The 116910-nt window shown below is 32.5% G+C and overlaps 2 protein-coding genes across 2 annotated transcripts; both read left to right on the forward strand.

The window, feature by feature from the left end:
* Nucleotides 1-12578: 12578 nt before the first annotated feature.
* LOC133185217 (angiopoietin-1-like) lies at nucleotides 12579-98240 on the forward strand. The gene is made up of 8 exons (XM_061320314.1): nucleotides 12579-13009; nucleotides 14368-14513; nucleotides 14660-14756; nucleotides 17818-17982; nucleotides 48482-48624; nucleotides 48784-48880; nucleotides 50409-50573; nucleotides 97951-98240. Exons 1-8 carry the CDS (start codon nucleotides 12610-12612, stop codon nucleotides 98196-98198), a joined length of 1461 nt encoding a protein of 486 aa, XP_061176298.1. The 5' UTR covers nucleotides 12579-12609; the 3' UTR covers nucleotides 98199-98240.
* Nucleotides 98241-111085: 12845 nt separating this feature from the next.
* LOC133185218 (fibrinogen-like protein 1) lies at nucleotides 111086-115325 on the forward strand. The gene is made up of 5 exons (XM_061320315.1): nucleotides 111086-111960; nucleotides 112816-112961; nucleotides 113122-113218; nucleotides 113706-113870; nucleotides 114918-115325. The coding sequence occupies exons 1-5, from the start codon at nucleotides 111255-111257 to the stop codon at nucleotides 115160-115162; spliced, it is 1359 nt and encodes a 452-aa protein (XP_061176299.1). The 5' UTR covers nucleotides 111086-111254; the 3' UTR covers nucleotides 115163-115325.
* Nucleotides 115326-116910: the final 1585 nt, after the last annotated feature.

Here is a 116910-nt window from a genome sequence, read left to right on the forward strand (position 1 = left end):
CAGGTGAAGAACTTTTTTGACTTCAGCAAGCTTTTTACTTCAGAGTTCCTAAGTTGGTTAATTCCAGGAATTTTATAGTTACCATCACTGTAGGAAAATCCTCATGACGCTATTCAATAACAAAAAGAATGCTGTGCTTGGTTCTGAATAAAATGTTAAAGTTTCCCAAAAAGTTGAAAGTACTGGAAGTAAAATAAGTGATGCCCATTCCTTTGTACTAAGTTGATGTCACGTGTAGTAAGGGCAAGGAAGCCTTAAGCAACAATAAAAATTTTGTTTTGGACTTCGAGAAAATTATTACATGTATATCATTATAATATGAATATTGAGTTTTTCTAGGATGTTTTCCATATAGGGACGAGTAGCGTTGTGATCGGGATGTACCGGGCTCGATTGTCGTTCTCGGCGCCTCGTCAAACCTAAGACGCTTAACATAGGTACATGTAATGACTGTTTCTTAGCCTTATACACGGTAATAGAAGTAAACGTCTCGGGTGTTTCGGATGAGATCATAAAAACTGATGTCACGGTAGGCGTTGACACGATAAAGAACTCCACTGCTTAAGTTTGAAGCCCTTCACCGGTACATAGTGACGTCTCGTGTGAGTGACAAGGGACGTAAAACGACAATCAATCAACATATAGGGAACTGCCATATTTTCCCTAGTTTTCCCCCCATTCCTAGGAAAAGATTCCTGGATCCCGTCCTAGCAACTTCTGGGCCACTTTAGTTAATGCAACAATCACTTTGGAAATTTATGTCATATTAAAACTCGCAGAAGTCATTGCTATGCAGCTACAGGCACAACTTGAATATTGTATTGAGTTAGAGATATATCTAAGGGTCATTGTACATGTACCTCTGTTCACTCATATAAAATTTTGCTTTAGCGGGAAAAGCAATTTCAGCATAACTTGCGAGGCAAAATATGTCAGCCAAACAAAAATAAGAACCAGGTATTTGTATATAGAAGTAGCTTATCTGTTTCCTATATTACCTACGTGGGCGCCATTTGTAGTTAGCTGTTGTATAATAGGGACGTAGCATCGTTTTTGAAAAGGGGGGGGGGGGCAGCCAGAGGGAAAAAAAACTTTACCTGAAAAAAAGGATGGAAAATTTTGGTAGGTTTTAACTTCTTTCAGTGCCAAATTTTATTCATACACTACTACAAACCCTTATTTGTCTATACTGCAACAAAAAAAAGGGGAGGGGGGTCCTTTCAATGAATATTTCCAATAGTAAAAAGTTATGTTTCGAAAAGAGGGGCAGACCCCTGTTGCTACGTACTTGCATAACAAGTTTGTTTTCGGGTGTTCAAGTTATTGTTTGGTATTAATAAACATATTATTGAATATAATAAATATTATAAAGAGGACACAAGGACACCACAGAAACATGACATTTCATACGACAATAAGAAATATCATTGAAGTATGTATTGCTGAAATATAAAATCACCAATTCCGTACAGGAACATTGTCTACCATATCTCCTTGGACTAGAATTGTCTCAAGCAAATACTGATTTCTAGTGAGCATCAGAAGGAGGATTTAGTGAGAATAAAGTCACGTGATCTATGTAGTCGTTCATTTCGTAAATAAGCATGCAGTAACTGATAGATAGAGCCTATAAATAACAATTTTCTCTGGCTACAGTGTAATCTTTAATAGAAAACATTTATTATTATGCAGTTAATAAATTTCAAACATAGCAATTGTGTTAAACATGCAAACTAAAGCCAGAGAGAACATAACGGGGTCATCTTTGATATCCGTTAGTAAAAGAAAGTTTACTGAAGTGAATGGATTTTTTAATGTGTTCCCATTTCCCAATTTCTCAGTGATAATCGTGCTTTCAAGAGGATAGTTGCATACGTAAACAAGGTCAAGATCTTTACGTTCCTTTCATTTACATCATGTTTAAGGAAACTTCCAGAGATAACTTATTTTGATTTAAATACGAGAAATTCAGGCGTCAGGATTTCCCATTCGATAAGAAAATTCTTGAGGCCAAAATAAAAAATACCTTTGTTTCCCCTAACGCGACCGACCCAATTAAATCGCGCCGACTGAAAAGTTTTTTTAAGATAATTCCAGTATTTTTTTTTTTTTAATGTTTATCAATGAAAATACAATTTCATCAAAATCCATTATCAGAACGTCAGATTTTGTTAACTGATTTTCAAGGTTTGTTGGAAACATAATGGCGCCCACAACACGTGGTGAAAGAGGGTTAGGTCGAGTTATAAATAACGGCGACTATTAACCTTATGTTTTTAGCTCACCTGAGCTGAAAGCTCAAGTGAGCTTTTCTGATGACCCGTTGTCCGTCGTCCGTCCGTCTGTCCGTCCGTCTGTCCGTCTGTAAACTTTTCACATTTTCAACTTCTTCTCAAGAATCACTGGGCCAATTTTAACCAAAGTTGGTACAAAGTATTCCTGGGTAAAAGGAAAGCCAAATTGTTAAAATGAAGGGCCAAGCTCCCTTACAAGGGGAGATAATCAAGAAAAGGCAAAAATAGGGTGGGGTCATTAAAAAAATCTTCTTCTCAAGAACCACTGGGCCAGGAAAGTTGAAACTTATGTGGAAACATCCTGGAGTAGTGTAGATTTTAAATTGTTCAAATCATGACCCCCGGGGGTAGGGCGGGGCCACAAAAGAGAATCCAAGTTTTTCATTGAAATATAAAGAAAACATCTTTAAAAATCTTCTTCTCAAGAACCACTGGGCCAGAAAGTTGAAACTTGTGTGGAAGCATCCTGGGGTAGTGTAGATTCTAAATTGTTTAAATCATGACTCCCGGGGGTAAGGCGGGGCCGCAATAGGGAATCCATGTTTTACATTGAAATATATGGGAAATTTTTTTTAAAAATCTTCTTCTCAAGAACTAATGGGCCAGAAAAGCTGAAACTTATGTAGAAGCATCCTGGGGGTAGTGTAGATTCTAAATTGTTAAAATCATGACCCCCGGGGGTAGGGTGGGGCCACGATAGGGAATCCAAGTTTCACATTGAAATATATAGAAAAAAATCTTTAAAAATCTTCTTCTCAAGAACCACTGGGCCAGGAAAGTTGAAACTTACGTGGAAGCATCCTGGAGTAGTGTAGATTCTAAATTGTTCAAATCATGACCCCCGGGGGTAGGGCGGGGCCACAAAAGAGAATCCAAGTTTTTTATTGAAATATAAAGAAAACATCTTTAAAAATCTTCTTCTCAAGAACCACTGGGCCAGAAAAGCTGAAACTTGTGTGGAAGCATCCTGGCGTAGTGTAGATTCTAAATTGTTAAAATCATGACCCCCGGGGGTAAGGCGGGGCCGCAATAGGGAATCCATGTTTTACATTGAAATATATGGGAATTTTTTTTAAAAAAATCTTCTTCTCAAGAACTACTGGGCCAGAAAAGCTGAAACTTATGTAAAAGCATCCTGGGGTAGTGTAGATTCTAGTTGTTAAAATCATGACCCCCGGGGGTAGGGTGGGGCCACGATAGGGAATCCAAGTTTCACATTGAAATATATAGAAAAAAAATCTTTAAAAATCTTCTCGAGAACCACTGGGCCAAAAAAAGCTGAAACTTATGTGGAAGCATCCTGAGGTAGTGTAGATTCTAAATTGTTAAAATCATGACCCCCGGGGGTAGGGCGGGGCCACATTAGGGAATCTAAGTTTTACATTGAAATACATAGAAAAAATCTTCTACTCAAGAACTACTGGGCCTGAAAAGCTGAAACATATGTGGAAGCATCCTGGGGTAGTGTAGATTCTAATTTGTAAAAATCATGACCCCCGGGGGTAGAGCGGGGCCCCAATAGGGAATCCCTGTTTTACATTGAAATATATGGGAATTTTTAAAAAAAATCTTCTTCTCAAGAACTACTGGGCCAGAAAAGCTGAAACTTATGTAGAAGCATCCTGAGGTAGTGTAGATTCTAAATTGTTCAAATCATGACCCCCGGGGTAGGGTGGGGCCACATTAGGGAATCCAAGTTTCACATTGAAATATATAGAAAAAAAATCTTTAAAAATCTTCTTCTCAAGAACCACTGGGCCAAAAAAAACTGAAACTTATGTGGAAGCATCCTGGGGTAGTGTAGATTCTAAATTGTTAAAATCTTGACCTCCGGGGGTGGGGCGGGGCCACATTAGGGAATCCAAGTTTTACATTGAAATATATAGAAAAAATCTTCTACTCAAGAACTACTGGGCCTGAAAAACTGAAACTTATGTAGAAGTATCCTGGGGTAGTGTAGATTCTAAATTGTTAAAATCATGACCCCCTGGGCGTAGGGCGGGGCCACAATAGGGAATCCAAGTTTGACATTGAAATATATAGAAAAAAATCTTCCACTCAAGAACCACTGGGCCAGAAAAGCTGAAACTTATGTGGAAGCATCCTGGGGTAGTGTAGATTCTAAATTGTAAAAATCATACCCCCCCACCCCCGGGGGGAGTAGGGCGGGGCCACAATAGGGAATCCAAGTTTTACATTGAAATATAGAAAAAAATGTTTAAAAATCTTCTTCTCAAGAACTGCTGGACTACAAAAGCTTAATCTTATATGAAAGCATCCTGGGGTAGTGTAGATTCTAAATTGTTAAAATCATGACCTCCGGGGGTAAGGGAGGGCCACAATAGGGTATCCAAGTTTTACATTGAAATATATATAGAAAAAATCTTTAAAAATCTTATACTCAAGAACCACTGAGCCAGAAAAGCTGAAACTTATGTGGAAGCATCCTGGGGTAGTGTAAATTCTAAATTGTTAAATTCATGACCCCCGGGGATAGTGTGTGGCTACAATAGGGAATCCAAGTTTTACATTGAAATATATAGAAAAATCTTTAATTTTTTTTTTTTTAAAAATGGGGCCACAGTAGGTATTACATGTGGGAAAGTCTGGTGAAGAACAGCAGGGCCAAAGTTAATCAGGTGAGTGTTGTGGCCCATGGGCCTCTTGTTAGTTATTAGAATCCTACACTCTTCAAGTATTTCGCGAATAAAATATATTACGACTAATTACGATTGTTTCTGTGATATTTACTAATCTCTTTTAAAATCAAGGGACGTAGTGTCCACGATGCATGGTAAGGCCAGCATTCCTCGTGAACACATCAATCAATTTCACTGCATTTTATTTGAGTTTTGATCTGATCTATTTTCTTATATGTACTAAATGGGACCATAGAAGTTGTTGTTAATATGTCTGCATATTTAATACTGATGATTAGAATTCAGACGTTCCTTTCTTTCATGCCTTTTATTCATGGGTTAAACTTCGTGACTTTGACATCGTGTATGACATTTTTATCATTTTTAGATATGGTTCTGTTCCATTAAATATTGTTTACTTACTCTTTCCAAATAGTTTTGAAATCATGATACAGCTTCTTGAGACGTCCAGTGCATTTTTTCTTTAATTAGGGCCCTGAAGATTGGTTGTTTCTTTGCTTTAAATTTCTTTGAGAATTGTTGAACATTAGCCCGGCGAAGGACTCCAAATTTAGTCTTGTACTCAACACTTTTAGCCATTAATGGTGAGGGACCTTTTTCGTGCCAACATCTACTGCAACACTGGACCTAAGTTTTTAGGGTCTCATTCGAAGGACCGGTCTCAACGTTCCTCATTCGGATTTGAACCTACGACTTGGAATTTAAATTAGCTCCTTACTTCGGGACTCCAAAGGAAATGCTCTAGACCACTGCACAATTCGAAGCCCTTGATAATGTACATTGCATGTATAAGCACTGGAACCTGATAGTAGGTTTGAAAAATATACTCAGATTCCCAGTCCTTGCGTATCCAAGAATTTTGTCTTCAAATATTCGATTTCAATAAATTTACACTGGCGTCAGATATTTTACAAATTTAATTGAACAATAGTTGTAAATTAATTTACCTTATATTTTGCTTTTAAACGTCGTTTGTCTGAAATTCTCTTTATAAAATGCTTTCTTTTGTACTTTTCTTATTTATAAAGGTATTATTCCATTACATTTCAAAATGTATTTTCAAAGCTGCTGTCAGAAAAAAAAAATTATTTACCTACCTACCTATCCAACTTGAGATTTTAGGGTCGGGTTAGGGGAAACAAAGATATTTTTAATGATGGCCTGGGATACTTTGTAGAAGATCAACAATTAAAAAATAGATATAAAATTTATTTACAAACATTTTCACATCTTTAAGATTGGAGAAAATCGCTCCATCGATCGACCTTTAGTCGATGCTCGATGGTGCGATAGTGAACTACTTGGCCCTATGCGGATTCCATAATGCGCATGATTACATTTTGCAAAAGCATTTGATTTCTTAATGATAATCGTTCTTTCAAGAAGATAATTACCTAACGTAAGTAAACAAACTCAAGGTCTTAACATTCTTCTGTTACATCACATTAAAAAAAAAAAAAACACTTTTGGAGATGACCGTAATTTCAGTTTGAAAACAGGAATATCAGGATTCAGGTTTTTCCAATGTGATAAGAAAATTATCGAGATACTCTATAGAAGGTTGCAATTGAAAAAAAATATATAAATCATTTGAAAAAGTATCCTATCTTAAAAAGTTGAAGAAATAAATTCTTTTTTGTCTGGTTTTCTGTCGAAGCTTTTAGCACCGCACATTATTTTTGAACTGAAAAATATAACAGCGCTTTATATTTAGTTTTAGAGTGTGATTAAATCTACAGAAATGTATAGTTGCTACAAAATTAAACTTTTATTCATAACTAATTTTTACAGTAGTTCAAAGCGAAACAAATAGCTTAATTTTTTTTTTTTTTTTTTTTTTTTTTTTTTTTTTTTTTTTTTTTTTTTTTTTGCTTAATCTTTACATTTTAGAAATAGAATTTCTTAACTACAACTTTTTACCTCAGAATTGCTTCAGTGCCTTAGATTTTTTTTTTTTTTTTTTTTTTTTTTTTTAATACATTTTTACCAGTTCCAATGATTAATGACTTTCCAGTACATGTCTTGAAAATTCTGAACATAATTAATTCTGTTCATGTCAAATTGCAGCTTACAACTGTCTTTTTCAAGAACCTTAAAGAAATTATATGTACCAGAAACGGTGCCATGAAACTGAAATTAAAAGAGATAAAGACATGGATCCGAACACACTAGGAAAATAATCAAAATCCTAACTTAAACGTTACCTTAAACATGATAAAATTAAAAGAAGAATATAAACATTGACCAATTCAAACAAAAGCCGTTATCTGACTTAAAACAAGAAAAATATTGAACAACCTTAAATTTAGTATATCTATTTTGATAGTGAAAACAGTTGGTTATCTACTAATCAGGGACAAACAAAAAACTAAGTTAGATATCTCTCAGACCTCAATATCATTAGGGAAAATTTTCTTGTAAGAGAATAGGAATGTACTGAATTTGATGTCTGTAAAGCAATTAGATCCACATGGCAATATCTTCCTATATATCTATTGTCTATGTTGTTTAGAGGCGCTGTGACGGCAGATTTAATAGGAATCATCTACTCTCTAGAGTGAACCAGTGTACCGAGATATCTGTCCAGTAAAGTGTTCTTAACTAAAGATATTGAGCGGTCAGTATCTTCCTACGTCCAGTTTGATCGTAGACCTTTAATCTCGTGACTCGTATGCAATAGGAGTCATCTTCTTAAAGAGAACCTGAGTACTAAATTTGATGTCTGTCAAGCAAAATTTTTTTAAGAAATAGAGCGGTCAATTTATTTCTATGTCAGGTTTGACCCTTGACTTTTGATCTTGTGATCTCAAAATCTGTAGTGGTCATCTACTCTTCAGTGAGTACCAAAATACAGTGGTCATCTACCCTAAATGGGAACCAGTGTACCAAGTTTGTTGTCTGTAAAGCAAAGACTTCTTATAAATATAGCGATCATTATATTCCTTTATCCATTTTGACCCTTGGCCTTTCACTTTCTGACCTAAAAATCAATAGAGGTCATAAACCCAGTTGATGTCTGTCAAGCAAATGGTTCACAGGATTTTGAACGAATTTCTTCCAATGTCCAGAGTAGTTTGCTTTGAGTTTTGACCTTGTGACTTTGAAATTAAGTTTATCTACTCTTCAGGGGATACCACTATTCCAAGTTTAATGTCTGTACATGTCAAGCAAAGAATTCTCAAGATATCGAGCAGACACCACTTGGTTTGGCGCAGGATTTGATCTCAGCATCATCGAATTTTATTTTTATACCATTGCAATGACAAAAGAGATTTGGGGCCCGATGAAAAGAGTCTCACATACAGTCCCTGAAACGTTCTACTTTCCCATTTTTCCGTTCGCTCACCGTTCGTTCACCGTGCGTTCACCGTGCGTTCACCGTTCGCTCTCCGTTCACAGTTTTGCGTTCAGCGTTCACCGTGCGCTCAAGTTCACCGTTCACGAAGCGTTCACCGTTCGCTCTTCGTTCGTTCACTTTGCGTTCACCTTGCGTTCAGCGTTCACTTATCGTTCAGTCTCCAGTGTCATTCGGAACTCCGAAGTGAAAGGACTTATCTTTTTTATGTAAGGATTTACAGGTTTTGAATTTAATAAATAACATACCGTGTTTAAAGAATCATTATTTCATGGGAAAAAAATTATCTACAATATTTATTTTTATTATTCTAATTTAGCTGTTAGGTTATTTATAAAATTTATCTGGAAAATAAATGTCGTTATAAGTGCATGTATGTACCTATGTAGAACGATGCTGAAAAATTAAATTTAAATACGGGCAAAATAGTGATACTTCAAGCACTGCAACATTTTGTTGTTATGTTAAAGACGACAAATCGTTAATGGATAGATAATAATCGAAGTCAATTAATTCACCAACTGTAGCAAAAATACGAAAATATTTATTTCTATCACATTTTTTTTTCAAATAATACAGAAATACATGTTAGAACTTGTTCTGAGAATGATAAACAGTACTGCGGATATCCAATTAATTAAATATCTTTAGAGCGAATTAAATTGATAGTGTGGTTAAAAAAAATATTTGTTTAAAATGTTATACATTAAAGAATTTTTTTCTACTTTACATATATAAAGTCTTTAATTAGTGAGAGAGAAATGCCTTTATAACATGATTATCATTTATATAACCAAGGTGATTCTCCAGTAATGATATTTTTCACCGTAACTTTATATGTTTGTCATTCAATATTATTAAGAGCCCCCCCCCCCCCTCCTTTCCCCTAAATCGATTACTTAGTTAGTATTTCCAGTATATTTTAATTAACATTTAAAAAGAAGTTAATGCGTTTTGTAGCACAAAAATTTCAGTCTCAAAACAAACAGGCATCTAAACAGAGTCATTAAACAATAGTAGTTCAAAATATACATGTGCCGGCGGTGATATTTTAAATTGGCAGGGAGTATGTTTCAAATTCAAGAGGCTTAATTATTCCAAGTATTTATTCCTAATGTATTTTATTCATTTATTTATTTATCTATTTTTTAGAAATGTTGGAATCAGATCTAGAAATAATAAGAAAAATGTTCAGTAAAACTTCTTGGAAATACTAACACTTTGCCTTCGGTGTGACGAGATTTTCACACCTGCACAGTGTCGAATGATTTTGATTGACAGGTCAAGCACGTGGACTTCGTGTGAACTTGAAGCAGGAAAATATAAACCGATTATGATTGTAAAACAAATGGATTTGTTGATAAAAAATGGTTACTTTCACTGCCTGATATATTTAGAAAAAATTTAGAATTTTTGTTTGATATAGGTACAAACATTTGAGGAAGGGGGGGGGCTAAAACCGAATCTCTCTCTCTCTCTCTCTCATTTGTCTATTTAATAAAAACAATGACAGCATATTACTTAAATATCAAATTGTGAAAATTTAATATATAACAAATAATATGACTGCCTCTTTGTATCATCTTCTCCGAGTATAATCACGGCCGGGAAATGTCTACAGATAGATGTAGAAGTCTGCTCAATAAATCATCATAAAAAATAAAACTGACACATAAATATATTATTGCATTAAAATTTTAAACTACGAGTGTATTTATGCAATACGTCCACATACCTTTGTAAAATATTTTTTTCTCATTATTTTACACGGAATCGCCTTGTATGGTTGTTACAACCTTTGTAATTCATTCTGTAAGTCCGTAGTTTTCTCTTCTAAAATCCACATTATTTGTAATGGTTTTATATATCAAATAAGAATAAACATATTTGTTTTACAACTAGATTAATTTCATCTGTTATACTACAGCGTTCGGTAACAATTACAATGTTTTACAGCGACAAAAATCGTATTATCAAAAAGTTGAATTTAAACATCGTACATATGTGCAGAAAATATTGTAAGAAACTTAAATTAATAATTTTACTTAATGTGCATTTATCATCTTTCTTAGGACAATTTTCATTGATTTGTTTATTTATTTATTTTTTATTTATTTTTTTAGCACCAGGCATTCGAATACAATAGAATAGTTACAATGCAAGGAAAAGATCAGAGGCATTCCGAATAAATCGTTCATCTTGCGTTCACCGTTCGTTCACCGTTCACTTTGCGCTCGCGTTTGCGCTCCGTTCGCGTTGTGCGTTCGCTCACCGTTCAGCGTTCACACATCGTTCACCAAGTTGCGTTCAGCGTTCACACTTCGTTCACTCTGCGTTCGTTCAGCGTTCGTTCACCGTTCGTTCAGCGTTCGCTCACCGTTCAAGTGGGAAAGTAGAACGTTTCAGGGACTGTATTAAGACTATAAGACGGCCGTCAAGTACACATGGGATCGTCAGAGTTGACTACTTTGCAAACAATTTTGAGAGTACTAGTGGAAATTTTTAGCAAGTTTCCATATCTATTTCAATGTTAACCATTCGAATATTTGTAAAAGTGTTTGGCTGGTTTTCTTCTAGTGACTATTCCTGTTTTGAAGCATTTCAGCATAGTAAGGGTTTATTTCTAATCTCATCCAGCGGATTCATCTGTTGACAGTAAACGTATTCATCAGTCTTAAGGACAGATGATATAAACAGAAAATGGATGCCTGGATTGGTACATATTTTTGGAGTTTTTGGTCGTAAATGATGAGAAAATCAAATTTCAAAAAATATTAAGAAATTGTAAAATCTCAATGATCTTCAAAATTCTACCTTTGTGAAATCATCCTTATAAATCTAGATACAACTTTTTATCCCTTTAAAGGACATTATTGTGAAAATTTGAATTAAAAAAAATGTACGAGGGTTGTTCGGAAAGTTCGTGGACTACCGTCATAACTTTTTTACTTCACGTCATATTATATCCAAATTTGGAAGAAATATTTCAACAGTAAATTCAAATGATGTGTATTAAAAAAAAATTAAAATATCGTGGTTTATTTCAAAATTATTTAGACTTAAAAAATGCGAAAATCGGATCACGGAGCAGGTAAAAATTTCGTAATTTACAATCAAGACACTAAATAATGTCTGAAGTCATCTCTTCTGTAAAATTATACAAAACGGAAAAATTCTATACATTCAAATTAAGAATTGTTTCATCGTTTCTCATTCCAAATTATGACTTAATATTTTGCTTCGTTGAAAAGAAATCAGTTTCAGAAGATAGGCAGCCCTCATTGAAAAGAGTAAAAAAAAGATGACGTCGTAGAACGTCACGGAGCAGCAGCTAACCATACAATTTTGTGTTGTATTCTGGAAAACTCCAGAAAAAACTGAAATTCAAAATGCTGGAGGAAGTAGGAAATATGTCAAAAGCGAGCCATGCATGTGTGCATGTACATGGTACAAGCGGTATTTGAATGATAGACTCTGCTTAGACGATGGTGATCTGTAAGAAAACGGATTATCTGTAAAATTCTTATCAAAAACATTGAAAAGTTAGTAACGTCATGCCATGTATAGGGATAGTATTTTTGAGAAGCTCATGTCGGTATGTTTTTGACGTTACAGTGTTGTTGAGTTTGCTCCGTGGTTACAAAACGTGTTGATTTTAAAATTAAATAACAACATGAATTCTATTAAATCACATGGAATAAAACTTCACACTTAAACAAAATAAATATTTTTACATATGATAATATGCTCATTTTAAATTTCTTGAAGATGGTATAACGAAGATTGGCATAGTCCACGAACTTTCCGAACAACCTTCGTATGCGATTAAACTTATTCATTTTACTTGTATAAACATGACTTTAGTTCTTATTTTCATGATGTTTGAAAAAAAAAGTTTATATCATCTGTCCTTAAGCAGAGATTTTTTAAAAAAATTTGTACAATTCCAATTAGAAAAGCCAAACGCTTCCATCACAGACTTCTTGAGGATAATGTATGCTTGAAAAATCACTTGCATGACAAATAAGGCTCTTATTCTTTAACTAAACTAAATCTATGTCTCAGAAAAATCCACGCAAATTTCCAAGATAACATCATTTGGAAAACACATTCTTGGGTATGGTAATAAATTTCCAAACAGCTAATCAAAATTTCAGCTTGCAGGAAAAACACTTATTTTTTTTAATGCTGTAAGAATTGTGAAAATTTTGCCCAATGCCGAGTGCTTTATAACGAGTGGTTATCGTAATATACCGAATAAAACAGCTTTTCACTCGAAAGAGAGGCAATTGCTAAAGAGATGGGAGCTGTAGTTTTACTATGTTTCGTATTTTCCATGCTTATTAACAAATCTTGTGGACAGTTATCTTTGCTCCAAAACAAAACCTCAGATAAAAATGGACTGTTGCTTAGTACTGTAACAGGTAAATTACCAAAAATGTTACGAGACATTCTGAAACGGGAATCCTTGGAACGCTTCTCTATGTTACAGAAGATACAGAGTTTGGAAAGGAAGGACCAGGGAATGGAAGCAGAGAATGCAAAACTTAAAAGAGAATTGATTAAGATGAATGAGACTTTACAACAGGAATTCGGAGCAAATAATGATGTCAATCTTCTTGCTGCAACACTGGAAACTGCTCTTGGAGTTCTGAATGAATCAAGTTTGCAGTGGACAGTGATTTCTAAACTGTTGACAGGTAAGTAAAGGCCGGTTTACACGATAGTCGTATATTCCACGTGTTCGAATATAGAGCGTTTCTATTCTGTACAGCAAGTCGTATGAGACATTCTTTCTCTGGCCAATCAGTGGCCTGGGATTTGGGTGATCTATTTGTGCTTCACTGACCACTTCAATTTTTTAAAAGAATACTTCAACCTTTTTATACGTGTACATGTACATGGTTTAAGACTTGTTCAAATTCAAAATGTAAATCATTTTTTTTTTTACATTTTCGCTGAAAAAAAAAAGAAACAAATCGTATAAAATAATAAAGAGTGAATATCAATATTTCAATGCTGAATCCTTAGTTTAAATGGATGTCTTAAAGATCCATCCAATAAAATTTTGGTGAAGCATTCCTCGATAAAGGTATTTCAAATAGACGATTAATTTTATATTAAAATGGCCAAAACGCAGTGTAAGAGCAAATCGTTATGCTGGTGAAATTGAATTTCTCATTAATGTGTTTCTCTTCTTTATAAATGGGGATACTCCGTCCAGAAGATCATCAAAATTTGCCGTATCTTTTCGCAGAAAGTTTCTAGAAAATTTAATTAAAAATAGGTAGTGGTAAGTTCTTTAACATGAGCATGGTATGCACCATAGTTGTCTCTCCTCCCGATCCATTGTCTGACCCATGGGCTTCCTCTAAATCTTCTTTACTGGTACAAATGCAGTGCAAATTAAATGAAATTATCAAAATGCACAGTAAAATAATTATCTTCCTCTTCCTGTGCTTCCATGTTGACAAAATAAAAAAAACTGTACTTCTTCGAAGGGGCGTTTTGTTTGTTTAAGAGGGCTGGGTGGTCGTGACCATTTTTAGACTATATTGATCTCCTTTAGAAGAAGAGCTCCCTATAAAGATACACAAAATGATCAAATTTTAAAACTAAAATGTATGAATTTTTTCTTTGCCAAATGATAATTGACAGCTTAAGATATCATATCTAAAAAATAATTTATATCTGATGGTTAATTTGTTGACCCCCAGCCTCTTTAAATAAGATTAGAGAGGAATGTAAACCTGTTTGACCATGTAGACATGTGAGAAATATATTACAAAAGTCGTATACGACAAGTTTTATAAGACATTTATTACCGTGTAAGCCGGCCTTTAAGCTACACAAAAAATTCTCTCTCTCTCTCTCTCTCTCTCTCTCTCTCTCTCTCTCTCTCTCTCTGTGTGGGTGTGTGTGTGTGTGTGTGTGTGTGTGTCCAGACTATTTGATCTCCGCGAATCATCCATCCGACATCTTAGACATCATAGAAATAATCTGTTGATAGTGAAATGTATGTACATATATATCTGAAAATATGTTTTTTTTTAATCAGACAATACAGGGAACTATAGCGATTGCTGGGATATTTTACGGAAATATCCGAGTCTACAAGGAATTGATGGAATTTATGAAATAACTATAGCCTCCAAGACAAAGTTTGTGTACTGTGACATGACAACAGGAGGGGGAGGTTGGACGGTAAGATAAAAATGTCACACGTTTTATAAAGACAAAATCTTATTTCTTTAGAACTACAAATAGACCTACATTTTTAAACGCGGGTTTGTTAGTGAAACCTGCTACGCGTTAAAGCAAATCTAAGACAAACTTCGTAAATGTTTCAGGCGATACAAAGAAGACAGGACGGGTCTACAGATTTTTACAGGACGTGGTCAGAATATAAACACGGATTTGGGGATCCCTCTAAAAATTATTGGATTGGTAAGATTAGTTTAAGTCACATTTAAATTGTAAGTTGTCTTTTTAAATCGTATCGGATAGTTTATAAAAAAAACGTGGATATAATAATCAGGATTATTTTATTTTGCAGATGTTATCTAAACCATTTTTTATGATTATAAATAAAAAAACATACTATACTTTCTAAAAAAAAAATCAACAGCAACAACAAAACTAACCATCCAAACAAAAAAACAAACAAACAAAAAAAACAAACAAATAAAATAAAACAAAACAAAACCCAAAAAGAAAAGAAAAAAAAAACAAAAACAAAAGAGAAAGAAAAGAAAAATACAAAAAAAAAAAAAAAAAAAAAAACAAAACTGTATTTTGGAATTTTTTTTTTATAACTTTATCTCCATACTAAGGACCGATGGACGCATCGTAAATGGGAAATTCATTTAAATTAAATGTATGTAATTTTTCAAGTTTATTTTGAGTTCATTTTGTGCAAGTTTGATATAATTTCGATCAGAAATAAGATCATCCCAAAATTTCATCATGGTATAGAAATCCGATAACGACGGCAAAATGAATTTTGACGTCAATTTTGTGTGGCGCTGATGAGACCTCCCTTTAAGACCAAGCACATGATAAAACAAATCCAATGCAAAGGAAACATATTTAGGGTTTGGTTTTTCATTGTCATAAACATTTTTGCCAAACTTTTCATCCAGTGTGAAAGCAAAAGAGCCGAATGATCATCAATTTTTTAAGGAACATCAGCGTTCTAAAGTCCCCACAGCAGGATTCTAGTCAAACTGCACATGTAAATGACATATTATGGCAATTTTTGACATTGAGGTAGCATTTACACACAGATTTTTGACGAAAAATTTAAGAAAAGTTAGAGTTTAATTTCCAGAACGATATTAATTGATGACAGTAAAAATGAGTTAAAGCTTCCCGATCATTTCAATGTGGGAAAAAATCAACAGTTAAAGTGATGTTAAAACGACGCAGGGAAAATCTCTGCGGACTGCTCCAGGTCAATGGACATTTGCAATTGATGATTTCACCAGGACTTATCTAATGATGCTATTAAATAGAAATTTTGCACAATCGTTTTATTTGTTCTTGATATAATGTCGTCGTTTTTTCATGAATTGATCTTCTTCTTTAATAAAAAAAAATGTAAATGTCTCCATAATTTCGAACAGTCCTCGTGCTTGTAATAAATATGAAAGTTTTTAGTGAAGAAAACCAAAGTATTCAGCAAAGTAAATTAAAGAATCAAAGTGTTTACCTAATTATTAAGTATTAATACTATTTATCGATCAGAGATCTATATATAAATTGGGATCAGATTTTACGTAATGCATGTATACTGGAAACGAATTTTTTTTATTTTATAACTGCGGAGCCATGCTAGTCATATTGATATTGAAGCATACCCATATTGCATGGATTGAGAGACCCTTAAAATTAGGGTGGACCCATAATATGGGGTCACAATTTTTCGTTGGAATACAAAGGAGAAAATTATCTTTAAAATCTTCTTCAGAGCTTACTTAAGTGAACGTTATATGTGGACTATATGTCTCTTGTTGTAATTATACACTAAAGAATCAAAGAATTTCTTTTGAATAAGGTTCGTTCATTGTAAATAGAATCAGTCTTTGCATTTCTTACATTTACCAAACAGCTCATTCATAGTGTAAAAATGTTGTGTCTTAAGGCTCAGTTATGAATTATGGAAGCTCATATGATTAAAAATGTACGAGGGTTGTTCGATATGTAATGTGTATTGTTCGATATGTATTAAAAGCATTTGACTCAAATAGTGAAATGAATATTACATCCCTTCAAAGCATTCTCCTCGGTTTGAAATACATAATTTCAATCTCTGAATCCATTTGTGAAATGCGTCACGGTACGCTGATTTAGGTGGCCCTCTGAAGCACTGACTGATGGCTGAGTCAAGGGCTTCTTCGGACTTGTTACGACGACCAGATAAGAACTTTTTAATTTTTGGAAAAATGGAAAAAGTCGCATTGGGCTTGATCTGGAGAGTGTGGTGGGTGTGGCAAGACAGTAACCTTCTCCGACTTCAAAAATTGCTTCAGAAGCTCAGATGTACGGGGTGGGGGGGGGGGGAGGTCTGGACTCTCCTGGTATTATGAGTTATTGAATTTTGTAAATTAATTAAAAATAATGACCTTGAACAAGTTATTTACTTTTTTAAAAAGATTATTTTATTATTGTTATTTTTTTTCGCTTGTCAAAAATATTTGTTTGAGTGAGTATGGACCCCTCTCCCCCACCCCCTGGAAAAAAAACTTCCTGGGTCCGCCCATATAAATTAGTTTAGTTAATAAATATAATTAATCTGTGCTTTGGGGGGCGGGATATCATGAAACTTTTTCTTCGATAGAATAGAACAGATTTAAAGAAATATCATCTCTTTGAAAGTATGTATTCCCCTTAAAAAGCATAAAAAGTGTAATTTCTTATAAACTGCAAATAATTATATGCATTATAATTATATTTCTGTATGAATTCCTATTGGATTGTACACACATCTCTTAAATGACTAATGGAGATTTTACTTGAATGAAAAGATTTCCTATACAAAAAACTTCCTAGATAGAATAATACTGTACAATCTCTCATTTTCAAAGGATAAACTATTCTCGGATTAAGAAAAACGTATTGGTTTTCTAAGCAAGATATATATGAATATATTTTAAAATGAAATTCTCTTTCTTGATTAGAGAAGTACTAGAAAACGATTACCTTAATGAAAGCATTCTTTTCAACAAGTAATCCGGATTCTGTGTCCAACATAAGAATTCTTATTTCTTATACAAACGTATAAAATAGAAAAAAACCCAGACATATATGTAGAGGAGTATAAGTTGTTCATGTGGTACCTGTATTAAGTATAGAAGTGCTGTATTTAAACACTGATTTAAAATGTGGCAATTTTAAAATTGAGATGACGAAGATCATTTTAACAATCACGCGGTTAACATAAACAGTTAATAGGCTACACTTTACAATTAAAGAATATAACAGTGTACTGAATCTTTTTTTAACAAAGGAAATGACGTAATCTATGAGCTGACAAAGAACAAGGACCAGGAACTCCGGGTTGAGCTACAAAGTTTTGACGGCGCTGAGGCATACGCTCAGTACTCCACATTTTATGTCGGGGATGAAGACATTAAATACAGACTCACTGTGTCGGGGTATTCAGGAACTGCAGGTATATGATTTTACACATCTCACGCTGTTACATGATGTTCAGGGCATCTGATCACAATTGCAGAGTTATAGTTATATTGAAACGGTTGAAATGATAGGAAACATACAGCATTTTTAGTTTAATATTTAATTTCCTTATCATTATGACAAATAAGAATATAAATTAATTGATATTTCTAAATCTAGGATTATATCAAATCTATAGGAGTAATTTGTCTATTTGAAATTAAAGGGAAACCCTTTATTGCCTTAAAACACAGCAAATAATTACTTATTTCATTACAGAAGTAGACTTTTCATAAACATGTACATAATATATTTGTACACCACAAATATTTTGATACAGATATTATTCAGAAATATAACTATGAAAAGTAATGAATATGATTCCTATATTAAAACACTTAAATGTATTAATAAAATCATAATCGCTTGATCATTTTTTTTGGAATTCCCCTCAGAAATGAGGATAGCGTTAATATAAATATGGATACAGTAGACGACAGTCTTATTCCTGAAGTTATTTTTTACCCTGATAAACATTAATTGTTTTTGATAAGCAATAAATTTTAATATTATCAATACTCTGTTTTAGGTGACAGTTTGGATTATCACAGTGGTAGTGAATTTAGCACAAAGGATCAGGACAATGACAGTAATGGTGGTGACTGTGCTACATCATGGCACGGAGCCTGGTGGTACAACTCCTGTCACAACTCAAACCTTAACGGACAGTACGCCCAGTCTGCTCTGTCTGATTATAAATACACGGTATGGACACACTGGAAAGGAAAGGAAGCATTACAACAGACTGTTATGAAGATCAGGCACAAAAACTAGAGTCGATATTGGTTTAATCTTGACATGTTTATAATAATTTTGATATTTACTATCATTAAACAGATTGTATAAACAACTTAATGTCATTTACTTACCTCAGTACATGTATATGACATGTATTTCTGTAAAATAAGCAGGTACATTCCGCTCCTACTCAGAACAATATCTGTAATAACAATTATTTGTCTTTTAAATATAAACAATTCTATGTGCCTTTTTGCCTAAATGAATAAAGCAAATATAAGCATATATAATGAATAAATTGCAAATAGAAAACCCAGACTTTATTGTGCGCTAGTAAGGTAGAGTGAAGATTAGATACAAAAGCTACTAATTTAAATACCACATATAAAGGTAATCTTTTTCTACTTTGTAACTAACCATTTTAAAGCAAATAATGATATAGAATATGTAAATCGTGTATTAAAAAAAATCAATGGAAATTAAACGAAAAAAATTAAATCGAAATTTTAAAACAGACTATGAATTGGAAAAATATATGCTTGTGATATTCTCTCTCTCTCTCTCTCTCTCTCTCTCTCTCTCTCTCTCTCTCTCTCTCTCATTTTTCCAGTTTCTACATATCATATAGTCTTTGATGACATTTTCATAGATAGTTTGACTCTCCTTTGTTGCCGACAAACAATCCTTAATTACGTTTACAGAAAGCAATGAAAAGCACTGACTAATCCGATATGAACAAAATACGTCAGAGTTTGACGATTAGAAGGAAATCGAACAAGCATTCAGAGAGTATTGCATTAGCAATACTAGTCCCCTACCGGCAAGTGTAATCAAATTTAAAATGTAAAAGGTTAGGATAAAGAACAGTTAAGTTAACAGCTATATTACCATGGTAACACATGGAACATATCCTGACTAGATTTGACAAATAATTTGCAATTTCGAAAGGTCACCCATTTAAAATTTAGTTCCTTATCTCTTTAAATTCAGAATTTTCAACATAAAAATGCCTTCATTTGTTTGTGTAGTGCTGAAATAATTTATCTCAATTTTTTCTTTCATTGGGTGTGCAAATGTACAAATATTAAATTGAAACACAAAATAAAACGTCAGTGTTCATTATAATGGAATGATAACAATGCATGGAAATACTGACTGAAAAGTCAACAAAAAATCAGGAGCGGAATTCATAAACACTCTTAGATTTTTCTTAAAAGTTATATTTAAGTGCTAAAAAATTCGTAGCTAAGAAAAAAATGAAGTTGCAATTCATAAAAGTTCTAAGATAAGTTTTATTCTAAGAAAAATGACATACTTTATACTTAAATTTCATGTACAATGAAATATATGGAGATATAACGAACAGTATTCAAGCTCAAAAGTCAATTAAACATTACAAGATAGGAGCAGAGCAAACACGGACCTCCAAAACATCAGAGGTGGGATCAAGTGCCATGGAGGAGTGAGCATCCCCTGCCGACCGGTCACACCCGCCGTGTGCTCCTTGTCATGATCGGGAAATAACGAAAAAATCCGTCGACAATTCAGTGTGTAAATAATGGCCTAACAATTAGTATGAAAAACGCCAGTCAGCATTTGACTCAATGATAAATTGTATTTGCTGACAAGGTCATAGTATCGACCATAGAACTTAAGAAATGATGACTTTAAACGAGACTGCTGATATTCTAGTTTCATCAACTTGTTTGTCAATAATTTACCTCGTTTTAGAAATTGTACATACGTAGAGCATGTTCTTGCGTATCGAATCAACTGAGAGATATAAACCCCGTATGCAGGTGATGAAGGTATGTTGCTGCATAAGTAAGGGAAGTTGACGATTGAAAAGTTAAAGTCATCACGTTTATCATAAAGCTTTGTTGTTAGATTACCATTAACGTCTTTTTCAAGTAAAATATCCAAATATGAAACAAATGTGTCAGACTCTGTAGTATCTTTTATCTCAAGCTCACTGGGATATATCAAATCGACATAAGAATGGAAATAACCATTGTTAATTGACAATACGTCGTCGATGTATCTAAATGTCGAGTTGAAGGCCACAGGAAGTGTTTTCTTCTTTTCACGTATCAGATTTTGGACAAATTCTGCTTCATATGAATACAAAAAAGGTCTGCTAATAACGGGGCGCAATTGGTACCTATGGGAATTCCAATAGATCGTTGGAAGACCTGGTCTCCAAAAACCACATAGATATTGTCAATCAGAAACTCAAGCATCTTTTTAATGTCAACTTCAGAGTACTTGTGTGTACAATCAGAATGTTTTTCAACAAAATAATTTTGCAAATGACCAATGACAAGGTAAATAAATTTACGAGTTCCAATTTTATTGAAAAGGCAGCTGTCAATGATATCAAAAAGCCTGTACTTTAATTTATCGTGGGGAATGGTTGTGTATAAAGTTGAAAAGTCGTAAATTTTTAAGCTGTTGATTTTGGTAAACTCTTGTGGTTTCAAATTTTCCAAAAGTTCCTTGGAATTTTTAAGTACCCACATCTGATTTACGCCACTTCTCAAATATATTGTTGCACAGTACTCTTGAAGTTTCTCCTTCACTACTGTTAATATCTTAGTAAAGAAAGAGGCTTGGTTGAACATTTACTGGAACCCGCTATGTATCTTTGTTTGTAAGGATGTTTATGAAGTTTCGGAATCCAATATAGATATGGTAATTTGAATTCATTTTGGTTGTTTGGAATGTTAAAAATATTCAAAGCTGACATATGATTTTGAAGAATTTCTTCCTTAGAAAGGGAACTATGAGTATAAGTTGGATTAACACTTGTAGAATTAAATCCAAGTTCCTCTAAAATACATTTCATATAATGAGCCTTATAAACAAAGACAATGTTGTTACCTGCTTTGTCAGCAGGAACCAGTACGTACTGATCATGTAATCTATCTATTTCTTTTTTCACTTCTGGATTATTGAATACAGAAGGATAGGTGTTTCTCATATTGCCCCTCAATCTTTACATGCGCGATTTTAACATACATCTGATTCATTTAATCTATTCTGACAAAGTGTCAAAGTGTCAATTAATCTCTCTATGAAAAGAATACCAGCTGAATCTAATCTAAACGTCCCCACAAGTTCAGTATCACTGTATACTACTTATCAATCCTTTCTTTCCCTAAAAATCGTCTCTGTGTGTAATCTAATGGCAGCCATTTTCATTCAGTACTTAAGGGGACCGACTGGGGTTTTCATTGCGCAATATTTTGCGCAGCATAGTAAAATAAAGCGTATTTACTCTTTTAAAGCAACTATTTTTACATAATTTATAGAAATAACAAATTTTGGAAATTTCAGGATAAAAAATCTAATTACGTTTTTAAATAACTGATTTTTTAAACGATTTTTCAAATGATGGGTAGATAGACGTCGTAATAGTGTGTTTTTGACGTTATGAATAACCGAAGTTTTTTAAGCGGGGTCATTAATTCTGACATAAAATAAAAAGTATAAAATAGATGCTCTTGAAATTTTAAACATAGGAAATTGAGAATCTCACAATCATCTTAATTATTTTTTATGTAAATCTGTGGTATCTGTCATGTTTTGTTGTACTCCATAAAAACAGGAAAGTATCATGCATTTTGACATTTTGAGATGCCCCTTCTGGAAACCAGACGGTAGAATTTTGTGTTTTTTCAATAAACTTGTACAATATAGTATTACTCCTCAAATAATATAATTTGAACAAAAAGTCTATAGTAGTATTTGTATAATTTGCTCCGAAGTGTGAAAAAATAGTGTTTTCCTATATAATCCTATAGTAAATGTACATGTATTTTGAGATGGTCCCTACAAAATAACCAGACGGTAGATTTTCACTAAACTTGGCATGTATACTGAAGTCAATATAAGGTACATATGGTATAAAATTAAAGAGTTTCTCTATAGTAGTTTTCACACAATAAAACCCCAGTCGGCTCCCTTAAGTTTTTCTTCTAACTTTAAGATTACTATCTAGTGCTCTTAGATTTAAGAACTATTTAAGAATCTAATAATTTTCTTAGACTTTAGAAGTTTAATGAATAAAACTTAAGATTAAAACAAAGTCTTAGCGTCACTTAAGTATTTTTATTGGATTAAGAAATTTCTTGCACTTAATTTCATTTTAAGAATGTTTATGAATCCTGCTCCATGTGTAAATTTACAGAAAATCAGATAACTTAACAGAAAAGCAGGTGATATATTTACAGAAAATCAGGTGTAAAATAAACAGAAGCAAGCTGGGCACGATTCAAACTATGTCCACCCTGGCTTAGCGGTCAATTTGTCATACAACAAGGATTCTCTCATAAGACAGTAATATCCGCACTGAGGTGTTTGTCTCTAAATGCACTCTCCTTCATAATTTGGTAACCAGGGAAATTCTATAATTTAAATCAAGCATAAAATGCTTGTGTTCGGCTTACGGCCTAGTAAAATCAGATACAGCTCGTCATTTTGTAGAGCATTGTTCAGCACACAGGTGAATGTTATATTAGTTGGTTAGTTTTCAAGTCCAATTTGCATATGAAATGCTCAAAAACCTCGGTGTACCAATTGTTTAAAAAAAATTTTGAAGGTAGTCATAAAAACAACACGGGATTACCATCCTGAAATATGTTACGAAAACTGACGAATTCTGGATCACCTAAACTGCGAGTGTCTCTCTGTAACTTTGTTGAAAAGTTACCGATCTTGCAATTCCTTGCCAAGCTGACTTTGATGGAATTAAACCAACCGAAACCACTCTCTCATATATTCACAAAGATTATAAATGCAATATAGATACAAAATATCCGGAATAAAGCTGTAAATGAGTGATTCCCTCAAAGTTCTTAAGAAGATTTTCTTTGACAAAGTTTTGCATTCCAGGTGACATAGATGACAAAGAAATTGTTGCATCTTTGTAGCAATCTCACTTTGTACTGGAAGAATTCCAAAAAGGTTTTTACAAATATCAGAGTTACTGTCGTTTCTCCTCAAAACCAGAACGCCCCATGCATGAGCGCCCCAAAAATATTTATCGGTGTAACGACGAAAATTGACCCCCGTAGAATATTGACCGGGGGGTCAAATTTCTTCGTAGAAAAATGACCCCCCGGTCAATTTTTTACGGCAAGTAGGGTCATTTTTCGACCGTAGAAAACCCTTCCAGGCCGGTATTTCTACGACTCCACACACGTTGAAAAATGACCCCCATAGAAATCTGACCCCCTACTTTTTCACTATATTTTATAATTAAACCTTTAGAAATGAGGTGTGAAATGCGTTAATCCGATGTTGGGGAGGCTCGGTGAAGGCCTAGAGTCTCCTGATTTTTTTCTTTCAAATGTATATTGGAGGAGGAGCAAAGCACCTTCCCCTTCTTAACGCCACTTCTCAATAATAGCATGATATACAATGTATATGGTATGGTTATTTTTGCTTGCATCCCATGTATATAATCCGTTTTGTTTTTTTTCTTGCTTTTTTTTTTCTCACAGGTTTTGTTCCAAAAATGGCATGATATGTTTCTGACAACGATATACCTGTATGGAATGGATTTTATCGGAAACTATTTAAAGGACAAGTATGTGGCCCCATACATGTACTTCTAGCTTAAAATTTGTGCCCGCTTTCAACCTGCCTCCACCCCAGCGTACATATATCAATTTCTGGATACACCATTGCATTGAAACAAAAAAAGCATTGTTTTATTATTTTTAGACAAGGAAAAAAATTAGAGAAAGCACAGCATGTGAAGCGTCCAATATGGAAATGCTATCATTAACTGTAATTGCTGCTTCATTTTTAATATCATATAATATCTTTTTCCCTCTTTTAGGTTCATTTATCCTTATTTATTACATGAATATTAATACCCCCGCTTCGAAGGAAATTGGGGTATATACCTTGTACCCTGCGAATCTCTCTGTTGTGTGTGCGGGGTGAGTGTTTGTGTATGTCTGTCCGAAACATTTTTTTTCTTTGCAGTTTTCTCTGCAACAACTCATCGCAGATGCTTGAAATTTTAATACACTCTTTGGTTCGGCATGCTATACAGTGATATTCATTTTGGTACAAATCTTGTCCGTCTGTCTGTGCGGGTGGGGTATCACTAGAAAGTACTGGCTCATAGACTTGTTGTTTCCCCTGTAATTTGTGTACTTACAATTATTGTCTGTAGAATTATAATATCTCTATTCTAGGGAAAAACGAATGTATCTAAATAACGTTAACCATGAAACACTATATATATATATATATATATATATATATATATATATATATATATATATATATATATATATATATATATATATATATATATATATATATATATATATATTGTTTGTATCAGGATCGCTATATGAAAAACACTGATAGTCTCTAACCAAAAAAACTATAGTTTACCAAAGTTAACTATAGTTTAATGCAGTATCTAAGTTTTTACTATAGTAAATCAAAGTATTTTTTTGAATATATGATTGTGGTATTTTATGTTCTTAAATATATATATGCACATTTTTTCTATATTTTAGGGAACTACGAGGGGTGATCAAAAAGTTTGTGAACTATCTCGTTATTAACAAAACCACAGTTCAGATCAAAATGAAATTTGGCACACATTTAGTCATAAACATGTTCTATAAATAGCAGATATTTGCTCCACGTTTGGACATCACAATATAAATATGACACAATATGTAGATGACGTGACAAAAAATGGTTTACTCAGTCGCACTTGATCAACGAACAGCTTAACATTTATCTTAGAAATTCCTTTTCAGTAGCATATAATAATTTGTACACGATTTATGAAGACAAAAAGACATGGCAGAAGTTCAATCATTAATTGGATTGATTGTTTTAGTGAAGGAAGGGAGGTGGTTAAAATGGTGTTTGTTCTGGTGACCAGTGAAAGCAAGCTTGGGGAGAGGGAGAGATGTGTCCTTAGTCAAGCAATCTGTAACGAAAGATCGCCAAATTACATTAATTTAATAAATTACATTCTGGTGCCCAGTGAAAGCAAGCTTGGGGAGAGATGTGTCCTTACTTGAGCTATCTGTAACGAAAGATCGCCAAATTACATTAAGAAAAATAGTTGAATATCTTAACAATAATAAAATTATTGAATCCCTAAAATATCGTTTACCATAGATTTTAAACATATCATATATGTTAAAAAGGAGGCGTCCATACTTTATCCACAATGGATAAACGACGCACCCCAATACAAAAGAGTCGGGTTGTGATGGTCACTATGCTCATTCTGGGAAAAGATATCCTAATCCACCAATCCTATTTGTGACAAATGGGCTATTCTTGTTATAAAAAATAACTTGCATGGTAAGAAATATAAAACTCGGAAAAATCTTTTAATTTCTGTGAACAGAACGCTACGGAGCATGTCACGTGAACGCCTGGATCACGTGATTCGCGCATGGGCAGATCCATTATAATAAGAAAACGTGAAATAAAATTTCTAAGTTAAAAAATAAGCCGATTATTCAATAAAAAGATACAACTGAAAGATAACTGAAAGGCCACTGAAATGTATCTGCCATTCAGTTGACTGAATGATAACTGACAGACCACGGAAAAGTCACTGGAAAGGAACTTTTCAGTGACCTTTCAGTGGCCATTCAGTGGGCATTCAGTTATCATTCCGTCGACTGAATGGTGTATTTTCATTCTGTGAGAACGATGGCAGATGTGCATTCAAATCGGAGAGGACCACTTTAAAAAATAATAAACATCGAAATGTGATTTTATTTCTTTTATGGAAGTAATTCAATTAGTTCGCGAACTTTTTGATTACCTCTTGTATTTCTTGTTCATTAACATATCATCCCAAAATTTTACATTACTGATATCAATTTAAGAAAGTTTCAGCTTTGAAATCTCAAAAAAGTTCCAAACAAAGTTTCATAGTTAATCAAAGTATTTACTATAGTTAATAATAGTAAACTATAGTTAACTACGAGGGTTGATCGGTAAAATCGTGGACAAGTTGTCTAGAGTAAAAAATAATCATCACTACGTTCTAAAATTTTCACTATTTTCTAGTACACTTTTCATCAATATACATAGCAAATTTCAATTAGATATGTGCTCAAATAAACAAAATATGAGACTTTATGTTATGTGCGGTATCGCCTTATGATAACGTCAAAGTGTATAAAGCAGCGTCACGTTTCCTCTTTGCTAAAAAAAGTTAGGTAAGCCCCACTTAAATTCGGAAATTTTATTGATGCACATACTTGAGTTCCCCTTTATTCCTCCATAAACGGTCAAGGAACCAATCTCTCACACACTTGGAACTTTCTGAAGATTTATAAATAAGTTATGGATAGTACTCTCACTATTATTCAACTAAATAGGCTGTCTTATATCGATGGTCTACAGTGACAGCGTCTCTTGCTATTGCCAGTAGTTGTTTGTTGGTATGTTTCGTTCTACCCGGGGACCCGATCAAAAAGCTTCTGCTTAGAAAACTCCCATTTCACTTGTATATTAAAGATCTAGTGATATTTCTTTTCTTCTTTAGTCATTCAAAGTTTCTTGGGGCGTAATTACTACATCTAAATCAAACGGAACCGCTCTCTGGTGCGCCGTAACGTCACCAAACATCGCCATTTTTCGCTTGTTGCGTTTACCACTTTCCCATTTCAAATGCTCGAGAAACTGCCAAAGTTTAAGAAAGTGCCTTAAAAATTTACAAAAGACGACATAATAGATAGTGGATAAAAAATAGAATAATTTTTACCCCAACCTTATCTATTTAGTACTTTTATTTCGAAATGATACTCATGTATTTTCAAATGAAACCCTGGTTTATTCATCGTGCGCCGTAGGACCGTACCCTGTGTACATTCAAGCATAATAAACACTTTGTTTTTGTCTATATTTTATCCATAAAATTACGATGCACTTAAATATGATAATTAAACAATTGTTGAAAATTTCAGCTTAGGTCGCCCATTATTTTTCGAGAAAAACGCTTTGTTAACGATTTTACCGGACAACCCTCGTATAGTTTACTATAGTAAATTTTTGTTAGGAGTGCCCTTCGATTGTGATAGAAATACTGGCAATATACTCCCCTTCCTTGATCATTATATAGATACATGTATAATCTACATCACCATGCACATATGCATTATGTAACTCCTTATAAGTAGGATTTTTAATGTAAGAAAAAAGATTTTTGTTTACTTTTATCTTTAAAACTCTTATATTTTTAAAACCTCGTATCACACAGCAAGATTGCTTAATTTGTGCATAGGAAAGACATGGCCAGATTTTTTTTTCTATAGGCTAACAAATTTAAAGAGTGGGTTACATCCCCGTTACCCAACCCCTCAAAACTTACCACTATAGATACGCTGACACGAATCACGTACTTGAACAATATTTTTTTGGCAGAGTTCTATGTAGTCTTGCAAACGCAACTTCAATTGTGCTAATATTGCCAATCATACTTAGGGAAAAAATAATATGTAAATTAGGCAGGGAAGCTTTTTCATAATGCAACATTCGGTTTTTTCTATTGGTAAAAATTATTACATGTAACTAGAAAGGGGATATACGTACTACTGTGTATAAACTTGTGTCAATTCTTAGTATACCAAACACCTCTTTTATTAATTAATTATTTTTTTTTATGTAAAAAGTCTCATTTTGTTTATAGGCTTTGTTGACACTAGCAAACGACAAAAGACATTGGTAAAGATTTTGAGCTAACCATTTTTTGTGACTCTGAAATCGAATATCACAGGAATTTTTATTTAGTCCTGTTTGGTATTTTTACACAAATTTAATCTTCCTTATATTTTATTAGAATTTTTTTTTTTTTTTTTTTTTTTTTTTTTTTTTTGACCAGAAATCAGAGATATATATGAGATCTAAATTTCTTAACAATTGTCCATTTTTTCACGCAGATTTATTTGGGTAAGGTTCGAACACATTAAGCTTGAGACTTTATTTTCATTTTTTTTTTTTTACATTATTTACCCAGAGTAAAATTTAAAGAGGATCATTACAATTATACACAGAAACCATGCATTTTTATTCATATATATAAGTTTCTCTCTCTGACACCAGCTAAGTAAATAATCTTGTTTTTGTTTTTTTAATGACGACTTTGGAAACTTTTTTATATAAAATTTGATAAAACATATCTTAGAACACGTGTATTTTTACTCTTATAGTCATCGAACAGCATAATAGTCTATAGTTATTTGATTTCCTATAATGGGATAAAACATCATGTATTATTGATGTACATGTAAGGTATAGTGTAACCTTTTGTTACTTAAACTTTAAAGCTTTTAGGCTGCGTGATTTTCTCTCTATGTATTTGCCTAACAAGAATATTCCTACCAAAACCAGTTTTTTGTATTAAAAAAAGACACGGGGTCATTATTCTACGGGGTCATTTTTCTACAACCCACACGGAGAAAAATGACCCCCAGGCCATAATTTCTACGAAAAAGGGGGTCATTTTTCTACGTAGAATATTGACCAGGGGGTCAAATTTCTACGTAGAAAAATGACCCCCGGTCAATATTCTACGGGGGTCACTTTTCGTCGTTACACCGGCACCCAAGTACAAATATGAGCGCCCCAAATTTAAATCACGAGCGCACCAAACTTATTTCATGAGCGCCCCAATTAGTATTTCGAGCGCCCCAAATAATATTGTGCGATCTAACGGCACAGATACACAGGTGCTCGCTATGTGATAATTTTTTACGTAGCACTTCAACAATTATATTTTATTTTTTGAACATTTCATTTGAATCTATGTTGAAATTGACTGACTTATGATTAGTTGCAAATAATTGTACGAAATATTCTGTTTGCATTTCCTTCTTCAAAAGAACACTGGTGAAATAATCTTTTAAATTATCAACTTTTAATTATTTTTGTGTAATTAAAAATTATAGTATCAAAGTCTGAGCACCGCCGTTATCCCAAATAAAAGAAACCCCCAATTAAAATCTCATAATTTTCTTTTTAGCACATTGTGATGAGAAAAATTGCCGACAGACTCTTCAATGTATGATCCATCTGTGTAAGCATGCTTGATATAATTCACAAGGAAAGGTTGTATAAGTATTAAAAATGTCGCCGAAAGACCAGAATTACGGTGTATATTTGTAAAAATTGGTCTGAAATAATGTGGATGTCTGAAATTATGTGTACTGTGTATACACAGACTGCTAATCCCACTGGGGTTAAGTTATCGATCTAGTGACAGGTGTGTAATATTATGTGGTATTACATAATCAGGTACACGACAATCAATGAAAACACAAGGCACGTGCACTGGTTTATTCTACTTATTCCCACTTTCTGAAAATCAGGTAGGGAAAGGTAAAATTTGATGTGGGAATAGGTGGAATTTTTGTGTAATCAAATAATTAACTGTATCAACATAATAAACACTGCATAAACAGTGATTAATTAACACCTGTTGGAATAGAGGACTGGTGAATTGGCTTTTTTAAATTATATATCTGACTTTTTACTCATATTTGAAAGAAAAATTAGACTTACTAATATTTGCAAGAAAAAAAACAAAAAAAAACAAATACACTATATTAACTATATACTTTATTTATTTATTTGAAAATCACATTGCATAAGTCCTGATTTATTTAGGACATTTCATTGTGTGCACGGAGCATAGAATAAATAAATATAAGCTCTAAATCCATATTTTTTTATTATCTAAAATCCATATATTAAAATGAAATAAATAATATATTTTTTATAAATCTATTTATTTTCTTTATTAAAATGTACAAAATACAGGTAAATCTAAGATGGGATGTAATTAGTCTAATTACTATCAAAACATCTGTTTTTATTTGCAAGTGGGAATAGGTGGAATTGAGATTTTTAAAAAGTGGGAATAGGTAGGAGACACCCGTGCACTATACAAACTCCGAGATGGAATCATGGATATACCGAGATTTTGAACCACATCACTAAAATTAATTTTAATAAAGTTTTAAATTGTCCACTAATGTTAGGAAGGTCTGCGTTATCCCGATTCGTACCCAGTTTTTTTAAAATTGTTTTATTTGATATGATTTTTAAACAAATTATTATTCCATATTGGTTGTTGAATAAAGCTTACATTAGATAATTTAGTCTCATCGATACATCATATACAATCATTAAAACTACAAAAATCCTCTTTATCAAATTTTGAAGGTTTGAAATAATTTTAAAGTCGGAAGGTTTGTCTCCGATAGACTTAAAACAGCATTTATACGATTTAAATATCCGTCTACTATTTCGCTAATTATGCAATTCTTTTCTATTATGAATCTAGTCCATGCACCTTTAATGCCTTAAATTTCAATTCAATATTTACCACACCTATACCGCCATCTTTCTGTTCTCCAACCACAGTATCTCTTTTAATTCGATCACGTTTATTCCATATGAAGTTAAATATTTTTATCATTAAATGTTTTATAGATACTTTGACTTTCATTTGTTGACGATACACAATGAAGGTACCAGTCCTTTATTACAGTTCATAGAAAACACTGCAAATTACCGACTAATCCGACATGCTCAACGTTTGACAGAGTTTTGCGATTAGAAGGAAACCAAATAAAAGCTTGCAATATACAGGGCATTAAATGTCAAGGGGCATTAGGTGGAAGGCATATATAAAAATACAACCGCTGACTGAAGATCAAAAATACCGATAAAAATGTAATACCTTCTTATGCAAAGCGAGATCACAATATAATCATATTAATATTCAAGCATCTCCATGAACTCTAAATTCAAGTTATTTAAACACGTCCCACGAAATGAGGTCCATGAAATAGAGAGATCAGACTAGGTTGTCAATATTTTAAATAGACCTTAATAACAAGCTTGTGCAAGAACAACAAGGGCGACAATATAATGTCAATTATGGACATCTTGTAAAACTTTTCTTTACGATTGAACGTTAAAAAGACTATTTTAGCAAACTGTGCTTAATTAGAGTTTCTGAAATTAAATTTTTTTTCCATCCATCATGTTCGTACCTGGAGTGATGCATTTCCTTAAAATCTGAAGGCAGCAGATGCTAATTCTAGACCAAAGAGATAACTCTTGAAAGCTTTCAAATGATAATTTAAAGAACTGAAAGTACTTATACTTAAGCTTGATAAAGTGACGTAAAAGGATAGCATTGTTTCTTGCAGGGTAGAACAACACTTGGAGATCACTTTTCAGGCATCTTTCATTAGCTATATGTTTGTTAACATAGCAGAATAACACTTAGGAATCACTTAGCTATATGTTTGTTAACATAGTAGAAAAACACTTGGGGAATTACTTAGCTATATGTTTGTTAACGTAGCAGAAAAACACTAGTGGAATCACTAAGCTATATGTTTGTTAACATAGCAGAATTACACTTGGGAATCACTTAGCTATTTGTTTGTTAACATAGCAGAAAAACACTAGTGGAATCACTTAGCTATATGTTTGTTAACATAGCAGAAAATTGTAAATCACAGTTGAAAGAAGAGTATTGAATGTGTAAAGAAGATTCCAATATATTTTAAATGGGTGCATCGGACGCACCCCGTAAAAAGCAATAATTTTCTTTTTAAAAAATCACAATCTCGTAATATAAGAAAATTATGTTCGTTTATAAGGAAAATAAATAAAATGTGCTCCCCAGCCTAGACTTCCCATACTTCACATTTATAGCAACAAACTAAATTTTGTGTTTTATTTTTCACTCCTGAATTATCAATCAATTATTTTGTATAAATCACCTATATGTTCTTTTAATCTCTATATTTATTATACAGCTAATAAATAGTCTATAATGACAAAAAACTACTTAAAGTCTAGAAAATTTGAGCGTTCAATATTTTGGCAGTTTATTGAACGCTGAGTTTGTATTACGTATATGAGTATGTCCGAAACATTCGAAATACGAGCGTTCAATATCGAACGCCCCGTCGTAAACAAAAAATCTCGTCTGTTCAACCTCTCAAAGGCAAATTGATGAAAGGTAGTAGCAGCTTGGTAAGATGTGTCAATTTGCACGCAAAATTGAAATTATTAATTAATAATTAAGTACGCACAAGCTTCAATAAAACCTCAATAAGCGTATCAGAACGCTTGGTAGGGTCATAGGAATGATGCGATATCGAACACTTACAGGACAGACGTTATTTAAAATACCGATACTGAAAAATTCTTATTAATTTGAGTTATTTAATTGAAATAATTAATATAAATCAATGGGAGATGTTTTATTTCTATAACAAAGGAATTATTGAACTTATATTGGTGAATATTGTCACTCGTTGGCTGTACAAATGCAATCGCAAGCTCGTGCATTTGTACAGCCAACGAGTGCTAATATTCACCAATATATGTTCAATAACCCTATCATATACTATTGTAAAATGGTGAAGAGATTCAATTAAATGAATGAAAAGGACAAGACCAGATTCCTGATGAATTTTCGTTTGAAAAAAAAAGGTTCAGTATTGCTCTGTTTAAAAAAAGATGTATTGAACTAAATACTTAAAAATTGACATACATGTAATTAATTACTTTGAACACATTTTCTGTCCATCTTTATTATTTAAAAAAAGAAATGTAACCGGAAGTAGAACTCTTTAATAGATAAATCAACAAAGTTAATAGCCAACTTGGCTTAAAGTGGTACTATACCTCCAGTTATCAATAATCAACCCAGGTAAGGGGATATCTGAACTATGATCAACGCTAAATGAAAACACAGTTGTAAGTTTTATAAATTTAATAAAGTAAGAATTAACCTTTGTAAATGATAACAAATAATAAATAATAATCAAAATTTAACCAAGAATAAAGGGAGGAATGTGAAAAACCTATGAAAATAATTTTTGTCCCTACTGAGCTTCCATACTTATGAAAAAGGTCAAAAATCCTATTAAAAACTGCTATAAATGTCAATGATTTGGAAAAATATAAGGGAAATGAGCTACATCACCCAATATGAACTCTACTTATCAACACTCTAGAGTTGAACTTAAAATAATAATGCTAAATCTGGACTCTAAAAATATCTAACCCAGAAAATAAACAACACCAAAAATAAATAATAAATAGTGAATAGGTGTTCTAGGAATTATACCTGTTATCTAAATCCATAGACCAGGCTGGACTTGGAAAGGGGAAAACTAAATTAACTCTATGAAACCTACATCCTAACTATTTCTTAACAAAAACCTAGAACTTGTGAAAAACATGAAACTAAAGCTAGCTAAGACCTAGAGTACTGTTAAACCATGAGGTTTTCTTAGCACTCTAAGGTACTAATCAAATAGTGCTCATAAACCATGAGGTTTTCTTAGCACAGTAAAGAGGAACTAACCATGAGCTAGTGTTCCCCAACCCAAGTGAAGAAAACTACACGAACACGGCTTTAAATACCCTAGCTATAGGCCCAAAAATAAAAGCCAATAAACATCAAAGATCCTACAACTAACTTAACCAATCAGAACACAGCTACCAAAAGTACTATGGAAAGACTCCTAACATGGATGACACTTCCTGTTTAAAAAGTAAAACATGTGGAATGTCAACACATGTCCTAACTCATAAAAGACAAATAATAAAGGGGTTTTACGTAAGTAACAACTGAAAACATAAGGTAAATAGAATCATCAGACTGAAATACCAACAAATACTTGCAAAATATAATTTACGAAACGAGGGCTATGAAATAGAAATCTAAACCACTACAGAAAGAAAATCAAACAAATATGCAAAAAGTACATTACCATGTAATTTTATTTTGTTGTTTCTGTATTTTTTTTCCACCACTGGCAAGATTTATCCGAACAATATAGTTACAAAAAACACAGTATGACATCTTGATCTATCAATATCTATATTTAAGATAAAATGACTTCCGAATGAATCCTGCAAGTTTCTCACACGATTCTTGCACGAAAGTCGCTCGTTTCTCACACGATTCTTACATGAAAGTCACACGTTTCTCAAAGATTCTCGCACGCTCTCTACACGGTTTGCACGAAAGGCTTTGAAGCTTACACAAAACGCTGCACGGTTTACACGAAACGCTACAGGATTTGCACGAAACGAAAAGCGCATAAAAGTCACACGCTTTTTTGGGGATAGTAGCACGCTTCAGGGTCTGTATACGTTTGGTAACATAGCAGAATAATATATGGGGATCATTTTGCCAGACACTTTTTTTATCTGTTCATTTCCTTTATACAATAGTCAAATTGCTCTCAGGAATCAAGTAAATATTAATCCAACTTTTTAGTCTACTTTTAAGCATTATTGTGACATGTGATATTTCTTTTCATTCATTTAAAATGGACCAAAATATTCATTCACTGAAATATAATTTCCACTCCTTGTAGTTGGACAATACGGAAATTAATTTTTACATGCCTGCTATGTGTGCTATAAAATAGACCAACAAAATTGTGTCAATATACAGATTTATTGCTTTGTATCAGTTACATGTGTATGCAAGTTAACAGCTATATTACCATGGTAACACATGGAACATATCCTGACTAGATTTGACGAATAATGGGCAATGCCGAAAAGTCACCCATTTAAAATTTAGTTTCTTTTCTCTTTAAATTCAAAATTTTATTTTCAACATAAAAATGCATTAATTTGTTTTTGTAGTACTGAAATAATTTATTTCATTTTTTTTTCTTTAATTGTGTGTGCAAATGTATAAATATTAAGTAGAAATACAAAATGGAATATCAGTGTTCATTATAATGGAATGATAACTCTGGGGATCCTGACAAAATAGTCAACAGAAAAGCAGATGTTAAATCATCTGACCTGATTTAGCAGTCAATTTGTCATACAACAACGATTCTCTCTCTCTCTCTCTCTCTCTCTCTCTCTCTCTCTGTGGAACCATTCAACTTACATGTATTACGGATTACGAATGGTGTAGCAAATTACAAGTCACGCTTTTCTTGCTCTCTTCTCTATAAAATATTATATTATGAGAAACCTGAATAAAGTAGTATGTAAAGATGCTAATGATTATATAACAGATACCCTAAGTCAGCATTTTATAAGCTGAGAGTCGATCGGTATTTTAATAAAGGCTTTTAATAAGAAAGGTATTTAAATAAAAGGTTTTAAATGAACATATTATCATCTTTAATCATATAATATAAAGTTGTGTATCCAAATAAAATTTGTTCCCAAAAATTTGAATTTAATAATGCATTTTTAAAAAATATATACAATTGTACTCGTGAATGCAAACACGTGAAATCCTCAAATGATAAAACAGCTCTCAGGTTTGCTATATTCATTTGGAAAAAAATAGTAATCGCCTGCACGATCAAGCTCAAATACATCCCAATTCCAAATTTTGTAAAGTGTTGTTAGTGGAGACATCATAACGTTTCTCAACTCTTGCACATCGTCACACTAGATGCATTCTATTTTAGATATGATCTGATTTCATTCATAGTGAAATTTCATTGCCTTGGTGATTCTCATAGAGGAAAAAAAACTTCCTAAAAATAGGTGTAGTAAATTCCTTGCAAAATATAAACTGGTAAGATTTATCTGACTTAACAGAGATATTTTATTTGTTTCATTTCCTTCCCCCTCTTTTTCTTTCTTTTTGATTAAATTATAAAATCTGTAAACAATGACATACTTTTTAGCGAGAAGAACTGCGGTAAAGAACTCAGACCATATAGACAAACAAACGCAAAATAATTTAAATACAAAAAAAAAAAAAAAAAACAAAAACAAACAAACAAACAAACAAACAAACAAAAAAAACCCCAAACAAACAAATGCAAAAAAAAAAAAAAAAAAAAAAAAAAAAAAAAAAAAAAACACAAAAACCCCCCTTCAGAGACATAAATTAGACTTAGAGCATATGAATTAAAAGGGATTTATACTGCGTAATATTCTTTTATAATATGATTTAACAAGGCCATCATCCTTTTGTGTGAACTTTTCCAATCACAATTTTATTAAATTATTTTATAAAAGTTAATGATATGAAATCCTTTTTATCTCTCTTATAATTTATCGTTGCTCGAATTAAAAAAAAGGGATATAATAATTTACAAAATCTGAACTGATTTCTCTTACACTAAATGATATTTCGTTGCTGATAGAAAGCCTTTCGTGTTGCACGTCTTATTAGTATCCATTATCCAATCAGACAGAAACCAGCATAAGTGAATGACTGGAATCAGTTTTGGAGAGAGAGAGAGGGGGGGTTAATTCTCCTTTTTAAAAGGAGGTGAAGATCTGAATGTTACTTTCGCAATCATAAATTTATTTTATAGATAAATGAAATATGTGGATATAACGAACAGTGCCTCTGTATCCTTATGTACTTCCATTCCAACTGATATTGTTGTTCGTAAAACAGTTGTTAATAATGCTAACAAATTAGTGCCAGGTTCAACTCTCTACAAAAATTCTTCAATTATTTAGTTAAAAAAAAGTTTTACATGGGTGGACCCAGATTCCTTTTCCAAAGGGTGTGTGGAGAAGGGGGGGGGGCTGGGCTGGGAGAGTATAATCATTAAAAATACAGATTTCATCCGACTGGATCTATGTGACAAAAGTAAACCCCTTTCATTATTTCAATGTTGTGATGGAAATCGATTATTATTAGAAAAATATAATATTCAGTGGAGTTTGGTGCTTCAACCATGGTCTCAACTCAGACATAAACATGACGTTTCTCAAGTCCTCAGTGATTGGTTCATTTTGTCAGAGCGTGCAAAGCCGAAAAAATATAAATCATGTTAAGATGATTTTGTGATTATTATTCACATATATAGGATTTGAGTGAAATACAAAAACACCAGACATTTTATCAAAGAAAAAAATTATAATCTATAAAGTTGTAATCAATTTATTTTAATACATTAATTTCATTAGGTAATACCTTCTAAAATGAGTACGTTTACACAAATATTACGCAAAATACTTATAGATTAATTTAACATAATTTTTATACATAGGTTTCAGTAGACATTCCAATGAGATTTAGTTTTCAATAGACTTGTCATAAAGCATTATCAGTAGACATTTGGTATTTATTTTTTAGTAGACAGAAACATAAGGTATTTCTTTTTATAGTACACATGTCATAAGGTTTTTATTTTGATCAGATCGAAATGTTTTTAAACTGAATTTTTGGTAGACATTCCATTATGTATTTGTCTTCTGTAGGAATGACATTAGAAAATATTTTTAGCAGATATTATCGTCGGATCTTTTTCTCACTAGACATGACATTATTCATTGATATGCAATACATGTGGATTAATTGGACTGATATTGAGATTTATCCATGTCGAAGGTCATACTGATCAAGCTTTGCCGAGCAGTACAACATGTTACGTTACGCCCACTTCTCAATGTAATAAGATACATGCTACAATTAATTTTGTGAAATATACATCTGTTGTTTTCTATACAACCTCTCTCTCTCTCAACGTTTAATAGTCCATGCAAATTAAACCATTTAAATAAAAATAAAAAGTTCCTGTTAACGACATTGTCCTAGGGGTGAGGAGGGGTGGGGGTGGGGTTTGTCTTATGAAATTTAAAGCAAAATTAACTCTATTCAACAGACATTAAAATTCATTAATATTAATATATATAACTTTGGGGTGTATTGGTTATGTCAAAAAATCGATTTTTTTTGCATGAATATGGTATCACCTTTCGCAATAATGATGAGATTGCATTGGTAACTAACTATATAAAAGTTAGTTCATGGTTGTACCGCGTATAGAACAGTATGCAGTCTGTAATCAAAATAAGCTTGTGTGTTGTGCTTATATCGGTTTACTCGAATGGCGACAAAGTTCCTCCGTCATTCAAAGGTATATTATCTACAATTCTACCATAATTTTGATTTTTCACCGACATTTTCCTTAGATTATATAAGGTAGATCTGGAATTTTGTATTTTTAATTTGAAATGCGAGTACAAACTTTCAATTCAGAATTTAGCTTGAGAAAAACTTAAACAATATCAGAATGCTCCAATAGAAGGAACGTTTTGCAAAATAACACCTTTTAAAACTTGGCAGGGTTATTAAAAGCGTGGCGTTTCTTTTATCTAGTCTTAATTCATATCCTGATTGTGGTTGCTTTATTTGCCATAAAACTAGGTTAATGTGTTTACCAATACGGTTGATCATTTTAAGTATTGTTTAACTGATCACTTGATTCGTATTCTGTAAGTAATTTTGTCCCAAAAAGTTGAAAATCAAAGTGTTAACTTCTCAAGATAGTTTTACAGGTTGTAATATACATTGACGTGTGGATACGTATATTTATAAAATTGATAAAAGAGGTCCATGGGTCTTACTGGCCATATTTTTTTATTATATATAACTATTTGTTAATGAGATAAAAAAGTAAACAATAACAAAAAGAAATTAACCTTGCTACCAAAAAAAAGTCGACTGAACATCCACCTCTCCTTTTCCCAATTGAGTTAGTACAAAACTGTCAGAACATGTTTGTTTCTTATTTTTCTAAATTGTAAGATTGTAGCTGCTTGATCCATTTCAAGTTTTAAAGGTTTGCAAAGAATGCTAGTAAAAATCATATCACCTAAATGGGGGCACAAATATCGAAAAGATCACTATCCTTGATATATCTGGTCAATCATGATAAAAACAAATAATTCGGATTATTTTTTACAAGGAAATTGGCGTGTAAACAAATTCTATTCGAAACAAATTCCAGATAAATACAAAATGTATTTTTTTGTTTTGAAGGATATGGGCATATTCAACGTTTTTTTTAATTTTTATTATTGTTTTTGTTTTTGCTGAGAATCTTTAGCAATTCTCTAAATATGTGAATATCTATAAATATTTAAAAGAAAAATTCTTATTGAAGAGCTTTTTATGCACTACTTAATAAAAGAAGCGATCTTTTATCTTTGTGTTAAAAATTGACTGTTGAGTTACGGGATGTATGTTCTCTGTAGCGTGTATGAAAAATGGATGGAAAGGGTATGACTAATATGGGTTTTTTAATCAGCTTGTGAGTTTCTTGTGTGATGGTACTGAAAAAAATGATTGAAATATCTTTAAGAGATTTTGGAAAATTAAAATAAAAACATTCAAATCATTATTTCATTATTCTTAATAAACGTAACTCAGAGACTTTTTTAAAAAGATTTTTTATTCAAATAATGCAGCAAAACTTTATGAAAGCCTTCAAAGTTCTCGATGGTTTTGGAAACTGTCTGGATCCCATGTTAAGACCGTGCATCCTGTTTCCTTCAAAGTGGATGTTGTCTCTACATATAATGTAACGAAAATATCCAAGGATGTCATTCAGAACGGTACATATTCTTTTAAAGTAATGTTTAATTAGTCCTTGTACCACAGGTGCTTTGATACTTAGTCAGTGATATAGGATAATATTTTATGGGGTTTTTTCTCGTGCCTTAAAATTACTTGAGTAAAAATCTTTTTTTTCTTGCAATACAGAAACTAGTACTTAAGAGGCAGTCCACCGAAAAACCAGGCAATGGGTGGCACATCGCATGTCATGGATTTTAATTATTTTTTGCATGTAGACTTATTAAAGCAAGTGTTTACACATGACAACATTTAAAAAAAATTTAGTGCTCCTCTAATCCTATTTTTGGTAAATGCTTAATTTTAAGTGCAAAAAGGTCAACATAAGGGTAAAAAAAATTACTACATTTTTATTTTGTTTTATATGTAACAGATACTCAAAAGCTGGATGTGTCAATGAATATTATTTATGGCATAGACTCTTATCTTTTATTTTATTAATGAATAAGACTCCAATTTATACTTCTTTAGAGAAAATTATATGGTCCAAATTTGAGTTAAGCAAGTAACTTTTTGAATTCAGTATCCAATTTTCATTACGTTATAAAACCCAATACATTACAAGGACAGATTTTTTTCTTATGTTATTATGAATACGAAGTACAAACTTTTGAATCACTCAATAAAATCAGTGGGAGCAGGTATATTGAAAGAAATAAAAGGAGTCAAATTTACCTTTTTTTTTTTTTTTTTTTTTTTTTTTAATAATTTCCCCAATTGAAACCGATCCTGACCGGAATTATATAAAGAAAAAAAATACTATAATTGTAATGTTAAATTTGGCTCTTTTGTTGTAATATGAGTAAAAACTTACTTGATTTATTTTTTTTAACATGTTATATAGGTGGTAGGTGCCTTTAGTTTGATGAATTTGTTAATTTTGCGTTATTTTCGATCGGATCGGGATCGGTTTTTACTGTAAATTTAGAAACATTTCCTAAATTTGGCTCTTCATTTTAATTTATCAGAAAAATATGCTTGTCTTTTATTTCTTTTCAGTCAGTTAACTGTTTTTAAATGAGTGTGACCATAGATTCAAATTTATGTATTATTTAAATTACTAATGTCTTTTACGGACATGAAGATTACATGTAAAACATCTGATTGAATTCTTAATAGATACTCGGTATTTTAAAAAAAGTATTTGTACATGCATTATGCAACAAATGAGAGCAGACAGCTTTCTAGCTTTATTATTTATCTTATTTCCAAGTAAACTTTCTTTTTTATTTCCTCAGGAATTAAAGAGTAAATTCTATTAGTGGCGAAATTAAACTTGCCTAAATACAGGAAATATTTTTATGTGTACAGTCTCGACTTTATCCAAGTTTTTTCTTACCTGTCATCTGTAAAGCCTTTTCCTCTTTTACAAAATTTGATTTTATATAAATAAGAAAATAAGTTCTTTCATATATCATTATTCAAGAGCCGATAAATCGCAAGCAAAAAGCAGGGGGGGGGGAGGGGGGGTCATGACATCATTATTTTTAAAAATTGGTTTCATGAACGTGAAAACATTTTAGAATTGGCCAACATAGTCCCATGTTTAAACTCCATATCAAATGTGAGTGTGTGATTGTTTCAATCGCCAAATTAAAAAAATAAATAAGTAAAATAAAAAAAAAAAACGAAATGTTTCACTAAACCATCTTCCGTTTTAGTGCCAAATTATAGTGGGGAGTTCAGCAGTAGTTTAACTCAATAAATATTTTTTTATAACTTATTTTTCAGGGTTTTTTTTTTCCATTTTTAATCGTACTTCGGATTGTTTATTTTGATTTGACTGCATAGATAAATATATTTAAGTTTTTACAAATATCATGAAGAAACATCTCAACTTCGTTGAATTAATTGTTGCGTAAATCTAAAACATTCATCACTGATTCCCAATTTTATAAGAAATGTTCATGATAAACACTTCATTAATTATTTTTACGCATATCCTAGTAAATCAGTTAAAAAAAATTAGTTCTCAGACATGTATAAAATTATTTATCAAAACGTCATCTAGCTGAGACGCCGCCCGTGTATAAAATACATTTTGATATTAAAATATTATTTAACATTTAGAATAATGCACTCTGAAGAGTAATTAAACAGAAAAAGAGAAATCATTTTTAAAAAAATCTTTTTCTTTACACTTTTACGCAAAGAATTTACAAACTTCTCTGGAAACTTGTAACTATTTCATTGTGACGCAATATTAGTTAGATATTTGACGTCACTGATACATCAATGGAAACGTGGATTCAACCTGAATAATAGAGCCAATTTTAATCTAAATATTACGTCTGGAGGCGAAAATGAATTACATTTTGAAAATAAATTATTTAGTTTTTTGTTTAATTATTTTCTTTAGTGTATCGATTCTAAATATTTCACTAGGATTCCGATAAAAATGTGTTGAGCAGATTTACCGATGCCACGGGAGATAACTCTTGCATCGCAAAATTTCATAAAAACGTCCTTATATTTTGCCAGAAAACTACTATCAAAAGTGTTTTTCCTACCGATTTTATTTTTTAAACAAAAAGTTGAAATATTTCTAGATTTAGTTAAGTGTGAATTATAGTCCTGTTAAAAATGTATTAGAAATTACAGTTCTTTGTTTCTGACCTACATTCAGTGGTTTATATAGGGGCATTCAAAAACACAAAACACAAGGATATTTTACTAAATAAGCAATTGTTGTCGGTGATACCATCCGGTGTATTCAATTGGATAGGGATTTGTGGCGGATCTATCTGAACACAAAAGAGGGAAGAGATGGTCTTCTTCTGCAGGGCTTAGATATTGGGGGCCAACATGTCAGGGTGTATGACTCTAATCCCTATTCAACAGGCCTTGAAGCTCCCGATGATAAGTCTTTAAAAATCACAATTTGCGGCGTCCCTCTATCAGTGGATGATAGTGCCGTGTTCGAAATGCTTTCAAAATTAAAAGTCACACCGAAAACTGAAATATATTATGAAAAAATTAGAAATCCGGAAACAAAGAAAATGACCAGTGTTTTAAACGGAAACCGTTTTCTGTACATAGAACCTTTGCCGCCTAATGCATGCTTACCCAGAAACGTGTATTGTGCCGGGCTTAAATGTAAGCTGTTTCACCAAGACCAACACATAGACCAACCAGCACTCATGTGTACTAATTGTTGGCAAAGTGTGCACAATAGGTTTCATTGCGAAAACGAGCCATGTTGCGCAGTATGCAAAAAATCTGGACATAAACCAGGGTGTGAATCATGTGATTTCTACATTCCCGTAAAACCAAAAAATTTGGAAACTTTTCAGGGAGAAAACAATGTCTTGTCAAATTTCTTCCCATGTGAGTTAAAGATTTTTGGAGAGACTTTTAAGTCGGCGGAGCAAGCCTTCCAAACAGCAAAGGCGCTAAGATCCGGCGATGTTGTTGCAGTGGAGCGCATTCGTAATGCCAAGACTGCCCTAGAAGCAAAACGCATCGGCAATCTTGTCCAAAAATCAGATCAATGGAAAGAAACGGAAAAGGGAGTCATGGAACAAATCATCGCAGAAAAGGTAAAACAATGCGATAAAATGAGAGACACACTGAATTCCTTTAAGCCGTCTGTGTTCTTTGGACACCCAGTTTATGATCCTTACTGGGGAACTGCCCTGTCATATGAAGAAACAATCAAAACATCACCAACGGCCTGGCCAGGAAAAAACATGATGGGGGAGATAATTGCTTGCGCCGCCGAAAACCTTAGAAAAAGCAGGAAAAAAAGATCAACAGAGAAACGGTAATTAATAAGTTAAAATGAATGAACAAACTGAACTTTTCTGTATATGTCAGTTTTAAAGTTTTTGTCGTTAAATGCTCGCGGGCTTAATGACTATTCTAAGAGGCAAACTTTATATGATTGACTTAATGATATTAATTGCAAAATTGTTTTTCTACAAGAAACTCATTATGTAACTGACAAAGAAAATATTTACAATGCTAGATGGCATGGTTCAAGCTACCATTGTTTTTCTAATTCATCTCATAGTAGAGGGGTATCTGTTTTATTTCATGAAAGTTTACCTATCACTGTACATAATGTACACAAATCAGACGATGGGAGGAGAATATTAATTAATATTGAGTATGAAAATTTTTTTATAACTCTAGTTAATATATATGCACCAAATTCAGAAAATGAGAGATGTAAATTTTTCAAAAAACTTGCATCATGGGTTTCTCAATATTGTTTAAATGAACAAAACATAATTTTAGTTGGAGATTTTAATTCCTTGTACAATGCAAAAAACAAAAGTTCTAAAATGATTAATGATTTAAAGTTTAAATTTCGGCTGATAGATTTATGGGAAAAAATTAATCCTGAAAAAGAAGGAAATACATGGTGCGATTCAAGTAATAAACCTAAAAGTAGAATTGATTACATATTCACTTCGGAGAATTTATGTTATCCGGTTGAAAAGATATTACTTAGAAAACCTCCAGATGTTTCAAATACTAGAATGAGCGACCATAGATCATTTATTTTTTACTGTACTATATCGAAAAATAATAGAGGTAATGGTTACTGGAAAATGAATACGTCGATTTTACAAGACGTGGAATTTTGTAACATTATCAAAAACTTCTTTGAAGATCTACCTGAAAATATTAGCAACCAAACAGATCCACAAATAAGATGGGAAATGATCAAATATCAAATAAAAGAGCTATGCATTGAATATTCTAAATCGAAAAACAAAAGCGTAAAAAATAGAATTAAACGAATAGAAAAAGAAATTGAAGAAATTGAAATGTCTAAGTCTGATGATATAAATATGATATATAAAAGAAATTTGGAAAAAGAACTAGATAAGTTATATGCATATAAATCAAAAGGGGCCAGGGTGAGAGCCAAAGCTCGTTGGATTGACGACGGAGAAAAAAACACATCTTATTTCTTAAGATTAGAAAATAAACACCAATCACATAATGTCATAAATAAATTATCAGTGGGAGATAACTGTGTTTATGAAACTCAAGACATTTTAAACGCACTAAGTTCCTACTATGAAAAACTATATTCGTCTAGCAATATATCAGTAAACGATATTAATCAATATTTGCAAGAAACGGAACTTACTAATTACCTATCTGATGAAGATAGAGAAAATTGCGATAAAATTCCTGAAATTGAAGAATGTGCAGAAGCTGTATATAATATGAAATTGAATAAATCACCGGGATTAGACGGAATTCCCGTGGAATTTTATAAGATGTTTTGGAAATATGTAAAAGTTTATTTATATGAAAGCCTATTGAGATCCTTCGAGGTAGGCGAATTATCATTTACGCAGAGATCTTCTGTTCTATCACTCATACACAAAAAAGGGAGCTTAATAAATCTTGATAACTATCGTCCTATTAGTTTAACAAATTGCGACTATAAAATAATAGCCTTCGTATTTGCAAAGAGACTACAAATGATTATGGACAAACTCATTAATAAAAATCAAACTGGATATATCAAAGGAAGATTTATTGGTGAAAATGCAAGGTTAATACTAGATATATACGATTATTGTGAAGAAAATAATGAAGAAGGAATACTATTGTTTGCCGATTTCCAAAAAGCTTTTGATTCAGTTGAATGGAACTTCTTATTTCAAACTCTTAAAAAATTCAATTTTGGAGAAAATTTCCTAAGATGGATAAAAATTTTATACACAAAACCTTATTTTCATGTTAAAAATAATAACTGGTTAACTAGAAAATGTACAATGTCAAGAGGCATTAGGCAAGGATGTCCCGTCTCAGCATTGCTCTTTCTTTTTGTTATTGAAATCATGGTATTAAAAATAAATGCCTCTGAAAGTATACAAGGTTTCAAAATTGGACACTCAGACGAAATAAAATGTTTACAGCATGCAGATGATTGCACTTTGCCAATGAAAAATACTGAATCCTTAAAAGCGTCTATTAAAGTTATACAATCTTTTGGGAAAATGTCTGGTACTAAGTTAAATTTAGAAAAAACAGAGGGTATTCTCTTGGGACCCCTTAAAAACACACGAGAGGATATAGAAGGAATTAAAATGACAAATAAACCTATTAAATCACTCGGAATTTTCTTAGGACACGACAAAATATCTAATAATGAAAAAAATTGGTTGCATAAGCTTAAAGAATTTGAAAAAATATTAGATTCATGGAGAACAAGAAGCTTAACTTTTTTCGGAAAATGTACCGTTATTAATTCACTCATAGTGTCTAAATTATTATATGTGTTTACAGTTCTCGAAAATCCAGATGTCGAATACATTAAAAGTATAAATAAAATTATTTACAATTTTTTATGGAATAAGAGAGAGAGAATTAAACGCAATGCACTTATAAGGCCAATAAATGAGGGTGGTCTTGGTTTAATAGATATCGAATGCAAACTTAAAAGCGTAAAAGCCGGATGGATCAAAAGGCTATACAATGAGAACTCTACGCTTAGAATTTTTTTAGATAACGCATTAAAAAGTTATGGAATAAACTTTGAATATCTATTACGTAGTAATATTATAAATCCGAATGATTTCAACGTTTTAAACAAATTCTCGAAATTTTACAAGAATATTTTCTGTAGTTTTAACGAATGTAAATCGTTATCACAAAATTACAGAAAACTTATGGTTAAACAGTTTCATTAAACACGACAATAAACCACTATATCTAAAAAAACTGGGCAAGAAGTGGTGTTCTATACGTAAAAGATCTGTTTACAACAGAAGGTATGAAAGATATTACGGATGTAAAAGAGATCATTGAATCAAAAAGTAATTACTTATGTGAATATCTAATAATGAAAAAAGCAATTAAAAAGCTAAATATATATTACTGTAATGTAAAAAACACTAATATACAAAAACCCTATTTTTATTTTCAAGGAAAAAGTAGAAACCCAGAATTTGAAAAATCAGGATTTTATTATAAAATTCTACTTTCTAAAAAGAAGCAAAAGCCAATAATGGAAACGAAGTGGTCAAAAGAATTCAATATAACAAATGGTCAATGGAAAAATATTTATACAGCTAAGATATTAAATGTATTTGATAAACAGATAGCAGAATTCAATTTTAAACTTTTACATAACCAGCTGAATTGTAATTATAATGTAAGTAAATGGAATAAAGAGGTGGGGAAAAATTGTACAAGTTGTGGACAAGAAGAATATATTGAACATTTAATTTTAGAATGTTCGGATTCAAAAAGATTATGGGAAAAAATATCAAAAATATTGAAATTAAATATATCCTGGAAAAATATTGTTGTAGGATTTTTTAATGAGCTTAACGAAACAACAAAAATTTTTAATAATGTCATATCAATTGTAGGTTACAAAATATACAAGTACGAAATGAAATGTAGATTACAAAATGAAAATGTAAATGCACATGCAATGTTATCTTTTTTAAAATCATCATTATATCAGTTCAATTAAATTACCATCTTTTAAAAAAGTTAGCGGACCAAATATGATTTTCTTTGTGTATGTATTTTGAGAAGTATATAAATTAAGATATTTCATCTATGATACTTATTTTATTTATAAAAAAAATATTATACAATGATATATAAGCATATGTATAGAAATGAAATGTCAGCAATGATATGTATAACTATACATGTAATTTTTTTTCTCATTTAATGTATATTATTTTGTAAATTAAATATTATAATAAAAATACCGATCCAGGGAGCTCCAGGCACCCCAGGTGAGGTATATACAGAGGGCTTCTGCGGAAGTTTTGCCTCAATATTTTGTTGTATGTTATTGAAAATAAATATATCATTTAAAAAAAAAAAAAAAAAAAAAAAAAAAAAAAAAAAAAAAAAAAAAAAAAAAAACTAAATAAGCAATTATCAAACAAATCTTCAATTACATTATTCCTTTTGGGCTACATTGATATTGTTTTTAATAAAATATCAAATGTTCCTCACATTCGATGTGCCGCCTATTAATACAATACTGCCTGGTTTTTCGGTGGACTGCCTCTTAATAACTTCACAGCTCAAAAATTCAGCTGTACCCTAAGAAAAAAAGTATCAATTTTTTTTACTATAGTAAATCAAAGTATTTTTACTATGGATTTCAGATTGTCATATTTTTTGTTCTTCAATTCATACACGCACATATCTTATATCAAATGGAACTATTATTTGTATATTCACATATTATTTCCAAATTTTGCATTCTGATTTTCAAAAAGCAGTTTTTATTATTTGTATTACATATACATGTACTATTCAGTATATTAGATTGTTTTATAAAATTCAGTTTATAAGTATAAAGACTGTGCAACCATACTACTGAAAAATCCAGGTCGGAAAGGAAAGAATGGTGTATATACAATTTATCTGGATGGAAAACAAAAGAAGAAAGTGTATTGTGACATGACAACAGAGGGAGGGGGTTGGACTGTAAGTTAAAATTTAACAGTAACATGTTCTTTGTGTACAAAAACTAATTTCATTAGAACAATAAAGAGATCTGCATATTTAAACACATGCACGGGTTTATTATTAAAACCTACGTAATGTCAGGGCAGATCAGAGAGAAAACACTCTTAAATGTTTCAGGCTATACAAAGAAGACAGGACGGGTCTACAGATTTTTACAGGACGTGGTCAGAATATAAACAGGGGTTTGGTGATCCCTCAAAAAACTACTGGATTGGTTAGATTAGTTTATGTAACATTTAAATTATGAGGTATCTTTTTAAATGTTGTGTAAAATCACCAATTTTTGATAAATATGTCCAGTTGTAGTACCTTCAAATTTGTGAGCCACTCTTCTAATATCCATCTATGTAATTATATGCCTAAATGTGTAATATTATTAATATCAATTGTCACCCCAAAAGTAGACACAATATCAAATTTCGTTTTCTCTGTAAAAAAAATTATTTGCACAAAAAATGAAATTATATTTTCTTTATGTATTATTCACTTTATGCACATAACCTCGTGCATAAATTTTTTATGAAGTAAACAGCATAGGTATCATTTCCTTATTTTTTTTTTTAATGCATAGATATTCATAACCCAATTGTACAGATCTTATGCGCGTTTAAACTTTCTCTTCTATCCGTTGTAATATTTGATCTTCGTTCCTTAGATTGATTAATTTATTGTATGTTGTTTTACGCCCCATTCGAGAAATTTTCACTCATATAGAGACGTCACCATATACCGGTGAAGGGTTTCAAATTTAGACCTTTATTCGGCACTCAGGGCCATTGAGCAGTGAGAGATCTTTATCGTGCCAACGCCTGCCGTGACACGGGGCCTCGTTATTTAAGGTATCATCCAAAGGACCTGCAACTTTCACTTCAAAGTGCCGAGCGCATGGCGAAGGAACAGTTGCGACCTATTTTTTAGCGACTTAGATCAGTCGCGACCGAGATTCGAACTCACGACCTTCCGATCACGGAGCGAGCGCTCTGTCGACTGAGCTACCGTGACGGTTGTTCCTTTGATATTTTACAATAAATGAATTAAAATTTTAGATTTCAATCATTTTCTCTTTTTAAAGAATCAGCTAACGCACAATGTAGCATTGAAAATAAACGTGAAAAAAAAAATATTAGCACATCATGAGAACAATTTTTAGTTTTAGAATATTATACCTTTAAAATTTGCATATTAAACCTACATGTATTTATACACCTTAATTTACATGTTCTTAAAATCCATGCAAATAAAAAAGCTTCTTATTTCAACAAGTTGTGGAAGACACGAATTTTTAGGATGTCTTCAAACCAGAAAATCAACGAAATTTAACCTCACAAAATTAACGATTTCACTTATATATTATTAAATTAACAGGAAACTCTGTCTGTCGATTAGAGCAGAATTAAGTAGCTATTATTGTAATGAAAGTATTCTTTTCAACAGAAGATTTGGAATTTTAGTGCAACGTAAGCTTTTCTCGTTTCACAGACAAACGTACAAACGTACAAAATGCTAAAATCAAACATATGCAAATGGATATGATTTGTGCATGTGGTGCCAGTACTTATTATGGAAGTGTTATAAGTATTGACTAATTTCAAAAATTGGACAGTTTTGAAAATAAATTCTCTTGATGACGGAGATATTTTTTCCAAACACGCTGTTTTCAAATTTATATAACATAAGCAAGTTATAGTCAACACTTTACAATAAAATTCTATTAAGTAAGAGTTCTGATATTTCTTTCTAAGGAAATGACGCAATCTATGAGCTGACAAGGAACAAAGACCAGGAACTCCGGGTTGAGCTACAAAGATTTAGTGGCGCTAAAGCATACGCTCAGTTTTCCACATTTTATATCGGGGACGAAGACAGTAAATACAGACTCACTGTGTCAGGGTATTCAGGAACGGCGGGTAAGTCTTTTATATAATTTTACATTCATAAGTGTGAAAAAAATGATAATAAGTATTTATAATAAATACAGATTTTTTATTCGCTTTTGTGTTCATTCATTCATACTTTATTTCCATTTTGCAGTGATTAATGAACGTCATACAAAATACACATAAAGAAAATCATACCTAATAGATAACGACATGTAATAACACACATACACACAAGTGCAATGCATGTGCACGTATATAGAAAATGAAATATTTACACAGGTTGAAACCACCAGCTAAGGGTCATTGCTTGAAATTCATAAAATACTTCTGAAACTGTTGTCAGAATTTAAAAAAAAGTAATCGTGAAACAGAAAGGAAAAGGCTTTGGGGAGCATCCTTCACTGATAAAAGACTACTTTTATAGTAAGCCCAGACACTGCAAATAAGACTAAAGTTACGGAGGTGTATATGTTTTGGAATGAAAGAAGGGAACGAATGGTGTTCGACTTACCGCCTAGCAAAATTAGATACAACTCCTTATTGTGTTGAGTACATATTTCAACACATAAATGAATATTAATTAGTTGCTTAATTCTTCCCATCATCGATTTCGTATATCAAAGATGACAAGGCATGAGCACGACGCATATTTAAAGAGATTAATATTTACTCTAGTATAGCTCCGTAAAGGGAGCAAATTTCCGCAAACTCTTATGGAGTTTCCGAGACTAATTTTCATATTAATGTGATTTGCACAAAGTAATCTTGTAACAGTTTGAAAGTTTTATGTTATTTTTGGGCGCATTCAGTATCTATGGTTTAGGATTTTAGACCCTTTCTTAGGGGTATCCAAAGAAAAAAACGTATAAAGATTGAAATCTGGTGAATGCAGGTGTCAAGCTCTTTCCTTAGGGTCTTGCGTTTATGGGAATCTGTACATTGATAACTTCATTTCATAATTTAAAGTTCGATGTACTCTGTAAATGCTGATATTGCCAGCATCAATTTCTGAAGACACTATTCTAATGAGTTTGCAAACCATTATATAGTCTCCATTTCACCAACAAAGTCCTTCTTTCTTGAAGTCCTTAGTTTATGTTTTTTTTTTTTTCAATACACACCACCTTTATCATCCAATGTACGTGAAAATATCACCTATGTTATGAACAAAGAGTTCATGAAGAACTACGAACTAAATCTCTTTTCCCGCCTAGATTTTAAACCCACCTAATTCAATAAAGCTTGCATTCTGGGCATATATTTATATACACTTAGTTGAATACAAAGAATAGGTCAAAAGCAATTGTTTTATTTATCTAAAAGCAGCGTCAAAAAGATAATTACTTTTTTAACAACTCTTTTCATAAGGTGGGTAAAAGATTTTATCCATTGAAATCAGGCTTTAAAACATCACCTAATTTTCAAATATGCATCGAAATGGATGAATGGCATTTAAATCTTTCCGTATATTATAAGTATGTAAAATTCAATGTATAAGATTAATCTAATACATTTTTAAAATTTGTTGTGTCATTCGAAATCGGAAAAAATGTGCATTTTTGTTGTGCTTTGTCTGTAGACATATGCCCCCCCCCCCCCCCCCCCCCCGAAACACAAAACGCTTTTGTATGAATTTGTGAAATAACACTCCATAATACCTGTAAAAAGGGAATTTTTGTTTCACGGGTGTAGGGATGTTTTAAAAATGTTTTCCGTTGATTTCTATAGTGATAAGCAGAAGTTTTTCCAAGATTATAGATTTATCTTTCTTTGTTTTTTCAAATAAGTTATTTTTTATGAAAATTCACATTAATACAAATATGGAAAATCATTCAAATATGTTAACTTTTGAAAAATGACTTGGAGATAGGCTGCAGAACAATACAATCTTTCGCAAGTCTTTATCATCAGTTTTGCCCTCACACAAACCATTTTTTAGTCGAAGTTGAAAACTGTATCAAATACCGAATACTAGATACCAAGCATTACAAACTGCGAATAAAAGTTACAAACTGCCAAAATAATCGTACATACTTTTAGTTCTTATATTAAATAAAAATTATGTGAAGCATAGAATATACGGTAGCCCATCTGTGCTCTATAGACGATGATTTCCGGTTGTCATTGTGTCACACGTCAGTGGTCGGGAACCCTGGAAATTAACATGGAATGTCTCGTGTATCTCCTTTCTATCGGACAGAATTTTTGATTGATTTATATTTTTATTTCACATGTAAATGTCAATATAAGGAATCACTGTCTAATTTGGGGAATGATAGGGACATTAATTTATGCAGAACGACCTTCGCCAGTTTTGCAAATTATCTCACGTTTCCAACTGTCGTTAATGACCTCGAATACTCAGCAGACTAAACAGTGATTCCCTAAATGTATTGGAAAACAATTTAATTCTAGTTGTAACACGTCATTTTATTGGATAGAAAAATTAATTTATATCGTATAACCTGTGTTGCCTACGTCACAATGACTTACGTCAAAAGTGCATCAATCCAATAAAATAAAATTCATTAAAAGACATTTTTGAAGTAAAAATTGTCTTATTTCCCACAATTATTGACGGAAAATTAAATTATGAGGGATGAATTTAATAGCTACCCAAGTTATACTAGTATAACCTGGTTTGGAACAGTTTACGCTTTTTTATAAACCGCTTCATTCCTTAAATAAATAAACTTATTTCAATAGAGAAGTATATTATCATACACATGAAAATGACATATTTTTATATAACATATTGATACGAGTTTTATTTTGAAAACATTTTCATTAAAATGAAAAGGACTTATAAATTAAAAAAAATGGTATATACACTGTACATGTAGTATGTCTCTGAACAATTTTTATTACTGCTTGGAATTCATCCAAATATCTAGGATTGCGTTACTAGATAAAGATAAAGTACACATCATTCTTGTTCATGATGTTATTTTTGTGGTCGACTTCGGTAGATAACAGTTGATTCCATATGAGGCATCCGGCTGATTAACTATATGCGTACACATTACTCCCTGCATTACTTTGTATACTATGCACTGACAACTTCGTATGAATCTTTCTTAGTGTGTTAAGTACTATTGAGTATTATTTTGATGCATTTACTTTCAGGTGCAAACGATTATACAGTAACATGGTGTATAAACATATTTCTCTTTACATGCGTAGGAATTTCATTCGGAGGTACACTTCCTTTAAGGATTTAGTTTATGTTTCGGAAAGCAACAAAAATATCCATGTGAAATCTTATTAAAAAAGCGCGACGCACATATATCCTATTCTATTAATAGCATTGTCGACTTTCAGTATATCATCGTTTAAAAAGAAATTTAAAATCTCACTAAATTCAGTTTAGATAGATTTTGAATTTCACAGTTATGATGACTTTTTAAAAAAAAATACTGCATGACACATCACTTAGTTATAACAATATATGAAATCTCATTGCCTCTATCTACCTACGATGACGCTATTTCTAATAACAGAATGTATCGATTGACTTTGCACACGACTCATAATTCGTTTCTCTTTTAGCGGGAAACACTCATTCAGCAATTAACATACAAGGTCATTTAAACTATTTTCTTAGCCTTAACGTTGCTAGGGATATACCTGAACATAATTATTAATCCTTTTAATAAGAAAAAAGTCTGCAAAATTGAATGGGTGTGGTACTGACCAGAATATTTGTATTAATACTAAAGTTTCATTTCCTTGCAACTTTAATTAGGCACCATGTAAAGAGTTGATCGTTGATTTATCTGCAGAGTTGATTTTCTTTATAAAGTTCTAGCTCATTTGATTTCATGTCTCTCATCCCTCTCATCCCATTATCAGGCGTTCAATAATTGAAAATGCTCCAAAAATATCAAAAATCTCAAGGAAAGTGTATTTACCTACGGTAATTCTTTAAACTTCATCATTAAAGTTAAACACATTATATATAAAATAAGTAGGGATGTCAACGAGTACCCGGTTAACCGGGTACTCGATCGAACGTCCGAGTATCGAATACTAAAAATGGTACTCGGTTACTCGGAGTGTATTTTTTTTCTTATTTCAAAGTACATATTTTTATCAAAAACCTATCAATAACTTAAATATGCATACGGTAATTGGCGTGTCGTCATCTACACCTGTAAAACACCCGTTATCGCCTGTGGCTGTGTATATACAGTAATTAGTGACCAATCACCTGGTACACAGCTGTTCTCACCTATTGTGGTCCTTAATTTTTGGATGGCTTCAATGATTGTTTTCAGTGAACATAGTTTAAAGTACATTGTATGGTCTATAATCTTAAAGGAAGAAATATTTAGAAACAACTAAAGTTTTAAAAAAATGTTGAAAGTCAGTTTGCGTAGTTTAGTGTATATGGGGGAAACAACCAACATATGAAATGATATTAGACTAGTGATCCCAACAACGTCCGTTCCTTCCCTTTCGCTAGTCTAATCACCACAAACCTGCATAACAGATTGTCTTCCTTTTGTGTTGATGAAATAGATCCTAATCAAAAAGTGTAAACCATTTGTAATTTTTGATGTATTAATTGTGTCGTTTGTGTTCATTTGGTAAGTAAATTTAGTACCAAAAAATCATTTCCCTTTGACTCAATTGTTTATATACATTTATAAACGTGAAAAAAAAAACAGCTTTGGGGTTTAACAGAGCTTAACCGGGCTCAAGAAATTTAACACACTTGTATGTATTTTCAGTTTTACCGAGTATCCGGGTACTCGATCGGAAAAACGTCCGAGTAACCGATTATCAAAAATTGACCGATTTGACATCCCTAAAAATAAGTAAATCTTAGATAAATACTCAGCAAATGCAAATAAAAACATCTATCATAGATAACTTCTAATTTCATATAATGCTATTAAACATTGGTATCTAATGCTAGATTAAATGAGATTTGATTTCTTGAAACATGTAACTCTTAAAATACATTTGTTGGGGTATAAATGTCAACTTTTTTTAAGACCGCACAAACAGAGATGTATAAAATGAAAATTGTTGCATGAAAAGATTTCAATCTTCATTTTGAGATATTTTGAATCAAATAATAAATTAAAGAGTTGTCCTTCCTGGTTGAGAAGCGGATATCCTTAAAAACAACAAAATGTGGTAAAACTGCTTCATATAACAACATTGCCCTGTTAAAATTTGTTTGATATAAAATTTATTGTATACAATTATCCATATACTCATAGAAGAAAATACATGTATTAATTTTAATTAAAATCAAAAGAAAAGTCAAAAAACTTATTTCAAGATATATCATAATGCTGACTTTATGATCCTATGCCGATCATTCCTTTAAAAGGAATACTTGTTTCAGTGTTTCTGTTATTGATATGCAGTAGACTTTGTTATCAATGTTCTGTTCTAGGTGACAGTTTGGCTGTTCAGAATGGTATGAAATTCAGCACTAAGGATCAGGACAATGACAACGGTCACAGTGGTAGCTGTGCTGTATTGTATCACGGAGCCTGGTGGTACAGCAACTGTCTAAGATCAAATCTTAACGGACAGTACGCACAGTCTGCTGTGTTTGGTGCTAAATACCCGATATGGTATCACTGGAAAAAGAAAGAAGAAGCGTTACAAAAAACCTTGATGATGATCAGGCACAAAAATTAGAGTTAATTATGATCAGAACTGACATTTCTATAATGATTTTGATATTTACTTTCATTAAAAAGATGGTATAAACAACGTTATGTCATTTACTAATCTCAGTATATTACATGTTTTATACTCTTTATCTTGTTATGGACAACTACATTCTGCCCCTTCTCAAAAAAAAAAAAAATATCTATAACAATTGTTTGTCTTCTAAGTATAAACAAAGTATAAACAAATATAAAGGTAAAGTGTATACAATTTATATACTTATTCTCAATAAATACAGCAAATATAAGCAGGGATCATGAATACTTTGCGCATAGAAAAAACAAACCAAATTTTCATTTATATAATCTCTTAGCAAGCTAGTCGTATTGTTGATTAAAAACAAAAGCTACTAATTAAGAACCAGATATAAGAGTAATCTATTTTAACTATGTAGCAAAAGTAATATGTAAATCTAGTATATTTTCCCACGCAAGATTAAAAAAGGTTGTTAATTTCAATGGAAAAATGAACCAAAAGAAAGAACAAAATACGTTATTAGTAGAAATTGACCGCAAAATGTACAATATTTTAATCATTTTTTTTTTCATTTATGGAAGTTGAGCTTTGAAGTACGCAAAATGCGAACTTAATTCCACAGGAGCAAAAATGACGTATTTTTCATTATGACGTCATATGGAATGTTCGTTTAAAAATTGTCATATAATAGTGTAAAATAAGTATTCTTTGCTGAAACTAGATCCTTGCACATGCAACAACCACTTTTATATTCCGCATATAATTTCATTAGTACATCTCTTATTCACACAGTCACCCGCGTGGCGCAGTGGTTAGAGCGTCTGCTCTAGAGTCGCGAAGTAAGGAGTTGATCCTTACGTCGCGAGTTTGAATCCCACCGTGGGACGTGGAGACCAGTCCTTCGGATGAGACCGTATAAACCGAGGTCCCGTGTCGCAGTAGGTGCTGGCACGAAAAATATCCCTCACTGCTCAATGGCCGTAAGTGCCGAGTATAGGACAACATTTGCAGCTCTCCACCGGCAAGTGGTGGCGTCTCCATATGAGTGAAAAATTCTCGAGAGGGACGTTAAACAACATACAAACAAACAAACTTATTCACACAATTAAAATGGTGTTGGTTGTCAACTGCACCCAATATGAATTTTCTAAAAAACTGAATCTGGAAAATGATATTCACTGATCTCATTTACTTAATATGGATAACAACTCATAATTGATGCAAAATAAGAGGTTCAGAAGCAGTTATTTTTATTTAAAATTGGTCAAAGCAAATCATACAAATGATAAATATATATTAATATATATTGTGAATAAGTTCCAGTTAAAAGTCGTCGCCTTCACATATGCCGTTTATGCGTACGGATGTAGTTCACTTCGCCTGTGATATGTAACACAATGAGCGTGCAAATTATAATTTTAATTGATAAATTAAGTTTGTACATTGCATTTATTAATATTTTGAATATTGTGTTTTGAATTATAATTGATACTATCAGTGCGTAGAGCGACGGACAATAACCTCTAAAATATGAACTTGTTTACAAACTCTGGGAGATTGGATACAATAAGAGAGCGTCTTCATTTGACGGACAATTAGTTTTTACGATGTGTTGTTCTCGAACATTGAAACTTTCCAATCAGACTTTGTGCAAAGCTGCAACCATCTAATTAACTGAAGAATGTGCAAGATACACAATGTTAATGTAAACAGAGGACATTGCCGTATCCTATAAGGAGATGAGACAGAGCTTCAGTGAGGGGCGGACTATATCAATATTAATGAAGTGACACTGTAACTTACTGATTGTTATTACCAAATACGTGATCCCTATGATGCAGCTTCTTGTACAAAAGATGTGCGCACTAAGTATCACTAGCTTTTAACATCTTAGCTCCTACAATGACTATGTGAGCTTTTACCATCTTGGCTCCGAGACCTACAGCCATTGAACTTTGTTTTAATGTACCATTGCTTTTGCGTTTGCTGTGACTTTACAATAAAACTATAAACTTACCAAAGTCTTCTTATTCCAAACACATTGAGTAAGATATTCAACTGACTATAGTCTACAGTAAATAAATATCCCAAGTTTTAATTCATTACATAATATTTACATTTGCTGTGTTTTTCTTCTAAGCCAACTGTGAAATTGATTTGAATGCCATTTTCGTTTATACTCACGAGTAGAAATATGAATGGAGAAACTCGCGCTAAAGTGACGTCACAATTAGCTAAAGAGACGTTAATAAAAATGTAATGATATAGGACAGCGAATGATTCAAACATTGAGTATATTTTTGGTGCTTTTGAACATTTAAAATGTAAATATAACAAATGTTTTTTTTTTAAGTTTTGAGTGGGTTATTGGTGTGTAAATCACACAGACTTGTCAGTAGGCATATTTCATGAAGCGCGCTAGCTCAGTCGGAAGAGCGCTCGCTCCGTGATCGGAAGGTCGTGAGTTCGCATCTCTGCCGCGACTGACCTAAGTCGACAAAAATAGGTAGCAACTGTTCCTTTGCCAAGCGCTCAGCACTTTGATAAAGTGAAAGGTGCGGGTCCTTCGGATGAGACCTTAAAAACCGAGGACCCGTGTCACGATAAAGATCCCTCATTGCTCAATAGCCCTGAGTGCCGAGTAAAGGTCAAAATTTGAAGCCCTTCACCGGTATATGGCGACGTCTCTATATGAGTGAAAAATTCTCGAATGGGACGTAAAACAACATACAATCAATTAATCATTACATATTAGCACCATGTATCTTTTTAAATTAATGACAGATAAGTGGCAAATCTATAGAGGGGGGAATACGTGGGGGTTGCAACCCCCTTTGGATTTGCTAGAGAGAGAGAGAGAGAGAGAGAGAGAGAGAGAGAGAGAGAGAGAGAGAGAGTAGTCCCAAATATTTGTTGTTTTAATTATTTTTCCAGAAACGGTCTTCCTTTCATTTAGTCTAAATATTTTTTTGTGAAGTGATGCTTTACTGATAAAATCAGCATCATAAACGTGATATTTTGAATGATCAATTCATGGTTTATTTACGTGAAACGAGATGGAGATTGACATTTGATTATAATCATAATACATGAATTTTTACCTGTAAGTGTCTCTCCAAGTTTATTGAGTTTGAATATCTAAAATGCCTGCAGTTGCCGTGGAATTAAAAATGGTTTATTTATTTCGAAAGATTTGAAGTTTTGCACAACTTTAAAAGAGTATTTACTGTTTTGAAATCCAATAAAACACCGCTGGGGTCGAGGGGGCATACTCATGTTTCTATTTCCAAAAGCAGCATTTCTTGTATTGTTTTTATTAATTGCTTTGTTCCTTTGACGAACTTCTCGTTTCAAATAATCACAAAAAAGATGTGGAACCTTACAATAACACAAATTTTATAATTTTCTCACACATTTTTTTCTAAAACGGATCGATCTTGATAAAATACTGGGCTTTAAAAGGGCAAATTTTTAAATCGCTAAGGTGGCCTGTATTACATTTTAATCATTATATATTAATTAACACAGCAGAACAATACTTGGGGATCACTTTGCTAGACATCCTCACGTTCTGTCTGTTCATTAGCTACCTTAACAAACAAAATATAGTAAACTTTAATTAACTTTATTATACCTCTATTAAGAATACTCAAATTTGATTGGCTTGTTAGAAGTCTTTTACACTCAATAATGACTCCAAAAAGTGCCGTTTACAGCAATAATTATCTAGGAATCATTGCACGTGGGGTATAATGAACCGGTCATTATAAATAATGACCGCTAAAAATGACCTGTTACTCTAAATTCCATTCAAATTAAAAAAAAAAAATTATGCATACAGTAATGATTGTTTATTACAAAAAATGCCGTTATAAAATATGTATAGTCTTTTTATGATACGGAATACGACTGGCCTTTAGATGCGTCGTAAAATTTATCGTTTTCATTGAAACTTTCGTTACATGTACAATGTTAAATTCAACGAATGTAGACTCGGCTCTTTTGTACAGTAAAGGTCTGCACCAGATTGTCATTGTATTCGGGAATGGTATTTGTGAGTTTATAAAAATGCATGTTACTGACAACCACAGAGTGTTTTAATAAATCGGCGGTGCAAAAACTTACAAGACTTGCAGGCGAAAAGTAAACAACTTCACTAGCGAATCCCAATCCCGATGGAACAATAATAACAGTTCGTAGGTCTAATACACGATTGATTATTTTAGTAATTAAGCCTACAAAAATTGTCTTAACTTATATCGGTATAATAAAACAATTGATAACCCCTTATGAGGTCAACATGGTGAAATAAGGACCCGAGACGTGGCCCACTCGCTGACCTGACCTGACCGCGGCCGCTACGTCCTTATTTCACCATGTTGACCTCATAAGGGGTATTTAATTGTATCATAGTCTACTATAGTTAACTATAATAAATCAAAATTTTCAAAGTTATCACTATAGTGTCATATTGATTACTATAGTGATCAAAGTTGTCAAAGTAATCACTATAGTGTCATTGTTATCACTTTAGTAAATCAAAGTTTTCGAAGTCACAATTGTTAACCAGAGGTACCGTGAGCACTGAGCTCACTAAATGATACCCCCGCCTCCCATATGATTATAATGGCAAAGTCCATGTTTTGCTCTGAGAGACCAAAAATAAGTGTCAGATCAAAAAGTAAAATAGGAGGTGCACAATGGCATTATGTAATAATAAAGTCTTCGAAAGTATCATTAAATTTTATTCAATGGTATAGGAGGAGTTTCGGATAAGAGATGGGTACCCTTAAATATTATAGAAAGAATAGCAGTGTCCATGGTTTGCTATGGGAAACCCAAAATATATGTCCGATCAAAAAGTAAAATAGGAGGTGCACAATGGCACTATGTAACAAAGATTCTGTGCAAAGTTTCATTAAATTTCATTCAGTGGTATAAGAGGAATTGCGGATAAGAAATGGGTACCCCAAAGCGTAACAGAGGGACTGACGGACGTACAGACAGAAGGACGGATGAACGGACGGACACCCCTATCACTATATACCCCCCTGCTTTTTAAGCGGGGGGTATAATCATAGTTTTCAAAGCTATCACTATAATAAATAAAAGTGTCAAAGTGATCACTTATCAAGTGGTAAATCAAAGTTAGATTTATCACAACTGTATATAATGTTCTGTGATAGAAGTCTCGGTTAATTTTACATTAATTGCATATTTATCGATAATATCCAGTTTTACATATTTTCTCATTTTACCAAAATCATTTTTCGATGTCTTGTATTACAAATAAGTCTATGCACGTTGCATGCGGTACAGTTAACTTTGAATTTAATTTTCAGTGATTTTTTTTTTTGAAACCTCATGACCTGATGATTTTCAATGACTCCTACTGGCTAAACATTTCTAAAATGAAAATTTTATATTACTTTGTCTTTTGTATTGATAAAACACATTCTATTATTAACATTAAGTACATCAAACGAGATGCATAAAGTTGTCATCTAATATACAACGATATAAAGTATATTAGATTGACAACCATAGTAAATCAAAGTTTTCATAGTGATCACTATAGTATTTCAAAGTTTTCATAGTTATCAATATAGTAAATCAAAGTGTCAAAGTTATCACTATAGTAAACTATAGGAAGCTATAGATAATTATGTTATTTCTTTTTCTGTAAGGGTGTGTTTGTTAACATAGCGAAATAACACTTGGGGATCACAAAGCCAAACATCTTTATCTAACTGTTCATTTCATTTATGCTATGGTCAAATTACTCTTGGGAATCAAGTCTACTTATCCAACTATTAAGTCTACTTTTAAAAAATACTGTGGCATATGATATTATTTTCCTGTCATTTAAAATGGACAAAGATTCATTCACTGAAATATAATTACCACTCCTTGTGTATGGACGATGAGTTACTCGATATTTGTTTGTCTGCTATATGTAGATCAAAATACAAAATTAAACATGTACATATTTATTATTTTGCATCAGATACATCTGTTTAAAGGTTAGCAGCTATTACATCATTATATCACTTGAAACATATTTTGACTAGAAGTGACAAATAAAAGGCAAAAGCAAAAAAAAAAAAAAAAAAAAAAAAAATCAATTCAAAATTTAGTTTCTTTTTTCTTTAAATTAAAATATTTTATAATAAGAAAGAATGCATTCATCATGATCATTAGTTAAAATAATGCTGAAATAATTTAATTTATTTTCCCCCTTTCCTTGGACTATCCAAACAATTTAGTGTTGGAGATTTTAAAAAAAATTAGAACAATGGAAATACATGCAAAAAAGCATGTGTAAAATTATCAGAAGCCAATATAAGGAAATGAAGAACTGATGAACAGAAAGCGGTTTTGTACTTATGTGTGTGTGTGTGGGGGGGGGGGGGGGCAAAATGCATGCAAATGAAGCATATAATCTATTCATTTTGGCTAAGTAAAATGTTATGAATGATTGATTTGATAACACATCATAGCATCTAATCCCACCTCTGATGTTTTAGATGTCTGTGTTTGCTCTGCTCCTGATTTGTATTGCTTGAATGGGATTCTGAGCTTGAATACTGTTCGTAATCTCCATATTTCAAGTAAAACTCTAATCAAACTTTCATTTGAACAATTTAATTGAATCTACATACCCGAGGATGCTTCAAAATCACTAAAACCAATCATGCCTTTGCTGCTGTTGATAGGAAGCATTATATTTTTCCAATTCACTGTTTATTTCTATGTGAAACTTATGTTAACTTATTGTGGCCCCAACTTGCCCCCGGGGTTCATGTTTTGAATAAACCTGAATCTTCACTACCTTAGGATGATTCCATATAAATATGACTAATCATGCCTTTTGTTCTTGAAAAGATTATTTTTGATTATCTTTCGCTGTATATTCCTATAGACTATTGATCGCCTGTTGTGGATCCATTCTACCACTAGGAGTCATGATTTGAAAAAAATATCTATATATGAACTAAAGTTTTCACATAAGTTTCAATTCTTTTGGCCCAGTGGTTCTTGACATTAAATATTAACTTATTCTTAATTATACCCTTGAAAGAGAAAATGATCCTTCCTTTAAATAAACTTGCATCCTCTTTTACCGCGGATGCAATGTAGCAAGTTTGGTCAAAAGGGGCTGAGTGGTTCTTGAGAAGTCAAAAATGTGAAAAGTGTACAGACCGACGGACGGACGCCGTACAAAATGTGATCAGAAAAGCGAACATGAGCTTTCAGTCCAGATGTGCTAAAGCGATGATTTTAGTTATAATTCTGAAACATTCTGATACATGTGAACTCACACCCAGGCAAAAGACACACACATACGCACACACATATACACACACCCAGAAACAGAGAGAGAGAGAGAGAGAGAGAGAGAGAGGGGCAGCGAGTTTCATTTATGCTCACTTCTTTCGAGAACATCGGTTTATAACTTAGGAAAACAATTTCCACGAGTCTGCATTCCATTAAATTACATCTTATTATAAACAATCTCTTTATGATAGCTGATAATTCGATTTGAAGGAAAAATTTCAGATGAAACGTTTTACTGTTTACAAAACAAAATTCTTGAAGTAACGCTCATCTAAGCATTAAAATTGATTCCGTCTGAATCAGATAATTAACAGGTGATAATCAATTAAATTACAAACAGTTCTGTAGCATGAAATTCATGAGATAAGTATTACGTCAGTTTACAAGCCAGAAATAAATACTTCAGCTGTCATTTTTCAGATAAAATGAAAAAAAAAAAACATAAGATAAAAATATTTTCTTTTAATGCCACATTTATTACCTATATCTTAACGTTCTGTATGATATAAACAGATGCTTCTATCACTTAATGGAGCCCTAGGTTTAACTAAAAATAATTAGATTACCGAAGACGTAGAAAACGTTTGATTTTTTTTATTCTTAAATCTAGATTACTTTTAATGGACACTTATGTACAAATATATATTTGACAAATCCCTCATACAGTTTTGTATGAAAAAAAAATAGCTTCAGGCTCACTGACACTTAAAATAGATTTTCCCCCTTTTTTTACATGTAGAACTGTTTAAGGCATATATTGTACTGAAGTGACTGAACATACTAATTCATTCAATGAATCCATAATGTTTCTGCTTTGACATATAATTTTATACTAAACATACTAATAAAGGTACGTTCTAAATCATTGAAATTAAACTATTCTCGATTAAAGTTATTATATATAAATAAAAAAAAAATTATTGCCCATCTGAGGCATTTGAAGTAATAAGTAATCCAAATTGTCTCATATATAGTTCATTTTCGACCACGTATGCAAATAAGATAATGCTGACTACGCCTATGCTAAAGAATTAAGTGACGTAAGAACGTCATTACTGTCAAACATCACATCTACTGGTCCAAACTTTATCATCAATTTTTTTGGAGAGCTCAGTAATACGTTAGGAGTGTAGGACGTTTTAGCATGGATTTATAAAGGAAACAATTTTTAAACACAAAATGAAACACTTCCTTTGACGTCCTTAAAAACGGCTCATAGGTGCTTATATTTTAATGATTGATTTAATATCGTCTTTAAGTCACCTTTAAGCAACCTTAAACTATCTTTAAATCGTATACCGGTATACACTGTATACACACTTAAGCTAACACTGAACTTCTGTGGAATGTTTTATTTTTATCATCCCAATCAAAATATGAAATGAAATAACAGATTTCTTTTTCTCTTTATTTTATTTTATTTTATTTAAAAATGTTGGCAGTGTCATATCTATTTTGATTTGTAAAATGAAACTGCTGTAACTCTAAAGAAACTACAACTGCAAACACCACAGGACCGATTACTGCCTTTGAATTTCAGCATATCCCTTACAAAAAAGTACTATAGTTAACTATAGTTTACTATAGTTAACTTTAGTTTACTATAGTATCAAAGTTTTTCCACTGTAGTAAATCAAAGTATTTTTACTATGGATTTCAGATCGTTATATTTTTTGTTCTTCAATTCATACCTACACATTTTTAATATCAAATTGAAATATTCTTTGTATATTCACACATTATTTCCAAATTTTACATTACTGTTATCGAATTTGAGAGATTTTAGGCTTTGAAATCTCAAAAAAAGTTCTAGAGTAAAGTATCATAGTAAATCAAAGTATCAAAGTTTTCACTATAGTCAACTATAGTAAACTATAGTTAACTATAGTAAATTTATGTTAGGGATTCAATGAAAAATGTGAAGATATCGAACAGTGATCGATTTCATAAAATCTACAAATAATACAAATCAGAGAACAGGGCATAAGCATGGCCCTTCGGAAATTTCAGACTTGGGATCAGGTGCCCAGGAGAAGTAAGCATCCCCTGTTGCCCAGTCACACCCACCGTGAGCCCTTTGTATTGATCAAGTATACGGAACTTTCGGTAGTCAAATTCAGTATTAAACAAGGAAAACAATTAGTATGAAACAAATCAGCCAAAATATACTCAATAATAGGTTATATTTGACAATAAGGTCATTATAACTATTATATAATTTACAAAATGCTGACTTTATATGAGGTTCTTGAAGTCCCTGTAACATCAACTTATGTGTGGGTAGCCCGCCTTGGTTTAAAAATTGATCTTCCTCAGAACATGCTCATGAGTAGCACCATATACAGGTTAAAGCGGAATATTACTATATAAACTAGCATTCTAAGAGTATGGCTTTAGCAATAATATTCCCCTTCTGGGAGGTATAATCAGGTTCCCATTTAAAATTGAAAAAAATATTGAAGTAAATTAAAATGCAAACTTGATCTTTAACTATGCAAGGTACTATCATGCCAAAAATCAGCTCAATATTTGGAAGCGTTTTTAAAAAATGCGGAAAACCCTTAAAAATTAAAAAGGCCGTAAGTCCGTCATAGAGGAAATGTAAACTTGGTTTGTAACGCATCAAAATCCACTCACATATTAAAAATCAGCTCAATAGCTGCAAGCATTTAGAAAAAGAGTGCGAAAAAACCAAGTGGGACAGACTGCCACACAGACGGAGGGACAGAAAGACAGACAGACAGATCTAGAAGAGGAGGGAACCTATAGTCACCTCCGGTTTCACTGGTAGGGGACAAATAACGAAAGTTGACAATGAAAAAACTGAAGTCATCATGTTTGTCATGCAATTTATATATTAGTAATCTTCTGTCGTCTATAGTCAAAGCAAAATATAACAAAACAGTATGAACAACAAATCCTCAGATCATGAAATGAAGGCTGCTCAAAAACGTTGAAAGTGCATATCACAGGATAAGATAGTTTGCATCTCCATTGACATAAAAAGAATGATACATGTATTTTGATACACTCAAGCTAAGACTGAAAAATGGTACTGATTTTTTATTTTTAATTTGAAATTTACTCATGTCAACATGACTTAACTGAAAGAAATGATATGTAATGCATTGAAATCTAAACATGTGTAGTGCATCCTAATTACTGTATACAGGGTTATTTTCGCCCCGTGTTATTTTCGCCCTTTCACATTTGCTAACAATTTGCACCGTTTTAAATTCGCCCAGTCAAGGTTCTGTTTTAAGAATTTATACCGTGTTCTTTGAATTCGCCCCGTTTTAAATTCGCCCACTTGTGACAAAGGCGAAAGCCGCAAAAATAAAACGGGGGCGAAAATGTCGCTGTATGCAGTGTATTTGTCAGGTTGTATGTATTTTATTAGGTGCCGATCATCTCAGAAGGCATAGGATGTCACATGCAGTGCTTTCAATATTCCCATGGAATAGTCTACACAGATCAAAGTCATAAAACAAACCAGAGACATATTATAAGTGAAAAATGTTACGGAAACCTGTAATAAACCCAAGAAATCATTTGTGAGGATGAATATGATCAGTGTCAAGCAGATATCAATTCATATGTGAGTAATTTTGTCAAAAGAACTACATGTTAATCAAATGGAGAGAGTTCCGAAAGTACAAAAAGCTCATGTGAAAACGATGAAGGAACTTCATGTCAAACCACGTCATCAACAAAAATTTGAATTTAAGATTTAACTAATGATAGCGAAGTTTTGATGTTTTATACAGGACTCCTGATACACACTAATTTTTTGCATGTTCTTTATAGTCTAGGCGAGGCTGCTTTTCATCTGAATTACATTTACAATCAAGTGAAGAATCTTAAAATTGAAAACTATTTCTAATTCTTTTAAAATTCGGACAGCATAAAACTAATCTTAAGCTTAGTAGGTTATATTCAGTCTCTGCAGGAACAGTGGAAAATGTTTGGTTGACGGATGAACTTCATGTCCAAATAATGGCGAAAGCTGAATTTTTGGCCTGACATAGACCTGGTGAATTATTTTTTTTGGCTTCCAGGGGTTTTTACTCAAATTTCCCAATAACACGTCTCATTATCGATTGTTTTGAGATCGCAGCCAAAAAGCCAAGGCCACCAGTTGCCCAACAGTCGACTTTCTTTAAGTATAAGAAAAAAATACCGTGAATTTTTTTGTTGGCTCAGCACCTGTTGGTCTTGTGTTTTTCATCTCTCCTGCCTCTGGAGGTTCTGCAAGTGACCGCCAACTTGTTGAACGCGGCCCCTTTCTTAATCTTTGTGAGCCTGGAGAGTTCTTGATGTTAGACAAGGGTTTCAATGTACAAGACCTAATTTTGCCTAGCGATGTAACTATTAACATTCCAACATATTTTAAGTAGAAAAATAAAGTGCCAAAAAATAGTGAGAAAAAAAACAAACACATTTTCTATTTGACAGCTAGATATGCCGACGTCGTATTATAAATTAACAATAGTTACTTTCATTCATATGTCGTTTCAATATATCCCAGGTAACTTGAAATAATAGACACCACAAAGTCCGATACATCTTTTTCATATTTCGATATTTTACTAGAAAAAGACGTTAATACGAGGTCTAACAGTCTAAAATTCTTTCTTACATTTTGTAGAGATGTGTCGGAAATCCCGCTGGTTTACTACATGTTTCATTAGGCTTATTTTGGGTCTCTGTTGGCGTTTTCCCAGCATGATTCATGATTTGATAAAGGTGCGCTGCTCCGTCAAATCACGAAACGTCATTTTTGCAGTTGATTTCGTAGGGTTTACATCGGAGAAAAATTACAATATTTCTGTTAGTACTTCAAATATTACGACAGAAATCTAAATACTTAAGAATACAACAATAAAAAGAAATTTTTGAGAAAATTGTTGAAAAATATCGTGTAATATGGAAAATAAATGAATAGAATTTTGGATACCGCATGTTTGTTTTTCAGCAATTTTGCCGTGCTCCGTACATCACCATCAGCAGTATCAAAACAGCAAAAATTTTATGAGATATTAAATGAAATCAAAAAAATTTACCAAGAATCTTTTGGAATCTTTTAAGAAATTTGTTCCTGTGAAATTTCAATTCTATACGACGTCTGTAAGAGTAAATAATAGCAGAGTCCGCGTAATTTTTGAACGGCCCTCATAGTAACCTAACAACAAAACTTTATGTTAAGTGTGATGACCTTATATTTTCTATCGTCAACTTCCCTTATTTATATAGCAATATTACCCTTATCACCTGCATATGTTGTTTTTGCCTCCCAGTTAATTTGATATGCAAGAACACAAGTCTTTTCTTCTTCTCATGTTTTAGATTTTGAATAAATTCTGCTTCATATGAGTATAAATTCTGCTTAATATGAGTACAAACGTAGGTCTGCTAATAACAGGACGCAATCGTCACCTATGGGAATTCCAACAGATTTTGGAATACCTGGTCTCCAAAATCCACAAAGATATCATAAATCAGAAACTCAGACATCTTTTTAATATCAATTTATAACTTCAGAGTACTTGTGTGTACAATCAGAGTGTTTTTAACAAAATAATTTTGCAAATGACCAATGACAAGGTAAGTAAAATTACGAGTACCATTTTTATTGAAAAAGCAGATGTCAATGATGTCAAAAAGCCTGGACTTTAATTCATCGTGAGGACGTGTTGTTTATGAGTTGAAAAGTTGTAAGTTTGATGTTATTGATTTTGGTAGCATTCTGTGCTGTACCTTAAGTGCTGTATTTCTCCGAAGTTTGAAGGCAGCAGCTGCCAATTCCATGAACTCAATCCCAGGAACCTAACAAATAATAACGTATAGCATTGAAAATACTTACAATTGATATCAGTGACATAACATTATAGCATTGTTTCCTGCAAAGCAGAATAACACTTGGGGGATCACTTTGCCAGGCTTTCTCATGTTTTGTCTGTCCATTAGCTATACGTTTGTTAACATGGCAGAATAACACTTGGGGAATCACTTTGCCGGGCACCTTTATGTTTTGTCTGTTCATAAGCTTTATTTTGTTAATTAATATTGAGGATAAAACTTGAGGATCACTTTCCCAGGCTTCTACATCTTACTAATCATTTTTTTAAACAATGGTAAAATAGCCCTTAATGGATTTATAACAGTGGAAATACTGAAAAAAAAAGTCAAAAGGAAAGCAGGTGTAAAATAAACAAAAGCCTGGGCAGGATTCCTAGCGGTCAATTTGTCACAACAAAAGCCTGGGCCGGAGTTCTCGCATGTACAGTCCTGGCCTAGCGGTCAATTTGTCACAACAAAAGACTGGACAGGATTCCTAGCATGTACAGCCCTGGCCTAGCGGTCAATTTGTCACAACAAAAGCCTGGGCCGGAGTTCTCGCATGTACAGTCCTGGCCTAGCGGTCAATTTGTCACAACAAAAGCCTGGGCCGGAGTTCTCGCATGTACAGCCCTGACCTAGCGGTCAATTTGTCACAACAAAAGCTGGGCCGGAGTTCTCGCATGTACAGCCCTGGCCTAGCGGTCAATTTGTCACAACAAAAGCCTGGACAGGATTCCTAGCATGTACAGCCCTGGCCTAGCGGTCAATTTGTCACAACAAAAGCCTAATAGGCAGGATTCCAAGGATGTCCAGCCCTGGTCTAGCGGTCAATTTGTCACAACACAAGGATTTTCTCTCTGTTGAAATTAAAAAAAATTAAAAATAAGGAATCCATACTGGAAACAATTACAACCATTCAACTTATTACGGAGTCTTGTAGTAAATTATAAAACATGTCAAAATATCTCTACAGCATCTGATGTCTTATACCATTAAATGTTCTATTGCCGAGAGAGATAAAAATACAGGAATATATATATATATATATATATATATATATATATATATATATATATATATATATATATATATATATATATATATATATATATATATATATATATATATATATATAAAGCACTAAAAATGACCAACGACACGAACAATAAAAATTGTCAAAAAATTTTCGGGACGATCTGTCCCTTCCTCAGGACAAAGAAAAACGTTAAGAAGTCATAAAAACAAAGGAAACAGATAAAAACAACTCGCACTACTACAAAACTACCAAACACTAAATATTTACAGTGTTACATGTTTAATTTGAAGTTTATAAACAGTTGTGAAGAAAGAAATCCGGAGCGCTATAAACTGCGCCCGGTCTATCGCTGTACTCTGTTGAAGTGCGATTTACATAATTGAATGAATTAATTATCGCTAATTAATTACGACCATGTAGTAAATCGTACACTGTCTTATTCTCTCAGAATAGCGTAACTATACATGATATAAAGAAATTAAAGAAATATAATATGGAAGGGCAATTTTAAAATATGAATTTGGATAATTTATTTGGAAATCGGATAAAAGAAATAAACAAAAAAAGTAAGCTTTAAATATTTGCGTAGGTTGTTCCAGAATTGCTAATGCGAATTAACGGTAAAGTTTACACTATACAGAGAGAATGAACTTGTTTGTTACAATCCGGGATTGGGTCTAGTTTACGTTCATCCTGGTAAAAGTCATTTAGTTTGCGAATACCATTAGGGCGGAATGACTTCAGCCTGTGCATCCAGAACTTTTCCTTGCCTTTTCTCTGAGCGTCTTGGATTATGGTCAATAACCACTACTGTCATGTCCTCCCATTTGTGACCTTCAAGACTGAAATGTTCCCCAATGGGTTCATTGAGTTTTTTGGTTCTAACGGTAGAACGGTGATCATCGACTCTCCTGCGGATATCTCCTGTTTCACCAACATACTGTTTGGAGCAAACTTTGCAACTGATGAGATAAATGCAGTTGTCTGTTTGACAGGACAAATTCCTTAGTATTTTGTAGCTGCGGCCTGTAACGGGGCTATTGAAGCTGTCTGTGTCAGAGCTGTGCTTCCAGAGAAGACATCTTCTGCAAGATCAAGTTTTAAAGCCCCCGTTAGGTAATGGATTGTCCAATCTGGTTCTTACTACCATGTCCTTTTGGTTCCTCAGGAGTCTGTATGCAGCCAATGGGGGCTCCTTAAAGACCTCTGCCATTCGTTTATTTGAGTGCAGAATTGGCTGATTCTTTTGAAGGATGCCGCTGAGGTTCTTAAGGATGGGATGGTGTGTGGTTACCAGAGGGACCCTGCCGCTATTGTCTTTCTCCTTGTAGCGTAATAGGTTTTGCCTGTCATGTTCTGCCATCTCATCAATAGCAGTTTGTACGGTGCATTGTAGCCTCTCTTGCATAAGTGGGACTTGAGGAGACCGCTTTGTTCCTGATATAAGGCAGAGAATGAACAAATTCTGGTGACTAGACCCTTAGGCACAACCTTAAATGTGTGTGGGGGATGACAGCTACATGTAGTTGGCATAAGATACTGTAACCAAGCAGCAAGGCAGATTATGTTTTCATCATTTATTTTAATAAGAAATAAGGCATTGATCTACAATAACAAAGTATATAATAAGTCAATATTACAAAAAATTATTTAACAAATATGAAAATAGCATATCTAGTAATTTACCTACAGTAAACGTTTTAGAAAAAATGAACTCTATGAAAAAAATGTGTATTGTAAACAATTGAAATTGAAATCTTACAGGCTCATTATTATTTAAGTTACAACTTTGACTGCAAAAATACAATAAAGTAAAACGTTTGCAATCAAAATAATTACGTAAATCAAATCTTTAAATGGCAATGAAACACATAATCAAATATAAAAGTTACATACCATAAGATGCATACCATGGACATTGGATTTACTTCTTGAAAATGTATTACTGCTCTGACATATGTACATAGGTAAAGCGCGGTAAATTTATACTTATAATGAAAATGTATTATTGGATGAAAAAATAAGAAATAACCAATCAAATTAAAGAACCAATGAAATCATAGAATAAAACTTTACTCAGGCAACTCAATCCAGATGCGCAAACGAACTTTTGGCTAATCAAATTTTAAGATTATATTTCTCAAAACGATATGAAAAAATAAATAAAAACGAATAAATACATATAGAATTAGAATTACATAATATCACAATACAAATGGGAATCTGTGGGTTTCGTGTGGAGACTGAACTCGATTTCACCATCAATCAGGATAGATGTAGTATCTAGGAATATGTTTTTTGAATTAGATACGTCTACTGTAAATTTGATAGACTGATGAAAGGTTTTGGCAAACGAAATGAATGCCTCGACGCTTTTGCGACATTCCACCCACTTCATCTCTATATCGTCAATGAAAAGCAACCAGCTAAGGGGCCTAAATGGTGCTTGAAGTAACAAGTTGCGTTCAAGTCTGCCTGAAAATATTGGCATAAGATGGTGCCATTTTCGTACCCATAGCAGTGCCATTAATTTGCAGGTAATGTTCTCCATTAAACATGAAGTTCTAACTCCTATTGGAAGAGTCACGGTGCTGAAAACATTGATTTTACCAAAACTTAACCATTTTTTTTATATCCTTACCAAATCCAAATAAAGAAACCTTGTCGTTATTGAACAGAGAAATATTTGAGTTTATATGGAAATCAAAATGTGATAAAGTAAAAAGAAAAATTATTACTCAAGATTTTTTACAAGGAGGATTAAAAATGTTGGATATAAATAACTTTATTATCTCTCTTAAGTGTTCCTGGATTAAAAGATTAACAAAAAGCAATCAACCATGGTTTGATATTTTTTCGACAATAAATGGTAAAGACATATTGACTAAACTTTTTGATTTTAGTGAAGAGTTTGTATCCTGTTTGATTGTAAAAAATAATGATTTTTGGAAAGATGTGTTTAATTCATGGCTATTTTACATGAAGACACTCGATAACAATTCATATATGAAAACTAAGTATCTGAATTTACCTGTCTGGTATAATCCCAATATAAAAATGGGAAATAAAATAATGTTTATAAAGACCTGGTATAAAAATGGTGTTAAAAGTGTTTGTGATTTCTTAAACAATGAAGGAAATTTTTTAACTCTCATTGACTTTGAAAATAGATTTCATTTGTTTAATGTTTGCATTATGCAATACAACAGTATTATCTGTGCTATATCCAGGTATTTAAAAACAATGTCTATAGACAAATCATCTGTTAAGAGACAATGTACACCTTTTATTCCTTTTTATTTTGAAAATATTATTGTATACGAGAAGTGCACAAAAATAATTTACAAATATTTGAATAGCAACCTTGTCACTCCTACATCAATATTTAGATGGAACCAGGAACTGTCAGTGTTTTTGGAATCTGATATTTGTGTTCAAGATGTTTTTAAGGTTTGTTTTAGAACAACTATGGATACTTCTGTTCAATGGTTACAATATAGAATCCTTCATAGAATCCTTCCAGTGAAGTATTATTTGAAGAAAATAAATATTTTATCTGACGACCACTGTACTTTTTGTAAACAGGAGATAGAAACAATACAACATATATTTTTGAATTTTCACAAAAATCTCTTCATTATGGAGTAATCTTAGTATGCACATTTTTACAAAAACTTCTAAAAGAGTTGGGTTTAAAATGTGTAATATTATTTTTGGTGAAACTCCATTATTTTATCATAACAGGGTGATGAATTTTATTATTCTTTATACAAAGCAATATATATTTTCCTGCTTGAAGCAAAACAAAATACCTATGATTAATGGGCTGCTACATTTTTTAACTCTTAAGTACAAAATAGAAAAATGCATATCAATTCAAAAATTTGAAATGAACAATTTTGAAAACTTATGGTCACCATGGATTAATATTTTTGAGTTATAAACATTTATTAAAGCACCAACAATAATTATTTTTTCAAATGGAATACTTGTACCTCATTGTTAATAATTTTCTTTTATTTCATTCTTGTTTAAAGTCAGAAGGGGAAGTGTGAATGTGTGAGAGAATGTGAGAAAAAGTTTCAGTATGTTACTTGATATATCTCTTATTTCTAATAATAATAATAATAAAAAAAAAAAACAAAACAAAACATGAAGTTCTAATACTTGAGAACATGTTCAAGGAGCTGGGCAAGCGACTCGGTAGAAGGAATTTGTATGGATCTACTATCCCAGACTTCTCTACAGGCTTCGATACTCTCATCGTGCGGAATATTGGTGTACAAAGATGTGACGTCCATAGTCAAGAGAAGGGTATGGTCTGGAAGGCCAGTAGAGGGCGTCTTGTTAATGTAGTCCGTGGTGTCCTTGAGATAGGATGGCAGAGATGTAAATCATTGTATTCAGAAATTTTCTCCGTGGGGTGTCCAATTGCGCTAACTATAGGGCGACCTGGCATGCCTTCTTTGTGTATCTTAGGAAGCAGATAAAATTGTCCTGGTCTACAGTCAATAGGACAGAGTGTTTCATAGACGTTGATACCAATCTCTTCTTTATCAAACATTTCGTCAAGAGTTTTGGTGATGGCGGTGGACAATTCTTTAGTAGGGTCAGAGTCCAGTTTCTTATAGAAACGTTCGTCTGAGAGTTGTCTATGGGCCTCCGCCATGTACGTCTCTTTATCAAGTACTACTACTGTAGAGCCTTTGACTGCTTTCTTGATTACAATGTCATCCCGATTCTTGTAAGGCGGATCTCTCTTGCTTACTCAAATTGTCGGGAGCCTTCTCTGGCATTGAAAGTAGTTTCTCTATGTCTGACACAATGGCGTCAGTATACGACTCTAGGGCACCGCATTTGCCCGGTGCAGGTTCCCAGTCACTCTTGAGCCGATAGAGTTTTTGTTTCTCTAGGTCGTGCAATTGTGGCTGAGAAGAGTCATATGAATCAACTTCGGAGTCTTTTCTAGAAAAGTGCTCCTTCAACCGAAGTCTCCGAAAGAATGCTCGGGTGTCCTCTCTGACTTGTTTTTCGTCGACCTCATGTGGCGTGGGGCAGAAATTCAGCCCATTGGAAAGAAGTGAGGTCTTATATATATATATAGAGTTAAAATTTGTAATAATAATAATAATAATAATAATAATAATAATAAGTTCAAGTTAAAAAAATGAGCAGCCTCTACATTAATTTTGCATAACATAAAAATGAAAACCATGAAATTGTGTGCTATGGAATGAAAGTAGGATAACATATAGCTGCTGAACGATTTACGAAATGTTGGCTTTTCTGTGTGTAATGTCTGATGAGTGCATGCTTGTAACACAAGTGAACTTGTGATGAAAGTTTATTTTAACGAAGGTCAGGGAATCAAAACAAAAATTTTTACTTAGTAAAAAAAAAAATCACGTAAGGTCACATATAATAAAAGCAACTTCAATTTACACAACTACACACACACACAAACGTTTTTGTTTTAAAACTCGGAATAGTCCAGAATAAAACTTTGTATTTTCTTGATGACAGAATATCCATTGCATCTAACATTCACGTCCCGGATAGTCCATGGCGGTTCTAAAACTAAATGACGCTCTCATACAACTTACGGCATTCACTCAAACTTCAATTAACACATTTACGCAATTATCACAAATACGAGTCGGACACTCTTTGAGTCAGAGGATTGACACTAATTCCTTAAATAATATTGAGTGAGAGGACAAGGTACGGTTTCAATACAAATCTTGCCCTGTGTTTTTCTTAAAAATAAAAGTGATGTAAAAAAATTAAAACTCATGCCTTTTGAATTATTGAAATTCCATGCAGAAAGATCATACAAATCTTTTTTCTCACATGACCTTCCAAATGCTAATTGTGACGTCATAAACTTGTGCATTTTCCCGTATTTTCTTAAAAAGTTGCAGAAGACATCAATTTTCATAGGAATTTTCTTTCTGATAATATTGTCCACAGGCATCGCCCACAAAGATTTTGAGATACGTGATTTTTCAAAGAATTTTACACAACATATCTAAAAATTAACGTGGGCGACGGCTGTGGACACTATTTTCTTATGGAAAATAACCCTTGAAATGGGTCATTTTGAGGCTTTTTCTGTTTAAAATAGAGAAATGCATCGAATTAATGACGTCATATATCCAGAATGGTACTCCATCATGCTATATTCTTTCCTGATTTATTACAGACTTATACTCAACTAATATTTAAGCCAGTTTCAAAACTTTTTGAAAACATTAAATTTTTAGGGCACAATAAAGCTAAAACCATACCTTCTTCTTTCCTTTCTACTGTCTAAACAATAATTGTTAGACAAATAGTTTTACGCATATGTCAAAAATAAGTATTAAAAATAATTCTTTTTATAACATCAAATTCTGTTACATTGTAAATTAAATTTGTAAAATGTCCTATGTGACAGTCCTTCCCTTCTCCGAGTGAGACTTTGACCCAGAGTCTACAAATTATGAAATTATCCAATCATATATAAAATATCACCAGGTTATAAATATTTGTTTTTTGGAAATTTAAATCATTTTGTAAAAAGTACACTGATAGTCTGGACCTTAAAATCAGAATCCATAAATGGGAACATAATATGCAGTCTGTATGGAAGACTATCGGGGACAGGATGAAAAGCGCTATTAATAATAACAATAATAATAAAATAAATTTATAAAGCGCTAAATATTAATAAAATTACTCTAAAGTGCTGTACAATAAAACGCAAATTAACATAATTTAAACTAAGAACTAAGAATAGATAAATTACATGTAATTTAACATATGGGTATTAGAAATTATAACATTAAAATTATTAAGTTACATACATACCATTAAGTCATAAAAAACTGTGAATATTAGAAAATCTTTTGAGATTTGTTGCTTAAATGTGTGCGTGTGTATTGGTGCTTAGGTTGATATATGAGCACTCTATGACGATTTGATGGTACGGGGAAGAGAACTCCGTTGTTATGGGACACAGGGTTTTGTTCTTTATAACGTTTTGGTCCCTTTTTCTTTGACGATTTCTTAGTTTCTATATGGCTGGGGGGACCTGGAGGATACCAAACCTTTTCTGTTCCACACGCCTCCAAAGATCGCATTTGTGTGGAGTGTGGATGCATCGCTGACTTGCCTGGATCTACATGTACAAGTGTCCTTGTTGGTTCCGATGCTTTTCTTCTGTATTTGAACTGGAACACAGGGAGTTGGTGGTGCTAACTTAATAGAACACAGTTGTCGCTCCTTTGCTACAAACTGATCCGCCACTGAATGAAGAGTTTCTTTCAGTTCACAAATTTCTGTGTCCATTCTTCTGATTTTCTTATGCAGAGCTTTGTTCTTCGTAAGCGCGTCTGTGAGTTTGTCTTCCAAGTCCTCAATGTATACTTTCTTTCTTCTCCTCTCGTCCTCATTCTTTTTCTACGCAGCTGACTGTTTACTTTCTAAGGATATAAGATGTTCTTGCTGGCTATCAGTTGTTTTCTTTAGAGTCCGCACTTTATTTGTTAATGTCGAGTTCTTATGTTTTTGGTCAGCGGAAGACGTTGTGGACAGGGAATTTATTGTGAGTGCAATGTTGTAAAAGGGTAATTCCATGGCGTACATGCGTTGAGTCTTAAATTCATTCCAGGGTATTTGGTCGCGTTCCTTCTTGTGGACGGACTTCTTTTTCACAACATGAATAGCTAATTTGTTTTTGTCAGAGTTCCTAGTACATTGTTTAGAAAGATGGTCGAGTTGATGACATGTAAAGCACTGTCGATTCATTGCCTTGCATCTAATAAGCTAATAAGATGTCCCTTGTAGAATATTTCTCCACAGCGCTAGCACATTGAATCTGACATTTTAACGCAAATCTGGGGATATTAACTGCTTTGGTGAGTCTTGGAATCGAGATCTAGAATCTGCACAGATATATAATGCAATACCCCAGGTATACTCCATCAATCAACACAAGTGAACTTGTGATGAAAATTTATTTTAATAAAGGTCAAGGAATAAAAGTGAAAGTATTTTGAAAAATAAATCACATAAGGTCACATATAACAAAGACAACTTCAATTCACACAACCACACACACACACACATATACACACACACACACACACACACACACACACACACACACACACACACACAGAGAGAGAGAGAGAGAGAGAGAGAGAGAGAGAGAGAGAGTTTCCCTTTTGCTCACTTCTTCCGAAAAAGTTTATAACATAAGAAAACAATTTCAGGTAGTCTGCATTCCTTTAAATTACATCATATTAAAAACAATCTCCTTATGATAACTGACAATTAAATTTGAAATCAAGAATTTCAGATGAAACTTTTTATTATTTTCATAACAAAATCCTTGAAGACGCTCATCTAAGAACTAAAAATTGATTCCGTCTGAATCAATTGTTTAACAGGTGATAATCAATTCAATTGCAAACAGTTCTGTAGCATCAAATTTTTTAGATAAGTATTACGTCAGTTTACAAGCCAGAAATAAATATTTTAGCTGTTATTTTTCAGATAAAATGAAATAAAAACATGAGATATAAACATTTCCTTTGAATGCCAGATGTATTACCTATTTTCTTAAAGCTCTGTATAATATCAACAGATGTTTCTATCACATAAAGATACAATGTACCACCGCTTTAATTAAATTCAGATTATTCTCACTGAGAGAACTTTTTAATTTGAAATTAGTTTACAGAAGCAGAAAACTTTTGATTGCTTTTTTTGTATTCTTAAACCAAGATTACCTTTCAAGGACACTTTTGCTCAAATACGTAACTATTTGATAAATGCAATATATAGAGATAACGAATAGAATTCAAGCTCAAAAGTCCATTAAACAATACAAACTTTGGATCAGAGCAATCATGGACCTCTAAAACATCAGAGGTGGGATCAGAAGCCATGGAGGAGTGAGCATTCCCTGCCGACCGGTCACACCCGCCGTGTGCTCCTTGTCATGATCAGTCAATAACTGAAAAATCCGTCTACAATTCAGTGTGTAAATAATGGCCTAACAATTAGTATGAAAAACGTCAGTCAGCATTTGACTTAATGATAAATTGTATTTGCTGACAAGGTCTTTGTATCGACTACAGAACTTACGAAATGACGACTTTAACGAGACTGCTGATATTCTTGTTTCATCAACTTGTTTGTCAATAACTTACCTCGTTTTAGAAATAGTTTATACGTAGAGCATGCTCTTGCGTATCTTTTTGATATCAACTTCAGGGTACCTGTGTGTACAATCAGAATATTTTTTAACAAAACAATTTTGCAAATGACCAATGACAAAGTAAGTAAATTTACGAGTTCCATTTTTATTGCATCATACAGTTTTGCATGCAAAAAATGTCAGAGAATTTGAGGCCTATTGGGGCCTGAAATTAATATTTCTTTTTTTTAACATGTAGAACTGTATATAAGGCATATATTTTATTAAATTGGCTGAGCACACTAATTTATTCAATGTAATGTATCTCTTTTGAAATACGATTTCATCCTTGGCAGACTGAGAGGTTCTAAATCATTAAAATTTAACTAATCCCGATCAAAGCTAATATAAAATCAAAAATAAAATCATTGTCCATCTGAAGCAGTTGACACCGGGAATCAATTTGCTTTTTAAGCTCAAGTAACTTGTAAGTCTAATTTTCTTATGAAATTGTTTCACATAATTACTTTATGCAATTCCCTTTGGGATTAGTTTAATTTCGACCGAGATGAATTTGAAAACAAACATTTGCCTTTAATTTGACACTTCAGGTAATAAAGATTGCCTTACCAGTTAGGTTTGTTCTCTTAGTGACTTGTTTCTTGGCAATTTTATCCATACTTGTAGAATTAAAGAATATTAACATGATATCATCTTTTCTGAAAAGAAAAATACAAATCAAAAAATTCGGAGAAAATAATCCAGAGCTTATATCAGTCTTCCAATGCTGATATCGTATATATCAAAAGAGTTAAAGATAAGTTAAAGAATGTTTTAGTATGTTGAGCTCCCTAAAACGTTATTCTTTAAATTTCATTTGATGATTTACCTAAGTCAGATACTATAGCAAAATATAAAATTTAAGATGTAGGCTTGATTGAAAACTGCCAGGTATGTTTGGAATCAGCTACCTTGTAGAAGGTAGTACATGTATTTTTAGTGCTAGATCAGTATGAAATGAATATAACAAATTGTCGAAATCGTTTAAAAGAATTTATTTCATGTTAAAAAAATGAATCACTAATAAAGAATTAAATCTTATGCCATTTTTTTTTAAAATTAAACAGGCTATAAATCTTTGTTATGTCGAATTAAATTTGAATTGAATTTCATAATTTATAATAGTTTCAAATTGTGCAATTCGTTGTCAAGCAATTATGAAGTCTGTTGTAACGAATTTTTATCTTGTATTTAATAATTAATTACAGATTTCTTTAATACAAATTAAACAATTTATAAATTCTTTCAACAGAAGGTATTACGTGATTTTAAATTTATTAAATGTTATATCAAATAGAAGAGAATGTAATGCATTACAGGGAATAAAATTCGCTTAAAATTCAGTTTAAAAATGTTATGAAGAATTACAATTTGTTATATCGAATATGTTTACTTTGAGTTTATAAGATCTGTAATCTGTTACCACAAATTTGGAAATAAATGTTATAATAGATTTAATGTATACCTGAAAGAAAGTGACGAATTTGAAATTATGAATTCTGACAAACCTTTGTTCAAATTGATAGAACACATTCTAGAATCTGTTGAATATACGAGGGTTGTCCCAAAAAGTCGTAGACAATGTTTATAAATTTGTAAACATTCAATCAATAATAACTAAATTTTGCATAGCCATAATGTATTCAACGTTCCTTAAAATAGTGAATTCTGAAATAAATATTTTTCATAGTAATAATATTATGACGATTTATAGGAAGGCCGATATGGTCTGTCTGCGCACGAACAAAATTCGGAATAATAAACATATGTAATTATTCCAATTGCATTTGTTTCTCTGGTAATATGTAGAATATAAACCTCAAATCTATATCAGTGAAACCAGAAACAAAATCTCAGTAAAATGTTAAATTTTCACGTAAATGGCATCAGAGACAGAGGATTGGTGTCTTAATTTTATTTTGAAAGTGTTGTTGGAATGGAGTTTTCTGCAAATGACGTCGACAAACACGTTTGCGACGCACGAAAATGTAATAAAATTGTTTTAAATGTGGTTTGTCCACTTCAGAGACGGAAAAAAAGATATAGAAGTGACAATACACACTAGAACGTTATAGTAGAGTTTGTTTCTAAATGACATAAAGGTGCGGTCACACGATGCGATTTTTCATTCGATTTTCATTCGATTTTGACAAGAAATGAACAGGTACTTGTTTTTTTTTTAGTTTGAAGTAGTTCTGATTATTGTAATAAACCTATAAAAAGCATCGTTATGAAAATATGTTTCCCCTTCATTCAGTTTAACATTACGTCATTTGCCCCATTATGACGTTGATGTTGACGTAATCTACAGGTTATGTCTGAAGAAAACATACCGCATGTAAAGAACTTGTCCGAAGTATCTGATGTTTTCCAGGATTTTTAAACTAGACTAGTGAAGGAAAATATATGCATTCTTTTTTCATTTCGGCATAAAAATATTTTTAAAGAGAACCTGCACTACACTTTCGCTTACAAGAAAGGTAAAATAGCTACGTCGCAAAAGTTAAAATTGTTCCGTTGACCAGCAGTTGACGAAACAATATTATTGAAAACATTTGAAATATCGCCTTTTTATTTTCACAAATTACTGTAAGTGAAATACTTACAGACCACTGATTACTATGTGTATATTTAAAATGCGTGACTGGGTACACTGTAAATCAAATTCACCAGACGCTCCAATAATTAAGTTAATCAAAATTTTAATAAAGGTAACAAAGGTAACTTTTGGTAGGTAAGTAAAGAATGTTACCTTCCTAAAAAATAATAATAAAATAAATAAAAATTAGACTTAAAAACTTCCCTGATGATATGTAAACTAATCATTAACATTTGTTTTTAGAAAAAAACAACTAGCCTCTCTTTCTTAGAGAAATAATTTAAAAGAGACGTACTTCCTGTCAAACCATCGGACGATGTTGAATGTACTGAAGGCAGTCTTACGCAGGGATTGTCATGGGTAATTAGCTTGTAGTATAAACAGGTTTGTTAAAAAGACCACCGCTTACGAACACCTGTTCATTTTGTTAAATTTTTTTGGTTTTCATTTTTTTTTGTTGATTTATTTTTAAGAAATATATTTTTGCGAATAGAATGCACGCGCAAATTTGCTAAAAATTTATCTACAGCAAAAATTTCCAGATTTACGGAAATAATTTATACATTCATTATAGATGACAAAAAATAACTACCATTCATTCATGGAAAGTCGATTGAAAATCGGACGCCATCCGATTTCCAATCGACTTTCAGATTTAGCTTTCGACTTTCGACTTGGGTGGTCACACGGTACGCTTTTAGTCGAAAGCAAATCGAATGGAAAAATCGGATTGAAAATCGAATGAAAAATCGCATCGTGTGACCGCACCTTAAGAGATTCAAATACAGTTTTCAATTCCGTACCGAAAATAGTTAGGCCTATAAGAAGTATAGTAGTGTTTGAATCTGATAAAAAAAAATGAACTGTGGTGAAATTTATTGAGTCCCTCAGTCAAGAATGCTTTGTCAATTTAATAAATCAATGAGATGCTTAAGAGACGAGTGTTAAGCACACGGGGCAGTACTTAAAAATGATCATGGCGTTAAGAGACGTAAATTACGTTTGCTTACGTGCGCCGATGTACACTTACATGCTTTCTTCATTTCTACATTATTTTCTTATTACATGTGTTATTATGATAAAACTTGAAACTAATAATCATAGAATGTTGCTTTTTACTATGACAAGAAAGGAAATTTAATTTAGCAAAGAAAAAACGAATTTTTGGGACAACTCTCGTAATTCAACAAATTTGAATCACCAGATAATTCGGTGTGGCATTAAAGACTTGATTTTGGAAAACAAGTTTCTATTTATTAATCCCTCACTATGAACAGAACTAGCTGGTACTGTGAAAGCATACATTTGGAAAATGTTATAAAATCATGTAGTTCGGATTGGAATGCTGAAATTTATTCCTTTTACCGTGAAATGTTGCAGAAAGATTTTTAATTAAAACACTTCGCTTTTGAAAGGTTACGTTTACTGTGACTTAATTCCCATGTTTTACATCTTTTTAAAGCCAAATTAAAAAAAAATCTAAGTATTTACATTACAGACTTCATAAGTATTGTGTATGATTAAAAGCATACATTGTAAAACAGGTTAAGGTTTGATTGGTAAATCGGAAGCATGACTTATGTAATTGTCCCTCAAAAATCAGCATACATAATTTACATGATTTTAAAACCCACTAGTATTACTGGATCTTCTGATAAATGTACGAACAACCAATCACAATTTCAGATTTTAGCAGAAACATATTTTATGAATGTTATGAGAATTGTATAATTGCCAATTGCCGAATGCTATATAATAAAAGAGGTTTAGCTTAGGGTAATGAATAAAATATATCTTCACTTGAAAGAGAGGCGTTTACCACAGTGATGGGAGCTTTACAGTTACTATGTTTCATATTTGTCATGCACATGAACGAAACCATTGGCCATTTATCTCAAAACAAAACCCTGCAAGAAAGTGGCAGTCGTATGTTCCCTACTATCGTTTCAGGCAAAGTGTCCAACGTGTTACGGGATATTCTGAACCAGGAAACGTTGAATCGCTTTTCTATGGTAGAGAAACTACAAAGTTTGGAAACAAAATTGAATCACTTGAACGAGACTTTACAAGTAATCAGTGCAAATAATGATCGACTTGCATCGACAGGAGAAATGTTGAAGAATTTGTCAGCTTCTCTAGATAAAACTTTTGAAACCACTTGAGGATCTCAGTAAATCAAGTTTGCAATGGTCAGGGATTTCTAGAGAGATGAATAGTAAGTAAGCAACTAAAAATATATAAAGCATAAATTTTGAGTTAAAAAGTGTGATATAGAGAAGTTAATATGAGGCCCATGGGCCACAACGCTCACCTGAGTAACTTTGGCCTGCTGTTCTTCACCAGATTTTCCCAATTTTATTACTTTTTGTTGCCTCACCCTACTCCCGGGGGTCATGATTTGAACAATTTAGAATGTACCACTTCATCAGAAAAGCTTCTACATAAGTTTTAGCTTTTTTGGCCAAGTAGTTCTTGAGGAGATTTTTTGAAAATTTATCCTACATATTTCAAAGTAAAACGTTGATTCACCATTGTGGCCCCATCCTCCCCCGGGTGTCATGATTTGAACAATTTAGAATTTACACTGCTTAAGAATGCTTCCACTTAAGTTTCAGCTTTTCTGGCCCAGTGGTTGTCAAGAAGATTTTTGAAGATTTTCCAATATATTTCAATGTAAGCCTTTGATTCCCTATTTTGACTCTACTCTACCTCCGGGGTTCATAATTTGAACAATTCAGAATCTGCACTAACCCAGGATGTTTACACGCAAGTCTCAGCTTTTCTGGCCTAGTGGTTCTTGAGGAGATTTCTAATGATCCCACCCTGTTTTTGTCTTTTCTTGATTATTTCCCCTTGCAAGGGGGCGTGGTCCTTCATTTTAACAATTTCACCTCCCTTTCACCCAAGGATGTTTTGTACCAACTTTGGCTAAATTTGGCCCAGTGGTTCTTGAGAAGAAGCTGAAAATGTGAAAAGTTCACAGACGGACAGACGGACGGATGATGGACAACAGGTGATCAGAAAAGATTTCTTGAGTTTTCAGCACTGGTGACCTAAAAAAAGGGTTGATTCTAAAAATAAAGTCACAGGATTGTTGCTAGATACTTGTGTAACCAAATGTTTTTTGTTTTATGAGGTTCTTCATCATTGAAATAATAAAAAAATAGAAACAAAAACAAATTATCGAATTGAGAGTGAGTTACAAATAAAAATATTAAAGTTTACGTCACCATTAGAAATCAAAATACAAATAGGTCATGAAGAATCACATATGTACAATCAAATTTAATAAAATTGTCTTAACTGCATATCCCCAAGCTATAGCAGACTCACATCCAGTCTCTCAAAACAGTAGGGATATCAAAAACATTCATTAGCTCGAAGAATGTTGATCTATGAATTAACATACGTTTAAGGTACTCAATGTATAACGCAGGAATATTAATTTTGATTCATTCAAAAACTAGTTAAATATGTATTGCTAGATAATGATGAAAGTAAAATGAAACAAATTCACATGACTGATAACATTAAAAACCGGCCATTTTGCACCTTAAACGTTTTTGAAGAGTTATCTGCCCTTGAGGAAAAGAAGAAAATTTTAATTATGTTAAAATAGCTATTTCATATTTTAATAAAGAGAAGTTTCTGCATATTTTTACCAAAAGATTTTTATGAAATTCAAGCTACTTTTTACAAAATCGTAATAAAATACGTGCTGCCCATGGAATCAGGACAACTCGCCCCCAAGACAAGTTGCCTCAACACTATTAAAGACGGCTCGCCCCCAATTTAGGACAACTCACCCCACTCAAGACAGCTCGCCCTATTATAGAGACAACTCGCCCCCAATATTTTTTCTTGTGAATTGTAAGGGGAAAAAAATAACTTATTCAATTATGTATATTTTATATGCAAATTTAAATTATTATCAATATTTACGATTGTAATAGCCAGGCTATTTATTTTTTTTTTTATGCATTTACATCATATTTTTGTATAAAAACACAATGTATGCATAAAAGATTTATCATAATATCCATGCTTTCTTTATTTCTATTCTTATGAAATAGAGTGAATAAATGCATTTTGATTTATCGTATTTTTTAAATTTATATTTATAAAGGAGCACATTGCCTTAAAGGGTTTTTATCACGTTTCAAAATTTTTTGATATGACAAAGTTTACATGCTATTAAAATCATATATTTAAAAATCATATATTTAAAAATCTTTGCTAGAAAATTAATATTTTTGATGTTTCAGCGATTCAAAGTTTGAATTTCTCAATATGCATATTTTGATCGCCGATGTTACGCGCCATTGCTCTGACGTCATAGGTGTCAATCCTGGTCAAGCGAAGTACTTATTGTGTATACAAAAGGGCTCATTTGTTGTGTCTTTTAAACCTGTTAGAAAATAATTAAGATAATTGAATAATTGACAACTTGTAAGGTATAATTTATGGCTTCATAGTGCACAAAAAAGGTTTTAGGTAGAATTTTTCCCCACATTTCCTGGACTTGGTCGAGAGATAAAAGGGGGGCCTTTCTCTGCAAATGCGATGGTGTTTATCTCCATTCAGAACAATCGTTTGTGCCCGATCGATCACGATTTTATTCTTCTGTTCTATAAAATGTTTTAAGGAAAGATACTTTTCAAAAAAAATAATAAATGACAAACACGCATTTTTTAAGTCACACAGAATTTAGTAGGAATGTTGTGAACTTCGTAATGGCGTACGCGCCATTGAAGAAGTGTCATTTCTAGTACATGATATGCACTGTTAGAACAGATAGAAGATATACAGGATTTATTTATTTATAATTAATCAAAATAATAATGAAGAGGAATTTAAAATTCCCATATTAATAAATGTTTACGAAGTTAAACTTTAGTAATTCGTTCTATTTAGTTGAAGTCCCGAGTTGTCAACGGCTTCGTCTTCGGTGACCTCTCTCCAATTGTTGGCATATTTTCGGGTTATTTCTCTCTGCTAGACGTTCATACCTAAAAGATTGACCGTCCATAACCAAAGGAATATAGTCTATGTCAAAATTTCAACCGGCCATACTGTGTATTCTATTTATTTAGCGTAAAAATCTATTCAATATATTTTTTTCTTACGATAAGCTTTACGAGTTCTATTGACCATTGACACCTATGACGTTTCAGTACCACGTGACCCCTATCTAATTAGTGGAGATTTTTACTTCGAGGACCCTATATTACGGGCGTTTTATCGTCTAATTACGGCCGTTTTCTACATTATTTCATAATTAAACGATAACAAAATGTTTCAAGAATATAAAAGTGTTTCATTTTTAAGAAATTTAGATACGTGATAAAAACCCTTTAAGTGTTAAAACATCTTAATTATTTAATGACGAAATTAACGTTTAACTTGACGGCTTTAAGAAACTTATGATAATGATTATTACAATTTAAATGAAAACATCAGACAAAAATTTTAATGACACCCCCGAGCTAACAAATAATTTTGACACTTCAAAGTGACGACTAATTAGAACATGCAAGCTCCGAAAATTACGTATATTTAGTTGTTTAAAAAAAATTGGCGTGCCGTATCCAAGCTCCGAAGCAGGTTCAACGTGATGAAGAATTAAAGCATGCAAGCTCTGAAAATTACATATGTTTAGTTTTATTTGTGATGAAAATGTAAACAAATGTGTGAATTTAGTAAAGATGTATCAAAAAAGTGCCAGTACCGACAATAGATATTAGTGTTTAAATTATTTGTGTTGTGTTTTATTTTCAATAAAATTTCGAAATTTTATTTTCAGTTGTTTGTTTTATCTTTCTAGGAACATTTTTAAATTCAAAATATCTATATAATATATTTAATATTTGTTGGTTTCTTAAACTGGGGTCGAGTTGTCTTAAATGGGGGCGAGCTGTCCTGAATTGGGGGCGAGTTGTCCTGAATAAGAGGCGAGTTGTCTTGGGGGCGACCTGTCTTGGGGGCGAGTTGTCCAGGATTCCTACACATAGACTTGGTGCAATTGGTAAAATTGGTGCAACTGATCGGATAATAATTAAAAATTTGTAATTTCCCATGGTGGAGTACTTTTATTTTATGACACCTTCAAAATGCTACCATGATTAAAAATATCGGACCATTGATTTATTAAGTACAAAATATGATCGTTATAAATTGAATACCTAAAATACTCAGGCTTCTTTTTATTCAAATGATAGTGAAATATATGTATATCTGAAATATAAACCTAGTATGTTATATCACTCAGACTGTACAGAGAATAGTGATTGCTGGGACATTTTACGGAAATATCCGAGTCTACAGGGAGCAGATGGAGTTTATCCATTAACTATAGCCTCCAAGACAAAGTTTGTGTACTGTGACATGACAACAGAAGGGGGCGGTTGGACGGTAAGATAAAAATGTCACATGTTTTACAAAGACTAAATCGTATTTCTTTAGAGCTGCAAAAAGATTTCATTTTCAAACGCGTTCACCGGATTGTTAGTGAATTTTGAAATAATTATAACCTGCAAAACATTTCCTGTACTGTGACAAGGTTAGGGTAACTCAAACCCTAACCCTGAATATGATAACAGAAGGGGGAGGGTGGACGGTAAGATAAACCAGTCATGTGATTTACAAGGATAAGGAAAAGTTAGTTCTTTAAATTGTAGAGATCTCCATGTTTTTCCATTGTATTTATTAAGATTACACATATCTTTTTATTCAACCTACGTCACGTCAAATCAAATCTAAGACACAACCATCTTAAATGTTTTAGACCATACAAAGAAGACAGGACGGGACTACAGACTTTTATCGGACGTGGTCAGAATATAAACAAGGATTTGGGGATCCTTCTAAAAACTACTGGATTGGTAAGATTAGTTTATGTAACATTTAAATTAATATATTTTACGGTGTGACGGTTGGGGCGAGCGCAATTGTACCATCAAAAACCTATACACAGCTTACACTTGTAACGTTGATGGATCTTCAAACGTCGGAATTTACGGAGATAGCCGAACGTCTGGTTGAAAAAGAATACAGTTCTTGTGCAAAATTGAATGAAATACGTTGTGGAGTAAATGCAATTGTTTTTTGTTTCTTTTAAGCTCTCTGCAAAGAAATAAAAGTAAAAGTATCTCTTGGAAAGGAACAATTATCCTTGGTCTTTTGTGTGTTTTATAATAATTTCTAATGGAACCCTGGCAGCGAAGGAATTCTGGGAAGGTTGCACAAGAAAATATGCCTGACGTATGTACAGATTTCATTCCGAATTTCCTCTGTTCTTACACGTTAGTCTATTGAGTTCGCTTCGCGAGCAGCTTTATCTCTTTAAATGTGTGGGTAAAATGCCATATAATCATATATACGCGGGTTGCCCGGTAAAATCGTGGACAAGTTGTTTATAGTGAAAAATAATCGGCACTGCGGTAAAACATTTTCACTATTCTTAAGTACATTTTTCATCAATATACATAGCAAATTTAATTTCAAATAGATATATGCTCAAATAAATAAAATATGAGATTTTATGATTTGTTCGGTATCACTTTACGACGCACGGGTGATAACGTCAAAGGTCTAAGCAGCGTCACGTTTCCTTTTTGCTTAAAAAAATTGGATAAACCCCACTAAAATTTGGAAATTTCTCTGAGGCACATATACTAATTGATTGATTAATTACTGCTTAACACCGAGTAAGCAATGTCTCAGCCATACTTCGGCGGAATGCACCTAGAGTTCACCTTTATTCCTCCATAAACAGTCCAGTTATGGACAGTACTCTCACTATTATTTAAGTACTGAAATAGGCATTCTTATATCGACGATGTGCAGTGATACATGTAACGTCTTTTGCTTTTGACAGTAGCTATTTTGTCTGTATGTCTTGTTCTACCCGGGGACTCCAAAAGCCGCTTAGAAAACTCTCATTTCACTTGTATACTCAAGATCTATTGATATTTCAAAAATATTTTTTCCTTATGTAATCATTTAAAGTCTTAAAGTCGTCGTTAGTTTTTAATCACACTGAACTGCTCATCAAACGTCTCCATTTTTCGCGTGTTGTGTATACCACTTTCCCATTTTTAATGCTCAGGAAACTGCCAGAATTAATTAAATGTCTTGAAATGAAGACATAATAAATTATGAGTTTTAAATGCGACTATTTTCACCCCAACCCTATCTATTTCATACTTTCATTTTTAAATAATACTCGCGTATTCTCTAATGAAACCCTTATTTTTTTGATTTTGTGCCGTAGGACCATACCCTCTCACATCAAACAAGCCACACAACGGCCCAGTCTTGTATTCCACCATATTTCAAGTTAAAGACTACACCTTGTATTTCCTACAAATATGCATCTAAACTTTTTAATTACAAAAAACACTTTACAGGGCATGGATATCGAATATCTGAAACATAATCCTCAATCGTGTTCATGTTCTTCTTCACCCTATAACTATAGTTCTGCTGGACACGTTATTACTGGTGACGTAAATATAGTTAATAATGAGGACCTTAGATCACTAGTTTTAAAAGGTCCTAAATATAGAGAACCCCGATCCTTCAACTGGCGTCGGAATTTCATAAATATTAAGGATTCTGTAGAGGATTACGCCAGGCGATGGGCCAGACATGGAAAAGAAGACCTTGACACTTTGTTAGAATGGATTAAATGTATCAGATGTATGTTAAAATCGCGCATTAAAAAATTGAGGGGCAATATGAGAACCATCTATCCTTCTGTATTCAATAATGCAGAAGTGAAAAAAGTATTAGATAGATTACACGATCAGTACGTACTGGTCCTGCTGACAAAGCAGGTAACAACATTGTCTTTGTTTGCAAGGCTCATTATATTAAATGTATTTCAGAGGAACTTGGATTTAATTCTACAAGTGGTAATCTAACTTATACTCATAGTTCCCTTTCTAAGGAAGAAATTCTTCAAAATCATATGTCAGTTTTGAATATTTTTAATATTGCAAACAACCAAAATGAATTTGAATTACCATATCTATATTGGATTCCGAAACTTCATAAAAATCCTTACAAACAACGATACATAGCGGGTTCCAGTAAATGTTCAACCAAGCCTCTTTCTTTACTCCTCACTAAGATATTAACAGTAGTGAAGGAGAAACTTCAAGAGTACTGTGCAACAATATATTCAAGAAGTGGTGTAAATCAGATGTGGATACTTAAAAATTCCAAGGAACTTTTGGAAAATTTGAAATCACAAGAATTTACCAAAATCAACAGCTTAAAAACTTACGACTTTTCAACACTTTATACAACCATTCCCCACGATAAATTGACGTCCAGACTTTTTGACATCATAGACAGTTGCATAAAAAATGGAACTCGTAAATATACTTACCTTGTCATTGGTTATTTGCAAAATTATTTTGTTAAAAAACATTGTGATTGTGCACACAAGCTAAGTACACTGAAGTTGATATTAAAAAGGTGCTTGAGTTTCTTATTGACAATATCTATGTGGTTTTTGGAGATCAGGTCTTCCAACAATCTGTTGGAATTCCTATGGGTTCTAATTGCGCCCCCTTATTAGCAGACCAATTTTTGTATTAATATGAAGCAGAATTTATTCAAAAACTTCTACATGAGAGGAAGAAAGCACCACTTGCTGTGGCCTTCAACACGACATTTCGTTATATCATCGACGTATTATCAATAAACAATAGTTACTTTCATTCATATGTCGACTCGATGTATCCCAGTGAGCTTGAAAAAAAGGATACCACAGATTCTGACACATCTGTTTCATATTTAGATATTTTACTAGAAAAAGACGTAAATAGTAACCTAACAAAAAAGCTTTATGATAAACGTGATGACTTCAACTTTTCAATCGTCAACTTCCCTTACTTATGTAGCAATACCCTTATCACCTGCATATTGGGTTTTACGTCTCTCAGTTGATTTGATACACAAGGGCGTGCTCTATGTTTGAACAATTTCTAAAACGAGGCAAACAATTGACAAATTTATGAAACAAGGATATCAACAGTCTCGTTTGAAGTCATCATTTCGCATGTTTTACGGTCGATACAATGACCTTGTCAGCATATACAAGCTGTCATTAAGTCAAATCCTCCATGGCACCTGATCCCACCTCTGATGTTTGGAGGTCCGTGTTTGCTCTGCTCCTATTTTGTATTGTATAATGGACTTTTGAGCTTGAATACTGTTCGTTATCTCCATATATTTCATGCTGACTGATATTTTTTCATAATAATTGTTAGACAATTATTTACACACTGAATTGTCTACGGATTTTCCCGTTTTTCTTCCCGATCATGACAAGGAGCACACGGCTGGTATGACCGGTCGGCAGGGGATGCTCACTCCTCCATGGCACCCGATCCCACCTCTAAATTTTGAGGTCCGTGTTTGCTCTGCTCCAAATTTGTATCATTTCATTGGACTTTTGAGATTGAATACTGTTCGTTATCTTCATATCTGATCTGATACAGTTTACTTTCATAAATGCAACAAGAGCACAATCTAATTAAAATCGGACTTCTTAGATCCGCTCCGTGTACGTTTGGCGCAGAGTATACGGCTCGGATCTAAGAAGTCTAATTTTAATTAGATTACATTAATTCGGAATAAATTCTATAGTAACATGGAATTACATTGAAGTGCTTGATAAAGATGCCATTATTTATTAAATGTTTATATTCAGCATAAAAAAGTTTCTTTTTTCATTTATGCAAAAACACTGCATTTAGAATTAATTTACGAAATTAACTTGTTTGAAACATGCAATTACAGTGAAGTGTTGAATGTAGATGTCATACTTTATATAAAACTCAAATGAAACATTTTATTACGGTACTGAAAGCAAAATGTAATTTAAATAAATTAATTTATAATGCATTTCATTTATTGTGAAGAATCATTTTCCACAATGCATATATATTGCAAAAAATTACATTGAATTAGCGTTAAATAACCCTTACTTTTTTGACCTTGAAAAATAAGGTGCTCATTACGCTTTGTTTCAAATTTAAATTTTCCTCACTTTTTCAACGTTGAAGTATAGTTGCTCAACGTTAAAACTTTAATTCCACCTACTTTCAACGTTGAAACGACGTCGCGTGCCTGATGGGTAAGTACGAGGATGTCCGATATAAGGTGAACTCACCCTACATGTGATTGGTATTTGACCATTGTTCCATCAATATTTTAAAATGAATGACTTTAAAATTGCTCCATCAAATTCAAAAATTTCAATTGTTATGAATCAGTTCACGTTCCGTGTTGTAATGAAATTGAAATGAAATATATGGAGATAACGAACAGTATTCAAGCTCAAAAGACTATTAATCAATACAAAATAGGAGCAGAGCAAACACGGACCTCCAAACATCAGAGGTGGGATCAGGTGCCATGGAGGAGTGATCATCTCCTGCCGACCGGTCACACCCGCCGTGTGCTCCTTGTCATGATCGGGAAATAACGGAAAAATCCGTCGACAATTCAGTGTGTAAATAATGGCCTAACAATTAGTGTGAAAAACGTCAGTCAGCATTTGACTCAATGATATCAATGGTAAATTGTATTTGCTGACAAGGTCATTGTATCGACCATAGAACTTACGAAATGATGACTTTAAACGAGACAGCTGATATTCTTGTTTCATCAACTTATTTGTCAATAATTTACCTCGTTTTAGAAATTGTACATACGTAGAGCATGCTCTTGCGTATCGAATCAACTGAGAGATATATACCCCGTATGCAGGTGATGAAGGTATATTGCTGCATAAGTAAGGGAAGTTGACGATTGAAAAGTTAAAGTCATCACGTTTATCATAAAGCTTGGTTGTTGGATTTCCATTAACGTCTTTTTCAAGTAAAATATCCAAATATGAAACAGATGTGTCAGACTCTGTGGTATCTTTTGTCTCAAGTTCACAAGGATATATCGAATCGACATAAGAATGGAAATAGCCATTGTTAATTGACAATACGTCGTCGATATATCTAAATGTCGAGTTGAAGGCCACAGCAAGTGTTTTCTTCTTTTCACGTACAAGATTTTGGACAAATTCTGCTTCATATGAATACAAAAAAAGGTCTGCTAATAACGGGGCGCAAATGGTACCCATGGGAATTCCAATAGATTGTTGGAAGACCTGGTCTCCAAAAACCACATAGATATTGTCAATCAGAAACTCAAGCATCTTTTTAATGTCAACTTCAGAGTACTTGTGTGAACAATCAAAATGTTTTTAACAAACTAATTTTGCAAATGACCAATGACAAGGTAAGTATATTTACGAGTTCCATTTTTATTGAAAAAGCAGCTGTCAATGATATCAAAAAGCCTGGACTTTAATTTATCGTGGGGAACGGTTGTGTACTAAGTTGAAAAGTCGTAAGTTTTTAAGCTGTTGATTTTGGTAAAATCTTGTGATTTCAAATTTTCCAAAAGTTCCTTGGAATTTTTAAGTATCCACATCTGATTTACACCACTTCTCGAATATATTGTTGCACAGTACTCTTGAAGTTTCTCCTTCACCACTGTTAATATCTTAGTGAGGAGTAAAGATAGAGGCTTGGTTGAACATTTACTGGAACCCGCTATGTATCTTTGTTTGTAAGGAAACAATATAAGCTTCATTTTTAAAACGAACTATTTAATTTCAGAATTCTTTTTTAGATATAGGATTTCCCTTTTAAACTCATTCATACATCTCTAAATGCTCTTGAAATTCACACAATAAATTATCTTTCTATTTCCTTTTTTTCTTTTATTGTAACGATATGAAAACAATTGCTCAAAAAGAGACTCCAAATCTTAGAAGTTGTGTTTTCAAATCTGACGCAGCCTTCTTTAAATCTTGCTAGCTCAGGAATTTGAAACACTTAAACTGTTGTTAAACTGATATAAAGCCTGAATCAACATTTTATCCATATTGTCGTTGATAAACTGTTGATAAACAAGTTTTACAATTTAAGTCTTTTAATAATATGAACACTCTGTTCTGTCTATGAACAACAAAGTCCACCTATAAAGCATGCGCATATCTAAAGCGGGGTTGGGTTGAGGAGTCTCTACAACCCTTGTGTTTATTATGAGTTATTGAATTTATGTAAATTAATTTTTTTTAAAAAACAAATGACCTTGAACAAGTTATTTACGTTATTTATTTTTTTTTTGGCCAGTCAAAAAATATTTGAGTGGGTGTGGACCTTCCCCCATTCCTGGAAAAAACATCCTGGATCCACCAATATCTAGTCTTTTCGTACCTTAACAAATATAATTATTCTCTGCTTTGGGTTTGGGGGGTTAGGGTGTGGTCGGGAGAGATATCATGAATAAAACTTTTTTATCGATAGAATAGAACAGAATTAAGGAAATGTCACTTCTTTGAAAGTACGTATTCCCCTTAACTAGAGTGTTCCAAGGAATGCATGTGTCGCCTGCTTTATAGCATCATTAAATATTATAAACATCATAGGGTGATCAACTATTTATTTGCTACTACAATGTAACATCAATATTATAGCAGAGAAAGAAAATCCAGAAATAGTAAATCCGAAAGAATAGCACTTATCATATAAAATCTGACTATCAAATAGAAATATGATTCCCCAACCCTCAAAGCTTAAAAGAATAATGATATTGAAATAATGAAAAAATAATTTATTTTTTTTCATTTAATAAGTAGGCCTACGTGTTTAATCCAATTATCCTCAAAAAGAGATTTCAGTCTTTCTTCAGTCTACAACGATCCTTTTAGTATACCGAATCAGATGCATTTTCAGGTTATTTAAATTAAAATATTTGAATGCTAATTATCAAAACACTACCGTTCAAAATTAAAAACTCAAGTTTAATCAACCGTCCATAGTATTATTGCAAAGTAGGTCAAAGGTCAAGGTAAAGTGGAGGTAACGCTGGTGTTTTCTATGACGATTTATGGCAAACAATGCACATGGTTAATAGTATAGACTTAACTCTTAAATATCAAAGGTGTGCTGTATATCAGCACAAAGAACTATTTTGAAAAAGTACGTCAAAAGTCAAGTTCAGCTGGGCAAGTTCAGTAACTATAGTATTTTACACAAACCAAAGTGTCGAGGAAAATACCAAGTACATACCTCTTACAGATCTCAAGATATAGGGTGTGACAGAGGGACAGACAGACAGACAGACGGACGCCGGGTAATGTAATCCCCAAGTGTCGCTCTGTTCTGCAGGTGACGTATAAAGCATAAAAATGTTTTGGAGATTTTTTTTTTCGAATGAAAGGTTTTCCCACACGATAAACAAAAGACTTTTTGAATTGAATAATACTGTAAAATCACTTATTTTTCGAGGGTTTAAATTTTCTGAGTTTGATGAAAACGTATTGATTCGTGATTGAAGAAGTGATAAAACAAGATACTGGGGTTTGAAATTTTAACATTTTGAGAAAAACACTAATTTGTTGGTGTCTTCAAACCAGGAAAACAGGGATAATTAACCTCACGAAAATTACTGATCCATAATGTTTTTTGTCTAAGCAAGAGATATATGAATAGATTTTAAAATGAAATTCTTTGTCATGATTAGAGAAGTACTGGAATACTATTACCTACATGAAAGCATTCCTTTCAACAAGTTAATTCGGAATTTGATTGCGGCATAATATTTCTTGCCTCTGATACAAACTACTAAATAGTTAAGAACAAATATGTGCAACGGAATATAATTTGTTGATATTGTACCTGTATTAAATATAGAAGTGTTCCATGTAAGAAAAATTTTTCAAATTTTACAATTTAAAAAGATGAGATCTTTCGATGACTAAAATCTTTTTTTTTCAAATTTAATTAAATTTATATTAATTTTACATAATCAGATAAAACGGCTACACTTAACAATTAAATATAAGAGTGTGCTGATGTATTTTTTTTTAAAAAAAAGGAAATGATGCAATCTACGAGTTGACAAGAAACAAGGACCAGGAACTCCGGGTTGAGCTACAAAGATTTAATGGTGACAAAGCATACGCTAAGTACTCCACATTTTATGTTGGGGACGAAGGCAGTAAATACATACTCACTGTGTCGGGGTATTCAGGAACGGCAGGTATAGGCCTTTATATGATTTTACACACCTCACTGTTCCATGATGTTAAAGGTATCTGATCACAATTGCCGAGTTAAGGTTTCAATGATAGGAAACATACACTAAAACATTTTTAATATGTATGTTTTATATGCTTATCATTATTAAAAATTAAATAAAAATTAATTGACAAATCTAAACCTAAGATTATATCAAGCCTTTAGGATTATTTTGTATATTTGAAATTAAAGGAAACGCGATATTGCCTAAAAACACAGTAAATGATTAACAATTTCATTACAGAAGTAGGCTTTTTATACATATTTTATTTGTACTTTCCAAATATTTTGATTCGAATCGTATTCATAAATATATATGAAAAGTACGTAATAAATATAATTTCTATATTTAAACATTTGTATGTATAAATTAAATAATGAATGTTTTATTACCTAGGATAACGTTAATATAGATATACAGTACACGACAGTCTAATTCATGATGTTTTTTTTACTGTGATATTAATTGTTCTTGATAAGCAATGAATTTTAATGTTATCAATACCCTTTAACAGGTGATAGTATGGCTGATAACAATGGTATGAAATTTAGCACCAAAAATCAGGACAATGACCAGTATGGTAGTGGTGCCTGTGCTACCTCATATCACGGAGCCTGGTGGTACAACACCTGTACCCTCTCAAACCTTAACGGAGAATATATATATTCTGCTGTGTCTCGCCATAGTCGCCCGACTTGGTATAAATGGAAAGATAGATGGGAAGCATTAAAACAGTCTTTAATGATGATAAGGCACAGTTAACTAGAATTAATATGTGTTAATTCTTGCCATGTAATGATTTTAATATGATTTTTTTTACTTGTATCACAAAGAAATAGTGTTTAACATTTTACATCATTAAATTATCTCCGTATAAATTTATACTCTTTATCTTGTAATGGATAGCTACATTTCTGATCCTTATAATTATTATTTAGAACTACATTTGTGACAGTAGTATGTTTTCTATACATAGAACCAATTAGATATTCCTTGTTGTAAATAAATGTTTCAAATACAAGCAGGCATTATGAATTCATGTATAGACAACAAACATTAATGCTTATAAAAAGTAACATTGAGCAGAACCAGATACAAACACGTGTTCTATTTTTACTTTCGTTGTTTAGCATATAAAATCAGGAAATGAAATACATGTACCAAAATACCAGTTCCTAGTTATAATCGTTGCGTTTGACGCAATAAATGTCACTCTCTGTGTGAAGTACATTACATGATGTATTCTGCAAAGTAAATTACATACGCGTGGAAGGCTAGAATTACGTAAACTGAAAATGAGTTAAAGGTAGTTTTGCAGTTGATGAATAAGATTTTCAATTGTTAACTTTTGAAAATGGCCTTTTATAGCAAAATGTGTTGCGTGTAAGGAAAAAAAAATCTAAACAAAAGATACATTGTGTTTTAGAAAGCTGTCATAATTCATTTATATGGCACGCAGATTGCTTCAAAATTATTTTCTGCACAACGATCACGATTTTATACACGAGCTTGATGATAAATATACACGAGTAAAATGAAAATGCACGTATCGGAAAAAATTGCACAGAAATTGTTTGAAAGATTTTAACACAATCATAACGAAAAATACACGAATCCGAAATTTTTTACACGATTAATGGGTATAAAATGCAGAAACGTAAAACAAAAACTGCACGAGCAGAGGAAACTAAAAATTACACAAATAATTTTACTGCGCACACAGCTGCGCATATCATAATTATGCACATAGAATATTCATTGTGTTCTTGGTTTTCTGTACTCTTTATCTCTTCTTAAATGCTGGATGTAATCGAGAGAAAATGGCGTTGACGATGATATGCATGTTTGTTTGCTTCTTTATTTCTTTGCTAAAACTCGATCCGATTTCTAGCTAATGCAAATCAAACGAATGAAGTGTTTTCTTGTGAACTGTGTGAAAAAAATTAAAAGTTGTTCGGATATATTACATTTTTCTTATATTGACCGAGATCCTAGCCAAAATATGGAGGTATAATATGATGCCGGACATAAATTGTGACAAGAAAGGAATCGCATGGTTGTGTTATAATGCGGGGGGAAAAGTACCATTGCATATGATGCACTCGACTCTGAACAAAAAGTAATACACAGCAAACTCTAAATTCCTAACGATAAACAGATCTTGCTTTTAAAAAATGGTAGAATTATTAATTTATTTTTTTTTCCCAAAATATACGCTCTATATGGCCTTTTAAAATTATCTAACGTATAGATACAACTTTAACGGAAATTACTTGTATAAAATAAAATTAACACATGCATAATAAAACGATTAATAAAGTGGATTCTTCATGAAAATGATGGCAGACTTATTGCTGATTATAATCATTAAATTGTAGAATTTATTTCGGTACTTCTCATTTGTACTAATTATGATTTCATTTGAGCAGATTTTTTTTTTCATTTGGGAATAGGAAATTATTCAGTATGCTGGATATATTTTTTATTTTCAAAAAGATTAAAAAGTGGGGATTACCTGACCTTAGATATACACAGTATGTTTTTAAAGTCAAATATAAAAAATATTTCTAATTATACATGTATCTTTACTTATAAAATATGAAGATATCAATTTTAGTTAGATATCTGTAGCCTACACTGTTATGAATTCCTTCCATGATATCGCATATTTTCAGTCAAAAACTGCTCATTAAAAAACAAGATATTCCTAAGGGTAAGTCTTACCCTCATTCGTAATGGCGATTACTTGATAAATGTTTACACTTTTAATAAAAAGGGCCAGATAAAGGAAAAATATATACTCTATGTGCTTTATTTACATCCGGTTTTGTGTTTTGTTACTTAAAATTTGTCCAAATGAAATAACAAAACTCTAATCAAATGATCCTGGCACCGGTAAAACTAATGACATTAGTGGCGGATCGGGTTCGTGGATTGATTGAGTCGCAACATCTGAATCTATGTATTTATCAAAGTTTCAAATCGTTGGAGCAAAATGACACATCAGAAATTTTAAAACAGTGAATTACTAAATACATCTGCATACAATGTTATAAACAAGAAAATGGGAATGGATATTATAATGAATACAAAGAACATAGAACGTGTTTTATCGCTCTTGAAAATGCAAATAAATCATGTTCTTCATGGAGCTCGAGGTTTGACAAAGATTTTCCAAGATAACAAATTTATTTACATTTCAAATTTGTATGCATGATATTTTAATTATTATCCGAACACTTGTTTTTTTGTAATAACACTTTTTTACCCAAATATATAGTCATTATAAAAAGAACATGACTGTATAATTATAAAATGAAAATAATCTTCAATAACATTCAAGGAACATATTTGATAAAGCTCCACTTTTTAATAGATTATTTATGTGCATATCAAACATTTTTGAAAAATCAGATTATGAGTTAAAAAGACTAATCAATGCAATATGAATTTTGTACGTATATATGTACAAGTAATTAAAAAGTTGCTTTATAGCAATATTGTACATGTGTATCAATGGCATCAATCAGGTCTTGTTTTACTTTGAGCATGACTACGAATAAATATAAGAAAACATATGATGAATATAAACTTCAAGAAATTTTTGTTTAATTACCGTGTGCAAATTTATTATTGTCAAAATCTGCATTGAAAATAAATATGCATGTGTAGCCAAGTCCCAGCTCATTAAGTTCATCTTGTACATCTTCTTGAATTTGGTCTTACAATATCGTTACAAATCAGTTGAATTGCAATCCTGATTTCGATAGACTATTATATGTACCCTTAAATTCTTAGAAAATATTACAGGCACGTAGCATCAGTAGGGGCCTGCCCCCCCCCCCCTACTTTTTTCCGAACATAACCTACTTCTATTGTAAATGTCCACTGAAAAAGCTGCCCCCCCCCCCCCCTGTTGTAGGAAAGTTTAAATCAAAGTAATTTGGTATTATAATGTGTTTCGAGAACAAAGTGGAAGGTGCCCCCCCCCCCCCCCACGAAATAGGATTTTCGAGTTTGGACACTTTACCTTTTTTGTTGCTTGTCAAGGTTTTTTTCAGGTAGGTTGTCAAAAAAAAAAAAATCTGGCTGCCCCCCCCCCTTTCAAAAACGATACTACGTGCCTGTATTTTATAATTTTAAATTTCTTCACTCCTTTATATGCATTTTAACTATTCAAAATAGGCTACCGCCGGTACATTAAAAACAACATAAAATTAAGCTTCAATTCACATAAGTAAAACGACGTATAATTTTTCTACAGTTTCATGGAGTTTTATGAAATCATCACACGTTGCTCAAAAGTTAAGACTACATGTACTACTTTGTTACATACATAATTTTTTATCAAAAAGTGAGATATGCGTTTCAATATTAAAATTTCAGTTACGCAGTTATTTGCCCGATTTTCTTTACTGTTGAATTCCGAAAAGTTTTCGGTCAAATTCCACAACTCAGATGATCGCAACATTGCTTCAAAATCTTTGTATGAATTGCCAGGTATTATTGGTGTATGAAATAGCTATAAATCGATTAGCGTACAGGTGTCTTTCGTTCCAGAACCAACAGGGAGGGATCTCTGTATGAAAAGGTCACGCATGCACATCCTTGATTATTACCAAAAGTACACTCGGTGGGTGGTGGAGGAGAAGAGTTTGATTTGTTGTTAACTCTCCTGTATTATATCACATGTTATTTTTATTTATTTTAATTTAGGCCTATATGTCATTGTTTTAAACTTTCAAAAGAATTTGCTATTAAGAGGAATGACCTACTCAAAAAAATCCAACAATTAAACACACAACGGTAATATGCACACACCCCTTTTTTTACGTTATCTATACATGTATTCTTTGTAGAATGTTTTTTATTCGGGAGTGTTCATATACTACAAGTTTAAGATTGTGTACCTGTCAATTTATCTACATGTATAATATACGTTGTACATATTCTTAAGAGTCTAGCGGAATTTTAAAAGAATCGTTTTTAAAAAGATTACTAACACGTTACTCGTATTTATAGTGTGTTTCAAGCATCCAAGCCACATGCATTGACCTGTTCTCTAATGAATATTAATGAAACGTGCGCAATGAGGATGCGTTCCATATTATGTCGATGTTGTATTCTCACTCGTGCAGTTTTCGTTTTTACGTTTGTGTAATTTCTCACTATATCGTGTAAATATTTTGTTGATTGTGCAGTTTTTCTATAGTTTGTGTAAATTTCAATAACTTCGTGTATATTTTCCTCACTTTGTGTAAGTTTTTACTTACTCGTGTAATTTTTGTTTAAGGTCGCGCAGAAAATAATTTTGAAGCAATCGGTGTGCCATACATTTAAGCACAACTTCATTAGTATATTTCTGCTAAATGATATATATATATATTACAAAATATTACACAATTAAAATCTATAGCCTTTCTTAGCCTTATAGCCTTAGTACGTTTGAAGAATTATATTTAAGTGACGAACATTGTAGTTACAGGATACATCTGAATGGAAATTTATTTCAAGAGGCAAATATATCCCCCTCCCTTGTGAGTAAAAACTTGACCCAAAATTATATTATATGCCTTCATTCTTTGTTTTGTATGTTACAGGACATACAAATGTGTAAACCTTCCTTTATGGACTTTTTATAACAGTTATTTGATCTGATTTAAATTTGATCCTCTATCTAATAATTAAAAAAAATACATATATTATTAAAAATCCTCACTACTTTAGCTTACATTTAATATCCTTCATTGCTTAGGAATCTCTAGAAAATTCAATTGATATTGTATCAATTATCACAATGATGATTATAAACACATCTTTTATACAGAATTCTGCAGGTGAATGACTGTAAAATCTTTGAATTCATGGGTAGAAGCAATTATTGTGGATTCCTTCAAGTGTACAAATTCTTGGAGATGTCACTCGCGCGCAAATGTCCAAACGAAAAATAAAATAAAATAATCTATGCGAGGTATCAAATTATTTGTTAAGAATTTCATTCCATGATAAGGAATGTCCATTTAATTCAGGAAACCCCCTACCAATGCACCAATCATTATGATTTGACAGTCATAATACCTAAAACTAATAATGAAACCTAATAAGGAACTCACAATCTTAGATTTTTAATCAAAATACTTGTAGATGGATTTTACATAATTTTTTGACCATGGGTTTTAGTATGTATCCCATTGAGCTTTAATTGTCAATAGACATGTCGCAAAGCATTAGTTTTCAATAGACATGTCATAAAGCATTATCAGTAGACATTATACAATTAATTACCCCTTATGAGGTCAACATGGTGAAATAAGGACCCGAGACCTGGACCACGAGGTGACCTGACCTGACCGAGGCCGCGTAGCGGCCGAGGTCAGGTCAGCGAGTGGGCCAGGTCGAGGGTCCTTATTTCACCATGTTGATCTCATAAGGGGTAATCAATTGTTTTATTATACCGATATAAGTTAAGGCAATTTTTGTAAGCTTAATTACTAAAATAATCAATTGTGTATTAGACATACGAACTGTTATTATCAGTGTTCCATCGGGATCGGGATTCGCTAGTGAAGTTGTTTACTTTTCGCCTGCAAATTTTGTAAGTTTTTGCACCGCCGATTTATCAAAACACTCTGTGATTGTCAGTAGCATGCATTTTTATAAATTCACAAATACCATTCCCGAGTACAATGACAATCTGGTGCAGACTTTTAATGTACAAGAGAGCCGCGTCTGCATTCGTTGAATTTGACATTGTAACGAAAACTTGTTTCAATGAAAACGATAAATGTTATTACGCATATAAAGGCCAATCGTGTTCCGTATCCTAAAAATACTACACATATTTTTATAACGGCATTTTTTTTAATGTACAATCATGACTGTATGCATATTTTTTTTTATTTGAATGGAATTTGGATTAACAGGTCATTTTTAGCGGTCATTATTTTTATTGACCGGTCATTATACCCCACGTGCAATGATTCCTAGGCCATTATTGCTGTAAACGGTACTTTTTGGAGTCATTATTGAGTTTAAAAGCATCCTAACAAGCCAATCAAATTTGAGTATTCTTAATAGAGGTATAATAAAAGGTATTTATTTTTTATAAACAGAATCTTTTTGAGCCAAATTACTGATCGTTGTCTTCAAATTTCAAATGGTCTCTAAATAGAAGTGACAAGCACACTAAATAATCAAACTTTACTGAGTATTGAGCAAAAGTAATGAAAATACAAAAAATAGTATGCTTTAATGTTGATCATGGAATTAAAGGAGGGTAATCCCATCAGAAACCCAAAGAAAGAAAACGTTCCTTTATTGAAAGAAAAGATACTTATTGTCACGTTTACAAGCAAACCTAAGTTAATGTTTGTCTTAAGCTTGTTTAGACACAGGGCAAAGATGCTAAAGACTTGTTATACGCCACTTCTGTGAAGTTTTCATTTCATTCATTAAAGGGAATCAGCTTTACTGTTTCTATAATATATGTATATGCCTTCATCATCGTCATCATCACCAAATCGGTCGTGGGCTTAAGCATCTTATTTATGAAAAAGGGGGATTCCTAATTTTTTGTATCTTTAAACATTAGCCTAACTTTTATATATGTAGATAAGGTAACAGTTACTTAAAGATAGTAAATTAAAAGTTTGGAATTTTGGTTTAACGGATCTTGCCGGATTTATTATTATTATTAATAACATGCCTTCGCATTTTACAAAACATCGTTCAACATTAATACATTTCATCGTTAAACCAGAGATATTTGTAAGATATCAACATATCAATGTAATTATTATAATTATTATATTATCAATACGTAATGTATAAGTCTTCCTTATAACAGAGGAATAAAGTAATGAAAAATCAGAGATTCATCCCCCGTCCCCTTCCAAAAAGAAGGTATTTAAGCCTATGGGTACTTTGTAATCACTGGCCAGAGTTTCGCAGCTTCACATTTTATTAATTCAAGAAAGAGTGCATATCATAATGTGAAACTGAAAAAAAAATATAGATTGAAAAAGTGATAATATCAGTAACAGACAATTTAAGTTACTTTTCTGATATGCACACACACACACACACACACACACAGAGAGAGAGAGAGAGAGAGAGAGAGAGAGAGAGAGATTCTGTCATGTTCCACTTGCAAAAAGGTTTTCAATGTTACTTGTACTTTAAAGAACATAAATGTATAACATAAGTAAATGAGTTCAATGCCTCCTTTCAGATACTTAAAATTAAAAGAAATCTTTTCAACAAGTGTTTATTGGATCTGAAAGCAAGAATCTTGAATATCTGGTTTATGATTTTTATCACAAAACTCCTATTGTAACTTATGTAGGCACTAACTACTGCACTTGTAAAACTTGTAAATGTTTCATAAAAACAGAGTCTTAATGAGAAAATTGCATTCCTAGACAATCAGCTCAATAGCCAAGTAAACATATTAACTTTTAAGATAAATATTATGTCAGTTGGCACGCAATTAATAAAGTTTATTGATGCTATTTTCCATCTGAAAATATGATATATATCTTACTTTATTTCTCAAAACTATGTAAGAGATAAACTGATATTTTAATCATATAAAGATTTTCTGGCTTAAAATCAATTTAAATAATTATCAGAGATAAGAATGCCACACATATTTTAACATATACTTAATTTGTAGATGTAAGAAAACCCTAGAACAGACAGGTACTAGTGTAACATCAGGTAATTTGTCCAACGTGTTTCAGGGCGTTTTGATTGATTGATTGATTTTGTTTAACGCCCAGTCGGCGATCTTTCAGCCATTCAACGGAAAAAAAATGTCCGAACCAAACATGACATCTTAACAAAATTTCCTCTGTAGATGAGGTCTAATTTGAAAAGGGAATTTTTTCTGATCATAACCTTCTGTGAGAAAAAATAGTAATAATGAATGAGTAAGCATCATGTGTCGAACCGTCACGCCTGCCGTGTGGTCCTTGTCATGACCAGACAAGTGGAAAAATCCGTAGACATTTCAGTGTGAGAATAATGGCTTAACAATTTGTATGAAAAAGCTCTGTCAACATTCGGCTTAACGATAGACTGTATTTTCTAACAAGGTCATTGTATCGACTATAGAATTTGCGAAATGTTGACTTTAAACAAGACTGTTTATTTCTTTCTATTTTCAACTTATTTGTCAATAGCTTTCTTCGTTTTAGAAATTCTTTACATTAGAGAATGCCCTTGAGTATCGAATCAACTGGGAGACATAAACTCCATATACAGTTAATAATGGTATATTGCTACACAGATAAAGGTTGTTGGAGATTAAAAGTTGATTCATCACGTTTATCATAAATGTTTGTTGGTACATGTAGGTTACCATAATTTTTTTTACTAGTAAAATATCCAAAAAGAAAACAGATTTGCGCAGACTCTGGGGTGTCTTTTATTTCGAGATCGAATAAACGTAGTAATGAATTTTGTGAAAAGATAAAACGTTGTCGATATATCTAAATGTTAAACTGAAGGCCACAGCAGAAGTTTCTGAATAAATGCTGCATCATACCAAATAAAGGTCTAAAGGCTATAAAGGCTAATAACGGAGTGAAATTAGTTCCCATGGGAATTCAAACAGATTGTCGAAAGAGTTGATCTCTAAAAACTATATGAATATTGTTAGTCAGAAACTCAAGCCTCTTTTTAATATCAGCTTCGGAGTATTTGTGTACAATCATAATGTTTCTCACCCCTTATAATTACAACGATGACTAATTCCCTTATTTACAATATAATTTTATTAAAAGTAATTAATAAAGTACATTTATTGTGTTCTCTGATGATGCTTAATATTAAAGACTTTGTTTCTTCTCAAAAATACAGGTAGACATGAAATTTTAGACAGTTATAATCACTGTAGTATTGAAAGTCACAAAAATGCACGAAATATTAAATATGCGGCTCAAGTAAAACTATTCTTGGAGAATTTTAAGAATTAAGGAAACACAAAAATCTTAATAATTCTTATATATAAATTAGCAAGTAAGTTGTGGTTCATAAATTATAATTATACAGGTGTGTTGTATCAATGAAGAAACCTAATATAACTAAAAAAATTGTTTTCCATTCGAATTCCTGAAGTCCACACAGAAAATATATAAGCGAGATTAAACCGGGTGCTATGGGCTTACTTCAGGTTACGCATGCGAGAGAATGCTAGACAGTTCGCCCCCTTAGACAACTTGCTCTTAGGACAATATGCCCTTTTGAATTAGAACATTCTAATCAATGGCAAACCTCGCCTAAAATCTGCACATCGTATTTATTAATTCAAGAGCGTATCCAAGATCCAAATCTATTCTTTTATACATATATCCTTATATGCACACAAACATTCTATTGAACAAGCATTAAAGGAAGAAAGAATTTAGATTGTTTTATAGCTTGAATTTAACACTTAATTCAACGACGAGGCTTTAAAAGATGGAACAGTTATTCACCGGCTTCGGTTTTGTGAATCTAGACTTTCAAGGGGGGGGGGGGGGGGATCTGACAAGCTTTTATACGGAAAAAAGATCCTCTGCCGGTTCTTAAGGGCGTACGACCATAAATGACCTTCGATTTAAAATAATGTATGTTATACCAGCCAAAATAATATGGAGGTGCACACCTGTATATTACTCTCGTTTTCTATACTAAAGTATATACTGGCAAAGTTATTGGGAATATGGAGCCCCCAGAGCCTACAGCCCTTGTATGAAATGTATTTTTTAACAGAGATGGATTCTCTTTCAAAGAGAACAATACTGCTAAACACTGGACAGTATCTTAAAATCTGGGCTCGAGAAAAACAGTTTTCATATGGGGTATTTGTGATAAATGGATGACCCCATTTTAAGGTCAAGGCTACACACAGTAAACAGTAGGTTACTTGATCAAGTATTGATATCCAGGACGCACTTCTTTCATTCATTATTATAGTTTTAGTAATAGTCTATAACACTAAATTCAAATCATTAAATTTATATGATAAAAGAAATCCTATTTAAACGTATTTTCATTCAAACCAGAATGTTTTTTTTAGATCTCTTTTAGAAACACAGGCTTATGGTCCACGTATTACAGTCCTTTTTGAAGGACGGCAACTTGTTTAGCATTTTTCTTACCTCCTAAACTCAAAAAGAATTTTGTTTAAAAAATTAAACAAAGATACAAAAATGTTCTTATTGATGATACGAACTTTCTTTTTATTTATCCATTAAGACCATTTACCATTCGTTAAGGAATTTTTTTTAAATACAAATATCTTTCCTACACAAAAACGTTTCCTAGTTTAATTATATTTTATAGAGACTGTACTTGGAATAATATGCAGTTATGGAATGGGTACTCGGGAAATAGCAAATTTATGGTTCCCCAAGGGAGGAAACTATTTCCCGAGGCGGCGAAGCCGCCGAGGGATATAGTTTCCTGCCGAGGGGAACCATAAATTTGATATTTCCCGAGTATCCATTTTAAAACTGTTTTATTATACCGAAACAAAGGAGATTTATTAACTAGAGAACTAGAGACTTAGACATTTTTAAAACAATATAGAGGCATTTATATAGATAATCAAAAATGCATGTGATTCCAATTTTGTTAAATATATAATGCATCATTACAGAAAAAAATAAAATTATTTTAAAAAACAATTTCACTGACATTTCGAAGGATTATCGTTGTCTTCGTTTTGCTTAGAAATTCCATCATGATTTTGACATCGCATGTCGAAATGTTTTGACGTCATAGTTACATCGTTAATAACATTACGTCACGGACTCGAGATTCCTTGAACGCTCCGCCCACTGTTCATTTTAATTGGTTGAAATTAATAATAAATATTCATGAGGGAGTAGTCCCAGGAAGTAGCTCTTATTTTTCAGGGAGTAGTCCTCAGATGGGGGAAATAGTATCTTCTCGGGGAAATAGACAGTTTTATAGTACTAATTTTATATAGAGTAATAACAGTAGAGGTATAATAACAGTTTTTATTATACCTCTACTGATATTACTCTATATAAAATTAATACCATAAAACTGTTTATTATACTTCTGTTAAAATGTTTCCTATATAAAGTTAAGAAGGTAAAATTACTATCTTTATACTCTCAAAATTTCCACACATAGCAAAGCTATACCCTGGGGTATAGTTTTTTCTATCCACCCTTAGGAAAGTTTTCATGCAAATTTTGCCGCCAATTTTGATTTCCTGTAATCAATCTATAGACTTGTGATGTCATCCTGACTTCAGTAGCATTGTGACGTCATCAGGATTTCAGCTCATTTTAGCAGTGTTATCTTATTCCAAATACTTGTTCAAAACATTTATAATTTTTTTTTCATGTTTTTACTATCGAACTGTAGTATCAGGTAAATCCAACCCTCAGAAATTATGATACACATCAGTATAATAAAACGCTTATCCACTGGCTGTGAGTGGGATAGCTCTTTCATCAAACCCTTGACAGGAACTATTTCCCTCGGGCAAGCCCTCGGGGAATAGTTCCTGTCAAGGGTTTGATAAAAGAGCTATCCCACTCATAGCCTGTGGATAAGTCTATACTATTTCCCTGAGAAGACACTATTTTCCTTATCTGAGGAAAAATCAGAGCTACTCCCTGGGACTACTCCCTCATGAATATTTATTAATTATTTTAACCAATTAAAATGAACAGTGGGCGGAGCGTTCAAGGGATTTCGAGTTTGTGACGTAGTGTTATTAGAAATGTAACTATGACGTCAAAACATTTCAACATGCGATGTCAAAATCATACTGGAATTCTAACAAAATGAAATCAACGATAATCCTTCGAAATGTCAGTGAAATCATTATATATTATTTAATAATTTTATTTTCCTCGGTATTGATGCATTAGTTATCTTACAATATTTTGAATCACATGCATTTGTGATTATATATTTAAATGCTTCTGTATTGTTTTTAAAAATATATGAGTCTCAGTCTAGTTTAGAAAATCTCCAATGATTGTTTCGGTATAATAAAACAGTTATGGAATGAGTACGCAGGAAATATCAAATTTACGGTTCCCCTCGGCAGGAAACTAATTCCCTCGGCGGCCTCCCTTGGGGATCCATAAATTTGCTACTTCCTCCACACCAATTCCATAACTGTATAATACCTAATCATTTATCACTTACGGCTTACCAACGGCTTATTCTGACTACCATGTACATTTTGATAAATTTTTGTTCGAATGACATATTCCATTGTCCATTTAAGATATTTCCTGATACGAATAAACATCGTAAAAAACAAAACTATTGATACATGAAACATCCGATGGATGTGAAAACGCGTCTATTACAAGAAAACAAAGAAGATTTTATAGAGTGTTTACAATAAAATACCAGAAATATGTGTAGGGAAAGAGAAAGAAGGGTGGAGAAGAGAGGGACTCGCTCTAAATCCCAATACATATGTCTGTATCAAACCGGCAACCAATCAAAATTTAGAATTCAGAAAAAAATACCACACGATACTTTTTCTACGCATTATTTATTTCCTCTCAACGTCTAGTGCACTATAAAATATGAGGTATCCTATCCTACGACACAAATCAGTTCTTCACTTGAAGAAACACGTTAACCACAGAGATGGGAGCTTTATATTTCATATGTTTCATATTTTCAACGCAGATAACAGAAACTTTTGGGCAATTATCTTTATCTTATAACAAAACCTTTGACGAAAATGGTTTGTCGCCCAGTCCCGTATCAGGAAAAGCGTCCAATGTATTACGGGACATTCTGAATCAGGAGAGTCTTGTACGCTTCTCTATGGTACAAAGAATCCAGAGGTTGGTTATGGATGCCATAGACAATAAAAACAATGGACAGATTATAAAGACAAAGCTTCGGGATGTGATTAAAGAGTTACAGGATTTGGAGACAAAAGACCAGAGAATAGAGGCAGAAAACTCTAAACTTAAACAAGAAATGAAGGCTTTGAATGTAACATTAAATAACACAAAATACCTGACAATGGAGGAATTTCGGAATCTTAACGAGACGGGAATATGGAACCTTAGAACACATTTAATAGATAAATTACAAGCTATAGAGAAAAAAGAACAGCGTATAATGGAACAATTCAAATCCTTGAATGAATCAGGAATAAACAACCTTAATGGACAAGCATTAACTCTACAGAAAGAAAACCAGAAATTGACTGTGGAAAGTTCGAAAACTAAAACTCTACTGTCAGTTATTGAAAGAAAAATAGACATTTTGAATAGCTCCTATTCTTCATCTAAAAACGAGATTCAGAAGTTGACTCTTCAAAATGATAAATTATTACGAGGTGATATCAGGAAGCTGAATGAGACATTACTACAAAACTTTTACGAACACATTAAAAAGATAGAGGGCATGTTTACACTTTTCTCCCTCTCTGTAAATGAAACTCTAGATGCAGTTAGTGGGGAACAAAATAAGCAGAATGTACAATGGATACAGATTTCTCCTTACATATATTCGCTTACTGGTAAGTAAATTGCACACAACGTAGGAAATGAAAAGCGATATTTCAATCTGATTTTTGTATTAAGGTGCAAGGCAAACATTTCTTGCTTCATGAATAAATATAGTTTTTACCACAAATAAAAATTAAAAAACTACTGTAATCATATTATAGCTAGCTTCCCAGTTAGAAAAAAAAAACAGTTTCTAAAACATTTAAAAATAGTTTCAAAAACATTTCATACCCCCGCTCAGAAAAAGGGTGCATACTGTTTTACCCTTGTAAGCCTCTCTGTCCATGCAAATTCTCTTAGCAGATGCTTGACATTTTAACCCACTCTTTGTTTTGACATTCCATATGGTGAAATCCGATTTCAACTCATTACTTATTTCATAGTTACATTTGTATATAAATTCAGAAAATGACTACATCTTGATCAGATGGATTTCTATTTGAATTTTCCATATCGTAGTCCTTGAAAAAAGTCTGAGGCCAGAAAAACTCGGTAGTGAAGTTCAGTAAGCCTCATTAATATTTAAAAAACAAACAAAATGAATATCTTATGAATCCTAATGAGTTTGAAGATATTGGTGGAGTATTTTACTCTATATATTCAATAAAATTTGTTCGTAGTCCGCTAATCAACCATCTCAGCCTCTTATATTGTCAAAGATATATGCTGTAAACAGTGAATGAATGTATATATGAAATACTGGTACTATTACAAAATCAAAGATATATTCTGTAGGTTGTGAAATGTATGTTTATATGAACCTTGAAATATCGGTACTCTTATATTACCAGAAATGTATTCTCTAGAAAGTAAAAGGTATGTTTATCTGATATACGAGAATAAATTTAATGTGTTTTCTTAATCAGACCTCACAGAAAACTTTATCAATTGCTTGGACATTTTACGGAAATATTCGAGTCAACAGGGAAGAGATGGGGTTTATAAATTAACAATAGCCTCCAAGACAAAGTTTGTGTACTGTGACATGACAACACAAGGTGGAGGGTGGACGGTAAGATAAACAAGTCACGTGATTTACAAACATAAATAACCATTTTTTTAATTGTAAAGTGATCTGTACTTTTTGCACTGTTTTTTTTTATAACAATTACATTTTTCAATGAAACCTGACGTCCAAGCAAGTCAAAGAGACAACCATCTAAATGTTTCAGGCTATACAAAGAAGACAGGACGGGTTTACAAATTTTTACAGGACGTGGTCAGAATATAAGCGAGGATTTGGGGATCCCTCTAAAAACTACTGGATTGGTAAGTTTAGTTTACGTAACATATAAATTATAAGGTATCTATGTAAATGTAGTGTCGGAATATAACAAGGATTTGGGGATCCCTCTAAAAACTACTGGATTGGTAAGATTAGTTTACGTAACATATAAGTTATAAGGTGTCTATCTAAATGCAGTGTCGGAATATAACAAGGATTTGGGGATCACTCTAAAAAACTACTGGATTGGTAAGTTTAGTTTACGTAACATATAAATTATAAGGTGTCTATCTAAATGTAGTGTCGGAATATAAACAAGGATTTGGGGATCACTCTAAAAAACTACTACATTGGTAAGATTAGTCTATGTAAGCAAAAGGTCAACTAAGTGACTCGGAAGATATAAATATGAGAGCCATCGATGACGATGATGATTTTTCAAAATTGTATGAATATGTCACATTTCTTTGAATAAGCAAATAAAAAGGCAAACTTACAACAATTTACTGGGTTTTTTTTCTTTAAAAAAAGGAAATGACGCAATCTATGAGCTGACAAAGAATAAGGACCAAGAACTACGGGTTGAACTGCAAAGTTTTGATGGTGCTGAAGCATACGCGCACTATTCCACATTTTATGTTGGGGATGAATACAGTAAATACAGACTCACTTTGTCGGGATATTCAGGAACGGCAGGTAAATATATTTATAGAAATATGGAGATAATGAACAGTATTCAAGCTCAAAGTCCATTAATACAATACAAATCAGGAGCAGAGCTAACACGGACCTCCAAAACATAAGATGTGGGATCAGGTGCCATATCGCATGGAGGAGTGAGCATCCCCTTCCGACCGGTCACACCCACCGTGTGCTGCTTTTCATGATCGGGAAATAACGGAAAAATCCGTCGACAATTCAGTTGTAAATAATGGCATCACAATTTGAGTGAAAAACGTCAGTCAGCATATGACTTTAGGATAGATTGTGTTTGCTGACAAGGTCATTGTATCGACCATACAACTTCTAAACGAGACTGTTGATATTCTTGATTCATCACTTGTTCATCAATAACTTACCTCGTTTTAGAAATTGTTTATACGTAGAGCATGGTCTTTCGTATCGAATCTTCTGAGAGAACATACACCTCATATGCAAGTGATAAAGGTTCATTACTGCATAAGTAAGGCTCCATTTTCAGGAATAAGCAGTCATTCTATTTCCATTACGTTTAGGTTTGATATGTTTCTTTTATGTCTAGAAGTTTTACAGCAACCTTTATCTTAATTTCACAGTTTTAAGAACTGCTTCAGTAAAAATCGTTTTAGATTTTGTTCTAATGTATCATATCTGAGTTATTTTCATCCAAGTCGGTATAAAAGTGCATAACACGTATTGATGATTCTAGTTCAACAAAGGCTCGAACAAATTCGTCTTTACAATCCTCCGACAACAATGAATTACCCCAAGTAGATTACAAATTGAATTTTCTTCAATTTCTTTCTGTTTTTTTTCCCATCGTTTCTTTAATCTTAAGCAAGTATTTATAATACAGTGATCAGACAATTCATTTGTTGTATCAATATTAAAATAAATTACCTTGCGAATATATTAGAATCTAACATACAATCCACTGCATAGAGAACATCTTCAATAAGGGTCTATCATGACGCTTTTTCTCTCCGTGTTGGCAATTTTTCCTGATAAGCATTATACTTTAACAATATCAATATCCTGTTTCAGGTGACAGTTTGAAAAATCACAATGGTAGTCACTTTTCCACTAAAGATCAGGATAATGAGAGGAGTAGTCGAAACTGCGCTACACAATATCACGGAGCTTGGTGGTACTGGGACTGTCTCAACTCCAATCTGAACGGAGTGTACGCCCAGTCACCTGTATCTAATTGGAATCACCCGGTGTGGCAGCACTGGAGAAGTAATACAGCGCTACAAAAGACTATGATGATGATCAGACACAAAAACTAAAGTTTTAAAATGCATATCCTGTCCTGACAAGAATGCTGATAATAAATTAAATAGTGTACTAGCTGCCGTTCAGGGGTTTTCTCCCTTGTACAATTTGTGGGTCTCCTAATTCTGCATATTGGACAAAAGAACTTTAAGTCAGGATTAAAATGTATAAAAATTATATTACTGTTTATTGTATCTAATTTGTACAATTTCTTTGAGTATTCCTATCTCTTAATCTCGTAGAACTTTATGAATGGAAATATTATTTCTCTCCCAATTAGAAGTGTGAATAATATATTTCAAATCTGAGTAAAAAAATGGTAGAATTTTATTTTATAGATGATGAGTTTAGAAAAGTATAAATTATTTCCCAAAATATTTGGAGTCCCTTTTCAATATAATATCACACTCAAATAATACGGGAGATTATCTTAATCATCCCATTAATTTTTTTCCCACATAATAACTTAAGTATAATTATTAAAAGTAATTTTTTTTTGTTTGTTTGTTGAATATAGTTCTCGAGAATTTTTTACTCATATGGAGACGCCACCACTTGACAGAGGAGGGCTGCAAATTTATACTAAACTATGCACTGTATACTAAAGTCATACTGGCATTTATTATATACCCAACTGTGTATCACTCAATTTTACTGTTGAATATACGCAATCACGTGACATCGTGATCCGACATTCCATATCACCACTCTCTGAAACTGATGACGTAGTGCACGGTATACATGACTTTTTTTCTTGCGTATCATAAATACCCTTGAAAAAATGCTTTGTTTAATGGATTAAAGATCTTTAATTGCTTACAAAAGTTTTCTGTTATAATATTTGCAAATTGTAGTGGGGTATATAAAAAATTATCATTAAAAGAGTAACTTGATCCGAAGAGTCGTATCATGTCTCGTTGACAGGCGTGGATCATCAGATCAAACACGACGCTTCGTATCCTTCATTGAACCAGGACAACTAATAATGACGTTGTTTGGCATTTGGTAGGAAGTAAGTAAAGACATGTGTCAGTTTTGACGATTATGTGGGGGTGGGGGTGGGGGGTGGGTTGAGTATCAGCATGTAGGTGGGAAGGGCTAGATGTCTGAGTCAATGGGTGGGGGAGGGAAATATGTAGTCGTCTACTAAAAACTCCAAACAGTCGATGGAAATATTACAAAATCTTACAGCAGGGTCAAACTATACTTAATATAGTCATATTAATATTCAACAAAAGCTAACAACTTCACGATAAGGTGTCAAAGTTTCAAGGATAAATCACACAAACAAGAAAATGATATTTTGATGGAAATGACATTACGAGAGTTGTCCGGTAAAATCGTGGACAAGTTATCTAGAGTGAAAAATAATCATCACTGCGCTCTAAAATTTTCACTACTTTTTTGTACATTTTTCATCAATATACATAGCAAATTTCAAATAGATATATGCTCAAATAAACAAAATATGAGACTTTATGTTATGTGTGGTATCGCCTTACGGCGCACGGATTATAACGTCAAAGTGTCTAAAGCAACATCACGTTTCCTCTTTGCTAAAAAAAGTTGGATGAGTCCCACTTAAATTCGGGGATTTTTTTGATGCACATACTTGAGTTTCCCTTTATTCCTCCATAAACATTCGAGGAACTAAACTCGCACACACATGGGACCTTCTGAAGATTTATAAGTAAGTTATGGACAGTACTCTCACTATCATTCAACTAAATAGGCTATGTTATATCGAAGGTCTACAGTGACA

This window comes from Saccostrea echinata, unplaced genomic scaffold (assembly GCF_033153115.1).
Source record: "Saccostrea echinata isolate AGI-Se365-2 ecotype Australia unplaced genomic scaffold, CSIRO_AGI_Sech_v1 ptg000012l, whole genome shotgun sequence".
NCBI lineage: Eukaryota > Metazoa > Mollusca > Bivalvia > Ostreida > Ostreidae > Saccostrea > Saccostrea echinata.

What these genes read in the sequence shown, in the direction of transcription:
- LOC133185218 (XM_061320315.1), top strand. Translation starts at nt 111,255, where the DNA reads ATGGTACAAAGAATCCAGAGGTTGGTTATGGATGCCATAGACAATAAA. An exon ending in TTACATATATTCGCTTACTG is followed by an intron (nt 111,961 to 112,815) that starts GTAAGTAAATTG and finishes TTTCTTAATCAG; the next exon opens with ACCTCACAGAAAACTTTATC. An exon ending in CACAAGGTGGAGGGTGGACG is followed by an intron (nt 112,962 to 113,121) that starts GTAAGATAAACA and finishes TAAATGTTTCAG; the next exon opens with GCTATACAAAGAAGACAGGA.
- LOC133185217 (XM_061320314.1), top strand. Translation starts at nt 12,610, where the DNA reads ATGGGAGCTGTAGTTTTACTATGTTTCGTATTTTCCATGCTTATTAAC. An exon ending in CAGAGGGAGGGGGTTGGACT is followed by an intron (nt 48,625 to 48,783) that starts GTAAGTTAAAAT and finishes TAAATGTTTCAG; the next exon opens with GCTATACAAAGAAGACAGGA. An exon ending in CTCAAAAAACTACTGGATTG is followed by an intron (nt 48,881 to 50,408) that starts GTTAGATTAGTT and finishes TTTCTTTCTAAG; the next exon opens with GAAATGACGCAATCTATGAG.